Source organism: Malaclemys terrapin, chromosome 9, assembly GCF_027887155.1.
Source record: "Malaclemys terrapin pileata isolate rMalTer1 chromosome 9, rMalTer1.hap1, whole genome shotgun sequence".
NCBI lineage: Eukaryota > Metazoa > Chordata > Testudines > Emydidae > Malaclemys > Malaclemys terrapin.
Genome location: NC_071513.1, coordinates 38,358,825 through 38,483,807, shown reverse-complemented (window position 1 = coordinate 38,483,807; position 124,983 = coordinate 38,358,825). Strand labels below are relative to the sequence as shown.

Sequence of the window (124,983 nt, the reverse complement as noted above, 5' to 3'; positions counted from 1 at the left end):
CCCATCTCCCATGTGTACGTGACAAATTTGCCCCCTCGCAGTTAAGTAGAATAATTTTATTTCAGCCACCATTTCAGAAGACATGCATCCATGCTGATGATGCTCGTTTAAAAAAAAAAAAGCGTTAATTAAATTTGTGACTGAACTCTTGGGTAGAGAATTGTATGTCCCCTGCTCTGTTTTACCTGCATTCTGCCATATATTTCATGTTATAGCAATCTCGGATGATGACCCAGCACATGTTCATTTTAAGAACGCTTTCACTGCAGATTTTACAAAACGCAAAGAAGGTACCAATGTGAGATTTCTAAAACAGCTACAGCACTCGACCCAAGGTTTAAGAATCTGAAGTGCCTTCCAAAATCTGAGAGGAACGGGGTGTGGAGAATGCTTTCAGAAATCTTAAAAGAGCAACGCTCCGATGCAGAAACTACAGAACCCGAACCACCCAAAAAGAAAATCAGCCTTCTGTTGGTGGCATCTGACTCAGATAATGAAAATGAACATGCATCAGTCTGCTCTGCTTTGGATCGTTATTGAGCAGAACCCGTCATCAGCATGGAAGGCATGTCCCCAGGAATTGTGGTTGAAGCATGAAGGGACATATGAATATTTAGCTCATCTGGCAGGTAAATATCTTGCGACATTCACTACCACAGTGCCATGTGAATACCTGTTCTCACTTTCAGGTGACATTGTAAACAAGAAGGGGGCAGCATTTTCTCCTGCAAATGTAACCAAACTTGTGTGTGTGAGCGACTGGTTGAATAAGAAGACCGAGTAGCTTTTTCCTTTCACGATTTATCTGAGTTAGCTGCCCAAATCAAAGATGGTCGCTGTGTGCGCTGAGCCCTGGCACAGGGGAAGAGTGGCAGTGAGAATCAACTACCCTAGCTGCTCCAGATCAGCTCTGTGTTTTCCTCCAAATGTCACTTGCCATTCCTTCACAGAGTTCTTATGTGCGAAGGGGCTGCTCCCTCTACACCTCGGGATCCTGTTGGCCAGGCACATAGTTTTGGGAAGGCAAGCCGATGGGGGAGCCCAATGGTGTCACACAAGCCAATGTGTCAGCATAGGGAGTGAAAAAAAATTACCACCATCCCCTTGAGATGAGCGAGACAGTTGCTGCCCTTCTTTGTTAGGTAGTTACTAGTTAGTACCCACAGAAAATGCATGGAATTGAGAGATCACATGTTGCTCCCTATTCTCATTTGCTCCTCTTCTCTTGCCCGCTACTTATTTGTGACTGGCAGTGTACCAAGGTGTAGAGGTTGGCCCTTGCACAGGAAACAGAGGAGTCGGTTGGTGTATTTAGCTTTGAATTCTGATTGCAGACCCGAAGCTATACTATACACCTGCATGTCCCTGGTCACGAGAACCGTGCTATCCAAATGGCAGAGCCTTTCATTTCGAGTAGATGCAGGGAAACAAGGGAAATGATGAAATAGGTCACTGATATGCAGCTTTTTCAATAACTCGAGATTCTCCCACAGTGAACAATCAATGAACAACCCCTGCTGGACAGGGGAAGTGGCTGAAATGTGTACAACTGCAGGCAGGGCTGGCTTTAGGCCAATTCAACCAATTCCCCAGAATTGGGCCCCACACCCAAGCCCCGGTACGGCGTACTGGCGTGACCCGGCTTCCCCAGGGAGCTATTTAAAGGGCTGGGGCTCCAGCTGCCTCTGCTGCACCCCATGCCTGCACCAGCCCCGCACCCCCTCCCCTGCCCGCAGCCCCAGCCCCTGTCTCCAGCCAGGCTTGCACCCCCTGCCCGCAGCCAGCCCCTGCTGCACCCTCTGCCCTGCCTCCAGCCCTGCACCCTCTGCCCTGCCCACACCAGCCCTGCCTGCAGCCAGCCCTGCACCCCCTGCCCACAGCCAGCCCTTGCCGCACCTTCTGCCCTGTCTCCAGCCAACCCCTGCCGCACACCCCCATGCAGCCCTGCCCGAAGCCAGCCAGCACCACACACACCCCGCCTGCACCAGCCCTGCACCCCCTGCCCTGCCTGCAGCCAACCCCTGCCGCACCCCCCCTGCCTGAAGCCAGCCAGTCCCGCACTCCTCAGTCTCCAGCCCTGCCAACCCCTGCCACACACCCCTGCGACCTTGCCTGAAGCCAGCCAGCCCGCCTGCCCCACACCCCCCTGTCTCCAGCCAGCCCCGCACCCATTGCCCTGCTTGCAGCCAGCCCCTACCTCCAACCAGCCCCTGCCCTGCCTCCAACCAGCCCCATGTCCACTGGTGCCCTGCAGTTCCCAGGGCAGTAACCCTGCACACCTGCTTCAATGAGGGGGGCAGGGAGCAGCTGGGACCCACACATGTGCATACCAGTTAGGGTGACCAGACAGCAAGTGTGAAAAATTGGGACAGGGGGTGGGGGGTAATAGGATCCTATATAAGAAAAAGACCCAAAAATTGGGACATCTGGTCACCCTAGCATACCCCCAAGTAGTGGCGGGGACCCACACATGTGAAACGGAGCTCATTAATAACCAATCAACAGCATATATGACGCAATGTACATAATATATAATTTTATTATTTATATAGTTATGGAAAGTAAATAATACATGGAAGAAATTAAAGGCTTTTTTTTTACATGTTTTTTTTTTTTTTTTTTTTTTTTTGTTAGTCATCCCTGCCGGGGTCCTGCCGAAAATGTTCGAATTGGGCCCCGCACTTCCTAAAGCCGGCCCTGGCTGCAGGAACTATTTGGAGTTTAGAGCATTAAATTCTCATGGGCCAAATAATCCAGCCCAACAGGTCACACCCAGCTTGCCTGTCTGTGAGTTGCTGCCTAGGAGATAGCATAATAGCTGCTGCAGTCTCCTCCTCTGTGTGTACACATGCTGCTGATACTGCAGTGATCTGGGTTGCCCAGGTGTTACATACACACACACACACCAACTGCTGCCAGCCTCCAAAGCTCACTGTCCTCTTCGAAATGTTTCAGTCTCTCTCTCTAAAAATAACTGGAGTAGTTATTCATGCTTTGTGAGTGAGGGCTGATAGCACTGACTACAACCAATTACAATATGGAGGACAGATGGGCGTGATGCCTGCTGCACAAAGCATCTGAATTCTGGTCTCAGAGCATCCCTATAACCACAGTCTTGGGCCCCAAATAGCTCTGCTAACACAGCTTGATCCTGAGATGCAGCAGTGCATGTAATGGTAAACTGCTGCCAGCGCAAATTCAGTTCTGGCCTACAGCACTTTGGGCTATTTCTGTCTTGGGAATGCACCTTGTCCCTCTGTTGTTCCTGTCTTAGGTCCTCACAGATCTCCCCCAGGCCTGCTGTGCTGTCCCTGCAACTCCAGCTCATGTCCCATTCACACTGTACATCTGTGCTGGGGTGACCCTACAGCCCTGAGATCTGGCTGAGGGAGAAAGAGAGAGTGTGGAAAGAAGTCTCTTGTAGTGCTTTTAACTCTCACTCATTCCAGATACAGCATTGCCTTTATGTGCTTCCCTCTGCCTCTGATCTCTTTTCCCTGAAGGCCAATAGCAGAGAGGCTGTGAACTCCCAAGAGGGAGGTTTTATGTGCACACCTAGGGCTCTCCTTTAGAACACAGAGATAGAGCAGAGTGTAAATGATGTGACTCATGTGTATTCTATGAGCCACCTCCCCACAGCACAGATGTCACTGAATCTAGAGCAGGGCCTTGGATTCATTTTAGGGTGCTCTGGGGAGCAGCAGTGGGGGCCAGTCAGGGTGAAGGAAGGAATTTACCCAGGTGATGCTGGCATGTTTTGAGGGCTCAGCCAAGAAGAAGTTCTGCGTGTTCCTGTCGTTTCCCTCTGCAGAGGGAGAGCTTTGCAAACCAGTCAGACCCCACCCAGATTAATTCTTACTGCAGCAGTTTCTGTGTGTGTGCTCTCTGGGCGGAGCTGGCTTCCCCAGCTCTCATGCTGCAGGAGCCTTCATGCAAATAAACCACAAGCTCTGCTACTGCAAAACACAGTTTAGTAACCAGAGTGACCTGAGCCAAACCTTTGGGTCTAAGTGCCCCCACACTTTGGGGGGAAGGAGACTGGACCTGAACAGGATCTGTAGCTGAGTTTCACACTAGGTCCCTGTTTCTGTAATGGGCTTAACCAACATTTTGGACCCAAACAACCCCAACTATTGAGGATTCCAAAAGCTAGAAATGAATTGTGCTGCTCAGGCCCTTTTCCAGCGCAAAACAACCTCCAAATCCAGCACGCAGGGCCCTTCTAGAAACCAATCCTGGGAATCCAGGATAAAGCACTTATGGGGCATATTTGAGTAGTTCAGAGAAAGGGGAAGGGGCCCAGTCGGCTCTGCATGTTCAGGAAACGCTGGTGACCGATGCAGATGTGTTCAGACAGGAGGGGATGGAGTCTCCTTGCCCTTTTCATTCCCACGCTTTTAGGGCAGCCTCTGAAGAGCCTTCCCATGAGCATCTGAGCACTGGGAAGCAACAAAACAATTGGAATTTTATTCTCCTCCTAAATAAAGAAAAGCAGTGATTGGTTCTTCTAAGACTGTCTGCTATGGCACTATAGCCTGAAAAAAGAAGAACAGGAGTACTTGTGGCACCTTAGAGACTAACAAATTTATTAGAGCATAAGCTTTCGTGGACTACAGCCCACTTCTTCGGATGCATATAGAATGGAACATATAATGAGGAGATATATATACACACATACAGAGAGCATAAACAGGTGGGAGTTGTCTTACTAACTCTGAGAGGCCAATTAATTAAGAGAAAAAAAAAAAAAAAAAAAAAAAAAACTTTTGAAGTGATAATCAAGCTAGCCGAGTACAGACAGTGTGATAAGAAGTGTGAGAGTACTTACAAGGGGAGATAGTCAACGTTTGTAATGGCTCAGCCATTCCCAGTCCTTATTCAAACCGGAGTTAATTGTGTCTAGTTTGCATATCAATTCTAGCTCTGCAGTCTCTCTTTGGAGTCTGTTTTTGAAGTTTTTCTGTTGTAATATAGCCACCCGCAGGTCTGTCACTGAATGACCAGACAGGTTAAAGTGTTCTCCCACTGGTTTTTGAGTATTTTGATTCCTGATGTCAGATTTGTGTCCATTAATTCTTTTGCGTAGAGACTGTCCGGTTTGGCCAATGTACATGGCAGAGGGGCATTGCTGGCACATGATGGCATAGATCACATTGGTAGATGTGCAGGTGAACGAGCCCCTGATGGTATGGCTGATGTGATTAGGTCCTATGATGATGTCACTTGAATAGATATGTGGACAGAGTTGGCATCGGGGTTTGTTACAAGGATAGGTTCCTGGGTTAGTGGTTTTGTTCAGTGATGTGTGGTTGCTGGTGAGTATTTGCTTTAGGTTGGGGGGTTGTCTGTAAGCGAGGACAGGTCTGTCTCCCAAGATCTGTGAGAGTAAAGGATCATCTTTCAGGATAGGTTGTAGATCTCTGATGATGCGCTGGAGAGGTTTTAGTTGGGGGCTGAAGGTGACAGCTAGTGGTGTTCTGTTATTTTCTTTGTTGGGCCTGTCTTGTAGGAGGTGACTTCTGGGTACTCGTCTGGCTCTGTCAATCTGTTTTTTCTTCCTTAGCTCTCGTCCCCTAACGCCCCTACTCTACTTGCGCTACATTGATGACATCTTCATCATCTGGACCCATGGAAAAGAAGCCCTTGAGGAATTTCACCATGATTTCAATAATTTCCATCCCACCATCAACCTCAGCCTAGATCAATCCACACAAGCGGTCCATTTCCTGGACACTACTGTGCTAATAAGCGATGGTCACATCAATACCACCCTATACCGGAAACCTACTGACCGCTACACTTACCTACATGCCTCCAGCTTCCATCCAGGACACACCACACGATCCATTGTCTACAGCCAAGCTCTAAGATATAACCGCATTTGCTCCAATCCCTCGGATAGAGACAAGCACCTACAAGATCTCTATCAAGCATTCTTAAAACTACAATACCCACCTGCTGAAGTGAAAAAACAGATTGACAGAGCCAGACGAGTACCCAGAAGTCACCTCCTACAAGACAGGCCCAACAAAGAAAATAACAGAACACCACTAGCTGTCACCTTCAGCCCCCAACTAAAACCTCTCCAGCGCATCATCAGAGATCTACAACCTATCCTGAAAGATGATCCTTTACTCTCACAGATCTTGGGAGACAGACCTGTCCTCGCTTACAGACAACCCCCCAACCTAAAGCAAATACTCACCAGCAACCACACATCACTGAACAAAACCACTAACCCAGGAACCTATCCTTGTAACAAACCCCGATGCCAACTCTGTCCACATATCTATTCAAGTGACATCATCATAGGACCTAATCACATCAGCCATACCATCAGGGGCTCGTTCACCTGCACATCTACCAATGTGATCTATGCCATCATGTGCCAGCAATGCCCCTCTGCCATGTACATTGGCCAAACCGGACAGTCTCTACGCAAAAGAATTAATGGACACAAATCTGACATCAGGAATCAAAATACTCAAAAACCAGTGGGAGAACACTTTAACCTGTCTGGTCATTCAGTGACAGACCTGCGGGTGGCTATATTACAACAGAAAAACTTCAAAAACAGACTCCAAAGAGAGACTGCAGAGCTAGAATTGATATGCAAACTAGACACAATTAACTCCGGTTTGAATAAGGACTGGGAATGGCTGAGCCATTACAAACGTTGACTATCTCCCCTTGTAAGTACTCTCACACTTCTTATCACACTGTCTGTACTCAGCTAGCTTGATTATCACTTCAAAAGTTTTTTTTTTTTTTTTTTTTTTTTTTTCTCTTAATTAATTGGCCTCTCAGAGTTAGTAAGACAACTCCCACCTGTTTATGCTCTCTGTATGTGTGTATATATATCTCCTCATTATATGTTCCATTCTATATGCATCCGAAGAAGTGGGCTGTAGTCCACGAAAGCTTATGCTCTAATAAATTTGTTAGTCTCTAAGGTGCCACAAGTACTCCTGTTCTTCTTTTTGCGGATACAGACTAACACGGCTGTTACTCTGAAACTATAGCCTGAATTACTTTAGCCGGTAGCATAGCCTGGAATCACAGCAGGAAGATTAGTGACCACCACCTGTCAAAACTATATCAAGGAGTTGTACTATCCTTAATATAGCTCACCTGTTATAATCAAAGCCTCAGCTTGTTTTATATCCTGTGCTCAAAATAAGCCTGTGTGGCTAAGGCCCCGTGACATGTCTGCATAAGGACATGCCACTCGGAAGAGTTTGAAATAGAAGAACAGATTCCATGTGTCCTTGGGTTGAAAAGCAACCTGCAAATGCAGATGATCGAAGAGGTGTTTAACCTGGCTACAGTATAGGAGGCAAAAGACATTCTTTAATGCTTTGATGAGGCATTCAGTGGGCTGAGATACATTAAGGACATAATACAACTCCTGGATATGGATCTCAGCATGCTGCCAAAAAATACACTTATCCCAGAATGACCGATGGGCACAGATAAAGTAAAACCTGAAATTGACTGGAGAGTAAAATGAGATCTTATTGAGCAAATACAGATGCCAGCTGACTGGGTTAACAGTATGGTCGCTGGAATCAAAACAAGCAAGGATTTGTATATTTCCCTCCCTTTGTACTGGGCAGAAGTATAAGGAAGTCTTAATGTGAGCATTGGCTTAATATCATGTTTTGTGTTTCTTCTCTACATCCTAGGGACTGATTCTGTTAGGGTTTGTCTTCTGTTTCTTTCCCCTTTGTGTTGCTTGGTGTTTTTATCTTTATTTATTGGCTGTGATCATTTTGTTGTTAAATTTTACTAGTAAAAGAAGCAGCAGCAGAATTCATTAGCAATGCAGTGCAGTGGCTGAGAGCCAGTTTCATCTCAGCACATCTCACTTGCACGCATCATGTGAAAATCACAGAATCTGCCAGCCAAGAGCTAACCTGCATACTGATTGCTAATTCATTTGCACATGCAAATATTATCCGGCTCACACAGGGCTGCTCCTCTGAGCTGGACCAAATTCAGGAGTTCTACCCCTTCCCTCCCAAAGATTTTAGGGTCAGAAGGGACCAGTATGATCATCTAGTCTGACCTCCTGTACAGAGAATTTCATCCAGTAATTCCTCCATCTAGCTAAATAACTTTTGTGGTGCAAGTAGAGCAGATCTTTTAGACAGAGAATCTACCACATCCTTTGGGTAAACTGTTCCAGTGGCTAATTATCCTCTGTGTTAAAAATATCTGCCTTGTTTCTAGACTGAATATTTCTAACGTCAATATTCAGCCATTAGATCTTGTTATACCTTTGTCTGCTACATTAAAGAGCCATGTAGTATTGTCTGTTTTCTTCCTCTGTGAGTACTTCTAAGACCATGATCAAGTAACCTCTCAACCTTCTCTTTGATAAACCAAACAAAATGAGCTTCTTAAGTCTCTCATTGAAAGGATGGTTTTCCCAGACCATGAATTGTTCTTGTAGCTCTTTTCTAGACCTTTTCAAATTTTTCAACATCATTTTCAAAGGGTTGGTGATCAGACCTGAATACACTGTCATCTCCTTACTCCTACTTGATAATCCCTCATTCAAGGATTGCATTAGTCCTCTTACCCATCACATCACTTGGGGAGCTTCAGTTCCCTGCCATGATTGCTAAGTCCTTTAGTGTTCCCCTTTCACACCGCACATTTACAAGCACTAGCCAAGGGGATGCAGAGCAGAATTCAGGTGTATTCGATTGCAGACTAGAATTGCAGGGGGTGCTGGTTTGTGCATGCACACGCTTGTATATGTAGGTGTCAACACTGGACTATCTGGGCTGCTGCATTTCAGAAGTGCCAGCAGAACTGTGTGTAGGCCCAGGACTGCAACTGCAGTGATGCTGTGAGAGCAGGATTCAAGTGCATTGTCAGAGGCATGCAGCTTGCATGGTCACCCACCTATCCTATGTACTGTAACTGTCTGTAGTGACTGCTATCAGCCCCTGACTTCATGAGCACTGAAAAGTTGCCTATGATTTTTCAAAGAGAGAGAGAGTGCAAAGCTTGAGGGCTCGGCGGTGATGTCGCGTGTGATGTGGGGGTGGCACAGAGAGAAACAAGGCCAGTGTGGGATTGATTAGTGCAGCCATTGTGCTGACTCTCAGGCAGCAGTCCCCAGATAAAGGAGCAGGCAGCTACCTACAGGGTGTGTGACCTGTTAGGCTGCAGTGGTTGGGCCCATGTAGATTTAATGCTGTGAATACTAGAAATGTCTCCTGGGTTAAACTTCTGCTTGTTTCAGCCACTTACTGTGTCTCGTTTAGGTTGGGCATAAACTTTCATGGGTAAAAAATCCACTTTTTCAGATCCTGTGCCCGTGAAAGCTTATGCCCAAATAAATCTGTTAGTCTTTAAGGTGCCACCGGACTCCTTGTTGTTTTTGTGGCTACAGACTAACATGGCTACCCCCTGATACTTGCTTAGGTTGCACACTGGTTCTCCACTTAACCTGAACTTCCTTTACAGAATAAACTGCATGTCCTTTCCTAAAAGGAAAATTCCTACATTTTGAAGATAGGACATTCCTTAATCGGAACGAGAAGAGTGTAGTAAATATATTGGGTCAGCATACTACCCTTTCACCTCCCAGGGTTAGAATTCACTGTGCAGATCACCAATGCATTGAGTTTGATGGTCTCAGACTAGGATGGTGGAAGCATTTGCTCACTTTACAACATGGAAAAATGTATCACTGCTAGCAGTATTGGCTTGTGTTTGTTATATTGGATTACCCAACTGTGGCTCGAGGTGGGAGCACGCCACAGGTCAGGATTAAGATAGATTGAGAGAGCTGTGGGCGGGCCCCAGTACTGGATTAACAGTGTGATTGGAGATCAGCAGCGAGGTGCATTGGTAATGTGTCAGAACTGACACCTGGCCTGCCTGATTTATGTTTGGCTCCAGACAAGTCCCGCCTGTCAAGTTCCTTCAACATCACAAAGCCCTACAGCTCATCAGATCCAACCTCATGCAAGGCTGTCAGGCAGCTGCATCACAGCGGGGTGGGTCTTCAGGGGAACAGGTGTGAGAGGGAAGTTCTGCGTGCCACCTTAGCAAACATTTACTGAACAGCCATGTTAGGGCCTGCTCCTGAGAAGTGCTGGGTACCTCCAAATTCTAGCAGATGCAGGTGCTCCACACCTCTCAGGATTGGGCCCTCAGCACAGTCCTTTTAATTACTGCTAGGATGAGGGAACATCGTGATAGGGGCTCAACATTCAAGTCTTTCTCAGTGTGACTGAGATAGTTTCAGGTTGCGTAGTGTGTTAATGTGGCAGCTCTTCACCTCTGGAGACTGGGGTCCAGCTCTGGCTCAGGGCAGACCATGAAGAAAAATTAGTTCCATGGTTCCTTGCGTGTGCTTAGAAACATTTGTCCATATTGCAAAACTCACCACACACAACCCTGGGCAATGCAAGAGTGGGGTCCATGTCATCCAGTGGCCTCTCACCAACACTGGCCATCACCAGCTTCTTCAGGGCAAAGTGCAAGAAGCCCCAAAGTGCACAATTCTGGAATAGCCTTCCCAGAGGGAAAGTTTCTCACCAACAAAATGAGTTAATTGTTGGCTTATATCTTCAGAAATAAGAGTTTATATCCCTTAATTTATTTAATCCTTTCATCTCATTGGATACTCTCATTTTCCACATCCATATCTAGTCCTTTTTTTAACCCTGCTAAACTCTTTACTGTCTTGTAGCAGTGAGTTCCACAGATCATTATGCATCATGTAAAAATGTCAACAAGGAGTCTGGTGGCACCTTAAAGACTAACAGATTTATTTGGGCATAAGCTTTCGTGAGTAAAAACCTCACTTCTTCGGATGCATCGGCTACCCCCTGTTACTTGACACCATGTAAAAATGTATTTCCTTTAATCAGTTTTAAATTTACTGCTTTTCAATTTCATTGACTGCTCCCTTGTTCTTACATTGGGGGGTATAGGGCACCTGAAAGGTCTCCTCTCCATGTAAAGCCATGCCAAGTTGATGTCTGATGCCAAGTGATGCCACCCCTGGAATTCTCAGGGCATGCTGCATTGTCATGGCTGAGATGCATTGGCAGAGCTGGAGGTGGGATTGGAACAGCAGGTGTTGGTGGCGGGGGGGGGGCAGCTGGAACAGGGTAGGTGCTGGCTCAGGATGGGGGGCCATTACCAGGGCTAGGGGGCTGCAGGGCGGCATGGAGGGGCGGCGGCGGAGCTAGGAACGGGGGCAGGCTTCCCGCCCGTCACCGCAGGCCCCTTGGGGGCGGAGAAGGGTCGTGTCCTCCCTGTCCCCCTCCCCGGTGCTAGGGGCCCCGTGCGCTCGCCGGCTCTTCTCCGGCTGGGCACGGTCCCTTTAAGGGCGGGAGCAGGTGAGAGGAGGCGCGGCCCCTTTAAGGAGCCGGCCCCGCCCACGTGGGGCGAAAGTTTCAGCCGCCGGGTCGGGAGGCGCTGCAGGTATCGCTCCGGGCTCTGCCCAGTCCCCTCTTCCCTGCGGCTGCTGGGAGCGGGCAGTGCCGGCCGGCGGGTGCCGCTTGCGGAGCCGGGACCCCGCTGGGAGCCGGGGCGCAGCGGTGGATCGGGGCGGTGTCCGCAGGCAGGTCCTTGCGGGCGGGCCTGGGGCCGCGGTGCAGTGCAGGGGGCGGCCTGGATACTCGCTGTCTCCAGCCCCAACACCTGGTCGTGGCAGTGCCAGGCGCTGAGGGTAGTGGGGACACGTGGGTGCCGGCCGGTCCGTGGTCGGAGCGGGGTGTCCCCCAGCCCGGGGTGTGGACGGCGTGACCGGGGAATTGCTGGGGCGCTGCTGTTCAGGGGCTGCGGGAAAGAAGCTCCGGCTTTGGCCGTGGCCTGACTCTCTCCTTGCCTTGCCAGGGGCTTTCCAGGGCTGAGCGATCGCTGAGCTTGCGGCGGCGCCTGGACACCGCCGAGTTGTATGTTATTTGGGGTACTGGCCCCAGGCCAGCTCGCTGGGACGGGCTGCTGGTTGTGATCCTGACTTCCTGGCATTCTTGGAGAGGTTTGTCTTTCGGATAGCAGAGCCTGGCTTATTACAGACGTGTTTCCTACACAGCAGCACAGCTGGGACAGCACAGGCAGAGTGTAGATGCCAGTTCTGGAACGTGTGTGGTAAGCAAGCTTGGGGATTGCTGTGCGGGTAGCAAACCCCTTGGTGCGGTGGTGGGTAGATTGGGGGTGTGCCACATAGTAGTGCATGGCTGGGGTTTGTTGTGGCGGGCATGAGGGGTTTGTTTGGTGTCTGGGTCAGGCTGACTGTGGCAGTTCACTGCTTAAGCTGGTCAGGAATTTGCTCCCACTCCCAAACCTTCAGTCTCTCCAGCTCTCAAGGCAGGTCAGTGAGGAGTGGAGAGAAAGGATTGCAGCTTGTGTTTGGTGGGGAGGGAGAGTTTGTTTCCAGATCTGCTTGAGCCTTCCAGAACCTTGCACAGCAGTCCCAGGCTTCCTGCCACAGGAAAGGACCATGACTCTAATAACTCAGTTCCCTGCTTCATCTGGTTGGTGGGAGGATGCATTCATTTGCACACATCCTGTCATAAAGGAATGGGGCTTATAAGTACGGAGGTAGAGACTGTATTTCTCTTATATGCTTAGACATTGCTTGGCATTCATGTGGAATAATAGCTATGGGACTGTTGTGTTGAAACCTTCTCCACTTGTTAGATCCTGCTAATCTTCATCTGTGAGTCACATTCCTAATTAAAACCTTTATCCAAATACTTTCTCTCCCATTTGCAGAGGTGCTTCTGTGTGTGTAGAACACTGGAGACAGACCAATTTCAGATGTAAGATGATGCAATGTGGATTAGTCTACATGTACAGATGTCAGAGTGAGAGTGTGGTTGGTGTAACTTGTGTGGCCAGAAGGTGTAAATTAGAGAAGAGGGTGGTAGCTTCAGTTCACATCCTGCAGTCACTTTCCATGCGAACTCCTTTCTTCTGACCTTTGGCATGGCAGCTTGAACTTGGGGGGCCAATCCAGAGATGGTGTGGAAGTGGGAATGCGGGGAGAAGGTGGAGGGATGGAACAGCTTCCATGTGAGGAGAGATTAAGAAGACCGGGACTGTTCTTCTTAGAAAAGAGACTATCACATTCCCACTTAGTTGAGATCTATAAAATCATGACTGGGGTGGAGAAAGTGAATAAGGAAATGTTATGTACCCCTTCACATAACCCATGTACCAGGTGTCACCCAATGATATTAATAAGCAGCAGGTTTAAAACAAATGGAAGTACTGTGGAAGTCAACCTGTGGAACTCATTGCCAGGGGATGTTGTGAAGGCCAAAAGCATAACTGGGTTCAAAAAAGAATTAGACAAGTTCGTGAAAAATAGGTCCATCAATGGCTATTAGCCAAGATGGTTGGGGCACAACCCAATGCTCTGGCTGGCCCTAAACCTCTGATTGTTAGAAGCTGGGACTGGATGATGGGATGGATCACTTGATTGTTTTATTTTGTTCATTCCCTCTGAAGCATCTGGCATTGGCTGCTGCTGCTACATGGCCATGCTGGGTCAGACCAATGGTCCATTCTTGTGTTCTTGGGGATATGGGTTACATGTTGGGAAATGAGTGTTTAGAGTCCAGCTAGTGTAATACAGAGTGGGTTAGAAGAAGAAGATGTAATCTAAAGAGGTTTGCACTCCCTCTGTATTAACCAGAGTTGGTCCAGAGCTTATGCACTTCTTAAATACAGGTAGGTGATAGCTAGGCGAGGGAGGATTCTTGCAGGCTGTCCCCTGGCAGCCTTTCCTATGCAGTTCCATGTACAGGAAAGCCTGACGGTCCCAGACCTTGTGAGGAAGTCAGGTACTGCCAAATACCCCTGGGTTGGAGGGAAGCCAGCATGTAGCCCTGGGGCTCTGAAGCTCCAAGAGAATAAAAAGCAGTGGCCCTCCCAGGCTGGACTGGGATTGCACGGCTCTTGGCTCTTTGGAGGTGGAAGAGGGTGGGTATTTGCTGTTCTGAGTCTTGCTCTGGCACTGTCCTGGAGTGTGCAGTGTTCCTAGGGAAGCATTGGCTCCCTTGTCCTCAGCCCCTTCCCACTTCACTAAAGAAGCAAAGCCTGGGGAGTTGGAAGTATAGTGATCAGAGAACATATGGCGAGATGAGGCTCCCTTGGGAGGCCAGTTCACTCTGTCAGAAACAAGAGGTTACTCAACCTGTTCAGCTTCATTCTTTCTCTTCATGGTCACTTGGGTACAAGAGGACATTGCACAGGGAGAGGGGAATAGGAGCTGACCTCCTTGCATGTAGCTGTTGGGCTAATATTTCTTGCATCTGCAAACAGCCTCCACTGTCCTGGGTCCTTCCCCTGGTCTGAGTGTGGACACTCCATCTTCAAGTGGTGACCCTTCCCTGCTCTAACCCCTGGGTTGCAGAGGCCCTTGCAATGACTGTCAGGGAGTGTACTGGAATGGCTGCTTTCAGGTGGGATCTACAGGAACAAAAGTACCTTCTGGAGTGGCTGCACTAAAAAGAGAGCTTGTTGAACTTCTCAGAAGAAATTTCTCAACATTCATCTGTCTGGATGCATGACTGAGAACTTAAAAGTTAGTTTGAGAAAAGACCCATCCAGTCCATCTAAGTATTGAGTCCAAAATGGGTACTCCTGAATACAGAACTAAAAGGGAAGATGCTTGTCTCTCTGCAGACCTGCCTTATGATGCCTAAGCATTCATTTGGCTAGCAATTTAGAAAAGCCAATTCTAAACAAACAGAATCTCAGCAACTTCCATTCTTCTCTCAGCCGGATTGGTGTTCCAACTACCTTAGAACCTGCTCACTGTTGATTTTCTTCTTCAGGCCTAGAACTCTAGATACCTATCTAGACAGATCCCATTTGTGAGGAAAAGTGCTACAGTAGAGTTGAAAGGGGAGAGAATAAATGAGAGCATCACCAAAGCCTACTGATGGTGGGATGGTTGAGGATATTGTCTCTTCCAGATGTTCACCCAGTCCTAGTGAGCCCTTCTTTTCCAGAATATTATGCTACAGAAAATGTGGACATGCCCAATACAGTTGTGATTCTAGAGAAGTCTCAAATCTGCATCCTGCTTCTTAACTAAAATCCCTGTAGCTGATACAGACTTAGTGGAATGTGTCAGGAGCATGGAGCTCCAGAAATGGGGAGAGCTAGGAATAGCCCACCTTTAGTGATTACTCTTGTTAGTTAGTATGGCAACACCCATTTCTTCATTTTCTCCATGTATATATATCTTCCTACTGTGTTTTCCACTGCATGCATCCGACGAAGTGGGTTTTAGCCCACAAAAGCTTATGCTCAAATACATTTGTTAGTCTCGAAGATGCACAAGTACTCCTATTTCTACAGCTAAGAGTCTGAGGAATATATTCTGGGTAGGGCTTGATAATGGTGACTGAGTAGGAAGTGAATTGGCGTATATAAGCATGTTAACTGGGTGCTGGCAGAGAGACTGTGTCATTACTTTGCTTGTTCCTGGATCGTCTATCAAAGTGCCAATCACTCTGGTATCCAGACAAGACTTTTAACCAACTTACTGCAAGTTGTGAAGTAAGAAATGCATCTTACTCCTTGACATGGGGCTGAGGGACTGTTTCAGAGTGGCTCTGAAACAAGTACTGACAATGACTTCAATTAGCCCACTAATATTCCCCACTGCTTTTGTTCTTATTGCTGCTCCTTTTTTCATTCCTTTGGAACCCAGATTCTACCTTCTTGCATGTTTGTAGAACAAGGCCATTTAAGGGAACATGGGCAGTTTAAAATTCATGTTACCTTTCTTAGCAACCTAAATAAAGGACATCTTGGGTTATTAAAAATGTAATATTAACGGTTTTCATGTTCTGCTTGAACAATGATATGCTGATCAGTTTCACTTTCCAGTTCTCACATGGATTAGCACAGTACTGTAAACCAGAGGGTGATGCTTTTTAAACAGTCCAGGTGGTATTTCTAGTAGTCTCAGAATCTTGTGAAAATACTTTTTTTATGAAAAAACAAAACATTGGGGCCAAATCCCTTGGCTTTTTGTCTTTAACACTGCACCCATCACAATGGGAATGGTGTGCCTTTTTTAAAAACACAAAATCTTGCTTAAATAGACTGAAAATGGGAGTAAGGAACCGGAAAAGTGAGTTGCCTAGTAGAGGTGGCTCTTTAACTAAAGGTCAAACAAAACCTGGAACCTAAGTACCCTAAAGAGGCGGTTTACAAGATGGTGTGATTTGTGCAGAGTTGATCTTTGGTGCAGGTTTTTTCTCTATATAAACAAGTTTAGAAGTTTGTCACACTGAATACAATAAATTCCAATATGCAACTTATTTTTGCTTAGGGTCTTCAGTTTAAAAATAGCACAGGGGTTAATATATTGCTCTGTCTTGATCTGTGCTCTCGAGTTAATTCATAGGCAAATCCTAAGGCAGGGTTGGCTTTCTTTTGTATTTAAAAAATAACAAAACCAAAAAAAAACCCACCCCAACACATTTGAGCTGGAACTCAATGAGATTCTCAACCTCCTTCTGGGAGTCCTGGCCTCCTGCTGCTAGGCAATCCCTGATTCCCACTGTCCTGAGAAGTCACAGCACATCTGCAGCCATAACAATGGAGTGTGATGTCATCTGGCAGAAAGGTCACTCGGGCAGCATTAAGGGAGTGTGAACTTCCTGCTGGTGGTAGGGGAAAATGCATCACTGGAGATAGCTGGGGTCCAGACCAGGAAATGAACCTGCAAGGCTCTGGGTGAACAAGGCAGGGGGAGTGCTGCTCTTGATAGCAGCATATGCTTGCTGTTGTGTGCTTCAGAGCCCTGAGGAAACTGTTCCTGAGATGGGGGAGGGACACTTTTTTGAAGGCTCTTGCTTGGCGGTCTTGTGTGGTGTGTCTGACCCCGATGAGCTGAGCTGGGACAGGAAGTGACCTAGATATGGTCCAAGCTCTATAGAAATACTACAAGCAACTGCTCATGGCAGCTTCGAGAGGGGCCTGATCTTTTTTCTCTCCTACCTCTTCTGGGCTCTGAGGGAAGCCTCGTAGGCCAGATCCTACATCCTGTGCTTACAGGGTCCTTGCAGTAGCCTTGCTTCCTTGGGGTTGGAGAGGTCTGCAGCTCAGAAGGCCTTGCTGTGCTTGGACACTTGGGCCTTTGTCAGTAGGGGAGGCCCAGTGCTGTAACTCTGAACTCCAATCCATCCTGTTTTGTTCTTTTCACCACCATCCCTTTCCAGGCTAGGTCTGTCTGCAAGTGCTGGATGCAGGCAGGAAACTCCAAGTGTGTTGGTGGAACAACTCAGCCACTGGATGTTCCCGTGGAGGCTCATTAAGGCCACATGCAGGGGGCTAAGAGCTTCCAAAACACTGAACTCTCTAAACAGGGTGTGTAATTGGTGCTGGGAGGGCAGCAGAGGCAGCATGCTCTTAGGCCAGGCGCAGGGATGAAGCTGATCATGCTTTAGTGACTAATGCAGGGACTCCCCACAGCCTTGCTGTGAGGTGGGACCAACAAAGTGCAGTGAGGCAGAGTAGATACAGGGGCAATTGATGGCCACCTGGAGTTATCAATGAGTTATTGCTTCGTGCAAATGCACAGGGGCTTAGAAGAACCCAGGAATGTTGCACTTGGCTGTACTAACTTGCTAACTTGCCTCCAGCTCTGAGGAATCCAGCTGCTTTCAGGAAAAGGCAGGCGATTCCTGGGATAAGCCATGTCGGAGGCTGTGGACCTGTCTTTCCTGTCAGAGGCAGAGAGGGATATGATCCTGCAAGTCCTGCAGCGAGATGAAGAGCTCCGCAAGGCTGAGGAGAGAAGGGTCAGGTGAGAGCCTGGGTAGGGGAGAGATTTTTTTTCCTTCAAAGTCTTCTGCTGCAGTCTGTGCTTCCTTGATGGCTGGTAGGGTTTTGCCTGTAAATGGCAGGGTGGGGATGGACATGGGTCTTGTAGTTAGCTGCCCTACTGGTATTGTGCTCTGTTCCTCCTGGATGGGGAGGTAAATGGTGGTGGTTGCCCAGGCATCACTGCCCTGTCCTGACTTGCTCTAAGAGGCAGCATCAACTCAGGGCTAAGTGTGGGTTTTAACTGCTCATGGGTTTTGCATCTGAACAGGCGACTAAAGAATGAGCTGCTGGAGATCCGGCGCAAAGGGGCCAAGCGGGGCAGTCAGCGCTACAGCGAGCGGACGTGTGCCCGGTGCCAGCAGAGCTTGGGCCGCGTGAGCCCCAAGGCCAACACCTGCCGCGGCTGCAACCACCTGGTGTGTCGGGACTGCCGCTCCTACAGCATCAACAGCACTTGGCGCTGCAAAGTCTGCACCAAGGAAGCGTGAGTTTCCCTGGGGAGAGTTCAGGCTGAGTGTCTCTCTCTGCACAGACCATGGCTGCCTTCCTCATCCTGCCTGTCGCCAGGCTTGCAACCTGGCTGCCATCCTGCTCTTCTCTTCCCCTGCTCCCACACACAGTAAGCTTTTGCAAAGACCTCATGGCTTCCTCCAACATCTCTAAAACCCATCCATCCTTCTCTATTGCTGCTGATTGTTGTCCTGGTTATCTCCTGCCGCAGCTGTTCCACTCTCCACCTACCCTGGGGTCCAGCCTTTCTTCTTCCCTCTCAGTCTGTTCCAAGCATTTCTGCTATGAGTCTTCCCCTCCAATGCCCCTCGTCCCATTCTCTTTGTGCACCAAGCTGGCAGTATGCAAGCTTTCGGTGGTGAAAAAACAGACCCTTCTCTCCTCTTCTGCCCTGCCTTACCTGAGTCCCTTGTCCCTCTCCCACTTGTAGCTCCGCAGTATCTCTCCTGCTGCTGCTCACACCAGGAGAGCTTCCTGCTGCCTGTGCACCAAGCATCCTGTCTGTTCCTTGCTGACAGGGTATGCAGGCCTTTTTGGGACTGCATGCCCAGGGTTAGCCTGACAGCTGGGATCTTGTCTTTCTATACATCTGCATCCTAAAATTGCCATGTTCATCTACATTACTCCAACAGTGTTTCCTCCTGCAGGGTGGTAGAGTAAAGGAAGCAGAGAACACTGACCTTACACAGGGTGAGAATGGCCTCTCACTGCCTCTTTCCCCTGCAGAGAGCTGAAGAAGACAACCGGTGACTGGTTCTATGACCAAAGAATCAATCGCTTTGCAAACAGGCTGGGGAGTGACATAGTGAGAATGTCCCTTCGGCGCAAACCTCCAGGTAGGAACAGCCAAGCTCTGGGTGGGGAGGGGCCCTATTCCAGAAAACCACCTCTGGGATGTTGCCTAGTTGGCGGCCTCTATACGGAGAGGCCATGGACATAGGCCCCATTTCACTCCAGGGGGCTCTCCAGGTTGGATAGAGGCACTTGTTTTCTTGCTCATGGCGATGCCAGTATTAGCACTTCGATGGGGAAATAAGATGCCCGAGGTCTCTGCAAGCTGCCCCTGCTTGGTTGACTTGGCATTGTTTTTATTTTCTTCCAGCCAACAAAAGAGAGACTGTGGGGCAAACCCTTCTCCAGCAGGCACAGCCGAACGATCCAAAAGACTCCCCCGTGGCAAAGCAGAAGAGTCCCCAGGAGCGACAGAAGGAGCCCAGGTGAGTCTTAAGTCCATCCTGCAGGTGTCCTCTGAGCCTCCACATTCACCTTCCCTGCATTCACTTCAGATCTCTCAGGAAAGCAATGACCTGAAATCCATGTGCATGGGGCAGAGCAGTGGGCTTTGAGAAGATGTTGTCTCTTATGGGAAGAGGACTGGTAGTTGTAGAGGGCATAGACTAGCGTTTCTCAAATGCGGCCATGTCAGCCTCTAAACCATGGGGGGGGGGGGGGGCAAAGCAGCCACTCCTCCCTGCAGCGCCCAGCTGTTGCTCCTGAATAGCTGGTACCAAGGGCAGTGAGATGTGCTGCCTTGGTGTATGTGCTGGTGCCACCAGCAGGGATCAGTGCCCTGCACCGTGCAACTTCCTCGGGGGCTCTGGGCAGCACATCTGGAGACACATGAGGTCAGTGCGCGCGGTGCTGGAGGTGGCTGCGGCTTTTGGTCCCCGGGCACTCCCTCAGGCAGCTCCCCCATTCCTGCCAGGCTGGGGCATGGAGAGCCTGGAACTCTGCAGGCAGCTGGTGAGTTCCTGACCCATCTGTCACGGAGTCCCTGGGCGATGCTCTGGAACTGCTCCCCACAAAGCCAGTCAGGACTTTGGGGAACCTCCTCTCCCTCGGAGCAGACTGTCTTCAGGGCAAGAAGCTCACACGGCTTCACCTTCCTGGGTCTGACCTTGGAGCATTCAGCATATGCCCCTCCGTGCGCTTCCCACCACCCAGGCAGGGTCCTGGGGAAGCCAGAGATCCTGCACGCACCCCCACTTTGCAGTCAGACGTGACTCTTAGCCAGCCAGTAAAATGGAGGTTTATTAGATGACAGGAACACAGTCTAAAACAGAGCTTGTAGGTACAGCAGCGAACGGGACCCCCCTCGTCCGGGTTCATTATGGAGTTCAGAGAGTCAGACACCCGTCTGCCCTCCCTTCCCGTCCCCAGCTAGCTTCAACTGAAATCCCCCTCCAGCCCCTCCTCCTCTGGGCTTTGTCTCTTTCCTGGGCCAGGAGGTCACCTGACCTCTTTGTTCTCCCACACCTTTAGCATCCCCTCGCAAGGGGGAAGGGCCTGGCCATTAGTTGCTAGGCGACAGAGGTTCGGCCAGAAACTGAGGCACCCACACAGTATTCAGAGGAAACGTTAAGAACGGTCCCACTTCGTCACACCACCTTCCACGGGGCAGGCTCTCACTGAAGGGCTGTGGGAGGCAGGGACAGAAAAATCATGATGTCAGAGTGGCCATCAGCAAAAGTTGGTGGCTGCACTCTGAGGTCACCAAAAAATTGGTTGTGAGAACCCCTGGCACAGACTGCATCTTGCTGGTGGATGCTACAGCAGATGACTGTGGATCTCTAAGCCTTGGCAAATACATTGGGGAAGATCCTTTACTCAGTTGCCCTCCCAGCCCTGGGGCAGGGGACCAGGACTGTCTGTCGCTCCCAATTTCCCTTGCACAGTCAGTCAGATACTATGCCTGATGGACGTATTAGAAAATCACTTCAAGGTGTGATGTAAGAATGGCCAAGAGCCACGAACTGCAGAAGGGCTAAACCGGTGCTGTTGCTCCTGCCCTGTTCCTTCAGCCAGAAGGCCCCCAGCATGATACCCTCCCCTTGTTGGTGAGATGCTTTGGTGCTTGTCGGCTGCACCTGATCAGCTGGCTGTGCTTGTGTCCCATGGGCTTTGGGTGATATTCTGCCTCTTGTATCATTTCATATGGTCAACCATGTCCTCCTGTTGCCTGCGGTGGGAATGATACCACCCCTCGGCCATGGGGCGCTGAGCTGGAATCTGTTGTCCCAAAAGAGGAACCATGGGAGATGGGTGTTATCCCAGCCCATTATGCTTTCTGGCACCAAAATAACTAACAAGGCAACCCCTCTGATATCTGGCACCGAAGTGGCTCATCTGGGTGATGGTATGAAAATGTAAATTATGGTGGCTGTCCGGTAATGCCACTCTGGCTTATGGAGACCATATACAGCTAAAATAGACCAGACCTTTTTAAAGCTCCCTTGTCTTGTTGATGCTCCTTTCCAGGCCCCTTCCTGATGCTGTTAGATGAGGAGGATTTGCCGTTGTGTAACCCAACCCTCCAATGGAGTTTTCCAGAGAGCTTTAATAGGTCTCCAAGCCAATCCAGCTCTCCCATGATCAATGTGGTGGTCTGATGCAGGTCTAAACTGATCAAACCCTTCTTTTATTGACCTACAAATCCACCACATGGCTCTGCTTATCTTAAACCCATCTTCTGCCCTTATAAATAAAATGGCTGTGTTCAGGGGCTGGTATCTTCCTCTAGGCCCTGTGTGGCTAAAATCAAAGTGCTGCCAGTTGCTCCAAAGGCCCATATTGCCATACAGCATAGTTGCTGACACCCTGGATCTCCCTGTCTCTCAGGAGGGGTTGGGCCTCCTGCACTGCAGTCTGGAACTGCCCTTCCTACCATAGGGACAGATTTGTTTTTTTCCCAGCATGCCTCCTGAAGCCTTGGACCCCCGAGATGGGAAGAGTGATACCGAGTCCATGGAGAACATGAGTCTGGATGGGTACAGACCCAACGCCACTGGCACAGGTGTCAGCTCCAGGTTAGAGACTGATTCCTGTGCCCAGAAACAGTCAATAGGAGTGGTCAGATTCTTGGCTCCTCCCACTTCCTGTGTTACTGTCTTCTCCCTGCCTCCCCCTCTCCCTTAAGTAAACGGTTCAAAGGGCAGGTGGAGAGGGTCCTTTAAAGATTTGGAGTAGGAGGAAAAGGGCACGCTTTAGGGATGCTTCTGAAGGTGAGCTGGGACCCCACTTCCCAGGAATGCTTAGCTGAGACACTAATGGGGAGATGACTCCCTAACCTGCTCTAGATGCTGCTCCCCTCCCCTTCCAACAGGCATAGCTGTCTCCCAAGCCCTGGTCCCTTTTGAGCCCATGGGTGCTCCGGTCCGTGTGCTGAACAGGCTGGTGCCCAGCTGTCTGTAAAGTCCTGATACACCCCAGGAGGCCTGGAGCCATGAGAGGAACTGGGAGCAGTGCTGCTGCTGCCTAAACAGTAGGTAACTCTGAGCTGGCTGTGATGCAGGCAGAGTGGCAAGTGCAGAATGCAGTGCTAGGGAAAGTTTTTTTTTTTATTACTCTTTTTAAATCTTACACTGGGTAGGCAGGATTCCCCCACGTCTTCCCCTGCTCATTCCTTTAGCACATGGTGCTGGTAGACGGAGAAACTCTAATCTCACTCAGAAGGCTGTTTCGATGCTTGTTGAGAAAGTCAAGATATTGGCTGATAGGCAAGCTAACTCTGGTTGCTAGGCAGTCTCCCCCGTCCCCCTGGCCGGCCCCCCCAGCAAAGAGCTCTCATGCTGGATGGATACAGAGCTAGTCTGACTTTTCCCTCTACTGTCTGCAGGAGAAACTCCCTGGATAAAACTGTCACTTTCCAAGAGGGGAAGCAAAGGCCTGGTCCTGTGGGCTCCAACGTATCCACCTTGCCCATCCCCACCCGCTCCAGAGACACTACTCCCTCCGGTTCAGAAAGTGTATGTGTCTGCTACCAGTGCTGCGGCGATCGGGTTCTCCTGCCCTGTGGGCTCTGGGGTAAGGGGTTATATACAGTCTAGTTTCCCCTCTCTGAACAGCCTGTTTTCCCTTCATAGGAGGCTCGTGTGGGGAGCCATGGTGCAGCATCCGCAGATGAGAGTGAAACCATATTCAAGAAGAATCCCAGGAGAACCCTGAGGCCTGCAGGTGAGTTGCCCTCTGGGGACCCTGGCAGCTGTGCTCTGGGAAACAAATCGCAGGGCTGAGTCTGGATACCTTGGTTCTGTTCCCACCTCTGCTGCTGACCTGTTGGATCACCACTACAGAGGTGGGAACAGGTCACTACACCCCACCTTGGGCAGGTCACTACACCCCACCTCCTTTCCTCTGCCCTCAAAAGGGGAATAGCAATGCTTCCCTGCTTCTGTAACACACCTTGATCAGTGGATGAGTGAGCACTACATATGCTTGTAACAGCGTGCTAGCACTGCACTAATGGCTGGGATTGGAGGCATCTCACCTTCCTGTCTCCGACACAGACTACACCAAGTCAGTGATTGATCTGCGCCCGGAGGAGCTGGGAAGTGAAAGTGGCTCCATGGGAGACAGAAGCAAGTCAGTCCCAGGTCTCAAAACTGAAGTGGTGAGAGCCTATTGAGCTGCGTTGAATCAACTTGTTTGCTTAAGAGGGAGGCTTCTCTTTCACCCTACCTTTCTCTGAGGCCTGTGGGATCGAAGGGGAGTTGCTCCCCACCTGGCCTCCTTCCATTTCAGTTCAGCTGCAGGCTACCATGCTGTTATCTAAACTCCCAATGAAGCACAGACCCTATTGTCTCCAGCAATAGCCTCACATCTTGTCTGAATGAACTCTCCGTTGCTGTGAGGGAGGAACTTAGTCAGGTCACTGTTCTCTGTGCTGGCCTGCCTGCTCGGGGCATCTTGCCCTGGTCTGAGGCGAGTACACCTGACAGGACTGGGTGTTGGGCAAGGAGCCTTTGGGTACATCTACACAGCAAATAACCCCCCGCAGCAGCGAATCTCAGAGCCTGGGTTAACTGACTCGGGCTTGCGGTGTGGGGCTACAGATGGCCGTGTAGATATCCGGGATTGGTCCAGAGCCTGGGTGCTCAGACCCTCCCCACTAGCCGGGTTTCACCAGATCAAGCCCAAAAATCTACGTGGCTATCTTTAGCCCTGCAGCAGGACCCTGAGTCAGTTGACCCAGGCTCTGGGACTCACTGCTGTGTAGCTGTACCCGTAGTGGCTGGGGCTGCTTCCCTGGCAGGGTTGCTGCTGGAGGGGTCTAGTTGCCTTGGTTTTCTGGCCGGTACGGATGGCTGTATCCCTTGTTGCAGGATGAGGAAGAGGAAGACATTGACAACCTGGTGGAGATCCATCGACGGAGGACGGCCAGAAGCAGCATGCGCAGCGGTACCTCTTCGGTGAGTCATAGAATATTAGGGTTGGAAGAGACCTCAGCAGGTCTAGTCCAACCCCCTGCTCAAAGCAGGACCAACACCAACTAAATCATCCCAGCCAGGGCTTTGTCAAGCCGGGCCTTAAAAACCTCTAAGAATGGAGACCCTCCCTAGGTAACCCATTCCAGTGCTTCATCACCCTCCTAGTGAAATAGTGTTTCCTAATATCCAACTTAAACCTCCCCCACTGCAACTTGAGACCATTACTCCTTCTGTCATCTGCCACCACTGAGGACAGCCTAGTGCCATCCCCTTTGGAACCCCCCTTCAGGTAGTTGAAGACTACTATCAAATCCCCCCCTCTGGCTTTGCTGCCCCTGTGGCCCCCCCCAACCTTCCCCCAGGATTGCAGGAAGAAATGCTTTAGTGAGGATTGGGGTTAGGGAGCAGGGAGGCAGCACTGTCTCGTGGTTAGAGCACAGGGTTAGCAGAGCTAGGTACTGTGTCGAGCTCTGCCTTGGACTTTCAGCTTGAGCTTCTCTCTCTGATAGAGCTCGCAAGAGGGTGTGAAAGGTGCTGAGTACTTACCACGGCTAACTGGTTGGGGGAAGGTGACTCCAGTCCAGTGGTCAGGAGGGCAAACATGGGGGGGAGGAATTGGAGATACACTAGTTCTCTGTGCACTAGGGGCGTAAATCTTACCGGGACCATGTCTTTCAGAGCACCCTGGGGAGCATGGTCAGCATTTACAGCGAGGCTGGTGACTTTGGCAACGTCTGTGTCACAGGAGAGATCGCCTTCTCTCTGAGCTACGAGCACAAGACTCAGACCCTGTTCATCCATGTGAAGGAGTGTCGCCAGCTAGCCTATGCCGATGAGGCCAAGAAGCGCTCCAACCCGTGAGTGCTGAGCAAGCTGCCTCTGGCACAGGATATGGGCGTGGGGCTGGGCGAATGGGGGGTTGCCTGCCACAGGTGCTGACCTTACTGCGGGGGGGAGGGCGGGGGGGTTGGATCTGTCCTGTGCTATGTGCTGCTGTACTGATTAGGAAAGCTCCTGTGCTAGGAGTCTGAGATGGACAGCTGCCATCCAGGAACAGAGGTGTGGCTGGCAGTGGTGGGCAGGGGGCAAAGAGCAGGAGTATGTGCTAGGTCTGGGGAGATGCCCGTGAAATGGGTGACATTGCCTGCTTGCCTCCTCCAGATACGTGAAGACGTACCTCCTGCCTGATAAATCCCGGCAAGGCAAACGCAAGACAACCATCAAACGCAACAGTGTCAACCCGCTGTACAATGAGCTGCTCAAGGTGAGCTCTGGGGCAGGGGTTATTGGCTGTCTCCAACCTAGCCTAGAGCTTTCCATCACAAGCTCAGTTGGGGAGGCAGATGCTTGGCCCAAATCATAAGACCTAGGGCAGGGAGGCTTCACCACCAGATGCACCTCGCTTCATCCTTTTGCTTCACTGATGGAGTGAAAACAGCCCCTTCCTTCTTGGACCTCAGCTGGGGCTGCTGGGAGGGAGAGGAACACTGATTTCCCATGTAGACCAGAATCAGAGCTCTGAAAATCCTGCACAAGGCTCCGAGCACTGGGGCAGGACCAAGATAACTGACAGTCTGTGCAGGGCTGTCTTGCTGATGTCACTGCATTTTTCTTTTTTGTAGCCCTGTTGCCGTGGTGACTTGGCCAGGCATAGCTAAAGCCCTGAACTGTGTCAGGATGCCATGACCTCCCTGCAGACAGATCACTCTCCTGCTCTGCTTGCTTTGCCTAGCATTCTGCCACCGTCACCAGAGGGTGGGCCGTTTTCCTGTTCAGAGCACCCTTCCCATCTCTGAAAGGCTGCTTTCTGTGGCCCCTCCCGGATGCAGTGATGTCACCAGAGGGCAGTACAGTCACTTGAGCAGGGAGCCAGCTAAATCCAAGCCGTGTGGATCCAGCAGGGGGAATGCTGCCAGATGCATGCTTCACTTACTGGCTTCTGCTGCGGAATTTGTGCTGCAGCCGATAAGTAAATGCCAGGGCAGCCCCCCTCCCCTGCTATAAATGTAGGGAGCACAAAGGACGGAGGGTGGCAATTAAAGCTTTGGAATCCAGAAAGCTCCAGTGGTTTCTGGAGCCTCCTGTTCCAGTAACCTTCATCCCCAAATCTGAGCAATTCCACTGTGCCCACCCGAGGCCAGGCCTGTGCTCAGAGAGGGACTGAGCAGAACTCTCTGCTCCCCCAGCCTCCAGACCTCTACCCTAAAGGTGCTTCCCACTCCCCCAGGAGGCCAGGGCTGCCCAGTGTAGAGAGTCCCTTGAATGGGTGAGTGCAGGCCCAGCTCCTCCGTGGGTCTTGGATTAGTCACTCAGCAAGTGTACACACCTGAAGCTACCTGGGCAAAGCAGGTCGTGAGATGTCCAGCCCACTTGCATGTGTGTACGTATCTTAGTCCCACATGTTGGAGACTTACTGAAAACTTGAGCCTCAGTATAAAAATCCTCTAAGCTCCTGGGGCTCCTTCCCAGAATCTGCCCTTCCTTTTCTGTGAACCCATAGTACATGCCTCCTCTGTGTGGCTAGACTTCTGGAGTGCAGCTGGGCAGCCATTGCCTGGTACCTTCCTCATAGTGGGTGAAACCCTGAAGAGAAAAGGAGTATGTGACAATAGTCAAACACACCAGTTAGGCTCTCAGGAGGAGGTGGGAAGACTTCAGTCTCCCTAGGAGTGCTGAGGGGCATCTCCTCCTCACAGTGAAAGCTTTAGGTATGGTCCTAACTGCTCTGGGAAGCCACCACTGGCTCACCTGGCTCTGTGGTCCTGTCTCTTCACAGTACGAGATCAGCAAGTCCCTCCTGCTCACAAGAACCTTGCAGTTCTCAGTCTGGCACCACGATCGCTTTGGCCGAAACACCTTCTTGGGGGAGGCGGAGATCTCAATGGAATCCTGGAACTTTGAGAACCAGATGGAAGAGTGTCTCCCCCTGCATGGCAAGGTATGGCCCCTGTAGCTCTTGCATCTGACCTACCCTAGGAATCCACCACAGCTCCTCCCAATAAGGAAAGTGGCTCTGGAGCAGATGTGAACTTCTCCCGACCAGTGCTCTTCACTAGTCTGGTCAGTGCCTTTTATTGTGGGAAATGCTCTTTCCTCTAACATAATGACACAGATCCCTCACAGGGTATGTCTGTTTGCACTGGGGGTGATTCCCAGCTTGCATAGATGTACATGTGCTAGTTCTGCTCGAGAGAGCACTTGAAAAAAGCAATGTAGCTGGAGTGATACAGATGGCCGTACGAGCTAGCCACACGAGTATGTACTCAGGGGGTCTTAGCACTCTGGTCCATCAGTCTGTATCTAGAAGTGAACGTCAGCAGGTAGTCCGCTTCCTAGGGGCGTGAGGGACACCTCGTTATTTTATAAAGTAAGACACTTGCCACATATACCTTCAGAGATCTGGACTTACTGAACAAGTCAATCAATATGTCTATAGTCATATAAAGTCCTTCTGACTGAGTCTGGCTCTCTGGGTCTGCTTAGTACACCTGCCTTATGTGACAATAGGGGAGTCCATGAACATTCATAAGGTAGTGTGGATTCCTGCCGCTGCAGGGTGCCAACACTCTGGCATCATCTCTCCTGCTGGGAAGGTCTGAGACTGTTCTCTCCCATGGACCTCTGAGGACCTGATCCAAATCCTATTGCAGGCCAGGGGGTGCCATTAGTAAGGCACTGTGGAACAGCTGCCATCATGGCAAACTCATGTTTGCACAAGCAGTAGAGGTGGCTGAGCTTCCAGCTGTCTGGGGTTCTGCATGAGTCCAATTCTCCTTGACCTCTAGGAGACCTTTGGGAGAGCTCCACCCTGAGAATGTTTGTTTGAGTGGCAGCACCTTCAGTAAGGCCTTGTCTATACACCAGCTTGCACTGGTTATTGATATAAGAAACCTATCTATAGTTAAACAAAAGAAGTGTCTGTGGGGTTTGCACAAGTTAGATGTCTTACTTTATGATCAATCTGGTAAAAATCGTATTGAGTCTACACACATCTGCACTGGTTTAATTAAACTGGTTTTTAAAAGAACAAACCCTTTGAACTGGGGCACATTAGTGTATAGACAAGACTGCAGCAGTAATAATTTAAGATTTACTTAAGTGTGGCCCTAAAATCTGATACCCATTTTTCAGGCTGGTGCTGACTCTGCTGGCTCCCAGCAGTACAGAGGAGAGCTGGTTGTTTCCATGAAGTACATCCCATCTTCCAAACACCCAGGGGCGGGTAATGGGAAAAAGGGTGAGTGTCTGAGCTGCTGCAGAACCTCCGCTCATAAAGTAATATGTGAAAACAGACCCAAATGCTAATCCACACTGGCATCCAGGATGTAATCCCAGTCTCCAAACATCCAGAGCTCATCCGGGAACAGGAACTGCTTGTTGTGTTTTCAGGAAGAAGCTAATCCATTAATGGACCAAGCAGCTGTAATATTTTAACCTTCAGCTCTGAAATGTGACTCTGATCCATGATGATTTCAGCAGTGCTACTAGCTAGGCTTTCCTTCTATGCAGATTCAGCCTGAATGGTAGTGGCTGCTATTGCAGTAAAGCTTTGATGCAAGCTAGAGCAGGGTTCCTGGGCGGAGAGCTGCATTGGCAATCTGCATCCAGTTTGCTTCTGGAGTAGATCAGCTGCCCTTGTCTTATGTTGTGGACAGTTCTCCAAGATCCAGGACCCAGCCTGAATCGGGCCAGGCGATTCAGGGTCTGATAAAACACAGCAGGCTGGGACCTGTACATCTATTACAGATGAGGATGTCTGTGGGCCAGCCTCTCTGAGATTCAGTGAGCCAGCAGTTCTATTTGTATTACCTGGGTGCCTAAAAGCCACAGTTGTGGACCAGGCCTGAATTGTACTAGGTGTTGTACAAACACGCAACAAAAACTCTCCCTGCCTTGAGGAGTTGACAATGTAAGTATAAGACAAGGGACAACAGATGGATACAGATAACTGGAGTACAAGGAGTCCACATAACAGCCAGTGGTCCTTGCACACTAGCAGCCTTAACGCTGTCAGGTTTTCTGTAGGCGTCACGGCAAAGGAGAGTTTTAAGGTAGGTTTTGAAGGAGGACAATGAAGTAGCTTTGCAGATGTTTACAGAGAGCACCTCCCAAGCATGAGGGGCAGCATGGGAGAATGCACTTAGGGGCTTGTCTGCAAATTTAACAAGTGAGCGATGGAAGCTGGCAGCATGGGCCAGCTGCAGGTGAGGATTGATGGCTCAATAGTGAACGAGAGCTTGACCGTGAAGAGTCTTGCAAGCAAAGACAAGCGGCTTATGTTTGATGCCAGTGGAGGGATGCAAAGAAGGGGTCACATCCCATGATTGGAGAGAAGCTGTGGCTGAAAACATGGATGATTCAGACTTTCTCTTCCAGGCAAACGGGAGGAAGGAGGCGAACTCCAGGTCTGGATTAAAGAGGCCAAGAACCTCATAGCTGCCAAATCTGGAGGGACCTCTGACAGCTTTGTCAAGGGGTGAGTGAGTCGGAACCATGCCAGTTACAGGGGAGATAGACAGCACCTACAGAACAGCCCTCCCAGCTACAATGACCCTGGATAATGCTTTGCAGTGGAGTGACCCAGGGGCCTGGGAATGAATGGGCCTCTCTGTCCCCAACTCTCTCCCAGCTGCCTGGTGTTGGGATTGGGGTTGAGGGTTGTGTGTTTATGCTGATGAGCTTGTGCTCCTGTTGTGGTGAAAGGTCCTAAATGCTGATGGGAGGGGTCTGGAGCAGCTCACCCCTGTGTGCTTCAGAAGTGCTGAGCATCCACAACTCAGCTGAAATCTGCAGTTTGTCACCGAGAGAATCGCAGCGTGGTCCACAAACTTCCTTCCAGTGCCTGGCCACGGAGGGGTCCTCTGTAAGAGGCAGAGAGAGGCGAGTTCCAGCTCATGGGCATGGTTGGAAGTCACAAGCCAATATAACCACACAGACTTCCCGGGGGTGGGGGGAGCTATTGGGATTCTCCGTATGTAGTAAAGAGGAGAGGATGGAAGTTAATAAAGTGCAGGCAGGAGCTGAAGAGAAACAGTTCCATTCAATTACATCATGCAGGTAGACAACTAAAAACTGACATTCTATAATAATTGTATACAAATGCTAGAAGTCTTAGTGCTAAGATGGGTGAACTGGAGCACCTGGTATTTAAATGAAGCTATTGATATAATATCACAGAAATTTGGTGGAATGATGACAGTCAACAGGACACTAATACCAGGGTACAAAATGTATAGAAATGACAGAATACGTTGTGCTGATGGGGGAGTGGCACAATATGCAAAAGAAAGTGTAGAGTCAAATACAGCAGAACCCCGTTTATCTGATCTAATTGGGACCAAGGCCAGATCAGATAATCAAAAATTTCCATAACTTGGAGAATGGGAAAGTGCAAGGCTGCAGCACCATCTAGCAGCCACAGAAGAGATTGCCTGCTTTTGGATGTGTGTGTTGGTTGTTCATTTAATACAAAGACAGTTAATGGATGGTTGAATAAATGGGGTTCTGCTGCATAGTAAAAATCTTAAATGAATCACTGTGTATCATAGAATATCTAGGGATAGAAATTCCATGCATGATTAAGAATATAGTAGTAGGAATATACTACCGCCCACCTGACCAGAATGTGAAATGCTTAGGGAGATTGGAGACTATAAAAATAAATAGCTCAATAATAATGGGGGACTTCAACTATCCCCATATTGATTGGGAACATGTCACCATGGGATGGAATGATAAAGTTTCTAGACACCATTAATGACTGCTTCTTAGAGCAGCTAGTCCTAGAATTCACAAGGGGAGAGGCAATTCTTGCTTTAGTCCTAAGTGGAGCACAGTATCTGGTTCAAGAGGTGAATACAGTGGAACAATATAAATTTATCATCCCTGTGGGGGAGGAGGGGAAATACCATAAAGCCCATCACAGTAGCATTTAATTTAGGAAAGGGGAACTACACAGAAATGAAGCTAGCTAAACAGCAATTAAAAGGAAAAGTCACAACAGTGAAATACCTGCAAGCTGCATAGAAACTTTTTAAAACACCAAAATAGAGTCTCTAATTAAATGTATACTGCTAACTAAAAGGAATCGTAAAAGTACCAAAAAAAAAAAAATGCCACCATGACTAAACAGGGTAAAAGAAGCTGACAGAGGCAAGAAGGCATCCTTTAAAAATTGGAAGTCAAATCCTGCTGAGGAAAATAAGTGTAAAAGTATAATTAGTCAGGCCACAAAATTTGAAGAGGAACTAGCAAAAGTCTTAAAAATGAATAACACCCCAATATAAATCCATGGTATGTCCACACTTGAAATACTATATTAGAAATAGAAAAGGTACAGAGATGGCCAACAAAAATGATTGGGGTATGGAACAGCTTCCATATGAGGAAAGAGTAAAAAGACTGGGACTATTCAGCTTGGAAAAGAGATGGCTAAGGGGCAGGTTATGATAGAGGTCTATAAAATCATGACTGCTGTGGAGAAAGTGAATAAGGAAGTGTTATTTACCCTCTCATAACACAAGAACCAGGGGTCACTCAATGAAATTAATAGACAGCAGGTTTAAAACATAAAGTACTTCTTCACCCAACACACAGTTAACTCATGGAACTTGTTGCAAGGAGATGGGAAGGCCAAAAGTATAACTGGATTCAAAAAAAGAATTAGATAAGTTCATAGAAGATAGGTCCGTCAATGGACCTGGGTGTCCATACTCTGGGTGTCACAAGGTCTCTGAATGCCAGATGCTGGGACTGAACGTCAGTGGGTAGATCACTTGATTACCCTGTTCTGTTCATTCGGTTTGAAGCACATGGCATTGGCTGCTGTTGGAAGACCGGATACTGGGCTACATGGACCATTGGTCTGACCCATTATGGCTGTTATGTTCACACTCCAGAACTGACTCCCATGTGTTGGAGCTGCACTGAAATCACACAGCCTCTTCCCTAGTCACTGAACTACTATTGGATGGAAATTACTTGGCCAAATCCAAAGCTGTCCCTTCGGCACTGGGTGTATTTGCTATAGTCTGGGGCCCCAACCCCACTTGGGACCACTTATTTGGGTCCTCTACAGCTCTAGAGAAGAACTGATCCCTGCCTTGGTGGGCCCACTATCTGGTAACAGGCTAGGGGATTTCAATCTCCTGAGCCATCATGGTCTCTTCTGCTCAGGTGGGAGGGGAGTTGCTAACTATATAAGGGCCTCTCCCACAGCTACCTGCTGCCACTCCGAAACAAGGCCACTAAGAGGAAGACTCCTGTGATGAAGAAGACCCTGAATCCTCACTACAACCACACCTTTGTCTACAATGGCATCAGCCCAGAGGACCTGCAGCACATCTGTCTGGAGCTGACTGTCTGGGACCGTGAGCCATTGTCCAGCAATGACTTCCTGGGAGGAGTCAGGCTGGGAGTTGGGAATGGTGAGCTGCCCCCTGCCCTCAGTTGTTGGCTTGGGAATGGGGCTATGCATTGCAGTAACTCACCTCTGTCGCTCCCTTTCTCTCAGGTATGAGTAAGGACCAGGTGGTGGACTGGATGGACTCCACAGGAGAGGAGGTGAGCCTGTGGCAGAAGATGCGCCAGTTCCCAGGCTCCTGGGCAGAAGGAACACTACAGCTCCGCTCCACCATGGCCAAGCCAGGAGCATAGCCATAGCCTGGGCGCTGGGCCTGAAACCAGCTATAGCAAGGCAACACCAGGCGGAGGCAACAGAGCCAAAACCATGGCACCAGCAAGGGCCACATGTAGGATCTAAGGGAGTGGGAGCAGGCTCTGGCTTTCACCTGTGTAGTAGTAAAGCTAATTGTGTCTTCTGCAGGCTCAGCCTAACAGCCTGTTCTTGGCAGCAGCTTATTTTATGTAAAGGGTTTTTGTCTCCTAACTTGGCTGGAATTGAATTCCATAGGGTCTCCCCCCTTGTAGGGGCTAAGTGCTTTTAAAACTTTTCTTAGGTTCTTCACCTCTCCCATGTAGTTTGATTGCCCCACTTACAGCTTCCACTGTTGTCTCCCCTTCTCTGTCCTCCTGGGATGGTGCAGATAGAATCAGACTGTACAAACTAGAGGCTGCATGAGCATAAGCAATCAATATTTGGTATGTAGAGCGTGAGAATACCCAGTGCTGTTGAGACACAGGCTGGTGTGGGGAGGGAGAAACAAGCCCCAGCCTGTTACAGGACTGTCCTCTGATCAGGCTATGGTGTTTGTGTCACTGGCAGAGGGGAAAGCAGCTCAGAGAGCTCTGTGCTGATCTCCGCTGGGGGAGGTGGCTCTGAAACAAACATCCACATGCTATTGATCTGAGCTGGTAGCTGGGTATCAGTCATGCCGGAGCTGCAGGACTCTGGTGGGGCAGTGGTCCATTTCCCCTTATGCTGTGGGTTGTTAGCAGTCCTTACTGTTGCTTCTCCCCCCCCCACCCGCCAAGCCCTCCCCTCTGCCCAGCACGCCCACTCCAGCTATTTTACATAGATTTATTCATTTAAAATACAAAATGTTGTGGGGGTCAAAACAGTGCCCAACAAGAGAGCAACAGCCCCTCTTGGAGGAAAGGCAAATTCTAGGGCATGAGTTAAAATCCACATCAAGCAACTGTCTGGGAGGGCAGTCTTTGTACTGGCAGATGCACTATAATGCCTGCTTGGTTACTGTGTCAAGGCTCACCACAAAGGGCCATCTGTTTTAATAAAGGTTTTCTTGCTGCTGCCGGTGGTGTCAGGACTAGTCATTCACAGGGGCTGGCGGGGGGACTTACTGCTGTCTCTGGGAGGGAGTTCCTGGAGCTTGGTATGAAGGGCAGGGAGCAGCATAGAGAGACCAGGAAAAAGCTGCTGCCACTAACTGATGAGAATAGAATCTGGTCTGCCTCAGCCAGCTGCCTTCCACTGCAGATTGTCTGCTCTGCTTGTGTGTGGCTATCAGTCTTAGCACGGCTTTGTGGCAGCATGTCCTCGAGCTGTGTCCCTGAGGGTCTGCTCCAGGGAAGAGGTAGACTTTGAAACTTGCAGTTAGATGTTTGCTGAGCTAAGGGGCCCATCACTGCCACTGGCTGAGCGGCACAGCAGGGGCAAGCTCTGTCAACCCTTCACTGCTACCTGCACTCTGCCCCGTGTGCTGTCCTCGTTTCACCTCACTACCCATCCCCATGTTCCTTGGAGAAAGGGAATGATGGGTGGGGGCAAGAGAGATGGGTTACAAACCTGTCCCCTATCCTACTGGCCTTTCTTCAGTAGATAAGTGTTGTTGAAGTCCTGTAATGAGGCAGGAGAATAGGCTGTGGCCCTAAGACCATTGGCCAGGCCTTAGTGTGCAGGGAAGTTGGGGGCTCTGGGCTGCTGGGGTGGTTTTGCTCTTAATGAACCAAGCACTTCCCCACCTGTTTTTAAAATAGGAAAGAAACTTCCTGGGGGGGCCAGATCCTGCTGCCTGAGGAAAGTTACAAGGAGTGGCCTTTACCAGCGTCAGTCCCTATTTGAGCCATGTGGCCTGCACTGGGCCTGCTCCCCATGTGGCTTTCTTTCTTACTACTTTCCAACTCTTACCTCCTGCCTGCTTGGGTCTAAACAAAGCCCAGCCTTTGTGGCTGAATGTCTTTCAAACATCTTTTGTTCCTGCTCTGGGATTGTGAAGCCATCTTCCCTGGAGAATTGTCAGGCTCTTGGTGGTGGTGGGCTACAGCCGGCCTAACCCTCTTCCAGCTCTTGGTAACAAGCCTCATGCAGCAGGGATTCATAGACTCCCCTGGGCAGCCCCACTGTCGGCTGCTGTCATCCCTTGCCAGAGCATCCCAGCTCCACCTCCGGTGGCTTCACAAACATGCTTGATGTGTTTGTCATGATCTGATTTAGGTGGGGATTGGTCCTGCTTTGAGCAGGGGGTTGGACTAGATGACCTCCTGAGGTCCCTTCCAACACTGATATTTTATGATTCTATCTGTATGGTGTGCTGGGGTAGAGTGCTATTGCTGGAGCCACACGTTCTCTGCCAGGGGGCTAGTGTACATGGGCATGCTGTGCTAGCACTGCATGGCAAACCTGGCCTGGGGTGCAGGCAGGGCATGCTGCATGGCTGAGAACCATACTGCTATTAGACATGCTTGTTTCTTACAAGAGAGGGGAATGAAATAACAAGGGAGGTGACTTAAGTTTACTCATTGATGTTCTGCTCCTGAGATGCAGCAGCTCCTGCTATTCCAACCTGAGCTCAGACCCTGCTGGGCTTGTGTTCCCTCCTTCCTGACTGGCAGCCTCCCCCTGCTGGTGTGATAGTGATGGTTTGGGCCTGGGCAGAGGCTGATTTTGTGGGGGGAGAGGGAATGCTCCCAAACTCCTCTTTTATCCTAACTTCACGGCTGGCCTGGTGCAGTAAGGCTGGTGTGACGTTGGCTTGGCCCAGCTAGCTCCCCCTCCACTGAAAAGTCTGTGACCTTTGACACTGTTTCCTTCCTCACAGCTGACCCAAGACAATGCGGAAAGGGAATTCTCAGTCCTCTGAGGTTATGGGGTTCTGAATGTGAAGGGGTGGGAGCACTGGCACCCAGATGCAGGGATCTGCCCCCACCTGTGCAGAGTCACTCATTCACACATGTCTCTGCTTTGTGCTCGCTGGGTGACCTCCTGGCTGCTCAGCAAGTAGGTGTCAATGAAGGTGAAGAGCTCCTCAGGGGTGACTGGCTCGATGTAGCGCTCGCGGTCCACGCCCTGCTTGTCTATCAGCAACATGTTAAAAGTGGAGCGGGTGACGTGCAGAAATTGTCTGGAAGCAATGAGTGAGTAGATGAGAGCCTGCTATGCCCACAGAGACTGACAGCATTTACATGCGTACAACCCAGTTCCCCACTGCCAGCACTCCAACCCCTGAGAGTTGGGTTATTGACTGCTGGATTTTGTGGGACCCTCTCGTTTTCCACAGGCCTGTGCAGGATAATTTAGGGCTAAGATACCACCCTGCTGCTCTGTGAGGATAGCTCAGTGTCTGACATAAGCAGGTGACAGGGCTGGAATTCACTCTCCTGGCTGCACAGGCAGTAGGATCTGTCATCTGCACTTGTGACAGGATTCAGGCCACCAGCACTCAGGAGGATGGGTGCCTTTCCTGCAAGCAGGTGTCTCTAATGACTCTGTAGCTGCACTCCACCACAGTCACTGCTGGGACAATCAGCCCCAAAAGCACAAGCCTCCCCCCCCTCCATGAGCTAAAGCAGTAGCTACAGGATTTCTAAGGAGCAGGCTCTAAGGGTTGCTAGGAGCTGCCCCAAGACTGATCCAGTCATCCACCCCTGGCAGTGTATTGCACCCACAGGTTGAACCGCTTGCTGTGAGCTATTGTGGCTGTCCACTACCCCTGATACCTGAGCTCCTCGATGATGTCAGCTGAGAGCTGGTGTTCACGGATGCGGCCCATCTCGTGGGGGGGCTGCCCCACCAGCTCGAGGATGGTGACATGCCGCAGGTCCAGCCCACAGGTGGCTTGCTGCAGACAGGAGAAGAGCCAGTCAGATGCTGTTTTGTGGGATTGGGGCTGTCGGAGGCGCAGGGGAGAGGCTCACCTGCAACATGGTGATCTGCATCTTGTAGTAGCGAGTGGAGGGGTCAGGAGCAGAGACTATCAGGAGACGGCGTTTCTCATAGAACTGATCCAGGAGGCCAGCGGCCGAGTTCACATCCACGTTGATCTGCATGGCTGAGGTGGGAAGGTGAGCTCGTGAGCACAAACAGGGACGTGGCTAGTGGGGGCTTCTGACCCCTGCTCTGTCTGCAGGATCCTAGTGTAGCCTGCCCGAGAAGTCAGCTGCCTTCCTCCAGAAAGCCGCTGTGTCTTGCCTGGATTGGGGCTCTCTGTACTCTATCAGCAGGAACCATTTCACAAGCTTCTCCAGGAGAGGGCAGCAAATATGCGAGGGGAGCCACACCCCACTGTCACATAAACCAGGGAGTCTGCATCTCACCCAGTCGAGAGCAGCCAGGAGGGGATGGCTTGCATCTCATCAGCCTGAGACAGAGAATGCCCCAGGGCCAGGCCATGCCAGCCAGGCCATGCAGATCAAGGAGGAACCCAGTGCCTCAGCAGACCAGACCTCCATCTCAGCGTTGAATGTGGTTGGGGACTTTACGGTGGCCAGCCTGGCCGCCTATGTTGCATTACTGCTCTAGGAGTGGCCAGCAGGAGATGGGGACTAGCCAGGGGATATAACCTAAGGATGGTGATTGTGACTGTTTTAATGAATGGCTGAAAACAGGTCAGCTTTGAGTCTTTTCCCCTTTCCCCGGGCTTATGCTGGGGCAACTCCAATGGCTTCTGTGGTGCTACCCCTGATTTGCCCTGGGATGAGAGGAGTAGTAAATCTTGGGCTTTGTAAACAATGGTCTGAGCAAGATGAATGGGGTGGTGCAGGGGAGCCTTTACCTAGCCCAGTCTAGGGAGAGCAGCAGGTTCAGGGTTCAGTTCCAGTACTGTGGCCATGGGTCTCCTGGGTTTTAAATAGTACTTATGAAGAGGAAAGGGGGATTTTCTATAGGCAGCACAGGTGCTGGGATTCCCATGCAACCTGACCTGGGCCTAGCCCACAAGACTCAGATCTGGATCCAACCTGCCCTGGATGCAGGTGGTGTTCAGATCCAGGGGTTGGTTTGGCACATGGCGCTGAGAGGAGTCAGCTGCCAAGTCTGGATCTGGATTCCAACTTTCCCAAAGGGCAAGGGGGTTGAGGTGGGGGTTTGGTTCAGGCCCATGTGTGTATCTGAGACAAGGCCAGTAAGAATAGCATCATCCCCAGCTCTGCCATCAGGCAGGCTCTGACAACCAGTACCAAAGTGAGCCCTGGATAGGGCTGGCTGATATTAACAAAGAGAAAGAAAATGAGAGTGAACTTAAGGTAAGGGGCTGCTGGGCAAATCTAATTCTGACAGAGGCGGCGTGGGGGCTGTTAGAGACAGCTGCACTATACTCCTTCCTTTCCCTTATCCAATTCATCTGAACATCCAACCATCCCCTAAAGGCAGCACATGCTGCACTGAGGGCTTCTGTACAGTTGTTTTCTAAAGAGGTGATGCACAGAGAGTGTAATGGCCTAGGGGCTGTCCCCTCCACATTCCCGCCTAGCGTGTTAGAACAACCAGAGAAGACAGCCATTTGGAAGATCCCCTCTCAGGTTTGTCAGCAAGCGTGGGGCAGGCTGGGACAGGGCTCGGGGAGTTTGCTCAGACGGAGGCAAGCTGCTCAACCCGCCACTGCCCAAATGGGGGAGGCAGGGTCGGTGCAACCTATTAGGCAACCTAGGCAGTTACCTAGGGCGTTAGCATTTTGGAGGCGGCATTTTCTTCGGCAGTGACCGTGGTGGCTGGACCTTTGGCCACCCCAGTTGTCGTCGGCATTTAGGCAGAGGGAGCTGGGGCAGGCGGGGTGTGGGGAGGGCCGCCTGCAGCAAGTAAGGGGGGGGGGCGGCACACGGGGAACTCCCCGCCCCAGCTCACCTCTACTCCGCCTCCTCCCCTGAGCACGCCACCCCGCTCTGCTTCTCTCCCTCCCTGGTGCTGCAAGCCTGGGAGGCGGGAGAAGTGGAGCAGCGACGGCGTGCTCGGGGAGGAGGCAGAGCAGAGGTGAGCTGGGGTGGGGAGCTGCTGCATGGCTTCCCGGGCAGGGGGGGGAGCTGCCAGGGGGGAGGCACCTCAGGGCAGAGGTGGAGAGCTGCCACATGTGGGGGGCACCTCAGGGCGGGGGGGGGGGGAGGAGTGTGTACCTCAGGGCGGGGGGCTGCTGCAGGGCGCAAGGTGGAAATTTCGCCTAGGGTGCGAAACATCCTTGCACCGGCCCTGGGGGGAGGCATGGGTGACAGCTGCCATCTTGGCTGAACACCTCCAGAGCTACAAGCACAAGCAGCTACAGCTTGAGCTCAAGCTCTGAGGTAATCACAGACTCATCCCCACTGTGGATCATGCCCAGAATGAGGCTCAGATTCACATGCTCAGCAGTAGGTGAGACAGGCTGGGCCAGAGATCCAAGAGGACCGTTGTGGGATGCTATCCCTGTCTACCAATGGCTCCCAAGCCTTGGCACTGCCATTCCTTGTTTCCACCATAAGTGATTTTCCACCATAGAAGGGAGGAGGCTCCACATCTCTATGGAGGGGGATGTCCCTCAGCAGGAGGCTGGCTGGGGGATGCTCAGGCAGTGCGGATGCTGCCAGGAAAGCCCTGTGCTCACCGATGAATATCAGGGCCTTGATTTAATGAGCTCCTGGGAACTGGAGACAGAACAGACCCAGTTCAGCACAAGGGGGAGCTGCCTGATTCATAAAGCCCTGTGCAGGTGTCCTGGTGAAGGCTGTTCAGTCGTTTCCAGGCTTCAGCCTGCACGCAACCCCGCCAGCAACTCTCCCCGTAACACTTACGCACACAAATGGGCTGTGAACCCGACCAGTGGCGGCTGGACTGGCAGACGCGGGAGGGGCTCCCTTGGCGTTCATAGCCCCCATCACATAAGTACTCGCATGTGGCACCGTAGTTATTGCCTTCAGAGGTGCAGCTGAGGTAGCCGTGCTGCGGCGGCTTCAGAACAGGGCAGCGTCTTACTGCAAAAGGGAGAGTGGATGTCAAGGATAAGGGACGCCTTGATCTAGCACAGGCTACAGTGCTGGACGAGTGGGTTAGACAAGGTGCCAGGAGGCCCTAGAGGGATTTGGGCCAGGAATGACCTGAGTGCCCATAGCTCTAAGAGAGCCAGGGATGCAGGATTGGGGATTTGGCACCATGTGTCCTGGGGTATGGTCAGAGGTCATGAGACAGTTAGGGAGAGTGGGAGAAAGTGCCAGGTGTCCTGGAATGGCTTGGGCTTAGCAGGGTTCTGATGGTGGCAGGAGCACAGGACCTGCAGGTGACACTGATCACATGGGGGACAACGTGCAGGAACCAAAACTTGTTCCCACACATCCTTAGTGTGAGTGCGGCTCCTGAGCCCATGCAGGGGAAGAATCGGCTCCTCCCGCCAAGGTGTGAGGAAGCTGAGGTCCCAGGTGCAGCAGGTGACCCATCCCTTACCTTGGACTCGGACGATGAATTTGCAGCTGGCTCGGTTGTACGCCTGGTCGTAGGCGATATAACGGATAACATGCTCCCCCTCTGGAAACTCAGACCCAGGTTCTGGGCCCCGCAGTGTCACTCTGGACCCAAAAGAGACAGAGTTGCTTCAGTGTGCGGTGCCTTTCCCCCAGCTGGGCCTTTGTTTTGATCCCTACGAAGCGACTTCAGGGCAACAAAGCCACCAGACCCTGTTTGAGCTGGGGGTCCTGCAGCCCTCAGCACTCACCGTTTGATGATGCCATCAGCAGAGTCCTTCACATGGGGTGGGTCCCAGTACACAGTGGCTGTCAGCTTCTCTGGCTCCGCCATCCTCTCTCGTGTCTCCGGGCATCGGATCTTGGGGGGCTCAATATCTGCCCGAGCAAAGCAGAGAGAAACTCCAGGGGAACCACGTGGGGCAGGGCCACAGTACAGGGTAGGTGACGTTCAGCAATAAACCCTGGGAGGAGGCAGTAAAACCCACGGGGGCAAGGAACTAGGAGAAAGCACAGGGACATGCAATAGTTCCCTCCCTAGGGAAGCTAGCCAGGGTGAGCCATGCAGACAGCAATGCCCCCTGGGGCAGAGACCCAGAATAACCCACTGAGATGCCATGCCCAGTGTGAGGGAACTAGGGCAAAGCACAGGGATATGAGTTGTTCCTTTCATGAGCCAAGCAATCACCTTAAACCAAGGGGAATACAATGCCTCTGGGGGAGGTAAGCAGGGTAAACCATGGGAAGTAACTTTGGTACAGCAGTCCCCAGTGGAAGGTATCCAGGATTAGCGGGGGGTTGTAATCCTCTGGGAGTGAGGGGACCAGGGATCAACCATGAGCACAGTAATATCCCCACAGAGCAGGCACTGAGGAGACACTCTGGGCAATCCTAATCTCTAGGGCATATGTGCAGGATGAGCTAGGCTGGCAGTAAAGATAGCAGGGTGAGAATTTACCTACACAGATTGGCTCGCTGCCGCTCCACCGCCCGTTCTCCATGCACATCCGGCTGCGGTCACCCTCCAGGTGGTACCCAGGGAGACAGGAGTAATCACAGTGAGAGTCCAGCAGCGCCCCGGCTGAACACTGGTAGGAGCCGCTCATCACTGCCGGCAGCACATGGCACCGGATCTCTGCAACAGAACGAGCAGATCTGCTCAGCAGACACAGGCGTGCAGAAATCCCTCTGGGGGCAGCACATGCTTCGGGACTGCAGCACTGGGGATGGGGAGGGTTTGGAATAACACAGAACCAGACAGGATGGCCTTGAGCTCAGCTGCTGTGGGTCATGGGGTGGCTTGGCTTATAGGGTTCCTGAGTCTTTTTTCCATTCCAGCCCTCATGCAGCTTTGCTAATGTGGGGCAATAAACCCCAGGGAAAGCTGCAGGAGGGGGAGCAGGACATGGAAATGAAGGGCCTTCTGTCCAGGCACTCAGACATTAGTGATGGTTGTAGGACTTAAGTAGGGTGATCCTGAAAGAGTCTGTAATGGCATGTCTAGCCCCACACTGGCAACGAAAGAGTTAATTGGAGCCAGAGAGCAATTAGTGCTCCAGATGCACCTGGCCCAGCTGAGAGGCTTGGGTGATAAAGAAAGAAAGGAACCTAGGCAGGAGAACATGGAAAGAATGGGTCTTGGGGTGCTGTCTGCAGAGGGAAGCCTAGCCGAGGGTTAGGAGAGATTGTGGGAAGGCACAGGAGAGGAGCAAGCTCCTGGAGTGATCCCGGACAAAAGGACCCAGGAACCCTTCCATCCCCCAGCTAGCAAGGGGGTATAGGAATCTCCTGATTCTGGTATGTACCTTCTGGTTCACCAAAGAATGTTAGGTCAGGTCTTAAATGATAATCATGGTCACAATGGTCATTCAATTTGTTGTGAAATGTCTTATATAGGCTGAAAATACATTCTCCAAGTCTGTATCAAGGCAGAGTTGGCAAAGAGCCTTTCTGTGAGACATGTAAATTAAACACAGTCAGCCAACACAGTGGAAGCCCCATTTACATACAAAGTCAAGGGGTGTGTGTGTGTGTGTATGTGTGTGTGAGAGAAATCAACTGGGAGGCAGTACATGGGAGAACAAGCCACAGGGATTATCCTGGTTCTGGCACAGACAATGAACTTTGGGGATATAAGGAGAAGACAAGGAAGACACCCCTTGATCCTGCACCTAGGAAGTAACGGGCGGCATGACGCTATTTGTGAAAACTGGATCCAAACCCAAGTTGGCTGAAAGGCTGAGAAGAACATTCAGGGTGAGATGATAAACTTCTTTAGACAGAAGATTAGTGTAAGTTAAGTTTAGTCTCTAGAAATCAATTTCAGATTTTGTTTTATATGTAATCCCTTTGTTTCCACTATCCTCACTATCGAAAGGATAGCAGTTCTCTTGGCTCTTGAAAGTGTGATGGTAAACTTATCATTGTTTGCACTGTCAATATATCTCAGTGCTGTGGTATTGCTCAAATAGCTGATCCTGAGCTGAATCATTCAAGCTGGTGTGTGCGCTGTTCCCCTGGGGCAGAAGACCTGGTATTTTTGTGAACGTTTGGTGGAGGAGGGGCTGAACACTACAGGGGAATGCTTCAAAGGGGCTCAAGGACTGGGGTACACCTATTGTTAACCTTCTAGACAAAGTAAGGGCTGGCATAGCCTGGAGGAGAGTGCTTGGAAGGCTGACAGGCTGGTGGTAACAGGGAGCTGCCACCTAGTTAAGCACAAACACATTTTCCTCCCAATGCAGGTAGGAGGAGTAACAAGGTGACTCCCAGTCCTGGGCACCCTGTGAACCATCTCAGACCTGAGGAGATAGGACCTGGGGTCAGATTTCTGGTGGAAAGAGACATGGACACAGAGAGCCTAGGGAAGGCAGGTAGGAGCTGGAGCTCCAGGGAGAAAGAACTCTCCAGAGCCCGGGAATGGGTTGGGGAAAGGGCCCAGAACCAAGCCACGGTAGGAAGTTCCAGCAGGGCAACAAGAATGCTGAGGAAGCAGAGCTTAGCTGCCAGCTACAGGATCCCTCTGCTGCAACCCAGAGTAGAGGAAGGATCTAGGTTCCCCTAACGGCCACCAAGGAAGGTGGGGTGAAAGCCCCTGAGGTAAGGGGTGGAAAGACTATTGAACCCAGAGTCGGGGCGGAAGGCCTGCTGTAAGGTCACTGGACTATTGTTTGGTGGGATTCCGTTACCCAGAACGGGACCTGGGGCAGGCTAAGCCACGAAAAGAAGCCGAGCACCGCAGAAGTGCCAAAGGAGAGCCTGCTGGGCTGTACCCAGCCAGGAGGGGGTGCACTGGCCAGTAAGTCAATCTTCTACAGAGCCCAAAATTCTTTACAAGCTGCGCACTGCAGTGGTTCTCAGTGTGTGGTCCAGGGTGTTGCTCAGAGCCTTTCTGGGTGCCTGATAGAGGGGCTGCTGCCCCAGCAGGTGCCACCTGTCAGTCTCCAATGTGGTATCGTCACCCCAAGCATTCAGAAATGAGTCTGGCTTAGAAATCATGAGAACTTTTAAAAGAATAATAACTGTTGGGGGCTTTGTCTACTGGTTCCTGAGCCCTAAGGGTGTGCCTGTGTCACATTCTGCCGCTTTTCTCCCCAACCAGGAGGACTGGGACCCTACTTTTTAATGAAAGCTGAGAATCTCTCCTAATCACACGAGTCCCGGAGCTGCGGCTTTAAGACAAACGTCAAATATCAGGAGACTTGTGATAAAATCATGAGTCAGAGACATTGTCACTGCGATTTCCTGTTAGGGACAGCTCAGGCCAGGACTCCTTTAGGGCTTCCAGGGTTTGGTTTTGACCAATGCAATTTTAAAAAGCCCTTCCTCACTCTGCCCCCTGCACAGATGCTTCATGTCTCTCTTCAGCAGGCTCTTCCTTTGATGTAAAAAGAAAGGCGATTGCAACTGATGTAACACCAGAGCCGGAGGGAGGGGGGCAGCAAATAAGCAAGAGACTAGAGCAGGCAGTAAGCGGAGATCAGGTCCTAATGGACATGAAGTGCTGCACCCAACACAGACACCAAACAGTCCCTCCCCATTGCCTCCGTCATGTAACCCAGCACTAGTCACCATAAGGACAGCAGGCTCACACACCCCTTTCCCATACAGGACTTACGTCTGCAGTAGGCAGTGCCAGACCAGCGCCGGCTTGGCAAGCACTGCGCTGACCTCCGTCCTATTAGCCGGAAACCTCGATCGCATGAGAGTTCGCAGCGCGTCCCCAGGCTGCTGCGGTAATTCCCTCCCCTGGGGGAGTAGCAGGTTGCCTCTCCGTGGTGGACGTTTAATGAATAGCACCACTGGGGAACTAAGGAGAGAGAGAGAAAGGAGGGGAGATGTCAGTGCTAAATGTTCAGACGGGCTAGTCTAGCTGGGCAAACTCTGTGCTTCATTTCCAGGGTCTTGGGGCAGCATGTGGCCCGGATAAGGGGCAGCCCAGCATCCGTCCCGATCAGAGGTGCCCTTCTATGGGCATCTGGGGAGCCATGGGGAAGGCTTGGGATGACTTCCCCTGGCCTGGTGGAAGCTCACTGTGCAACTGTTACCTCGATAGTCCAAGGCAGGAGCTTGGGGAGCCTCTTCCACATAAACTTCATTGTTGTACCTCTCAGTAGTGTCATAGCCAGAACCTAGTGGGAGAAGAAAATGGTGAGGTGGGGTCTCAACCTGAGTGTCATGCTTCTGCATCCCACCCCTGATTCTCCCTCAGAATAGCGTATGAGGTGCTGGGGGTCTGCAGAGAAATGGTGACAGGAGCTGCGCTGACGTTGGGCTCTGGGGAATTATCCCTCTCTAGAACTCCTGGAAAGAGACTTGCGCCCTGGGCAACATCTGCTTCCTACAGCAATGCCTCCCAGTGTGGAGCCTCCCTCAGGGGGAACCACCTATGGACTCTGGCTTCCTCCTCAGCATTCACAGCCCTTATTAAGATACTGTCTCCACCCCCCTGGCAACCTGGAATGCCTGTCTCCTCTCAAGTATCAGAGGGGTAGCCGTGTTAGTCTGAATCTGTAAAAAGCAACAGAGGGTCCTGTGGCACCTTTGAGACTAACAGAAGTATTGGGAGCATAAGCTTTCGTGGGTAAGAACCTCACTTCTTCAGATGCAAGCCTTGGTTCTTAGAAGTGAGGTTCTTACCCACGAAAGCTTATGCTCCCAATACTTCTGTTAGTCTCAAAGGTGCCACAGGACCCTCTGTCTCCTCGGTACCCAGGAATGGTGTGCTGAGGCAGACACTAGACTGAGAGGAGCAGGAGGGGAAGGCCTGCCTTGCCACAGCCAGGGGGGTAAAACACTGCCATTCAGAGCTGGTAGCACTTCACACCCACTCTGCACTGGTGTGAACGACTGCCTGAGGTGCAGGGCCAGGGGGAATTAGGTCTGAGGGGTGCGCAGCAGTGGGTGCTATCTGACGACAGTGGTCACATATTATACCCACTGTGCATGGGTAAAGGGCTGCACCAGCAGCAGGCCTAGAGTCCTGCATGGATTGGCTGCTGGAGCAGTTTGGGGGTTGTGCTCCTTTCTCGCTGACACTTGATTCTCTCACTCTGTCCCTGTCTCAGCTCCTCCACAGGCAGGGCCCCAGCCAAGCGCTGAGGAGGGAGCACATCTATGCAGAAACCTCAGCCCTCAGCTGGCAGTGACGTGGTTTGTGTGGCTGGCACTGTCTAGTAGACTAAACAGCCTGGTGTGCCTGGCTCATTAATGACAGGAAGTGGGTGTCGGAGCGGAGCACAGCTGGACAGGGGACAACTCAGTCCTTTCATGAACAAAATTCCAGGAAGTCGTGTCCCGTCACTCCCCTCTCACACCCCCGCCACGGAGTTATGGGGCGAGTGGTGGGAAGAACAGGATTGGGTCCCCACTCCTGTGCGACTCAGCAAAGGGAATGCTCACTATGCCAGGGCCGGGACACATGCAGACGTCCAGAGCTGAATGAACACGGAGACCGAACTTCCCTCTTAGCCATGGCCAGCAGTGGATGAATTTGAGCCCCAATGAATGAAATGGGCTGACGAGTGGCATTCTCGAGCTGTGAGCTCACCTTTCAGCTGGATTTCCTTTCATTCCAGACTCTTTCTTTCCCTCTCCACTCCAGTGACTGCATGTGAGCGTGCTCAATTTTGCTCCTATTTTTTTTTTAAGTGCCTGTGCCCCGTGCATTGTTTCTGAATTAGCCTTGAAACCAAATGTCTGTGCTAAGCAGGATCCCAGATGTTTCTCTACAAGCTCAGCATGCAGGCTCCTGTGAGGAAGAAGTGGGGAAAGAAATCCCAACTCAGAGAGACCAGGGAGAGCGCATTACCCTGGCCTCCAGAATCGGAGCACTACAGGCTCTAGGGGAGCGGGGTAAGTCTCACGATCTGCTCATACCATCCCCTGACTCACACTCAGTCCAGAGACTTGCCTTCTCTTTTTCTCTCCCTCCCCTGCTGAAGTGCTGATGGGTGGGGGATGAAAGGAGAGGGGTTGTCACCTGAGCACACTCCATCCACCAGCACCTCTGAAGAGCCTCCATGTTGGGGGAAGCTTTATGAACCATAATAATACAACTTCCCCTACCCGATCCCCAATTAAATTGCCCTGTTCCTCTGACCCACTCGTTTCTACAGAGCCTTTCACCCCAGAGCCCTTCACACACTTCATACATGCAGTGCCACTGAAACGCAGCCACCTCTGGGCACCCACCCAGCATGCAGGGAGCCTCCGGAGGGGAAGACCTTGGCTAGAACATCGAGGCAAACCCCCTACTCTGCTGCAAAGTGCTGTGAGATCTTTGATATCCACTCTAAGCAGCCAGCACCTCAGTTTTTAAGGCTCACACACAGCAAAGCATGTGGAACTCAATGCATCTACCTCATAGGAAGAATGGGCTGACTCAGCCCTACTGGGATTTGAATGAACGGTTGCAGGGAGTCTCGCTATTATAAACCTGATGCTGAGGCCACAGAGCCTTCCCCTCCAGGAGGGAGTGATGCATACATGGAAAAGTGCTTTTTCATCCCCAGTCTGTATTTATTGAGTGATTTCATGGCTCAGTATGAATCAGGCAGAGAGCAGAGCCTTGAGACAACAAAGCAGGGAGGATCTATCGGTGCAAGGATGAGCTGGGGGTGGGAACTGAGACCAATCTAATGCATTTGGGGGTCAAAGCTCTCCAGGGGGGTTGCAGAGGCCTTTACAGTATTGGGGAGGAGGATCTGGGCCTCCTGAGAGCCCCTCCCATGCTGACCTGGCAATGGTTTGTAGCTGGGATGCTGAGGCAGAGAGTTTGGTTTCTATAGCAAACAAGCTGAGGGGTTGTAAGTGGGCAGGTTAGCCAAGGATGGGAAGAGGCTCGGGTTTTGATCTGTGCAGCTGTTCCAGACAAACAATCGCCTGCCAAAGGCTCCCGAAGGAGCTGAGGGCATGTGGAAAAATTTAGTTCCTGCCACTGTGGCTGGGATGGGGGAAGTTTGTTGTTTACTCCTCTTTGGATGTGTTCCTAACTCCAGCACTGGGTCGGTCTCTTCCCTCCCTCACCCCCAGCAGAGAGACGCCAGGGCCCTCTGAGCAGTCATGTCAACCTCCCAGGGGTAGGTTTGTCTTTTGTTATCCCTAGTCCCCTAACCCAAACCTGCTCCCTGGCACTCAGCAAACCACTGCCCTCAGGGCACTTTAAGTGATGCTTTAGTTGACTCCCCCGACACATCCACAAGGAGAGAGAGAGAGAGAGAGAGAGCACCTTGCTGAGGTTCCTCTGGCCTCCATCAGTAGGCCTTGAATCTGTTCCAAACTGGGTCACCTTTCCCGGAGTGCCTGGAGGAAAAGGGGTCCTGGGATTGGCTGCAAGGCTGAACTCAATCCTTTATTCCAGCAGAGTCAGAGCTCCCCACCATGCTCCCTTTCCCCTCCTCCTTCACCAAACTCCCCTAGTGTTCCCAGCTATGAACTGTACTTGCTTCCCTCTGCTCTACTCATTTACTCTCAGACACCACAACAGGGCCACCCAGAGTGGGGGGGCAAGTGGGGCAATTTGCCCCGGGCCCCACAGGGCCTCCCACGAGAATATAGTATTCTATAGTATTGCAACTTTTTTTTATGGAAAGGGCCCCAGGCCCCCTGAATCCTCTGGGTGGCCCTGCACCACAAAGAAGAAAAGCAGCTTCTCCTGTGCCCCGAGAGAGTCCTACTTGCCCCTATCGATTCCTCACTCCCCTGTAGCGCCAGCTGCTGTTGACTAACTCTCCTGCGCTGGGTGGACACTGACCTTCATACCATGTTGATGACGCCAGCCTGGTGAGGAAAAGCAGCAGAAGCGGTGCTTCTCCCTGTGCCATTCTAGCATGTAGGGTGGGCCCGGGCCACGGGAGCTAGCACCTTGCCTGGTAGTGCACTCTGACGTTAGCAGGCAGGCTGCAGCCTGGAGAGCCCAGCAGGCAGCAGTGTAGACTGGTACCTAGAATAAAGGGAAGTGGGTTTAAAATAGAACAACCCCTGGCCATTGGTGTGTTATTGACCCACACATGCTTGTATTTTCCCTAGCTTTGCTCTCCAGTCCATGCTGGTCAGATCCAGATTTTTCCCTAGTAGTGTCCACCCCAAGCATTCAAAAATCACGACTCAGATCCCTTGCAAGCATGAGTCGCTTTAAAATCATGAGATTTTGAAAAATAACAAATTCTGGGCTTTTTTTTATGTGCCTCCTGGGGTTTTTGAGCCCCCAGGGAATCATGTTTTCAAGCTTTTCTCTGCAACCAAGAGGGCTAGAAACTTCCTTTTTAAAAACATGAAAGGGGAGGTTCTCACTGGATCCCCGAGCTTTCAGAAATCCCCCCAAAATCATGAAACTCCTGATAAAATCATGAGAGTTGGCAACACTGTTTTCCACTGAGTCAAGGGCTTTTTAATGTGGAGGAAATTCATGCTGAAATTAGAAAGGAGTAAAACTCATTGCTAACTCCAAAGTGGGTAGTTTGAGACCAGGCCCCAGGTTCTGATAAGTGACTCTAATCTGGGCCCATTTCTAGCTGAAATTCACCAAAATCTAGAGCACAAGCAGATGTTATTTATTGGAATCAAAGGGCCCAATTCACCATTGCCCTACATCTTGTGTGATCATTTGCACCATTGCAGTGAATAGAAAGACTACTGAAGCAGACAGGGCCGGCTCCAGCATTTCTGCCGCCCCAAGCAAAAAAAAAAAAAAAAAAAGCTGCGATCGGCGGCGGCAATTGGGGGCGGGGAGGGGGAAAAAAGCCACGATCGGTGGCGGCAGTTCAGTGGCCGGTCCTTTGCTCCTAGAGGGAGTGAGGGACCTGCCATCCCCGAATTGCTTCAGGTGCTGCCCCTCTCCCTTGGCCGCCCCAAGCACCTGCTTGTTAAGCTGGTGCCTGGAGCCGGCCCTGGGAGCAGAGTGTGAGTGTTTAACATCTGCTTGGTGCTAGTGCAAAGGACGGCACAAGGCAAAGGGGGATTGGGCCCCATATGAACAGATAGAAAAGTGGAGGTTATGGGAGAGAGGATAAACCTTCAAGGGAAGAGGCCAGCTAAATGTACTGATTAGTAAGACGTCTGTCCAGAGCAAGAAGAAGGGGGTTTTCTGGAGAAGGGCCTTGCTCCAGACTCTCCAGCATGGGGAGAGTTTCTTTGTGACTGACTCTTCAGGTTTGTTTGCTGTCTGAGTTAGAGTTTCACTCTCCTTCTGTAGGATTCAGTCAGTGCAGAGCCTGGAGGCAGATCCACTGAGTGAGGGCAGGTGTTAGGGCCAAGGCAGGGGAGCTAACGTTATTTACAGACAGCTCGACTGGAACAGGCATGGGAAAAAAAATGTGTTCGCTATTTACTGTGGCTTCAGGTCAGTGCTACTGCAACAGAATGAGTGCAATGGAAATGCATGAGGGAGGGGGAACTGGGGTACAGGACAGAGAGAGGGGAAGGAGGGCCGACAATGAAAGAGGCTGAGATCGGGGGAGAGACACACAGACAGACCGATTGGTTACCAGGAGATCTTTACTCAGGAACTGCAGGTTGGCTGGATGAGGAACCTCTAACAAACACAGAGAAGTAGCCAGGCAGACTGAGCAGATTGACAGGCAGCATTTGAGTAGAAAAACAAAATAAGATAGAAATTCCTGCTCCTTCTTGGTGATGCTGATCTGTATATTTAAAGACACTTCCCACCCCCACATTTCTATTCTTCCAAATCCTCCCTTTAGCTCAGGGGTTCTCAAGCTGGGGGTTGGGACCCCTCAGGGGATCATGAGGTTATTACATGGGGGGTCGCGAGCTGTCAACCTCCACCCCAAATCCCACTTTGCCTCCAGCATTTCTAGTGGTGTTAAATATATAAAAAAGTATTTTTAATTTATAAGGGGGGGGGGTCGCACTCAAAGGCTTGCTGTGTGTAAGGGGTCACCAGTACAAAAGTTTGAGAGGCACTGCTCTAGCTCATATCGCTCTAGTGTTTTACACCATGCTCATCACCTTAGTACCTGAGCCCCTCTGGGGCCTTCTCTATACAGAGGAGCCTGTCCTGTCACTGGCAACAGTTGAGTACCCCCTAAGCATTTACCTGCTATATTAGTGAGAGTCTTGCAACCAACTGCTGGGATCCTTCCCCTGCCTCTGCTGGAGGAAGGTGCCCGGAGGGAGGCTTGTCACACAGCATGCAGCAGGAACATCTGTCTATCCTCAGCTCCAGGGGAAGCCTGCTAGGCTGTGTAGCTTAGTTCAAAAGCTTTCTGTATCCATGCTCCCCAAGTCCCTTTCCCATGTGGATAGAAGTCAAATGGCTGGTTAAAGCAGATCTTACCTGCTTCACTGCTGCTCCCTCTCCTTGCCTTCTCTCTCCTCTCAGCCTGTTCAGGAAACTTGTGCTTTAACTTTCCCAAAGTGCGTGGTTTGTTCCTGCATCGTCTGAGACTCAGCTAACGCTGCCCAGATGTTCTGCGTCTGCATCTGCCAGACGTTTCCTTAAAGCTGTACTGTCCCCCAGAGAGGAGGAGGAGAAAAGAGAGAAGGCTAGGGAGGAGGCCCCCAACCGTGGCTGAAGGGCTGTTGCCCTATACAAAGATCTAAGCAGCTAATCTACCCACTGAAGACCAAATGTGGCCTGCAGCCCCTAGTTAGAGCAATAGCTACTGTAGCTAAGCCTGAGACTAGGATGTGGAATACTGAGGGCTGCAGATTTCATGACTCATGAGCAGGCTCTGCAATCCAGGGTACAGCAGAGCAACATTTCGTAGGCTTCACTGAGGGAAAGCCACATGGGAGCCACTTTACCATTTTTCTTCTGGTTGCACCCTTCTCAAATCCCTGCCCAAAGCCAAGGATCAGGGTGAAGCATGCAGTGTCTGACATTGGGTTGGGTGTAAATTGGTGCCAGTTTACACCCGCAGAAAAGCCGGCCCTAGGACTTTTTTCATTGGAGCAATTTAAAGATTTTGCATCTTTGAAACACTTCCCACACGCCCTTCCAAGGTAGGTAACTTCCATTATCTTTATCCCCATTGTACAGATGGACAAAGCGCAGAGAGTTGCCTAAAGCCACAGAGGACATGAGCATCAGTGGAATTCAGAAGCTCACAGCTGTCCTGTGCTCAGATCACTAGACTGTGCTGAATGCATCTGAGCAATCTGATTCTTATAAATCCAGGGCATTGGGCAGATGCTCTGATAGGACAAATGTCTACTACAAATGTCTGCTGGCCACAACCATTAATATGATGGCTCCTGAACTACTCTCACAGGGGCATGACACTGCTGCAAATGAAGAGAGAGAAGAGGAGACTAGAGGGCTGCTGGCAGAGGTCCAGAAATGAATATAATCATCTGCAGCATAAGTAGTTTCTATACTATTATTTCACGGCCACGATGAGCAGTAAGATGTTCTTCTCCTCTCCAAATCCTAATCAATGGAACTCCTCCAGCTACAGGGTGACCAGATAACAAGTATGAAAAACCAGGACAGGGGGTAATTTGCACCTATATAAGAAAAAGCCCCAAATATTGGGGCTGTCCCTATAAAAGCAGGACATCTGGTCACCGTATCCAGGTAGAAGTCTGCCTACTAGCTCAGAGTGCCTCCAGCTGGCTCTGGAGGTAACAGTTTCTAGCTGTGAGTAGTTTGCAATCTTCACAGAGTAGGTTGATTGAATTTGGAGGGTGACAGAGTCAAAGTGGAAGTGCCACAGAAGTGCCTCTGGCTGCATTTCAAACAATGTCCCAGTTAGATGTTGTGGTGCTGCAAGTGGTATGCAATCTGGCAATCAGGCCCTATGCCCATCCTATGTGGTGAAAGGCTGCCGGAAATGTATGGGTACTTTATTGAAAGTACTCATTAATGTCCCTCTCAGAGAAAGTAAGTTGCCAGCAACATTCAAACAAGCTATAGTTTAGATATGCTCTAGAAAACAACTGTGAGCACATTAGTATCCTAAACAGCCGTCACCCAGTCTCTAACCTCCCTTGCTGGGAAAATTCACTGAGAAGGTTGCACTCGGCCAACTGAAACAATATTTGAAATCCCCAGGATCCTTAGAGACCATCCAATTCAGTTTAGAAGTGGGCCACAGACCAGAAATGGTGCTCAGATTCCACCATGATGTGTGGTATAAACAAACACCTAGACAAAGGAGGGAGAATTGCTGCTGTTAATGATCTCCTCAGGGCAGTGGTCAAAAGCCAGGTCTTTTATGACATGGCTTGATTTTTTTCAGTGCTCTTCCATCATGGGGTATTGCTAACATGGCTGAATGATCTGGCAGGGTGGAAAGAATCCCTGCAGAGTGGTTCCACTCAATGCGTTCCAAAGGATCCCAGAGGGGAAGTGATGGGTGACTGCTTCTCCTCTTTGAAGGCTCCCAACTGTGGGGACCCAAAGTTACAAATCTGTCACCTCTCCTTTCCAACATCTACATGAAGCTAGTGGTTGGGACTGTGAGAAAGTGCTGGTGTCAGTGTCATCCTATGCTGGTGATAATTCTCACTTCTAGGTCTCCTTTTCATGATGTAGACTTGAAGATCATTGATAGACTCATCCAATGCCTGACAGAAACTAGGATGTGCAGAAAAACCAGCTGGCTGCAGTTTAAACCAGACAAGATACAACTGATGCTGATAGGCAAGCATTTAGAGGACCTAGCAAAGCCTATAGCTACTCTAACACCTGGGATGGTCTGTGGTCCGGGGCTGTTGCTCTTAGCTTCTTCATGATTGCACTGGTCCCCAGAACAGCAGTCTCACTGAGAGACAGCAAAGAGACTGTGCCCTGTCCTCTCAAATGCAAATCTCACCTCAATCATCCATGCCACTGGGACCTCTCAGCCAGGGCCGGTTTTAGGAAGTGCGGGTCCCAATTCGAACATTTTCGGTGGGGCCCCGGTAGGGTGCTAACAAACTAAAAAAAAAAAAGCCTTTCATTTCTTCCATGCATTATTTACTTTCCATAACTATATAAATAATAAAATTATATATTGTGTACATTGCGTCATATATGCTGTTGATCGGTTATTAATGAGCTCGGTTTCACATGTATGGGTCCCCGCCACTCCCTGGGGGTATGTGCACATGTGTGGGTCCCAGCTGCTCCCTGCCCCCCTCATTGAAGCAGGTGTGCAGGGTTACTGCCCTGGGAACTGCAGGGCACCAGTGGACATAGGGCTGGCTGGAGGCAGGGCAGGGGCTAACTGGAGGTAAGGTCTGGCTGCAGGCAGGGCAAGGGGCGCGGGGCTGGCTGGAGACAGGGGAGTGTGGGGCGGACTGGCTGGCTTCAGGCAGGGTCGCAGGGGTGTGTGGCAGAGGTTGGCAGGGCTGGAGACAGAGGAGTGCGGGACTGGCTGGCTTTAGGCAGGGGGTTGCAGCAGGAGTTGGCTGGAGACTGGGCAGGGGGTGCAGGGCTGGCTGCAAGCAGGGCAGGGGATGCAGGGCTCGTGCGGGCAGGGGTGTGTGTGGGGCTGGCTGGCTTCAGGCAGGGCTGCAGGGGGGTGCGGCAGGGGTTGGCTGGAGACAGGGCAGAGGGTGCGGCAGGGGCTGGCTGTGGGCACGGGGTGCAGGGCTGGTTGCAGGCAGGGCAGGGGGGCGGAGCTGGTGCAGGCAGGACAGGGAGTGCAGGGCTGGAGGCAGGGCAGGGGGTGCAGCAGGGGCTGGCTGCGGGCAGGACAGGGGTACAGGGCTGGCTGGAAACAGGCTGTGGGCAGGGGATGCAGCAGAGGCCACTGGAGCCCCGGCCCTTTAAAGAGCCCCCGCTATCCCAGGGCTCTGGTGGCAATTTAAAGGGCCTGGGAGCCCCAGGCCCTTTAAATTGCCCCCTGGGGAAGCCGGGCCACACCAGTGCACGGGGCCCGATTCAGGGGAATTGGTTGAATTGGCCTAAAGCTGGCCCTGCTCTCAGCTGATCTATAGCAACAGGCTTAAACATGAAAGCCCCATAGAAACTTCAGCTAGTCCAGAGGGGAGCTGCCCCCCCCCATCTGAATACGGTAGGCTGATGTGTATGCATTTTAGCTGTGCTCTGTGTGTGATGCACTCGCTGCCATTCGCTTACCAGATGAAATACAGAGAGCTCTAAATGAACTAGTTCAAGTTAATGATGGCCTCTCACCTCCAACTCCCCATGAGACACTGGAATTCCCTGTCCCACAGGTGGTGCTTGGGGAAGCTGGAGGCTGCGTCACCGTGTTCTCACTAGCAGGGCATAGTATTGTGCCCCAAGAACCTGTAGGTGCCAACTGCTTCGTCGGCAGCCTCTCTGTGTCTCCCTCTCGTCTCTGTTCCCGACTGGAAATTGTTATAATGGATGAAGGGATGGTCTGCTCTAAAACAGCTAGTCAAGCTGAGTTACTTTCTGCACCCATGGGAGGGGAGGGGAGGGAGTTCACCACAGGCTAAAGTTGAAATAAACCAAGCTGAACTCACTTACACCCCGGCTGACTTTAGCCCAGAGTTAGGACTGCATCCAGCGATCCTCTGCCATAATAAATACCCTCTTTTCAACCGCCTCTAACTTGGGTATGTTTCAGAGTAACAGCCGTGTTAGTCTGTATCCGCAAAAAGAAGAACAGGAGTACTTGTGGCACCAATTTGTTAGTCTCTAAGGTGCCACAAGTACTCCTGTTCTTCTTTTAACTTGGGTATGACGCTCTTGCAAGAGCGCAGCTTGCAGGGCGGGTTTGCAAACCTCTGGGATGTTTCTGAAATCGGGAGTTGTGTGATCCGACCGTCCCCAAAGGGAGGGGAGGGGGGACCCAGCAGAGCGATATGGGGGTTTGCCTAGTGTCGGGGGCAGGGGTGTGAGGGGCGGGCTCGCGGCGAGCTGACTTCGGGGGCGGTGCGAGGGGCGGGCTCGCGGCGAGCCGGCCGGGGGAGGGGACGTGCGAGGGGGCTCAGCCCTCGGTAGTTCTCGGCCGTTTCCGGCTCGGGCCGCCCCAGTGCTTTCCGGCCAGGCGCGGCCGCGGCCGCTCGGGGGCGGTGCTGGCGGCGGAGATCGGAGCGTGGTCCGGCCGCCATGGCGTCCCCGTCCCGCAGACTGCAGACGAAGCCGGTGATCACCTGCCTCAAGAGCGTCCTGCTCACCTACAGCTTCGTGTTCTGGGTGAGGGGCCGGGCGGCGGGCAATGGGGACCTGGGGGAGGGGTCCCGGGGCTGTTGGGGGGCACCGGGGCGGTGGGACAGGGGCCTGGGGAGTAGGCGGACCCTTGGCGGGTAATGGGGTCCCGGAGGATAGTGGGGGTCCCGGGGGAGGCGGGGCGGGGTCCCGAGGATAGTGGGGGTGTAGGCGAGAGGATCTGGGGGGGGGCTGGGCTGGCTGGACCCCTCCAAGGGTGGGTGTGGGGGCAGGGGCAGGGCCCAGGCTCCAGAGGGGTTCTCCTGTCCAGTCTGTAGGGACCCTCTGGCCAGGTGCCCCCATGGGCTCTAAGGTCGTGCGCCTCCCGGCGGTCTGTGCCCATCACGGGCTCCCCCCAGCCCGTGTCATGGCCCTGTACCTGTGTGGCTGGTTATGTGCCCGTCCATTGGCATGGCAGCCCCCAGGGAACAGCAGTGCCTGGAGGAGTGCACCCTGTAACCTTGTCCCTTTCCTTTCACTGCTCCCCAGGCTCCTGCAGCAGGTGAGTGTGTCCAATCTATTAGCGCTGGGCCTGTCTGCCCTACCATTGACTTCTTTGTGTCTCCCCTCTGTGTGTGCGTGTGCGCGTGTGTGTGCATGAAGGGGTCTGGAATGTGGCACCCATGGGCATGTTTGTAACACAGCAAATTATTTCCACATGGGGAAATTTAATTCCTAAAAGGTAGATTCATCTGAGTTCCTGTTTATACAATGCCTGAGGGACTGAAGTTCGGAGATAAAAATGCTCTGATTATACAAGTGCTTCCTGGATTTCCAGCTCTGCCCTTCTGATAAATGATTTCACATAAACAATTTTAATGCCCACTTTCAAGGACTTCTGCCAGTCTTTCCTGGAATCCTGCTGCCCTCCCATCCCCAGTTTATCTGTCCTTAGCCTCCCATTTCTCTCCTGTGGGATCCCTGTCTTCTTGCACACTTCCAGAGTATCTTGTGGTGTCTCTTAGGCTTTCAGTGTGTGGGTTTAAGTGACTATGGCTAAGTAAAGTGCTTTGAAGTGACAAGTGGAGTCAGGATGATTGAGTCTCAATTCTGATTTCTCCAGATCTCTGGCATTATCCTCCTGGCAGTTGGCATCTGGGGCAAGGTGGGCCTAGAGGTGTATTTCTCCCTGTTAAATGAGAAGGCCACCAATGTCCCCTACGTACTCATTGGCACAGGCACTGTTGTCATCCTTCTGGGCACTTTTGGCTGTTTCGCCACCTGCCGTGGAAGCACATGGATGTTAAAACTGGTAAGTGATCGTTGACTACCAGAAGGCTCACAAATCCAATACCTGCTTCTACAACCTAGGACTTCACCAGCTGTCTGCATGTGCTCCTTCTTTGTGCTGTGCTCTCTCTTTGTGTGTGTGTGTGTCTGCCTGCCTGCCTGCCTCAAGAAACTCTCTCTCTATTCTCTCTTTGTACAGTGCTAAGTACTGAACCATACATTCACTGACTTTCTCATATAACCACAAATGCCAGCACCTCAGCTCTGCCAAAGAGGTTGAGTCCGGGATGTGTCCTAATAGATTCTCTCCCTGCAGCCTTCTTTTCTGTGTACCTGTGTTAGCCCTGGAATGTATTTTGCTAGCAGTGACTCTCTTCTTTTCTGTCCACAGTATGCCATGTTCTTGTCCCTCATCTTCTTGATTGTGCTGGTGGCTGCTGTTGTAGGATTTGTGTTCAGACATGAGGTGAGTCCAGGTGTGACCTATCCCTCTGGTACTTTAACCCCTTCCCTCCTCTTCCTGAGGCCAGGACTTGGATACAGCCCCTACACAGGACAGAGTTCTCACTTACTTGTTATTTCTTCTTACTTTGTGTAATCCCCTAGTTGTTGCATACTGAGGTCTAAATTCTGCTCCTTTTTATTCAGGTATAAATCTGGAGTAATCCTTTTGACTTCAGTGGAGTAGTCTGGATTTACAGTGTTGTTGCTGAGAACAGAATTTGGCTCATTTTCTGATTCCGAATGTTCAAAATGCGCAAAAAAGCTGAATAAGAAAAGTCTTTGTCATATAAAGATGTAAAAAGTGCTAAAAAAAGAAAGTCACATCAGAAAAGTTTAATTAGTTAAACAGGCAAGTTAAATGAGAGAAATTTAGGGCCAACATTGGGGGACCCACAGGTAGGGGTTCTGAACTGGGAGTGGGAACTAAATCTGAACTGTTTTCTTTGAATACAACCTTTAAATAACTAGCTTTACTCCCTTTGCCAGCATGGTTCATACCATAACCAACACAGCTGGCCTCTTTCTAATTTTTGTATACATGTGACATGATTGGGATGGACTTTCTTTGATTCACAAGAATTAATTTGTAGTTGCACTGCTGATGATTAATCAAAATATTAGCAAAGATAAAATTAAAGCTAAACTTGAACTCAGTACTTGTGAAATACAACTGTAACTCTACCTACCAAGTTAACCAGTATTTAAAATCAACAGGGATTTAGAGAGACTATATGTAGAGTGCCTAGAAATAATCGCAATGGGTGCATTACACTATCCAAAAGAAATTTTAGTCACTAATCCCTTAAAGTTCCTTAATTTGGGTAGAAAAGTATTTCAGTGATTAGAAATAACCTGCCTATAATGAGGTGGAGGAGATAGTCAAAGGCATAAATGGCTATTAGACATCTACCTCCTATTTGTGCCTTTGAACATCTCCCCCAAGGAGTGTAAAGTGGAAACCAAAACCATTCCCTAGTTCCTACTAAGCTTGACAGACGTGCACATTTTTATATAAAACAGACTTTTTAATTTGTGAGTTGATCCTTCATCTGAAATGTGCCAGTCAGATTGATTCTGCAAGTGTCTTTGGCCATAAATGAGGCTCACACAAACCATGATTTTATTTGTGATGTCACAGTGATTAGGTCTGCCTGTAAATGCAAGAATTAAGTTCTAGTGCTTGGTGCAGTTGGGGCAGTGCTCCTTGCCCTAATCCCCAGTTCATCTTTATAGCCAATCTCACATCTGGATAGTAACAGGAATGACTTTCTAACATGGTTTAAGTCATTCCTGGTTCTCTGTTTCTGATGGAGTTGTGTTTTTAAGACAAAGGAGTTCTTGTGACAGGGAACTCTTTGGGACCTGTAGCCTTCTGAGGCTTAGTTTATGAAAATCTTTCTCTTCTCTGCAGATTAAGAACAACTTTGAGAGCAACTATAGTCTTGCTCTGAAGAACTACAATGCAACAATGGATCCCCACAGCGAGGCAGTGGATACCATCCAGAGAACTGTGAGTGCTCATATTTGGTTCCTTCTAAAGAAACTGGTGGAGAAGCCTGTATCCTCCAGATGCATGGCCCAGGACACCCTGATACTTGGGTTGTGCAGCAGCTGAGGCTGGGGCCCCCATGCACAGGCAAAGTATAATGCAAGGAAGGCCCTATTTTACCAGGAGGCATTAAACATTAGTTGCCTTCTCTACTACTGCCAGAGCTTTTCCTCAGAAGGAGAGTGTGCTTCAGCCTCCCCTTGCCTCATTCCCCATGTAATTGGCTCAGAATACTGGGGAGCAGTATTGCCTTAATGTTCCCAGTTCTCAAGCATACGAGGGACAGCCGTTATGATGGACGGCATAGAGGGTGGCTGTGTTCACACAGGCGGCCTTGCAGGGTATGTGCTGCACAGATCTTATCTGAGTGCCTAGAGTGTGCTTGTCCCTGTACAAAACTGGCAGATTGTCCTTGTCCTGCATATATCTATATCCCTGAGACTGTCTCAAAGTATTTTCATTTGAAGAAAAATAGCTGCTATGCGCTGTTCAGAGGAGGTGATAGGTAAAGGGCAGGAAGTGGTGGAAGCTGTCTACACAGGGCTGTTGGGTTACAATGAGGAGGGGCTTGAGGGGGAAACATTTGGGGTGCCTGCAGTGATTGGTGTAGCCTTGGGGATGTGGTGCTTTGGGGTTCATGCACTACTCCTTACTGTTCTAAAACTTGATTTCCCCAGTTACACTGTTGTGGAGTCCAGAACTACTCAGACTGGGTGAACACTACCTATTTTGCACAGAAGGGAATCCCTCTGAGCTGCTGCAAGTTCCAAAACTGCACAGACCGTGATCTGAAGGAGCTGGATAAAGCCAAGGCTATGGTGTATGGTAATGTAAGTGAATCTCAGAGACTGTCCCTCTCTGTGTCCTGGAAGCAGGTGTCGGGAGGGGAGAGCTGGGATACTTTGATCTTCTTTCCCTGGTAGAGAATCAAGTCCTGTAGGTGGGAGGGAACTTTGTTCCAGAAAGAGGGTTATTGTGTTACAGGAAACTTGTATGCAGTAATGGGGGTGAAGGCCATGTTGCTGCTGATAGCTTCTCTACGCATCTTTCCCCTATCTCCAGTGCTTTTTCTCAGGTTCTCTGGAAGTCCCAGCTATTCCCTGTTGGTGGGAAAGAATCTGTGTCTGCATTAGCTTGCCTGCACTGTACCACTTGTCCTGTGTGTGAGAAGGGGTTTGTGTAAGATACTGTTGTATAATGCATTATGTTCCTGTAGCACTTAGTCCTCACAGGTCCCCTGTGAAGAAAGTATACAGGGGAATGAATAGAGATGCAGAGGCAGGTAGTGTTACCTAGTGGCTAAGCTGGGACTAGAAAGTCTGAGTTCAGCTCCTGGCTCGGACACTGATGTACTTGTGACCTTCAGTGAATCTTGCTGCCTTTCTGTGCCTGTACATCCCCATTTGTAAAACAAGGCTAAGGCTCACCTTGGTAAAGTGCCCGGGATGAAAGATGCAAAGTACAAAGCTTTGAATGACTCGCCCACTGTCAAACAGTAAGTCAAATGGCTGAATTCAGCACAGATCCCAGGAAGTCCTGACTCCCAGGCCCTTACTTGTATTCCTTTCTGAGCTTGTTCACACCTTCAGCTGCCTGTGCGGTGTCTGTGGGTTGGAAGGATGTGCACCTGGTGTCTGGCGGCCAGGAATTGTCCATGCTATACTTTCATGCTAATTCTTTTTTTCTGCAGGGTTGTTTCAGTCTGGTAACAACAGTTATGGAGTCCAAAATGAGCGTTGTGGCTGGTATCTCCTTTGGCATCGCTTGCTTCCAGGTAAAATCTCCCTTGCTGTTCTTCTGTGGTCCTTGAGGAGCTCTGAGTCTAGTCTTCGTGTTATTAAAAGACATTAAACATAATTAATGTTTTCTTACGTATGTAAAGGCACAGCATATTTCAAAGAGGAGGAAATGGTTGACCGTTCTTCAGATTCTCCTACCATTTTACCTAAGTGCCACCCAGTCACCCATCTCCAAAGCTGGGGATGAAAATTTCTTCCAGCAAGCCTGTGTATGGCTTGAGAACAGCTCACTCTGGAAACGGCCAACTTTTAAGAGATGCCAATGCAACCAAACCTCTCCTGTTCTAACTCAGTGTTAGCTGTCTGAATTACTACTTCCAGCGCACAAACTGTCACCCCTGCTTCCGCTCCCTTTCAGGATGATAGTTTAACTAAATGAAAGTGCTTGTAGGTGACCTAAACCATCCTGAAATGCCTCTCTCAAATTCAGACCCAGTTAATACAATGACACCATCTTCTGTTAGCCACACTGCAGAACAGCGAGCACAATATTAGAGACTCCCTCTTCTCCCCCTGCTATTTCTTCCTGAGCCTCTGATTCTTCAACCTAAGGTTTTATCCTGGTGGTGAAGAAGCATCATGTCTCAAGCAGCAACGGAACTATTGTCTCCTAATCTGACCAACCTTGTCTCAGTAGGAAGCAAGAGGCCTCTGGCCTGAGCTGCTTGTGTGCATGGGGAATGTTTTGAAGTGGGCTTTCAGAAGAGCTCCCTACATTAGGTGCATGTTGAGTGCTGAGCAGTTATGAAAATCTGATCACAAGTGTCCCAGTGGGAGTTGCTTGGTGCCAATCACTCTTGCAAATCTGGCCTTTATTTAGTTGAGCTGCTTGGAAAACTTGACCCCAACTTTGGTTCCTGAGCACTTGAAAGCCTGGCTAGTGGGCTAAGGTTGGCAGGTTTTGCCTTCATATAGGATTGCTCTGGCTGATGGAGCTTCCGGCCACATTTGGTGTCAGTCTCTGTCATCTGAGAAGGTGATCAGAATAGTGTCCCTTAATGTGTTTCTTTCATGGCTTTATCACATAGGCATGTGCTCTCACCATCTCTGTAGGGTCATCTTCCACTCTTGTGTGTGTCAGAGGTCTTAGGGAGAATTTAAAAGATAGCTGGTGCAGACCTTCCTTATCCACAGGCTCTCCCAGAATGCTGATAACTGCGACAGCACATCTGTGTGTATGAGTATGTAACAGGGCAGATATCTGAACAAGTTTCTGAGTTGCATAGTATGTCAAGTAAGATCATCTACTGTACTGCCTGGGTCTTGCTGAATGCCTCAGTTGTGGTCTGAGCCCTTGAGTCTTTCTGCTGCAGCTGCTAGGTTTGCTGAAATCCGCTGTGTTCTGTGATGTTTGGCTGTGATTGTTTCTAGGAACTGGAACACTTTGTAGTCGGCAAGGAAGACAAAGACACAGATGAACTACACCTCATAATTTGACTTGACTCTTGTTTCGAGGTGATTTCCATTCTTTCTGTAATTCTCAAACACAGAGTCACAGATCTCTGTATTAATTCCAAATGGCAGAACTCCTTATTTTCTTCAAAGCGTGTTTGCTTTTGAGTAAAGAGTATGAAGAAACAGCAGCTTGGGATTAATGCAAAGGAGTACGCAGACCCAGAAACCAGAGAAGAGACTGACAGAGTGAGATTGTGTATTGATTGCTTGGTTTATTTTAGCTTTAATTTACTCTTCATTGAAGGAAATTGCCTGAAAGCAGTCTGTGAGGCATATAGGCACATCCTGTCCGAGTCAAGGTTTAACATGTAATAGCACGAGCACAGAGAGAAGAATCTCGGCCAGCCTGTTTTATTCTGATATTAGTTTGCTACTGTGCTGTTCCCTCTAACAGACAGACCCAATAAGGATGGGGAGAGGTTGGAGCAGACCTTTATCTTGCAGCTGGTACATTTGCAAACTGTCTTCATTGCATTTTGTTGTCAGTTTCCTAGGGCTGGAGCCAGTCGGTCTCTTTCAGCTGCTATCCATTTCCTCCCTCCTTCCTGGGATGTGCATATATCACTCTGCTCATTACAGCTTCCAAATAGGGCAGCTGAAATTTGACTGATGAGTAAGTGGGTGGGCCCATGTGCTTTCGTCAGCTCTAGGCGTGTAACCGCATTGTAGTGGTTGCAGTTATTGAGAAACGTGTCATTGTGTGGGGCTTAGAATCATATAAACATTTCATGATTTATTCTCAAGTGAACTTTGTTGTGTCACACAAGTAAAAGGCCCAGTTCTGCAACTTTGCCTCCCGTGAGTACAGTTACAGGCATGAGTGTTTTTAGGATCAGGTCCTAAATGTCTTTGGTACAGAAAACAGCTGCCTGGAGCCCACACGACAGTAATAACTGATGTGTGTCCTTCAGCATTTTCACATCAGAAACACACCAACCTTGATTCCATCATTGTCCTTGCAGTGGGGAGAGGCAGTTGATATTTTCTACTGGTTGTGTAATGGGCTGTGACGCTCCTGAGAGCCATATAATCTCTGTGAAATTACCATGAAACAGTAGATGGTTCATAAAGCAAATTCTAGCAAGAAGCAACATTAACTCTCTCTCACAGGGAGCTCCTTCTCACTGATGGCTGCCAGGATCTCTGACTCTCAGCTTTATCCATCCTAAAGCGAAGGAGCCCAGATTTTGGTTTTGCAAAACCGCATCATCCAGATTTTGCTTTTATAAAACCAAAGCAAAGTGTCCAGTGCTTCAGACCTCAGTTGCATTGTTTCCAAATCATTGCAGTTTGGATGTCCCATTTTGGGCGACCTATACTTAGTTTATTTTTTCACATTTCAGTTGGTTGGGATCTTTCTCGCCTGCTGCCTTTCCCGGTACATCACAAACAATCAGTACGAGATGGTGTAAAAAGCCAGTCTTTGACCCAGGTATGTCTGTCCTGCAGTGCCGTGTGTGTGTGTGTGTGTGTGTGTGTGTGTGTACATATACTTGTGCACGGAATCGTGTGCCTGTCTGCAAATCTAGGGATGAGGGAGATCTTTTGTAGGCTTGCGCTTTCATAAGACTGTGTGCATACGTGCACAAAAAGGTCTGGGCAAGGAAGCATGTACACCCATGTGCAGGTCCACCCACTCAGGGATGTGCAGGGCTCTGCTCAAATCTGTTTCTTCTATAAGCAGCTAGCAGAGAGAAGAACCCACATTTTGTAGTAAGCAGTTCTTTAACTCTTAAAGTTTAAAGTGAAATAGAAAACTTCATGGATCTACCTATGTGCAAGGACAGAGCAGACAGGTGCTGTGGAATCTCCTACACATGTGTGCTCATGCACCTTAGTTAGTTACCTAGACCTCCTTCCCATCACCATAGACCTAGACGCATTATCTAGAGCACCCTTTCCATCACTCCCTCTATGGTACTAGTTGTGCTTCTTCCCAGCTCTTTTAGTGAACTACAATTCTAGCTTGCAGTGCTCCCTGCTATTCTAGTACTGCCTCTCCTCCTCTTCTTCACCAACTACTCTGCTTCTGCACCTCAGTGTAACCCGCAGCTCCCTCCCTGATCCCATACTGGGCCTTTCAGAGCAGGTGTGAAGATGTTGAATGGTGGTGCATTTTGCAGTGAGGACCAGTATCTGCTGTGGAATAGCATGCGACCCACAAACTTGCTTCCACTGTGTGACTTAAGCTCTGTGAGATTCCTGATCTCTAGACCTGGGAAACATGTTTGTTCATTAACCATTCTTTGCTTTTTGAATTTTAGGAAATTTCCTCTGATCTCCCTCCTCTGGAGAGCACTTCATGACCTTCAGTTTTCACCTGGTCCCAGCCTGCTGAAATCATGTTTGAACTGACTGATCCTCTTCAGAATCAGCTCACGGAATTGAGTGTACCAGCTGTTCTGTTGCAGTCAGGGAATTGTCAAAACACTATTCTTTTGTAACACTGAATGGGGTAATTAGTTTACCTGAGGTAGTTATAATAATTACATTCCTCCAGGCCCCCACAACCCCACCTCTTCAGTTTGATTGCACAATGAAGTAGCACAATATGACACTACTCTCATGTCATTCTTACACTTTTTGGTAGTTATTTAACTGGAATTCACCATTAGTTTTGGAGGTGTATTGTATGCATTAGGAACGAAGCACTCATTGCTTTCTCTTCTGCTTTCGGCCATTTAAATTATATTATGCACTTCAGCCTCTGTCACTGATCCATTGAAACACACCTACTGTTGCAACTGACTGGTCATATCATGCTATTCAGACACATTGCCATGTCTATCTGAGGCTCTGTGTTCAATAGCATCTGTTTCCAGGCTCTCTCTTCCCAGTCAAGGGTTTTATATCACTTTTTTTATAATTGTATTTTTTAAAGGGCCTCGTTCTTCTCTCCTGATCAGGTTGTAGTGATTTTTCGTAAGTTGTAGCATGAGGTTCGGTGTAGCTGTCTGTGCCGGTAGCGTTGTAGGTATGCCTCCACCGAGTTGGGCATGATTTCATCATCAGTATTATGTTCTGCTTTAATTTGTTGTTTTTGTATTAAATAGAAATCCTCTTGTCTTGAAACACAATAAATATGAAATATTTTACTCTAAAATATCAACTCGGTTGGATTTTGTCTCCAGGAAATTCCACGATGATTTCAGTGCAGGAATCTACCAGAGGCATAGATTTGTTTGCCACTTATCATACATCCATTCTGGCCTTGCACATAACCCTTGTAGCATAGCAGCACATATTCTCTCTAATCCGTCACTCCGTTGGCTCAATTTCAATTAGAGAAGTTATTTGTATTCTCTTTCTAAAAACTGTTGTGCAACATTGCTGATGGAGAACAGCCAACTCCTGGCATGGAATGCTGCAGGCAAAGTTCTGCCGAGTGAATCTTAGGCAGGACAAAGTTCAGTCCTTATGTAAGCAAATACATCCTCTGCTATCTTTGTTGCTGAATTTTGCCCGTTCTGTAAAGTGCTTTGGGATCCTTTAGAGGAGAGGGTACTCTGGAACTGTATGAAGGGGGATTTGCTCTTCCTGGCTTTCTATGAACAGGTCCCCACCTTTCTCCAATAAGAGAGCACAGGGTGGTGAGGCCCTCCTTTTTCCTGAAGACATTACAGTATGTTCCTCCTTCACCTGAGTTTGGTGCTCGGTTGAGTTTGTCTGACTAATCCTGTGCACTGGATTGGGAATTAATGCTCAGGAAAGTCTGGGACAGGGGGATGTGGTGCGGTACAGTCAGCCGGGCACTGTTCTAGTAATCACCGTATGAGCATGAAAGGAGGAGGGATTAGAACGGTTTGGGAGCTACAGGACAATGATAAAGGGTCTCCACCCTGATGCAGAGAGTGCTTTTCACAACATTAACCTGCCCTTCCTGTCACCAAAACCAGTGCTGCTGAAAGGCAGCCTGCCCTGGCCCCAAAAGCCTGAGTGGAGGAGCAGAACTACATCAGTGTTCCAGCAGACCATAATTGCCTTGTTCTGTACCCCCCTGAAGCTCTGTTACAGGCCACTGCCAGAGACAGGATACTGGGCAAGATGGATCCTGGTCTGACCCAGTATGGCAGCTCTTTAGTTCTTTTGTTAGCAGTGGCCCACTAAACTGGTTTTATTTCTGACCGCAAAACTTAATATTCCGTTTAGCTTCAGAAAATAAATCAAACTCTTGTATGTCAGTTCCCAGATGGCTTTGTTAAAAAGCCTCCAAGGTTTTCAAGGCAAGGTAAAGTGCATTAGCACTTTTGACTATTAACGTAACAATATAGACATTGTCCAATTACAGCTAACGACTGGACAGCCTGGATAAAAACAAATGCTAATGCAGGGACGTGTCTAACTGCAGCTGTGTCCATCGGAAAGCCCGTGCAAAGACACATGAGCCTGCACATAGTCCTTTTCGGCTGGCTTGTGTGCTGCGCCATATAGGCCAATAAGTGTAGCCCTAATTTAATCTGGTTCTAAATCAGGGTTTGTCTAGATAAACAGTTGCACCCCATCTTGCTGCTTGTTAAATTGACAGTGCATTAGCCTGTTGTGCACTCACTGTCCACGTGGACCCTGCTGTCATGCCTAAAATGTTCCCTGGTGCATTTTGGTCTACTTCCGTCTCAAAGGAGTGGATCGGAAGGCACCAGGGAAGTGTTAATGTGCAGTAGCAGTGTCCACAGGAGCTAGCTAACGCGGGGCAGATTCATACTCCAGCTTGTTGCGCACTAACTGTTCAGCTAGACAAGCCCTCAGGTGGTGATTGTGCAAATTATTTTGGTCCCTTTTTGGGCTGTGTCTAAAGTCCCATATGTTGCCACACTTTGGCCCCTATTTGGTGCTAATCACTTCATGCTATCCATTGCCGTTAAAATTCGTGCTGATTGACATTTACTGTGATCTGAGGGCTGGTTTGTGGCTTACCTCAATGATGATGTGGTTCTTAGATTCTTAGGCCAGGTGGCCACATGATTAAACCACCACAGTTGGCACTTATTGGCCCTCTTGTTGGAAAGTCTCAGTAGAGACACTTGGGATTGCAGTAATGCATGACCTACTCATAGCTTCAGAGGTAGTCTCCCAAGGCCAGCATTGAGGCATGTGTTTACAGAGGTGTGTCTTCATGCTACCTGTGCCAGACCCCGTGTTGCTGGATTCTGGTACTTTCCGCAAACACATTTCTTGTTTAAAAAATTGGCCCTGTTGAAGTTACTCCCCTGAGACCTTCCAGACCTCCTCCTTTTGGTGATAGGACCAATGTGACATACCCCTCTTCCCTGGCTTCATGCCTATGTTCACATTGGGAGAGCACAGGCAATGTCATCTGGTGGGGTTCCATCTCTGGAGCAGGCTTTCTGGACCCATCAGAAGTGATCCCGCCATGCTGGACTCTTGCTTCTCTTCCATCTGTTAGGATGCTGCTGGTGACTTGTCATAAATCAGCTGATGTACAGTGGGTTTCAGCTGGCTCAAAAATCCCACTGATGTGTTTACAGTGCTAAGCACCTGTGGAGATGGGGGCATTAGAAATGTGCACTGAGGTAGGTTGTGGAAGGTGTGAGTCAATGAGGATGCTCTGCATTCCTGCCTGTTCTAAAACCTGTAGTGGGGTCTAAAGCAGGGAGCAGCAGGAGTTGAGTAGCAATCAAGGGCTGCTAGTGAGAAGCTGCTGTAACATCTGTTGCAGGTGAGAGCATATGCTAACTCTTCTTAGGTGAGTTAAAAAATGAACGAGCCCCTTATCTTGCTCCAAGGTGGCTTTCCCATGTTGTTCCTTTGTCCTGAAGGTAGCTGCAATAAATAAGCCATGAGCACTCTCCCTTACTCTGCACACTTGGTCTTTTGGCAACAGCTCTGACTTCAACTCAAGAGAGAGCCACCTGGGCGTGAGTTCGTGCAAATCACAGGGCTAGTCTCCTGTACTCCTACCCTGGCTGGCTTCTGAATCACAGGCTTTCCTTTGCTGTCCTGTTACGGAGTGTAGGGATATAGGGTCTGTATATGCCGGTATTTTTTTCTGTACAATATTTATACGTCAGGAAAGAGGTTTCTGAATTCAGTTTCTGAAATAGCTGTAGCTACACCCCGTGGCCAGCAGAGAGCAGCACCGAGAGCGCATATTGATTTCATAGATTCAAGGACTGGAAGGGACCTCGAGAGGTCATAGAGTCCAGTCCCCTGCCCACATGGCAGGACCAAATACTGTCTAGACCATCCCTGATAGACATTTATCTAACCTACTCTTAAGTATCTCCAGAGATGGAGATTCCACAACCTCCCTAAGCAATTTATTCCAGTGTTTAACCACGCTGACAGTTAGGAACTTTTTCCTAATGTCCAACCTAGACCTCCCTTGCTGCAGTTTAAGCCCATTGCTTCTTGTTCTATCCTTAGAGGCTAAGGTGAACAAGTTTTCTCTCTCCTCCTTATGACACCCTTTTAGATGCCTGAAAACTGCTATCATGTCCCCTCTCAGTCTTCTCTTTTCCAAACTAAACAAACCCAATTCTTTCAGTCTTCCTTCATAGGTCATGTTCTCAAGACCTTTAATCATTCTTGTTGCTCTTCTCTGGACCCTTTCCAATTTCTCCACATCTTTCTTGAAATGCGGTGCCCAGAACTGGACACAATACTCCAGCTAAGGCCTAACCAGAGCAGAGTAGAGTGGAAGAATGACTTCTCGTGTCTTGCTCACAACACACCTGTTAATACATCCCAGAATCATGTTTGCTTTTTTTGCAACAGCATCACACTGTTGACTCCTGTTTAGCTTGTGGTCCACTATAACCCCTAGATCCCTTTCTGCCGTACTCCTTCCTAGACAATCTCTTCCCATTCTGTATGTTTGAAATTGATTTTTTCTTCCTAAGTGGAGCACTTTGCATTTGTCTTTGTTAAACTTCATCCTGTTTAACTCAGACCATTTCTCCAATTTGTCCAGATCATTTTGAATTATGACCCTGTCCTCCAAAGCAGTTGCAATCCCTCCCAGTTTGGTATCATCCGCAAATTTAATAAGCATACTTTCTATGCCAATATCTAAGTCATTAATGAAGATATTGAACAGAGCCGGTCCCAAAACAGACCCCTGCGGAACCCCACTCGTTATGCCTTTCCAGCAGGATTGGGAACCATTAATAACAACTCTCTGAGTACGGTTATCCAGCCAGTTATGCACCCACCTTATAGTAGCCCCATCTAAATTGTATTTGCCTAGTTTATTGATAAGAATATCATGCGAGACCGTATCAAATGCCTTACTAAAGTCTTGGTATACCACATCCACAGCTTCTCCCTTATCCACAAGACTCGTTATCCTATCAAAGAAAGCTATCAGATTGGTTTGACATGATTTGTTCTTTACAAATCCATGCTGGCTGTTCCCTATCACCTTACCACCTTCCAAGTGTTTGCAGATGCCTGTGCAACTGAAATTCTGACACTTTCCTTTCTGAATTCTCTCCAGAGGGGGAGAATTCCCCCTCTCCTCATCTTGTGGGTTTGCTAATGAGGGATGCTGTGCTCAGATGCTGGGATGACAAATGTGGTATAAATACGTAGACTGATCATTAAAATGTGTAATAGAAACATAGCACATGAGAGCAGGATGGCTGACTTCAATGCAACAATTATTATTTATTCTTTGTATCATCATAGCTCGTAGGAACTCCAGTTGTGGAGCAGGACCCAGTCATGCCAGGTGCTGTACAAACACACATCATGAAGGCGGTCCCTGCTTCCAGGAGCTTAGTAACCTAAGCAGGGGCCAATGTCGCTCAAATACTCAAAATGTGCTAAAGGCAACTTGTACCACAGCAGAAAGACTCTATTTTTGAATAGGTGTTGCTATATTTTGAATGGGGGACATGGGGAGAATGCAGGCACTTTATGCACCTGAAGAATAAGGAATATGTTGTATTTTGTTCCTCCAAGGATCTCCAGGCATTTTGCAGAGATGATGGTGATCCCATTTTACAGATGAAGGAAAAGGTACAGAGAGGGGGTAAGGTCACACACTGAGCATGGAGCAGAGTTTCACAGTAGAAGCCAGGTCTCCGAAATGAGTTGGTTCATAAGTGCAGTCCTGGGAGGTCTGAAGGAGACATGTTCTCTCTGCTCCCCCTACTCCCCATCGTTTTTTTTTCTTCTGTTGATGCCCCTCAATGCATCTGCAAGCCTCATGCAAATGCCAGAATGGGAAGAGGTGCTCTGTGGGATAGCTGCCCATAATGCACCACTCCCAATGCCGCTGCAAGTGCTGCAAATGTGGCCGCACCAGTGCGCTTTCAGCTGTCAGTGTGGACAGACTGCAGTGCTTTCCCTACTGCGCTCTTCAAAGGCTGGTTTAACTCAAAGTGCTCTACATTTGCGAGGGTAGCCATGCCCTTAATCTACAGCTGAGCTCTGGCTTGGCAGCTCTGTTCAGGAATCCACCAGATTCTGAGTTGTTCATTCATCAATAAATAATTAGCAGATAGAGCCTCACTCTACTTCTGGCTGCTTTGTGCTGCATGGGCAGTGCGAACTAGCTGGGATTCCTCATTGATTGTAGGAGCCCACTACAAACTGACATAAATTAGAGCACCTTTTGTGCCGCACTAATTTGATTAGTCCCTGGCTACCCCAGGATTGTGGGAGGCTGGCTCAGAGTCACCGTTGTCTCTTGCGCCTGCACTGTGCCCAGGAGCGAGCTGGCAGTGAGCCACGAAATTTTCAATAGGATTCAAGCACAGTATCATGTCTTATTTAAAGTCACGTTGGGAAGGCACTATGAGATTGCACTGGATTATTAACGTAAGTGCTCTAGCGAGGCCATTTATCGTTGCTCGTCCCTCTTTGATGTGCAGCACCGGTGGTGATGTTAACAAGCTGCTCTCTGGATTTAACTCTGTGATGTTACTTTCCTTGGGATTTTGAGCAGTGAGTAGCATGCCCTGGGTTTCCTTTGATGGAAGCACTTGTCTGACAGCACCACATAGTCTCATAAATAGAATTAAAAGAAAGGAATAAAGAAATTCTGCTCCAGGGATACAAAAGGATCCCCATAGTCCCTGACATGAACAATGTGACTGGAACAGAGACCACCCAGATACACCTCATTAAGATTTGAGCTTCAGATGGCAGGAGCTGAAGTAGCAGTTCTATGTCCAGCCAGACCCTGGGCCTGACACAAAGCTCTGGGATAGATTTTCTTCTGGGAGTTGCATAAATCAGTGCAAAATAGCTCTGAGCAGCCCAAACAGAGAACAGCTTATTCTCTGAAAGCTAGAGACTGATCATTGCCGTGACTCAGAATCTTGCAAAGGGATTGTGAGTCCACAATGACGATGATACAATGAAAGGGCTTTTTATTTATTTATTTCATGCAATGTGGTGGTGAAAAATCCAAGAGAGAAGCGCAGCCTGTCTTTGGAATGCAAGAAGGAATCAGACTGATGACAGAGTTCCATGTCTTTGTTCATCTTGGCATCTATTATCTGAAAGAAATGCCTCCAAATGATGCCTAGGGATGGGTGAACTGCCTAGAAATAATATAAACTGATTTAACCTTCTTCCAAACTGGAACTGAAACATTGTTGAGGCTTGGAAAAGTTTAGCGCTTGTTTCCCTTTTGTTTGCACGTGCCTCTTCACTTCTGGTCCCCGACTAAATTAAGAAGCAGATGAAACTCGGAAAGATCTCTGGCTACACTGTTTTTCAAAAATGCCCCACTGGCCAGGGGGCATCTTTTTGTTCTGTTTGTACAGTGCCTGGCACAATGGTCCATGACTAGGTTTCCTAGGCATTACTGCAATACAAATGATAACAGTAATAGACACTGGTTCAGCTCTCCTGAGGTTAACAACGTTGGGAGCCCTCGTGTGGAAGAGCTTCTGGCTGCTGCCACTGCCAGCATTTTAAGTACACTTGATTAGATCTGCTGTGAACTAGGTTAGACGACCTGATGCTTAACATTCCTGCTGCTTGGCTATCGTAGGGCTTCCAACCTTGTTACTGCTGATGGAGCTGCAATGTTCGAGCCATGGTGCAAGACATCTTTGTAAATGTCCCTAGTCTAGGCCAAGCCCACGGTGGAGGCCAGTCTCGTGGAATTTCTGGACCATCTGACCCATTAGACTTTTTAAGGTTTCTCAGCAGTAAGTAAGACATGTTATAGCAAATTCAGTAACTGTTGCGAAAAAGAATAGTGGTAATGTAACTTCAAGGTTTTATATCAAGAAGATGAAGCATGGGAGAGTGTTTGCTAGTCTCTCCTACTTTGTAAGGGTGTATTGCCCTATCCCTGTTTGTCCATCCTCTACCATACCAGTACCGTGGTCAAAACACTCCTCCTTTTACTAAAACAAGCACTTTAAAGAGTGAAACAAAAAATCAAATTAAGAAAAAAATAAGGGCTTTTGACCGTTAGCCCATGCCACTGCTACACACCGAATGGATTTTGTATGTGATTAGTCCTGACAGCTTAAAAGTTTAATCTATTTCTTTGAAGTCAGTGGGGGCAGGGAGGAAGGTGGCCAAGGTACTTGGTTTTGTATCTATAGGGCCTTGTTCCTTTGAAGGCTTTAGAGGGAACATCCAAGTTGCTAGGCAATCTGTGTGTAGAGGAGAGATGATCCTATAGAAGTAGGGTGGTCAAGTGGATTGGGCTCTGGAGTGGAGCTCAGGACTCAGGAGACCTGGTTCTGTTCCCAGCTCTGCCACCGACCAGCTGTGTCCCCTTTGGCAAGTCACATCACCTCTCTGTGCTTCAGTTTCTCCATCTGTAAAATGGGGATAGTGATACTGATTTCCATGGTAAAGTACTTGGTGATCTCTGGGGTTATATAAGAACTAGGTGATATCATTGTGATTAAAGCACTGGAGCGGGCAATACATCCCTGCCTCCCAGGGCTGGGACAGTGAATTTCTTGATGTTTGTAAAGGGGATGAGCTTGATGGGAGGCTCTATGTAGTACAGAGTATCATTCTTTGGTGACCTCTCTTTACATGGACAATGGGGCCCATGTATTGGCTTACCATGCCCTCATTTAGTGAGAGCTTCCTTGGAGTAACTACTGCCCAACTTGCAGCCTCAGATGTGTTGAAGTTTGTCTGCCTCTTCCATGATCCTTGTAGAGAGGTTAGCCCGGGCTTGTCTCACTCCAGGGCAGCGGCGAATCACACTCCCTCACTACACTCTGTTTATGTATTGGGGAATTAGCTCGGCCATGGGAGTCCTCCCCGGGCAGCCCTGGTGGGGGCAGAAATAAGTACAGTTAGGCCAGGGCCCTACGTCAGGGTGGGGCAATGATGAGTCAAGAGCTCAGGCCCTCAGGGAGGTCTGAGCAACAATAGTACAAACAGTAGCAAGGCAAGCCCAAGCTTTAGGTCAGGGCAGGGCAACAATGAGTCAGGGGCTCAGGCCCTCAGGGAGGGCTGAGCAATAACAGTAGCCCCAAGCCTCTAAAAGGCCTGGGAGAGTTGGGTGGCAGGGGGGACACAGGCCCTCCCACTCCACTGCATCCCAGCCCGGGGCCCTAGCAGCGGCAGAAGACCGCTAGATCATGGCCACAACACACTGACATGGGCTCTGGCAGTGCTGCAGCCAGACTAGGGTCGGCTGCCCCCGGGCTACTTCCTACCTCCCCCTTGTGTGGTACCTGGGTCAGGGTGGTGTCCTCCAGGGGGTACAGCACCATGGGCTCCTCAGGGTAGCTGGCGAGAGGCAGGCCCGGCAGCTCCTCCGGGTAGTTGGTGCAGGGCAGGTCAGGCCAGTCCTTGCATGGACCGTGGGTCACTGGTGCTTCCCAGTCGTGGCCTAGGCCAGAAGCATCTGGCCTCTCCGGCGGCTGCTTTTCCAGTGAGCTCTGAGGTCGAGCCTTTATACTTCCAGGGCACCGTCTGACTCTCAGGGGGGTGGGCTCAGAGCTCACTAGCTCTGCCCACTCTGGTGTCCGGAAGGGCTCGTCTCTCTCTGGGGCAGTGGAGAACCACAATCTGCTCAGGGTGGGACAGCAGTTTCAAGTGGTTTTTCTTTACCTCTCGGCATTCAGGTTACCTCTCTTTGTAATTGCCCTGGCGGATGTAGATGCCCTGTAGTTGTTCTGCAGATCTGAACTGCTGCTGATTGTTTAAAGCACTTAGTTGCTTGTGTCTGGCTTCCCTATGCAATGTGATTCCTACTTGTGCACCTGCTTGTAGTTTAGGCTGGTGATATGGCTACTGTAGCATCTGTACCCTGCGCTCTTTCTAGGCACATGCCTCAAAGCCAGCTGAGGTGTGGAGGGAGGCAGTCGTTCTGCACCAGTGATGCTACACAACAGTTTTTAAGTAAGAATGTAGGAATTTACCTCCTGGTCAGATCCATGGTCCATCTAGCCTTGTGACCTGCGGCAGGCAGCAGATGCTTTGGAAGAAAGTGTACAACCCCCATAGTGGATGTGGAAACAGAGAAAAGGATTAAGGGAATTTGAACGCAGATATCTTAACTTTTAGGAATAAAGTAAGAATCAGGCTAACACTAGCTCTAATAACACAAGATTTCAGGCAGGGCCTGGGCAAGTGGAAAGCAAGTGGAACAAAAAAATCTGTAAGCGATATTGTTTTTCGACCTTGTGTTAGATAAGAATGGAATACAGACTGTAGCAGGAACTGCTGAGAAAAGTAAGATATCAGAAGGAATATAAGATGCAGTTGTTGATCATTATTGTCTGTAACTAAAGGTATAAATGCTTGCCCTAATTGTTTATCTAACAGAGACCTGCCTGGGACAGGGGTTTTTACCGCCTCAAATAAGGGAAAGGTTGTATTGAGTCCGGACATAAAGAATTAAGGTTATTGTTAAATAAGATGTCTCTAGATTAGGGTGACCAGATAGCAAGTGTGAAAAATCGGGACAGGGGTGGGTAGTAATAGGAGCCTATATAAGAAAAAGCCCCAAATATCGGGACTGTCCCTATAAAATCGGGACATCTGGTCACCTACTCTAGATATGGGGAATGAATGTTTGTGTATGAATGAATGAAGGGGAGGTATGAGCCGCTGACCAGGTCTAAGACTTAAGCTGCCTCCAGCCGCCCCAGGGCTACCCCATGTGGGAGTTCTGAAAGCAAGGGGGGTCAGCTGAACCTTGTGACCAGCGGAGAGGTTTCCGTTACTCATGAGCCGCTGACCAGGTCTGGGACTTAAGCCGCTAGCCGGTGGAACCCCGTGACCCAGTGGACCCTTTTCCTGTGAGAGAGTAAGAATTTTCGTTTAGCTTATGAGCTGCTGACCTAGAGGACAGGGCACACCTCAGTATGATTCGAAGATGGGGGAGGGGGCGACAGAATTCCCCCACACCATTGAAGGGAACCCCTGCGTACCATATGTACGTGCATTATGGTCCTGGGACCTACAGGTATTTAGAAAATTAGAATTTTTATACGTGTGATAATCCATATAAATAATTCCCACTAGATGGTACCTTCGATCTGGATAAAATCATATACCTCAGAAGAACCCTTACATCACCAAAAGTTCTAACAAACAGTGGGAGCAATTTGTCTATTGGTGGGCGCAGGGCCGGCTCCAGGGTTTTGGCTGCCCCAAGCAGCCAAGCAAAAAAACCAAAAACAACAACAACAACAAAAAAAGCCGCGATCGCGATCTGCGGCGGCAATTCGGAGGAAGGTCCTTCGCTCCGAGCAGGAGTGAGGGACCGTCCGCCGAATTGCCGCTCGTGCCACCCCTCTCCGGAGTGGCCGCCCCAAGCACCTGCTTGGTAAGCTGGTGCCTGGAGCCGGCCCTGGGTGGGCGGAAGCTACAATGAGACTCCATGAGTCTCGAGTGCGGAGTCTGAAGTCTCCCAGGAAAAATTAAAAACCCAAGTGCAGGATTTGATAATGAAATGTAAAGCATCTGGATGCCTCCCTACCCAAACCACTTCATCAACCCCCTCGGCTCCTGTATATCCCCAATTAGTTAAGGCTGAAAGGGATGAGGAAAAAGGAACGGGTTAATTTGAAAATTCAGCTTGGCCTAGAGATAAAGAGAAAGCTGGTCTGCGTTCAAGGTCAAGAATCAACAGTCTGCCTCGCTTTGCATGCCAAGCACCAAAAAAAACCCCCATCTGGCTGTGAAAAATATAGACAGAGGCAAAACAAAGGCAACACAAGTTACAGGACTGAGATTACATTTGCAAAGGTTGGCCGCCCAGTGAGACCCAATAGTCTGCCTTTGCGACCCTGGAGCCGGTGTGGTTTGGGGATGCTGAAGAAGCCACAGGCAGCCGGCCTGGACTGGAATACTGAGCAAAGGTCTCTGAAAGGGATGCCCCAAGAGACCCCAGGGTGAAAAACCCAAGAGTGGAAGCAAGTTGGAGATTTTTTTTTTTTTTGCAGCGTTCCTCTGGTCTATTGGAATTTAACCACCTAAGTTGTATGAAAGGAATGTCAAGGAAAAGAACATGTGTAGTGTATATTGTAAAAGGGGTGAGGAAAATGCAAATATGCAATGCTACTTAATTAAAATCCTCTTAGGCTCCAAGGGGCTACAATAGGTGGTGTTTTCCTTTTTGGATTACTGTGTGTTTTTGAAAACAGGAGTTAAAGGTAACAGGCAATCAGAACTCTGGTAAGTTAATTGTGTCCCTTTTAAGTAAAAGTTTAACCTGTGAATGGCTTTGGATCTAAAAGCAGGCCGGAGGGCATCTGTGTGCTGGTGCGGGTTGCCTAATTGATAAGGTAGAAGCCACTGAAACCTGGCCTGCCTATGAAACAAACACAGAAAAATATGGGGGTAATTCCTCTGTTTTGTATAAGAAAGAAATATTTTAAACGATAACTGATCGCCCCAGAAGGGGTAGAAATATGTTTTGTCTTTTAGAAAATTAGAAAAAGCTAATGCCAGCTAAAGAGCGATCCAACATACCATGCATTTACTGGCACAATAGAAATTGTGTTCTGTGTCCTATGTCTTTGTGGTGTTTTGACTTGTGGCTAGAATTGTTGTGTTTAGTTTTCTACAGGACAGCCTAGTTTAAAACCAAATGGAAAGGTTAGAGCTAAATGCAGATACTCGTTTATCCAACTTGGAATACAAAGTGGTTTGGATACTATCAGGAAATACTAAGGTTTTAATATATGTGACAGAGGCTGCACCAAAAACTGATAAATGTTCTTGGAGCAGTGCTGGGTGTACTTTACACCCTGATCACCTTTGGCGCTCCCCGGACGGCCACCTGGTTGCGCCTCAGATGCTCTTGCCCTATTTGCTTGCGTGCACCACTGGATGGCACGCGTGAGCAAAGGGGGGGATGATTGCTGCAGTTAACGAGATTGGTATGCACCTAATTTTAATTTGCCTGGTAGTTGGTCTTTTCCATTTCTGTAGTCTTAGATCTGCTGTTTTCCTTTCTGCTGGCCTTGCTATTTTGCGGGCCTGTGCAGCTGGATTTTTTTGGGGCACATTTCAGCCCTGTCTTTCTCGGCTGTCGGCCAGGTCTCAGCTATGAGCAGTGTCCTTGGGCGGGGGCCCGCGTCTTATCTTCGGACTGAGTTTGCTAATAGTGTTTAATTCATTCGTTCCCTGCTCCTTTCTTCTTCTTCTCTTCCCCCCCTCGGCCTCTTGTACTTGCAAAGGAAACTTCCACTTTCCACTCACACACCTTTGACCCTCCCCAAAATGCTTTGCGATGCTTGCAATAGTGTTGGCCGCATACAGTGCTGATCTACCTTTCCTGGAGACTTACTGAGGGAGGAGGGTCAACAATATAATATTGCCAGCAATATAATATTGGAAAAGCAATTAAAGCTAGAAAAGCAGTTAAAGCTAGAAAAGCTGCACACCTCTTGGGGACCTTTTGTAAATATTCAGATTAATGTTATTCAAATGTCTAAATGTTGCAATTATGAGTATGTGTTAGTATTAGTTGATGTTTTTCAAGTTGGGTTGAAGCCTTCCCTTGTAGGAGGGCAGACACCAAGTCTGTTGTGAAAATTTTGCTTAAGGATTTAATTCCAAGGTTTGGCATACCTGTGAGTATCAACAGTGATCGTGGTACTCATTTTACTGGACAGATTGTAACGGAGTTATGTGCAGCCTTGCAGATCCAACAAAACCTCCATTGTCCCCACCACCTGCAGTCTGCCGAGACAGTGAAACGTCAGAATGGGATTCTGAAAAACAAACTGGCCAAGAATTGTGCAGAAATAAACTTAAAATGGCCAAATGCCCTGCCATTAGCATTGATGAGCATGAGGGCCACTCCCAACCGGAAGACTGGACTTAGTCCACATGAGATCCTGACAGGGTGCCCGATGTGACTACTGTCTGTGCCCCCACTGGCCCTTGCCCAGATGGGCATTCATTTGATGGATGATACAGTGCTTAATTACTGCCAGACACTAATGAAATGTGTCAGGTCTTTTTATATAAAGGTGAAAGAAGCACTACCCAACGATCCTGAGCAACCCTGCCATTTGCTGGAACCAGGAGACTGGGTCTACATAAAGGTCCATCAACGAAAGACCGCTCTGACCCCTCGTTGGAAAGGCCCTTACCAAGTCCTGTTAACTACCAACATCACTGTGAAGTGCCAAGGACTGACTGCCTGGACCCATGCTTCTCACTGCAAAAAGGCCCCTCCACCTCGAGATGACCCTCCAACGGCTGATCAGCCTGTCCTTCTGGTACTTTTTTTTTTCTCTTTCTGGACAGCAGCAGAAAAGGACAAGGTGAAGTGCTGGTAACCTCTCCCTTGTCCACTAACAGAACCACCATACATTCACCATCTGCTGGAGGAACCCAGTTATTACAGGGTGACGTGCTGGTAACCTCTCCCCTGTAAGATGCTGAACTACAATTGTACAAGGAAAGAAGAAGAAGAAATGTTCGTTTTGCTGAAACCACCAAAGTCCAGGGATTCTTGACTACAAAAGATATTAAGAATTGGCCCTGGTGGAAGAGATGGAGTATCATAACCTGGCAGGGAGGAACTTGTGGGAACCACGCTTGGGACTGTGGTGTTGAGTGGTGGTTTGGGTTTATTCCGGGGACTGGGCTCTGTGCTTTCGGACAAGTACCTTCAGCATGTATAGCCTTCCCTAATTGGCTTTCAGATGATAAATACCAAAGGCGCCTTGCTGCCACAATCACTGCCCCTGCCATTATCCTCACTACCACTACCACCCCGTAATACATCCTAATACAGACAATACCAATGAAACCCAATGGCCAAGGCCTTTACACCTTAGTGATCCCAATGGGATGGTGCCAATAGTGCAGCAGCAATTTGGAACATTTACAAAGGTCAACAACATGATGAGAAATTAGAGCAACTGGAAAAGGCCACAGGTCTTATTATTAGAGCACAGTTAACCCAGGTACAGGCTAGGGTAGGTGAATTACATGTTAATTCTGCCCTTAGTTTAATGACCCAGAAGCTGTTGACAGAGATGGTATTGAATATCACCGAGGCAGGAAAGGGATTGCAGTGGGATCTGGCATGTTCAGAAATTCAGGATTTTCTGAATAACCAGCTCATGGCCATTCGGAGTGATCTTGAGCATCAGGCTTGGCCCACTGCCCTTACTAGTGCTGCCCTTACTAGTGCTTCAGGAACGCCATCTGATCTGTGGAGATTTTCAGGGTGGAAGTGCAGACGCTCACAGTGCTCTTTCCAAGCATATGGGCTGGTTGGAGGAGTGTGGGCTCCCACATACCGAATCCTGCTGGGTCCGTAGGGAGGATGCAAGTGGGATTGGATAATTCACCAAGATATTTGGGAAATTAAACCACCTGGTATGCCTAGCCAATTTATAGTCAGTGCTCCTGGAATAACGCCCGATGTTTGGATAGGGATAGGAAGCCAATGGACATTTTGGCCTTTAAAGCCCCTGCAGCTTCAGTGGGTACAAAAGCTGAAGCTAGGAGAAGTTGTCACTGTTTATGACGTCTGTTGGGAAGGTATGGGACAAGGAACTACCCTGACAGGACACCTACTTTTCCAAGCTAATGACAGCTGTGTGTATGTTAAGGCCACCACTTTACAAGACATACATTTTAATCTCACCGCTGTTACAGGCAATAATATTATTTATTGGCCAGCGGATAGAATTTTACAATCAGCCCTTAGATTTCAGATATCCTTTAATTGGACTGCCTTAGTACCTGACTGGTTCCAAAATTTGCTTTCACTCCTACCAGAGGACCAGATAATCTCTGAATTACATGGGCAAATTCATATGCTCCAAAATATATATCAAATTGAAAAGTATGCCTTTCATACAGCCTATAGAGTGTCTACTTTATGTATTAAGTATGACGTATTGTGTTTTATGACTAAGGCTGTACAGCAACCCCATCATATTATTACAGCGTTTAAAAGAGAACTGGATAAATTCATGGAGGTTAAGTCCATTAATGGCTATTAGCCACGATGGGTAAGGAATGATGTCCCTAGACTCTGTTTGTCAGAGGGTGGAGATGGATGGCAGGAGAGAGATCACTTGATCATTACCTGTTAGGTTCACTCCCTCTGGGGAACCTGGCATTGGCCACTGTCGGTAGACAGGATACTGGGCTAGATGGACCTTTGGTCTGACCCAGTATGGCTGTTCTTATGTTCTTAATGGAAATGTTAATGTTTTTATTGTTGTTGTTTAGTTTAGGGTTAGGTTATTGTTGTTGTAAAGGATGTACTAATAATAGTACCTTCCATGTTCATACTAACCATGCTTTGTTGTTGTATTCAATTAAACCCCAGAAGGTTGTACCATGTGAGCTAGAGTCAGAAATACAAGATTTAATGAGAATGGAGGTTTGAGAGTGATGGTTGTGCTGGAAGCACAAAAGGGGGGAGTGTGGAAGCAGAGAAAAGGATAAAGGGAATTTGAACGCAGCTATCTTAACTTTTAGGAATAAAATAAGAGTCAGGCTAACACTAGCTCTAATAACGTAAGATTTCAGGCAGGGCCTGGGCAAGTGGAAAGCAAGTGGAACAAAAAACCATAAGAGATACTGTTTTTCGACCTTGTGTTAGATAAGAATGGAATATAGACTGTAGCAGGAACTGCTGAGAAAAGTAAGATATCAGAAGGAATATATATAAACAAGATGTGGTTGTTGATCATTATTGTCTGTAACAAAAGGTATAAATGCTTGCCCTAATTGTTTGTCTAACGGAGACACGCCTGGGATGGGGGGGGACCTCTGGCTGGGTTTACTCTCCCCTTGCAAGTGTCAGGAAAATAAACTGTCTCTGACTTGTTGCAACCAACCTGAGAGTGAAGACTCTGTTTTCTTCCAGATGGATAAATATGCAGTAACCAGCATGTGGGGGCAGTTTTTTCCTTAGGAAAATCCTGCCTATTCATCCTTAGGAATGGAAGTGAAGACTACTCTGTCCAACTGGAAAGGCAGGGGGCATGTGAGAAGGCAGAATGCAAGTGCACAAGCAGGAAACTGGCCAGGACTTGTGAGAAGTGTCATGGGCTATTTTAATGACTACAAATGGGACAGGTACCTGCTCTAGTATCTCAGACAGATGATGGCATCTACTGCAGCCCTAGCATCACGCTGAGATGCTGACTCGGAGGGAAGAGTGCCAGCATGTGAACCTCCGGCACCTGGATTTCTGATGAACTAAGTGCCCATAGGAGTCCTGTGTGGTTTCTGTGTCTAGAGAGGTGCTGAGGGAATGGCCACGTCAGTGTAGTCAATCTGTATGCAATCTGGCACAAACAGTGATACGGATACTGTGCTGCAATCCTCACTCGCCTTTGTATGACCTTAGCTAGCTGAGCCCAGCGAGGGACCTGCAACCTGAGCTGCGCGTGTTAGCTGGCTCTGGAGCTAGTGAGCTCATTTGTCAGACCCACTAAGCAGACAGACTGAGTCTAAATGACTTTTCTTTGCAATTGCTCATAGAAAACGTTTATTATTTGGCTCGTTTCTTAGGGCGCAGCACAGATACAATCCTGCCTATTCATCCTTTGCATGCTGTCCATGAACATTTCACCGCAAGCAGGGGAATGTTAGGCCGCACCTGCTGTGCTCAGCAGGCGCTCAGATGCTGCAGGGACGAGCCCGGTATCGAATAGAATAGAACAGCAGCACAGACGGTGGGATCAGCCAGGCATGGCTGGAGCACGTAGCAGGAATCAAGGAGTTAACAGCCTGCATTTTACAGGCTTGTAATACAGGGAGGCTAGCTGAGCGGCAGCGTACAATAGGGTCCCTCTATACAGCGAGGGCATACATTGGTTATAGTTCCATTGCTTCAGCAGTTGTGTGGCCCTACACTCTCCCTAACATGCGTGCCACCCACCAGTTGCATGGCATGATGATTCTGCAGATAACCCTTCCTCCCTGGTAGCAGTAGGGATACGGGTAATAGCCCAGCAGAGGCTCGCACACCCGCTGGCAGTATCGGTTGGCACGGCGACACTGAGCACAGCAGTAGCCTCGTTCATCCCACAAGGGGTGGAACTCGAGTCCGTTCTCCGTCTGGAAGAGAAAACAGCCAGGAGAGGGCGTGAGGGAGAAAGTGCCTGGGGCAGAGCACAAACCCTGGGTTCAGTTATGGGGAGCTGCTGCTGTGCTGACGGAGTACTAGCCCCCCCAAACGCTAGGGGGATGCTTATCCTGCCATAAACACTGCCAGCATAGAATCATGGAATATCAGGGTTGGAAGGGACCTCAGGAGGTATCTAGTCCAACCCCCTGCTCAAAGCAGGACCAATCCCCAACTAAGCTTGGGAATGGGAAGAGAGGCAGAGCCACCAGGGACTGGGGAAGGGGGCAGAGGGTGGGTTGGGATGGTCATAGTACGTGAGTGACAAGAGGAAGAGGGGCCATTCAGTAGTGCTTAAATTCAGGTTTGGGGCTCTGAATATTGGGAGACCCCTGAGATCTGACAGCATTTCTGAGCAGTCTGCTGACTGGCAGTGGAACTAGTGTTGGCTCAGAGGTTCGGGGCAGCACCCCAAACTTCGGATGCTGTATCTGAGCTAATTGAACCCCTCTGGACTAAAGCACTCATGGTATTCCAGTGCTTGGAGCACAGCAGGAACAGCCTTTTCCCTGGTTCTCCAGGCAGGTGTGCCAATGACCATCCGGGTTTTCTGAAGGTTCATTTTGGGTGTGGTTGCAGGTTTGGATAGAGGTTTGAATAAGTTCTTATTTCATCTAGTTCTCCTTGTCCATAGAAGGAACAGGACCCAAAGCAAGAGGACCAGCTTATCTTAGAAATGCAGCTGCCTCGTAGTCTGAGCACAAGACTGAGAGACAAGGATTTCTGAGCTGCAATCCTGTCTCTGACTCGCTGGGCAAACCATTTAACTGCTTCGTTCCTCGGTTTCTCCAGCTGCAAAATGTGACTAATAATATTTACCTCACTTATGGGAATGCAGTGAGGATTAATTAATGTGTACAGCACTTCGATGCTATACATTGCTATATTGTTTTTGTTGTCCACACAAGATCCAGTGAGAATCTAGTAAAATCACCCAGTGGTTACCTGAGTTATTCACCAGAACTTGGGAAGAGAAGCAGGTGGTAATGCTGCTCCTGGGGGGATTGTCGTAGCATGGCTCCATAGAGGAGGGCATGAGCACAGCACACAATTAAGAGTCAATGCGAACATTTGGAATGGAATGGAATTTGAGTGGCCCACCATGTCTTCGCACTGGTTGAAATTTCCGTTTGTAGTGCACCGTTTTCTGTCGAGTTTGGTACTTTCTCAGCCCTCATCACTAATATCTGAGCACTCCTCAGTCACTAATGGGTTTTAGCCTCACGGCATCCCTGGGAGGTCAGGAAGCATCATCCTCATTTTAGAGCCGGGAAACTGAGGCACAGGTTGGTTACTGAGCTTCCTGAAGGTCACACAGCAAGTCTGTGGCTGAGCCAGGTCTTCCGAGTCCCAGGCCAGTGCCCTGCCCACTAGACCATCCTATCTGCCCTAGTCCTCTATAGGCAGGTCAAATGTGATATTACACCCAAAGAACCGTGGCCTCTCCTATTATGAAGAAAGATTGCAGCCATTTTGCTGTGCTTTGAATTAACTATGTTTTGGGGACACTATGAGCATTAGCTCAAACAAACCCCCTAATTGGCATGATCGTTCCACGCCATTCTAATGTCATCATCATTTATTGGGATTCTTGTTTTAATGCAGTGGGCTTTAATACCTGCTAAGGTGGCTAAGAGTCACATGTCAGGGGCAAACACAGGTCAGAAAAAGGTGCTCAAGTAGGTCAGATGACATAGCTTGAGAGTGTTCCTGCTGTTGAAGTTCAGCCTGAGACTGAAATATTGACAGTTGCCCAATAATTATTCCCAAGGACTCACATAGTCATTTACGGGAAGATCCTCTTCAGTTAGCTGCCGGGCCCGGCGTTTGGTTCCTGGCCTCGCATCCTTATCCACATGGTGCTCATTCTGTCTTTCAGCCCCATCTCGTTTGGTCACAAGGAAGTGGATATCATCTTCCACTCCATCTTCAAAGTCATGCAGCTCAGGAGCTAAGAGTAACAGCACAAACAATCATTACAAACAACTGCCCTGGAGAGACTGCCGGGACAAAAGTTGCAGGTGGCGTGCTCACCTCTAGCATAATATGGCACAATGCCCCACTAAACCCAAAACAGCACTAAACCACGCCCACCATTGTAAGAACATTGGGTCAGACCAATGGTCCATTGAGCCCAGTGTCCTGTCTTCCGACAGTGGCAGTGCCTGATGCTTCAGAGGGAGTGGACAGAACAGGGCAATTTATCAAGTGATCCATCCACTGTCGTCCAGTCCCAGCTTCTGGTAGTCAGAGGCCTAGAGACACCAAGGCATGGGGTTGTGTCCCTGACCATCTTGGCAAATAGCCATTGACGGACCTATCCTCCATGGATTTATCTAATTCTTTTTTAAAACCCAGTTATACTTTTGGTCTTCACAGCATCTCCTGGAAATTTGTTCCACAGGTTGACTGTGCATTAGGTGAAGAATTATTTCCTTTTGTACATCCTGCTCTTTTGTACATCCAACACACAGACAGCTCCACGTTACACAAACTGGAAAGCAAGCAAAAAAATGCCTGCAGTGTTGCTGTGAGAAGGAGCAGGGGGGAAATTTTGTCTCCAGTGAACAAGGGGTTCATTTCAGCTCACCTTCCCCCTTCCCTTGTGCAGATGTAAATTGACGACTTAGGACAGAGAGAGAGGCGAATGCTAGGGAAGAGAAGGCTCCACACCTGGGGTCACAGGACGTGCTGACTGCACCTGGGTGTTGTCTGCTGAGCCATCCCACTAGCTTACAGTTACTCTGAAAGATGCTGCAGGTGTGTATGTGGAAAGAAGAGTGTTATATAGTCATGGGCCTTAATGGAATCAGACACTGGCCCATGACACAGAGTGTCTGGTCTGCCAGCCCTTACAAACTGATACATTTTCAAAGCAAGTCACCGGAGATCCTGCCCATGGACAGGTTCTACTGGGCACAAATGCAGATCTCTCTGATTTGACATTGTTCCTTCACAGTCCCACAATGGCACCAGCCTGTCCTGTGGGTGATATCCACAAGACACCCACAAGAGGCTTAATTGTACAGGGTGCCCCTGTACAGGGAATGTTCATCCAATCAGAATTTATTCTAATGATGTAATGCTTTTATGTTGGCACTCTACATGCTGCAGACAGTGGGCGTGTGGGCAGACGCAGTGGAAGCTGCTTTGACTGGGGTTGGGGAAGGGGCACAGTGAAACCTAAACGCAGTGAGCATGGGGAAGGGGAGAGTCAGGGGCAGCGGGAGGACATCGGGGTGGGCATTCTGCATTGGGAGCAGAGGGAGGCAAGGGCAGCGGGGCAGAGGAAGGACAGTTGGGGTATCAGGTAGGAGGGGAATGAGGTGGTGCTCTGCGAGGGGGAGAGGCAGTCAGGGTGTCAGGGATAAGAGGGGAGTGGGGTGAGTGCTCTGCATGGGGAAGGGGCAGTCGGGATGTCAGGGAGTGGGGTGAGTGGTCTGCATGGGAGCGGGGCAGTTGAGGTGTCAGGAATAGGAGGGTAGCGGGGTGGATGGTTTGTATGGGGGGAAATTTTGGGTGTCAGTGGTAGGAGGGGAGCGGGATGGGGGGTCTGCATAGGAGGAATTACTGAGACTCGACTTGATCACCCTGCTTTCCACCTGCTCCCCAATGCCACGGCAGCCTCTCCAGCCCCTGGGGTCACGCTCTCGTCCCCAGCAGCCGTGGGGCCCAGCCTCACCTGAGCACATCAAACAACTTGCTTGTTGCAGAAGTGGAAACATAAATCATCCCCTCAATGTTTCCATTGTGGGGCCTTGTTCCCCCAAGTGCACTTTGGTTCCACCACCCCTGCCTGAGGTGGAGTTCTGGTGGAAGCAGGAGACTCCCACTATCTGATCCTTCACTTTAACTGAGCTTCACAACAGAGCAGTTGTCTTTCTAACTGACCTCCACACTCTTGACAATTATTACTCCGAACACAACTGTCACAGTTCTCTTTTTCAATAATAGAACAGTATTTGCCGTTACTCTAGTATCTCTCATCCCAGGCTCTCAACACTGCTTTAGAAAGGTAAGTGTTGTTATCACCACTTTACGATGGGGAAAGAGACACCAAGTGGCTAAATAACTTGCCTGAGGTCATGCAGTGAATCAGTGACAGAATTTAGTTATCTTGGTTTCCATTCATCTTCTCTAGACACTGTTGGCTTCCTTTCAGGTGACAAAGAAATGTTTCTCTTTGTTCCTGTGACAGAGGGCAGGCTGATTGAGGGCTGATAATGAAGGACAGATTGACCTATTGCAGGGAAAAGGCCTAGCTAGTTATATTACACGGGTTGTTTTCTTGTGATAGTAATAAAGGATCTGTCCACATTCATTTCTCTGATTTATAACTCCACTTTGGAAACTTGTTCTGGGCCAGCTCGCAGCATACAAAATTTCAGAGAGAAAGACGGGAACTGTTAATGTGACTGCAAAGCTGTTCCCGGAGATGTGGGTTGGTTAACACATTACTTCTCTTGTGGGAGTGTGCAGGGAAGAGGGAAAAGCCTATTTTACCTGTGATCAGAGTTGGGTGGATCCAGTGTATGGTCACATTTTTACAGATGTCAAAAATTTTGGAGCTCTTTAGGAATTCTTTGTTGTCAATAGGTTTTTCCTCTGGAATCCAGACCATGGATTGTTCAAAGTAGGTAGTCATCACTTCATCTTCCTGAAAGAAGTATGAGGTGTCACCTTGGTGTGCTGGCATAGACCCCACCACCTCCCGTGGCTTCTACCCCTCCTCAGATTCCTTTGCTAAAGACATGACTTGTTAAAACAGTGCAAAACATACACTCCCTGTTTTTAAAGCTCCATGGATTTTGCCTTACAGATTTAGGGTCACAGTTCTGACCTCTAGCCCTGGTGTACAGTTAAAATTATGACCAACTGAGCCGAGTTGCTGAGGAGTGTGAAAAATTCACACCCCTGAGTGCCATAGTTAAACTGACCTAACTCCCAGCGTAGATGCTAGAATAATTCTTCCATCAACCTATCTACTGCCACTTGGGGAGGTGGATTACCTACATCGCCAGAAAAACCACTTCCTTCAATGCAGGAAGCATCCACGCTACAGCTGCGTAGCTGTAGCACTTGTACTGTAGATGTGACCCCATGGAGTAAGCCCCCTTGATTTATATGGAGTGATAACTGGAGATAATAGATATGGCTGCCTAAGGCAATGCAAAGTCTGAACAGGCTAAGCCATGTGGTCTGAGGGGTTTCCACGGGACTAACTGCAAACCCAGGGACTAGGGGGTTGCTTTGTGTGAGAGGCAGGAAGCCAGCAGACACAGCCAGAGATGCAGTGGTGAGCATGGCTCAGAAAGAGAGCATGAGACAGAGCTCTTTGGGGCACAGGACAGGCTTGGAAATTGTGAGAAACTACCTGCTGCTGTTTGCTCCTGATGTGTTACTCCTGGTTTACACCTGAGGACGTGACAGCAGAATAATCAGGGACCTTGTCTCTTTCTATGCCTCCTGCAGTTCCTTTGCTTATCTGAGGGCTTGCCTATGCCACAAATGCTTTACCAGCATAGCTCTGTCGGCTAGGGGATGTGATTTTTTTCACGCTTCTAGCCAACAGAACTAAGCCTAACACTAGCTCTCCTTTCTCTCCAGTCACTTAGTGGGTATGTCAATGCTACAGTCAGAGGTGAGACTGCAGCATGTGTAGACATATCCGAGCTAGCCTGGAGGTAGCTTGCTCCAATAACACTAGTAGTGAAGCTGTGGCAGTGTGGGCTAGCCGCTCCATGCCCAGGGTCTCAGATGGGCTCGTACAATCCATGCTGCCACTTGTGCTGCTGCAGAGCCACTGCTATTGTTATTAGAACTTGGTAAATCAAAGCTGACTTGGGTATGTCTACATCTGCTGCAGTCACATCACACCTCTGATTGCCGTGTAGACGTACCCAATCTTGCTTCAAGAGCCTTCTCCTCTGCAACTACTGCCATTTGGAACAGCCTTCTGTATTCCCTGATTCATCAATTCTCCAACTCCTTTCAAATCTCAGATTAAAACATCTCCTTTCTCCCTTGCTCCTTCCTCTTAAATTCTCTCTCCTTCTGTTACTAATTTGTGGTCAAGCACTTTCATTTATTCCTCACAAGATGCCTTTATACCACTGTTTTCTGTCATTTATACCAGATGTCTCTCCTATTACATTATTCTGTAGTGTATTTTGGCATGCAGATTTTATGAACGAGGCTATACAAGAGTATTGCATTGGATTGCACCAAGCTATTTACTAATACCACATGTATGCAGAATGCTGGTGTGCTATTTACTATTTACCATTGCTAAACTACACCAAGACCCATCACAACAGCCCTCAAAGCTGCTGAGCTCCCCTTCAGATTTTGATCTGCTTTAACCACCATCTATTTATTATTGGGATATTGGGTGGAGGAGAGAAATTATTGCTGATCGGAGTATGCAAGTGTGTGTTTTTCTTGGCTATGCAGTCATGCACAGGAAGAAATGACTAGATCTTAAATCTTAGTTTATCACACTGGGTTTTCCCTTTCTGTTCTCTATCCTGGGAAATACTGTTTTGGTAAAGATTAAAAAATCATAGTTATTTGATGACCCAAAGGCTTTACTAGATTCTCATGAAATATCCAAAGAATCTGTGATTGAAAACTCAAAGGAAGAATGCCCCCCAGAATTTAGGCCCTGAATCAGAAAAGCCCTTCTGCACATGTGTAATTTTAAGCATATGATTAAATTCTGTTGGCTACAATGGGATTTAAGCACATGCATAAGTACTTTCCTAAATCAGGGCCTTACTGATTCACTATTGCCTAAATGTGGCTGCTCTTGTTATTTCATGTCCTTTGCATAATTCACTCACAGAGCACTGGGCAGATCTTTCTGGGAGAACTCATTAGATTGACTTCTGGCGTCTGCTAATCCTGAGCTGCCGTGTGGCCTTTTAACTACAACAGGATTATTGTTCTTGATTCTTGGTATTGTACTGATGGGGATTTTGTCTGTCTTCTGTCTGATCCTGTCTCTTTGAATTGTCGTTTTTACCAACAATCCTCTGAAACAGGATAATTTTATGAAACCATCGCAACGCTCATTCTTCCGTAGTAGCACACTGTCAGTGAACGACGGAGCAGATGGAATTCCAGTGAGAACATGCTCTGATTCCTAGATGAAACTATCGAAGTCAGTTTCACATGGGGTGGCTTATGCAGATTTTTATTTTATTTTATTTACATACCTCAGGTTCCTGTATTTCAGCCTCCGTAGTTTCAGGTATTACTTTAATCTGAGTTTTGATGAAGCATTTTTGAAGTCCTCCAAAAAAGATGCCGGTTATTCCCTAAAAGCAACAACAACCAGGCATGTGAAAGGTGAAAGTTTAAATAGCAGCACAAGGAGAATCTCACTGGATCACAGTTTAGTTATGTTTTTTGTTAGTTTTTATGCAATGGTGCTAAGATGTACTAAAAAGATCTCCTACGGGATATTGCAATATATGGGTTTGGAGAATGGTGCTATTTACAAATAGCTAAAGGAAGGGATTAATAAAACGCCGTCCTGATACCCACTTCTTTGTAACTATCACATGCTTTAGTCATCACAAATAAATGAATAAAATATTATCTGGCCATTCTGAATGTATGAATCTTCAGCCTTCAACTCTTGCTAGATTATTAGATGAAGATTTCAGGACATGTCACTGATCAGATTATTTCCCTAGGAATTATAATTAGGTTTCAAATAGATCTTATTATCTTGTCATGAGGTTTTGATGCTCTCCTGACAGTAAAACATGCAATTTTTTTGTAGATGTACTACAGTCACATTCATTTGCAAGGATAAATCCAATGACTAGATCTTGATTTCAAACCAGGTTTTCATGGAACATCACCATCCCCACGGTGAAGAGCTCTGGTATTAAATGCCCTTGAGAGCGTATGGGAGAATAGCACCTTTCCCTCTGAAGGATCTTGAAAGCACGCTGTGGAGCGGCATCACTCACTCAGCCAATGAAATGCAACCACCTTGGGGCTAACTCGAGCAGCACTATACAATAGCTTTTAGGACTTGATCTCCCTGAGCACTCCTTGCCCTAATCCAACAAAGCTCTTAAGCAGGTGCTTAATTTTAAGCACATTATTAGCTTCAGTGAAGTCAAGCTTGCATAGGGTAAGTGAAGACTAACTCTGCAATGGAACTCAGAAGGAATTCAAAAGGGTGGAACAATAGGACTAAGAATTTGGATAGGGTGTGATAGTTAATATATGGGAGAGTATGGTCTAGTGGTTAAAGTACAGGCAGACATGGGAATCAGAAGACCTGGATTCGCCACTGATATGTGGGGCAGTGTTGGACAAGTCACTTAACCTGTCTATGCCTGTTTTCCTATCTGTCTAATGTGGGTAATTGTATTTACCTCTGAGGGTTATTGTTCAGTTATTGCAAAATACTTGGAGATCCTCAGCGAAAATTCTCTAGCTCCCAACTCTTATTTGTGGAGGTGTCCTATCCAACTATTTGTCCAGTCTTATTCTTGCTTAACATAAGAGACCTGATCAGAGAAGGAAATACCCAGTGTGAAGTGGCTTCAGCATAGATAGCAGTAAGTTTTCCCCCTCCACACTTGGTGTCTCTGCTGTGACTGTGAACAGTGTTGCCAGTTATGATATTGACACTTTCCTACAAGAAACTGGACTGAAACCGCAGGCCCCTGAAAGCCCATCTAATGGTAATAATGCCCTTAAGTCACTCCCAGAGGGCCTACAGATAAAACTGTCGCTGTGTCATGACCATCTGGTTGCCTCGTTGTAGAAGGTTTAGAAAAACTGGCATGCTTACATTTTTAAAGTCATGTATTTCTAAAATTTCCTCTCTGCCATTTCCAGATCTGAATGTCTCTGTTCTGGTTAGAGGATCTATTTCCATCAAAATCTTCTTTTTCTCCCCATGGCTAAAGAATGTGTGCTCCATATCGTATATCTGTGAAGACAAGAAATATAAGCAGAGGCAGTCAGGTCCATCCCAATATTTTAAATTTTGTTGATTTAGCAATACAAAAAAAAACCTCCATTGTTTTACACTGGTTTTGTACCACAGTTTCTGCAGATGGTTATAAAAGTTCCTAAGCACCAATGCCAAGGGGCCAGAGCTTTGGAGCAGGGGCTATCTCTGCTTTCTAGTATCTGCTGGTTGCTTTTACAGCTGCTCCGCTCACTTTGGGCTCAATCCTACACTCCACTCCAGGCAAAATACCCTAAACCTCCATGTTTGCATACAATAGTGACAAATGTTACAGAAAAACTGAGGCTAGATAGATGGACTTTAACGCGAGTCTTCCCTGAGTCAGAAGGTCAGGATCAGACCCTCAGTCCATTCATGTGTTATTAATGGGTGTACCTCAAAAGTAATTGTCCCACAAAGTGTCCACCCAGATTTTGAACATTCCCAACCTGGGGTTTTGGTTTGGCCCAATATACAGATAAAGATCACTTGCAAAAACTGAATCCAGATTCAGGTTTGGATTTCAAGCTCTCCAAAGTTACTAGGAACTGCCAGACCTGACCAGTCCAGTGTCCTTTAACTCACAATAGGCCAGTACCAGTTGCTTTGGAGGAAGGTGCAAGTGGACAATTTAGAATAACCTATCCAGAGGGAAAGTTTCTCACTAACTCCCATAGTTAGCAATTGGTTTGTGTCTGAAGGGTTTATATCTCTTATTTTGTAAATTCTGTCTCATGTAACAGTGGATGTTTTCATCCTTCGTATCAGTGTATAATTGTATTTTTAACCTGCTAAGCTCTTGGCTTCAGTAGGATCTTGTGGCAGTGAGTTTCACAGGTCAACTCTGCGCTGTTTGAGAGAGAAATTTAGTGTAGTAGTTTTAAATGTAAAGCCTTTTAATTTGATTGAATGTTCCCCTGTTCTTGTATAATGAGAGAGGTGAAACAGGAGTTCATGAAATAGCCTTTTCATTCTGTCAGGCACCTTCAGTGAGAGGCATCTGGCTCTAGAACGTACCTTTTTCCAACACAGCTGGAATCAGGTGACCTGCAGGCACCTGGCAAGCCCTAGTTATTCTCCTGGGCCTCTGAGAAGATGGATCCGTTAAAGCCAGGTAAGTAGATTAATAGGAGGGGAATGATAAAGGTTAATGGGCTGGGTGGGTGAAGAAGGACTTGTTCATATTGGTTCTGTTTGCTGGTGCTGCACATGTATTTTATATAACGATGTTGTGGGACAGGCAGATTTTATCTATAACTAAAGTAATTCCAGGGTGTCTCCACTGGCTCACTGTGTAATGCTAGATTCATTATTCACTCCAGTCCCCACTAGGGGACTCCCTACGCCTTCTAGAACTCTATTTCCACTAGCTCAGGCCTGGTCTACACCAGAAAATAACGTTGGCTTAACTACATCGCTCAGGGGTGTGAAAAATCCAGACCCCATAGCAGCATAGCTGACCTAACACTCACTGTAGACAGTGCTAGGTGGATGGACGAATTCTTCTGTTGACCTCGCTAGTGCCTCTCGCGGAGGTGGATTACCTACACCGATAGGCGAACCCCTCCCGTGGGGGTAGGTTGTGTCTACACTGAAGCCCTACAGTGGTGCAGCACTTGCACTTTGAATGTAGACAAGCCCAACATTCTTTACCTAATGTTGACTGTTCAAGTGCTAGTGTCGACAAGTCTAAACCATTCTCAACACTATGCCAAGATAGCCCATTCCTGGCTGACAGTGGGCGTGCTAATGTAGACAGGGTTTAGGAGCCGGGTTAAAACCTCCTTGTAATGGCGCCCCTCATAAGGCGTTATGGAAATATGCTTATGAATATATATAACATAACTGGAATATCAGAGGGGTAGCCGTGTTAGTCTGAATCTGTAAAAAGCAACAGAGGGTCCTGTGGCACCTTTGAGACTAACAGAAGTATTGGGAGCATAAGCTTTCGTGGGTAAGAACCTCACTTCTTCAGATGCAGATAACTGGAATATGTTCTGTGCTACATATGCCATGTAACATGTCTATGTAAAGGTTATGATCTACTGAATCTATTAATCCTATTTGTATGCATGTATCATTTTTGTACTCAAAGTTATAAATATTGGCCATGTACTGGCTTGATTTCTAAATAACCTTAGTAAGGCATTTAGTCAGTTCCTGGAGAAAGGAATTTGCAAAGTTAAGTGCCCAATCAGGAAGCACTTAAGGAACAAGGCATCTTGGAATGCTCCAATCCTCATAAGAAGTCTTCCTGGAGACATTCAAGATACCATGTGGGCAATAGCTTCTGCCTGTAAAAACTGTGAGTCATGCATGGACATGTAACTTGCCCAGGTGACTCCAGAACTCCATCTTGGAGCTGAACTTTGCATAGGAGAGAGGAGGGGGTCTCTACCCACAAGAAAAAGTCTATTTAAGCCGGTGGGAGATACCTCCATTTTGTCTTCAGCTGGCTAAAGAGAGGGCCTCTCCACCCCCAAAGACACCTGACAGAAACTGGAACAAAGGACAGTGACTGCAAGGGGTGCGAGTGATTGCTGGACCCAGACTAAAAAGAGATTAGTCTGTAAAAGGAAGCATTCTGGAACTGGTGAGGATTATCTATATTCAGTTTCTTACTGTATTAGACATAGACTTGCGTATTTTATTTTATTTTGCTTGGTAATTCACTTTGTTCTGTCTGTTACTACTTGGAACCACTTAAATCCTACTTTCTGTATTTAATAAAATCACTTTTTACCTATTAATTAACCCAGAGTATGTATTAATACCTTGGGGGGAGGGGCAAACAGCTGTGCATATCTCTCTATCAGTGTTATAGAGGGCAAACAATTTATGAGTTTACCCTGTATAAGCTTTATACAGGGTAAAACGGATTTACTTGGGTTTTAGACCCCATTGGGAGTTGGGCATCTGAGTGTTAAAGACAAGAACACTTCTGTAAGCTGCTTTCAGTTAAGTCTGCAGTTTTGGGGCAAGTAATTCAGACCCTGGGTTTGTGTTGGAGCAAACGGGCGTGTCTGGCTCAGCAAGAGCTGGCAGGGAAAGCAGGGGCAGAAGTAGTTTTGGCACATCAGGTGGCAGCTCCCGAGGGGGGTTCTGTGATCCAACCCGTCACACTCCCCTTCCCACACACTTTTCCACTTCAGTCCTCTCACTGTCAAGGCAGTGGTGGATTAAGGGACAATTTAGCAAACTGGCCAGTCCAGACCCTGTGCTCCCAAGGGGACTCCATCCCCCCAGCACAGCTGAGGTTGCACACAGAGAGAACCTGTGGCCCACCTGTGCCTCAAGATCCTGCATCATGCAGATTGAGTAAGACTTGAGAGAGCTCCCTCCGGGGCCCATTGACACCAATGCTGTATCAACCAGAGGGGGTACTGCCAGTACCAAGCAACAGGAGATGCTTGTACCCAACCCTTGGGCTCAGCTCTGTGCTAGGAAGGTTCCCTCTGATGTGGGCCCAGAAGCAGGATTTCAGTAGCCTCTTCCCCTCCCCCTCTCCCCTCCCTCCCCCAACTGTTAAAGCTGAGCCCTTCCACTGCAGACAGCAGACTGTTAAATAGCAGCAAATGCCTTGTGACCGGCCATAGAGGTAAGCAGGGACCCTTTCACCCTGACTGGTGGCAGGACCACAGCTGCCTGCCCTGAGTGTAGGGATTTTCAGAACAGCAGGGCTGGGCCAGATTATTTCATCCTTTTTCTCTGCTTCCCTCCCTCCCTTACCCACAGCATGCTGGGCTGGAGGTTCAGCTACCCCTGAAAACGAGGGAGGTGCAGTGCTACATAGGAAGGACAGGCTGGGGTGGGAGTGAGTCTGGGGGAGGGGGTCAGAGTAGAAAGATCTCTAGGAAGAATGCCAGAGCTGAGACGCCTTCCTTCTCCTCAGAAGATGCCTGAAGCTGGCTATGTCTTAGCCCTTTGCCTTGGACTCGCCTGTAACCAGTCCCACCTTACCCCATTACTTTAGCTGAGGGAAGCCCTGCTCTGTGTGTGCTTGGCCTTTACAGGGACAGTGTGTCCTTTTCATCTTGTTCCTCTTTAAATGGTGTGTAAGCTCCATCCAAGCCTGCAGAATTCTTGCCTGCTTCTGTTGTGTCTGTCTGTCCTCTGTCCAGCCATAAGGAAGATGATGAAACACTGGCACTGTGGGAACAGAATCCTAGGCGGAGGGTTCACATTGGCGATCCCATAGCTAAGGGTGTGCACTAGAGTGACTAGATAATGGGGTACAAGAATCTTAATACGTAGGGCCAATGACATGCGTGAGGCCTAAAGGAATGGGCACTGTGCTGTTGTCCCTTTGGTCCAAGCAGTTAGCCAATATTGGGGCCTTGTGAGTTTGTTTCTGTCAGAAGGAGAAATGGATAATATGCATCAGGTATGTTCTGTGGTGCAATCCTGTTTATTTACACAGCACATGCTCTCAGCTCTGTGGCCCTGAACATATCAGGAGCAAACAGCAGCAGGTAGTTTCCTTTCTCACAATTTCCAAGCCTGTCCTGTACCCCAAAGAGCTCTGTCTCATGCTCTCTTTCTGAGCCATGCTCACCACTGCATCTCTGGCTGTGTCTGCTGGCTTCCTGCCTCTCAGACAAAGCAACCCCCTAGTCCCTGGGTTTGCAGTTAGTCCCGTGGAAACCCCTCAGACCACATGGCTTAGCCTGTTCAGACTTTGCATTGCCTTAGGCAGCCATATCTATTATCTCCAGTTATCACTCCATATAAAGGCGCTTAACTGCTCTTTCCATTTAGCCTGAAAGAAGTTTTAGAAAGGTCTGTGATGGTCTATAGAAGGCAGTTATGAACACCTTCCAGCATAACAGTACTTCCATGTCTTGTACCCTCCCCGTGCTGAAATGGGCGAACAGAGAATTAATAGTAAATAGTGTATCTCCCATACAATCTGTATTACTCTTCACAGGTTCTTGCTGCTGCTGTTGCCAGCTTTGGATGGTGCTAGGCAGCTCTCTTGTCTCTGTTGTTGCCTGACTCTTAGGGGCTGAATAGCAGAAGATGCTTTTGAAGCATACAAATGATCCTCCTGGAGCAGTTAAACCTGGTGAGTTGTCTTCGAGATTCTCTTTCAAGGATAAAACAGTGTCTCTCTAAAGAAAGTCCTCAAGCAAAGGGCACAGAAACCCCTGAAGAGCCAAGAGGGGAAAAGATAGTACTCACGGTGCCTGAATGCAGTATGTTCTCTAATTCAGCAGCAAGGCAGAGGGCTGCATGGTTCGGGAGGCAAACACCCCTCTTGTCCCCGCAGGAAGCCCCTCCAGGGTAGGTCAGTGGCACATGGGGAGTGGAATCTGAGGAGGTTTCACTGCTGCACCTGCTGAATGTCCTCTCTGGATAAAAGTAGCACTTGCGTCTCCAGGGCTGCTGGTCAGGTGCCTTTCTGGACCTCTCTATCCTTTCTTCTCAATGACAGAAAGCTGGCTTAGGGTTCTGGCGGTGGGCTGCACAGCTGCTCCCCCACAGACTGACAACTTGCAGCCCGTCTTCACCACCCTGTGGCTGGCCAGTGGCCTGTGTGAAGTGAGATTGGAGGGTCTCCATCCAATTCCCAGTAGAAACCTGTCCACACATAGCTGGCAGGATCTGGCATCCTGTTGGCACTCTCAGCAGAGGCCAAAGACTGGGTGGGGATGGGGGGAGCTTGCACCAGGTTGTATTCATTCTGTGGATAAACAGAGGCTTGTGTCTCCAGGCTATCAAGGCAACAGTCCTCATGGAGCCAAATCCTAAGACTGGGCAACCTGACTGTGTGCGGAGAGGCAGGAGAAGGGCTTTTATTAATAATAAAACTTAACTCTTATATTGTGCTTTTTGTCTGTAGGGTCAAAGCCCTTTACAAAGGTGGTCAGTATCATTATTGCCATTTTACACATGGGGAAACTGAGGCACGAAGCAGTAAAGTGACCTGCCCAAGATCACCCACAAAACCAGTGGCAGAGCAGGGAATAGAACCCAGCTATCCTCAGTCCCAGTCCAATGCTCTAACCATGCTGCCTCCCACTTTAAAAATTAAAATGTATTAATAATGTTCGGTGTCTCCCTGACATTCATGAGCATCTCTCGATAGCTAAATTCAGAATTTTTAAAAATATACTCGTTGATAGATTTTACTTTATGGAAAAATTAGGTTAAAGGCTAGAAAATGTTGGCGTGCTGCCTGCTCACAGAGGCAAAGTATGGGCTGTGTTTTAAATCATCCACAAAAGAATCTGAAACCATATTGTAGACTTACTTTAGAATCCCCTTCTGTTTCAGGGGAATTATTTTTCCTGTGAGTTGGCCAACTAACCCATTCGGAGGCTTGGCTTAGCTGCACATTATTTGGAGAGTTGTGAAATTTTTAATTGGGCTTAAGAGATATTGATAGTTTTGAGAGTCATCTCAGAATTTGCATGGGGAACAAGCTCTCCGCATTGTGATAATCACTTTGGTTTGTTATCTTGTCATCTTTGTTTTGTCCATGTAATGCTACTAAATGGCAGGTTCAGGTTATTTCAGTGTTAATGTATGAAGGTGGAGTGCCTGGCTCCAAAGGAAAACTGCAAAGTGGAAAATTGGTTTGTTGCTACTTTTTACTTCTTAAAGTCCTATGAAGAAAGCCAGTGTGTGTGTGTGTGTGTGTGTGTGTGTGTGTGTGTGTGTGTGTTAAAAAAAGGGTTTTGTTATTCTTGATTTTTTTTTTTTAACATTAGAAATTCAACCCTTGCCTATCCTGATTTTCCTGGAAGACTCGATGGACTGCTGGAGAAAGAGTTGTCTCGTGAGATCACCAGAGACTGAAATCAGAGCAGTTGAGAGGAGAAGGGGTGTTTGGTCAGGCTGCTTAAATCTGTTTTGATTTTTGTTAACAAACATGTTACTTTAACATCCACCATTGGGGAAAAAATCTTTCTCTGCAAAAGATTAAAAAATTCGTCCCCCTTCAATTGAGGGCTGTTCTCGAGTCCTCCAGCCAACCCAAAGTCAAGAGCTGATAATTCTAACATTAAAATAACCCAAACAAGCAGGAAACTCCCCCCAAACTTTTCAGGCTTTCATTTTACATTACAGTGAAGCCCAAAGGGCACAAACACAATGTTCCTTTTCTTTGCTGGCCACTTCTGTTTTAATAATTAGAAGACCGGGGTCTTCTGTCTTTCCTACTAGAAATGTTTTCTCTTTGACTCTCCATTGCAATGTTAAATGGCTCCTCTTGAGTACTTTGTAATGTTCTTACTTTTTATTGTTTAGTCTCCTAGATGTTTGTAAGTAATATTTCTATCCCTGGCGGCTTGGCCCTTTATGCATTTGGGTAACATTGCGCGCTTACTTTTGCTTTACCCCTGCCTCTCTGTGCAGCGGTAGCTATGAGATACGGTAGTGATGTCTATTGTGCAGTCTGTCCCCCGTAACCTTTCATTTAAGTATGGTGAAGACCTTTCCTGACAGGGTTAACTGCTTGTGCTCCCATTGTGTGACTGGCAGGCTGTGTATAACTACAGCAGGGGTCGGCAACCTTTCAGAAGTGTGTGCCGAGTCTTCATTTATTCACTCTAATTTAAGGTTTTGCGTGCCAGTAATACATTTTAACGTTTTTAGAAGGTCTCTTTCTATAAGTCTATAATATATAACTAAACTATTGTTGCATGTAAAGTAAATAAGGTTTTTAAAATGTTTAAGAAGCTTCATTTAAAATTAAATTAAAACGCAGAGCCCCCCAGACTGGTGGCCAGGACCCAGGCAGTGTGAGTGCCACTGAAAATCAGCTTGCGTGCCGCCTTTGGCATGCGTGCCATAAGTTGCCTACCCCTGAACTAGAGGAACAGTAGAGACTCTGTGAGGACCCAGCAGCAGCTTGGAGATGTGTGTATGGCTTTTATTTCTTTTTGATGATAAGAAAATAAACTTTCAGGAAGTGGGACACCTTTTAGCAGAATAGAACGATCACACTTGGGGCCTGGACTGTTTGACAGTTTAAAGTACATTCTGCTTTGAAAAAATGGTCTTCACATCGTAAAGCTAGGTGTGTTTAAAGGGAGTCTCTTTCTTGACCAATGCCTTTTGGATCTCTGGAGAGACAAGGTGGGTGAGGTAATATCTTTTATTGGACCTGTGAGCCAGACCCATCCCTGTAGAAAGAGAGCTGCACTGGGCACACATCTTCAGGGATGGGGCCTCTAGTACCACTACACATGTAGGTCTATTGTTCTCCAGGCCTTTACGTGATTAACAGAGTCCTTTCTGCGCTTCACAGCAGTGGCGTAGCCAGGGTTGCAGCCGAGGAGGAGTGGTGGAGAAAAAAGGCGCCGGTCCTTCGGTGGCATTTCAGCGGCCCTGCTCATGCGCCGAAATGCTGCCGAAAGATGGAGCGGCGCATGCACAGGGCCACCCCGCTTCCCCATCCGGAGCGCTGTTCGGGGCACCGAGACCCCTGGCCATGCTCTCAGGGCTGGAGTCCCGGCCGGAGCGCCGGGAGCCCGCAGCCCCGCTGCACCGGCCGGAGCGCCAGGAGCCCGCAGCCCTGTTCTGCCAGCCACCCGGAGTGCCGGGAGGCGGGAGCCAGCAGGCCAGCCCGCAGCCCCGTTCCGCCAGCCACACAGAGCGCCGGGAGCCAGCCTGCAGCCCCGTTCCGCAAGCGCCACTTTTGGGGAATGTGGTCAGGGGAAGCGGCCGCTTCCCCTGAACCCCGCTAGCTATGCTACTGCTTCACAGAACTGTCACATCTAAGCCACTGTAAATCAGTGTCAGGATGAGGTTCATCTATTGCTCCTGGGGCTTGACCCAGAGCCTCTTGCACTCCAAATCAGCTGCTATGTGAGGAACTTCGATGAGTGACTTGGCTGAAGTCCTCATCCACTCCTCTGTCTGCTAGAGAAAGGTCCAGATTCATTGTTGCCCTTGGGCCCCTCTGGGCCTAGGACAGGTGTAAGTTGGGTTGCCATCTTGCAGCAGCGCCAGGTGCGTGGGGTGGCTGTGGCCAGGGTGGAGGCAAGGTGTGGGTAGGGCAGGAGAGGAAGGGGGTAGATTTGGCGGTGGGAGGGGACATGGCTGGGGCGGACCAGTACCCCGGTGATTATGCACCTCTGGAAAGCCCCACAAGGGCTCCTGAAACATGGGCACAATTTAGGACAGTCCTCGGGGCAACCCTAGCCTGCAGCAGGGAGTGGCCCCTGAATAAGGGTGGTGCAACCTGCCCCCTCTATGTCTCTGCTGGAGTCTGTGTCACAATGAGTTCATAGTGCTCTTTTCTATGGCAATTGTTGGCTTACTAGGCCAGGGCCCCTTTGATTGCCCACTGTTAGCTAGGTAGCTCCCTGGAAGTCAGCATAGCAGCTGAGGCTAGCTCTTCTTGAGCTCAGACAATTTGATGGCATTCAAGGTATGAGCCACACGTCTCCAGGCAGGAGCTCTGTGCCCAACTAAATGCTGTGATAGCAGGACTGTCAGCTGAATTCGGTTACAAACCTACTGCTTGGCAATGGGCTTATGGGCGCAGATGATTGGAATGAAAATATCTCCACCAGATGTCGGCTCTGAATAACGGCAGCTTATTTTAAACAGATGTAGTCAAGTAAAGTAACAAAGGCAAGACCAGGCTTCCAGGCAGCCCCAGGGCTGACACAAGCATTGGAAGTGCCCACACAAGCAGCATCAGAGCCAGATCATAAAGGTTCCTCCCATCAAACCCCTTCCATCCCCCCATTGAACCTCCTCTCACCACCCCTTACTGTGCAGAGTGAAATTCAGCCCTGCGCAGAGCGTGCAAAGCCTGTGTAGATACCACTGAAATCCCCCTTCAGCCCTGGGGTAAGTACTGAAGGACAGCTCAAGCAGTGCCTAGGTCTTGCACAGGCCCTCTGTGCTGAGGTGAATCTCGCCCACAGGGTGAGTCTGAGAGAGCTGGGCTTCTAGCCTGTGACCCAGGTTTCCCACATTGTGCTCAAGACAACAGCTCCTGCTAGCTGGTCCAGGAGCTCCAACCCCAGGCTGTTCTTGGGCCACTCTCTGTACTGGGACTTTATCTGCAAGCAGAAGCCTGGTGAGAGGAGGCAAAAGGACAGGGGAAGGCAAGGACCAGGCACAAAGTGGCTTGTTGGTGCCAAGGTCCATGTTCTTGCTTCGGGTGTGTAGTGGGGAGTTTACAGTCCTTGCTAGGTATTTACGTGGGTTGTGATAAGTGGTGTCTTTTCAACGTCTGAGGTCAGGGCTCGTGCCTGGCAGACAAACCCCTCTCAGTGGGACACATGAAGATGGTGCGGGAAGAGGTTTGGAAGGGAAGGTAACCAGCCTATCACATGTAGATTGGCTCCAAAATACGTGCTTTTCTAATCGCTGCTATTTGAACATCTCATCAAACAGAAAATATGTGTCTAAGGATAATGATCCTATAAAAGTGGAATTTCCCCAAGGAACCAAGAAATATTGGGCCAGTGGAGTCAGCAGAGTTACACTTTGGCCCGTGATGTGGTTTTATTTCAATCTACCTTGTGCTACTCTAGATATGTACAATGGGGATAAGAAGACTATGGGCTTAGGAACTGAAAATAAATTAACACAATCCAGTTAGCAGAAACGCCTCTGAAAGCAAGTCTTTCTCATTGTCCCCTAACATTGCAAACACATTAAAGTAAGAAATATAAATCACGACAATCAATCATTCTAGATTCTGGCTTCCTCTCCTCTTTATGTGGTGGCATAATGACTTTTCCACCAGTTTATGGTAAGATAATTGAAACAAAATGGAAAATAGTTTCATACTTGTCATAAAATTTGCTGCTGGTGAAATAAAGTAATTTTAACTCTTTATAGCTGAGATCCCATCTGGTGCAATTATTAATTATGAAAATATTTCACTAAAAACACTAAAGGCTAGAGCTGAATAATGAAAAGAAAAAAGTCAGCATGAATATTCTGTAGTGTAAAAAATGTTTATCACAATATTCTATGGATTTTTAGAGTGAGCAGTTAGCAGTATTGATAGGTGTAATATTGTAGAAAGATTGATCTCACTATGTAGAATTGACACTCTAAAATACTGGATCAGTGAATATTTACTTACTTTTTTAGGTGACGGGTTCCAGAAATATTTGACACCAAAAAATATCAGAATAAGAAAAATCACCAGTACGCAGAAGAGCAATCCACAGATCTTGTATCTTTTGCAGATCTTCTTTCTTGTCTTAGATGCTTCTGCCTAATTAATTACAAAACAGCAATATCCAGTGGTCTGCTTATCATTCCAAGGAGTGCTGAATACACATATATATCAGACAGCTATTATGTTTTAGGTAATAAATATTACATGGGAAATTCTGCAATGGTAAAGAAAATCATTAACTTACATCTAAAAAGTGACAGAACTTGGGGCTCTCCTGAGAATTCTTTTCCATGGTCTCTAAGTAAAATTTCCTTCTCTCTGTGTGTGTAGAGAGTTCGGAGAAACCACTGCTGAGGTGGAGTTACAAATGATCAGGACTGAACATGCCAGTGAGGAGAAACTCTGTACTACAATGATTCCAATATGTCATGCTGAAGCCTGCCTTATCACAGGAGTCTATAATGCACCAGTCAAAGTGTGTATATGTGTGTGGGTGCCTATTGCATCCGTGCTGGCGTTGAGGTGTATGGGGGACAAGCGATTGCCCTGTGGGTTGGAAAAGTGACTGAGGGTGACCTGTTATACAACAGCTTTCACTCTACACCTACAGTGGCAGTGAATAAGCATTTTATACGCTTACTAAAACTGGACAGCAGAAGAGTTCTGCCCTATCTCCCCCACACCCTTGCATTCTCTGTCTTTCCCCCTTTGTTTCACCTTTCCAGCTGTGCCTCACATCAGCTTTTTCAGTAACTCTAATGTTGCCTCCCCCGCGCCCCCCCCCCCCCCGCTAACTCTCTCCCTCCTGACACCTGGGTCTTCTGTGAGCAGCTTAACTAGACCACTCAGGGCCAGCCTGTAGGGCTCTAGATCTGAGCCGGCGGTGAGGCACCGTAGCCCTTGCTAGCTGTGTGTGTGTTTATGAAGGGCTCTTCAGAAGCAGCCCCTTGGTCCTTTGCTGGGGCTGTGGAGCTGGGAGATGAAATGGGGTTGCCCTCGCTGATGTCTGGCTGATGGTTGCTTTGGAGCCCCTCAGTGGAATGACTACAGTGTCTAGGACACTAGAGTAGTGCTCTGCCCCTCCTGGATCCTTTGTCTGGAAGCACTAGGTCAAATTCAACTCTGGTGTAAATGAGCGGAGCTCCATTGACTTTAAGGGGCACCTGCTTAGACCAGGCACTGAATGCTGAACTGCAATGCAAACATGAAAATGGAGTTAAGCCTGGCAAAATTCACCAACGCCCCACTCCCCCCAAGTCCCCAGGCTTTGGGGCATTCAGTAGAGAAACAAAGTTTAACTAACTTTTTATGAAGTCTTATCTTCCTCTGTGAAATCTTCTTGGCACGTCCTGGTTTCCAGAAGATGGCTCAGCGTGTGACCTCACGTACCGCAGCAGAGTTATTGAATCCACGCTCAGTGTGATCTCACAGCAGGATGCATTCTGGGATATCATCAGTGAAGCAGGAGGTGCCAAGACGCTTCCACAGGGAAGGAATAATTTTAAAAAGTTTATTAAAACACGTGTCCGCTGTGCCTTTAACTCGTTGTAGCATTGTTGTCACCTTTCCGCCTGTGCAAGGGATATGAGTGGCAATGCAGAGGCTGGAAAGAGATCCGTAGTGGAGACCACACCAGAGCTCCTGCAGTGTCTTCCTTTATTCAGAAGCTACTTTGCAATTTTCTGGTGTAAACGTCCGAGTACAAAGCACTCAAGGCACAAACTAGTCTTACATATACTACAATACATACATAGTCTTCAGCAGGGAGGGAGCACAGGACTTTCAACCCCAAATACAGGCGTATCTGTCACTGGCACTGTAGGAAATTCTTTTAGCTATGAGTAAGGCTAAGATTTTGTCACGGTTATTTTTAGTAAAAGTCAAGGACAGGTCACGGGCAACAAACAAAAATTCACGGAACCCATGACTTTTACTAAAAATAACCATTCAAGCCGCGGCAGCAGCACATGGCCCCAGCTGCGGCTCCCACTGTCGGGCAGGGGCGCGTGGCCCCGGCGGAAGCTGCGGGGCAAGGGCGCATGGCTAGCTGCAGCTCCCACCGCAGGGCTATGTGGGGAGCATAACTCCGGTTCCCAGCCCAGCCATGACTCCAGTTACTGAAAGCTGAAGCTGAAGAAGTCACAGAGGTCTGGTAAAGTCACAGAATCCGTGACTTCCGTGACTGCTGTGAACTCTGTGACTAAATCGTAGCCTTAGCTATGAGTAGGCAGTGGGCTATTCTAGTTCCTGGCATTGGCCACTAGGTGGAGACATGCTTGTTACAGAACTGGGACGAAGGTCAATTAATGTTACTTTGACTTTAGTTCCCCCATTATTCTGGATGGGACAGTGCCCCGGTGGGTGAACCGCTACTGCTCATGAGCACTGCAGGGTCCTTTGTGTGTTAGCTGCAGCTCCTTTGATACCAAATTTGCTTTTTGCTGACTATGCTTTATCTACCTTATATACTTATCTGGCTCCGTCACCATAGAATCTGAGTGCCTCACACTCTTTAATGTATTTATCCTCACAACACCCCCGTGAGGTAGGAAGTGCTGTTATCCTCATTCTACATGTACAGAAGGGAGGCAGAGAGACTGGCACTTGCCAAGGTCACCCAGTTAGTCTTTGGTGGAGGTAGGAATTGGTGGGATCTCCCAAGATCTTGGCTACTGCTCTAACCATTGTACCTCCCCATTATAGATGAGTGTGTCAACTTCAAGAGCTCTGTCCCTGTAGCCATGGCTGTTATTGCTCTGGGTTCTGGGATCGTTCACCCCGTGTGCCAGGACCAGGCCTGCCTTTGATAGTTCCTCTGTTTTGACTCAATGTGCAAAGAAAGAGCCTTCCCAGGGCTCTGATCCAAAGCTATGGAGCTCTCTCCCCCTGCTAAGAACCACCTCCAGCCCCTCCACTTTCTGTCCCAAGAGCACTTTTCCAACCTGCTTTTACTAGTAAAACCCTATAGTGCATAATACATTAATTAAAGTTACCTTAAAAAATCCACACGCAGTCCAAGCGCAGGGGGTGGGGAGAGAAGAGGAGAAAGATGGGCCATGGAAGGGTCAGGAGGACTAGGACCCATGTCTACTGGGCTCCAGCTGCCGAATACTTCCATGCTGCCACCTGGCAGCCACAGGAGAGCTGCACTCCATGCACTATAAATCCCAGGGCACTTGGCACCACAGGAAGTGCCACTCACACATGCCCCTATTGGCAATAACCCCCATGACATCTGATTGGTCCAGGTGTAATATTCATGCATGGAGGAACTTCCAGGATGCTATCTATGTAACCTGGCAGTATCTTGGCTGTTGCTACAACAGCACCTGTGCTTGTTCCCTGCTTTGGACTCCGGCTCTGTTCCTTGGCTCTGATCCTTGGCTTGACCTCAGTCCCTGACTCTGGCTCTGATGCCTGGCCCCAACTCCTGCTCCAATCACCAGGCCCTACTCTTGCTCTGACCACTAGGCATGACTCCTGGTCCTACCTGTGAGGCCAGACCGCTCACGTCCTGGATGAGACAGGTTACCTGTCCTACTGCACCGCTGGAAGGCAATCAGATACCATGGTGATGGGTCTGGTATAGGAGCCTGACTAGGCTAGGGAAGCTATTCAATGGTTCTGTGGTGTTTCTGAGCCCTGTATGGGTGTGCCCACCTCTTTCCCTAGGCTGCAGAGCCCGAGTTCCAGCCTGAAGCCATAATTTCAAAGCACTGTCTACACGGCTATTTTCAGAGCGCTAGTGTGAGCCGTGCTAGCCCAAATCTGGTGACCCGGGCTGGGAGGCTCACTTCTGCAGGCTGTGTAGACATATCCTCCATGCCTGCTGCCATGCCTCGCTTGGGAAGGAGAAGACAGCCTGCTTCTTTGTCAGGGGAGCACAAATTTACTCACTTCCAGCAAAAAACAATGTGCTGTTTCTTTACGTCCCCTTCCTCAACACTGACCCATGTCCTGCTGTCCCCTTCACCAGCCCCCTCCATTCTAGCTGGCTCTTTAGTTGAGAGCTTTATTCCTGCTCCCAGTGGGCAACGAAGTACCCATAATGCCACTGGGCTGTTCTTTCCTGAAGGAGCAATGCCTCACTGAAGCCACTGGAGGTGGGAAGGGCAGTGTGTGTTGCAGCATGTAGCTAGGCATCTAAGAGGTGTAGCACAAAAGTCACAGCTGAGGGAGAGGGGGCTATGGAGGCTTTAAGCCACCTTTGTGCCCTCCCAAATCTGGGCTTTTCTGTGGGAGCTGCAGTGGTCCCTGGCGTAACATAGCTCTGGGGGCCTGTGCAACTTACCACAGCATCTCAGCCCAGGGCCACCCTACAGGTGGCAGCATTGCCCAAAATCTCTGCACCACTAGGTGCTGTGGGCCAGCCCTGCCCACACATGTTCCTTCCATGCCCAGCCATGCCCTGTGTGCAGGGCTTGTGAGGGGGTTCTCGGAGGACAGCCTGCAGCCATCTTCTGCAGTGTTTGTCCTAAAGAATTCTTTCCTGGCTGGATTTGGGGCTTGTAAAGCCCCTTTATGCTGCTCCAACTCCTTTCATTGATATAAAGGTACTGGAGGGAGGCTGGGAATCTCATCCAAAATGTTTAAAGTCCATTTAGTTTAGTAGCCTAACTCATAAGTGCAACCTCTCAGGGTGATTAGGTGGGCAATGTCTGAGCCACTCTCTTGTGTGCTCCCCCTCAATGTAGCTTCAGGGCCTCATTCGTGGGTTCCCACTCTCGGTCCTATCCCCCTCCCCACAATGTTTTGAATGTGGTTGCATCTCTGACCTAATAATTTTATTATCCTTCCCCTCTTTATTTCTTCCAGAACTGTAAAATCATCTCAACATGGTGTTGAGAGCATGACAGCACCCTGCAGATAAATCAGAACAGCGTGGCTGTCCTGTAAAATACCAGAGAGAGAGAGAGAGAGAGAGAGAGTGTTTGTGTGGGCGTGAGTATTAGCATATACAAGCTCATAGGAGGCTATTTATTGTAATAGTTTGGCTCTATATTTTTAAGTGAAGGCCTAGGAATAGGGCTTACCAAATGGAGGTGGGCTTCATCATATATACACTTAACCGTGGGCTGTGCAGCCTAGCATAGAAACTGTGTTCCTTAAATTTCAAGGGCTGTCAGTTTAGGGCCTTGTGTAGGCTTGTGTTTTTTATCAGCACCTGAAGGAGATGATGTTAACCAGTCAAACTGGTCAGTATCAATTATTTTTGAGAGAAAATTGGGGAAAACATTAATTTACTGGAAAAAACATTTTAAATAAAAACCACACATGTTTTGGCTTTCAAAAATGGTTTTTGGTAAAAATATTCACTTTTCAATAACCAGTGGATATTTTTTAACCAAAAACTGAACCAAATCATAAAATTTTGTGACAAAAATTAAAAATGTGTACTCCCCCAATTTATTTTTTTCTGTTTTTCATTGAAAAACTGAAAAATTTCAATGTATATGCATCTGAAGAAGTGGGCTGTAGTCCACGAAAGCTTATGCTCTAATAAATTTGTTAGTCTCTAAGGTGCCACAAGTACTCCTGATTTACACCAGCTGAGGATCTGGCCCACAGGGTCAGTGACATAGATGAGCGGGGCCTCTTCAGAACTGCCATTATGGTGGAGAAACAGGGATTGGGGGGAGTCAACAGATGGTTCCCTGGGGAAGTCTGCACTGCTGCTGCATCTTTTCTGTGGGTTGAGGATATTGAAGCCCAGGCATGTCACTCTAGTACCTTTCACCAGGTCTAAAGGCAAGACCTATAGAAAATACTGTGTCTTTAGAAAAAAGAACAGGAGTACTTGTGGCACCTTAGAAAGGCTCCTTCTTTTTACTACTCAAATGGCAGTGTCCAAAAACACCCTTTGGAAAGAAATCTGTATGACTATTGGCATGAGGTTTAAACTGATCTTCTGAACACAACGGCCAGATTTGTGCGAGTCAGACCAGCTGGGAGGCCAAAGAGATTGCAGGCAGGATGTCTTGTGTTCTGATTTATGCTGGCTGAGAAATGAATGCTGAGCTTGTGGACTTCAGGAACAATTCCTAACCCCACGAGCCCAACTCAGGACTTTGAACTCCCCTGACTAAGGAACACTTGCTGTTTGGAACAAACGGTCTATTTTGAAACCCAGAGCTCAGAGATAGCCAGTAAAATGACTCCCTCCAGTAAGAGACTTCCCGAGTAAACAGCAAGTTGGAAGCTTTTTAACAGCCAGTTCTGAACTATGAGTTTCTATGAACAAAAAACCCTCTGTGCGACCAAAAATTGTATTTATGTCAACAGCGGTGTGCATGGAAACTGTGCTGTGTGTCAATCAGAAAATTCACAGAGAAAGAGAGACACCTGAGGGCAGGGAAGGAAGCAGAAATCCTCAAAAATGTTTTATTTTCTTGTGGAAATTTTCAATTTTTTGTTGAAAATTGAAATACCAAGAAATTTTGGCTGGAAACAAACAAACAAGGACTGTGAAATGTCATCTGGTGCCTCATGGGAGTTGTAGTTTGGGCACTTTGTGCTTCCATTCTCTTCTATAGGCTGGGCTCTCTGGTTGGACATGGTGCACGGTGGTTTCCCCCTTGAAAATGGGAGAAGGAGCATTATGAGCGTCCCTGGCTGGGGTGCACCACGAGAGATGTAGTCCATGCTCTATAAATCCTAGGGCACTGAACACCACAGGAAGTGCCACCCCCAGACAACCCTATTGGCAGCAATCCCCCTAGGGAACCTAGATCATAGAGGAGAATGGGGACTACGGCTCCCATGAGGCACTGCAGTTGCATATTCAAATTGAAATATTTCCATTTTCAGCATTTAGGCTTTTGACAAAACAATTGAAATATTCTGCAAAAAGCTGACAGATTTCATGACAAAATGTGTTCTGTTGAAAATCCAATTTTCCATCAAAAAACAGTTTTGATGGAAAAATTTCAACCAGCCCTGATAAAGAAGCAATAACCACTGAAAATAGAAAATGAGTTAAATTATCCTAGAAGATCAAAGAGGATGAACCCATATAACAGAGGAGAATTTAGTGTGGTTTGAACTAAAGAAAAGATGCAATTCTGAGATTATGTGTGACTAATCCGTACCTGGAAGAACATCACATGTGGTCAAAGGGCTTTTGATTTTCGTATAGGACAATAAGAGACTCATCTTATTGCCATTGGTTGGTGCTTCCATAGGTTTTCTGTGCCTCTTGCGCCATAAAAGGACAACTCTAATCTTTCTTGGAAAACCTATCACATCCATAATCTAGACTGCTGCCGCGACCCATTCTCTGACTCCCGTAATAAATCTGATGGGACCTGTGTAAAATCTGTGTGTCTGGAAACTTTATACCAAGAAATTCCTTCTAGGTCTTCGCTAGGCTCTGTATAAAAAGCAGCTCCCCCAAAGCAGTGGTGTCTGGACAGCAACCTACTGCAGAAAGTAAGTCATGATGAATATGTTGCTCCTTGTTCTAACGAAAAACCCATTAAGGTCAGCTGCAGCGTCTCTGAGCGGCACAAAATTGGAACGATGGACACAGTAAAGTTAAAAATGAGCTAAAATGTTAATGTGGCTAGTATACTGACTGGGTGCTTCCACAGACAGTAAGTAAATTACCCCGCTTACCATGGAATGCTGCATCCTGTCGGCTTTTATCATGGGCTTTAAAATCTAGCTAACATCCTCCCAGTGTGGAACCTTTGCTCTTTAATGAGGGAGGGAGAAGCCAATGCAAAGCAATAGGAGATTTGTAACTAAGGGCCCAGTCGTGGTGTCCTCACTCAGGCAAACTCCCATTGTCTTCATGCTGCCAGAATAAGAGCCAGCGGAGTAAGTGACTGAGCCATAAGGCCACAGTGCTCTGCTCCATGGCAAAAGTACGCCAGGAGGTGGAGTTCTGGGAGGCTGACAGATTCCGAGGTCTAGTATGAACCCCCTTGAACACCGGCAGTACGATCTTTGCGGGGACAGGAGTCAGTAAGGCAGATATTAATAGGGCCCCAGGATGGCTTCCCATTACCAGAAGGATGCAATTTTGGGAGAAAGCCTTTGTTAAGGAGATTGCATCCAAAGAAAATGAGCTTGCTCCCTTAGCTCTGGGTGACTGTAGTCTGATGAATGTCACTGGAGGAGGGTGAGGCTCAGGAGGGACCTGGTTCAGCACGGCACCAGGGGCTCAGCCAGGCAAGCCGGGCCAAGGCTGCTGGCCGGTAACACTGGCCACTCTGCATGCTTAGTACAGATCTCGCCCCTACAGCTCTTCCTCCCTACTCCATCCCATATGGCTAATGATCGGTGAGTCCTTGCAGCACCCGATTGTGTGCCAGTGCCTTGTGCTGAATGCAGTTAGCTCTCTGATTTGGAATAGCATCAGCAGATTATGGCATGATTGAACGGATCAGCTTGTCCGGACTCCAGGTAGGATCAAAGGTGCCTCCACCAATATTTCCCAGTAGCCTCTTCTTTTGTGAGACCAGTTTGGGCTGCCTCTGGTCTTGCCCCATCCATGGTGACAGCAGATAGGAAGCAGCTCAGGATATTTGCTTCTCTGGCACTGGCAGGTCCTGCAGACTTTTCTGGCCTCTTGAGTCTGGTGGTTTCTGCAGCCATTCGCAGCCATTCTCAGAGTTAATCAGGTGGGACATCTGCTTGATCCTCTTTCTCAAGCTAACTCCTCGCTCTCAGCCATTGATTTCTGCTTAGAGATGGGCCTGAGCTATGAAATTTGGATCTAGATCCCGCTTTCCCGAAGGCTTGGGGGGTGGCTCTGGAGTTTCACCTCCCATCCATCTCTAGTTTCACTAAATTAAAGCTACAGCAATCAAGCTTCCCTGTTCTTCCCCCCATTGCCCCACATGCTCTTCTGTTTACTCCGTTGTGTCTCTAGGTCAGGGATCGGCAACCTTTGGCAGGCGGCCTGTCAAGGAAATCCGCTGACAGGCTGAGATGGTTTGTTTACCTGCAGCATCCGCAGGTTTGGCTGATCGCAGCTCCCGCTGGCTGCAGTTTGCCATCCTAGGCCAATGGGGGCTGCTGGAAGCGGTGCAGGCTGAGGGATGTGCTGGCCACCGCTTCCCGGAGCCCCTATTGGCCTGGAAGCCAATGTTCTGAGAGCAGCATCCACTGAGCAGAGATCGAGGATATTCCTGAGTGCAAACAGGTGTGGTCTGAGAGCACACACCTGGGAGACAAGAACTCTGAGTGATGATTCCAGCTCTGTCTATAGCCTAGGGCAAATCACTTCATCTCTCTGCCTCATTTTCCCCATGTGTAAGTGGGAAAAACAATTCTTCTCTTACTCATCTCCCAGGGGGCGGTGAGGATTAATTAGTAAAGTGTTTTGAGATGAAAAGTGTCAAGGGTTGTCGTCGTTCCTGTCCCCCGCCCACACCAATGCTCAGAGGTTATTTCCTGCAGATCTCCGTTTTGCCTTACATAAGGGAAGAGCTGTGACTTAGTGATTTCACTGTGACAGACTGAGCTTCTGAGTTGTCCTTTTTACTATGTTTAGCGAAATGATGATGTGGTCTAAAGCTGCCCTCTATTGTAGTGGGAGAAACAAGGACCCTGACAGGTGCAATGCTGCTATCTAGTGGCCTCTCATGAAACACATACAAGTGTAATACGGATTGGGTTCTTGGGAATATTCTAAAAAGGGCCTGGAGAATTTGGAGGAGTGTGTTTAGGTTTCATGAACCTTTTTGAGCTTTGAACAAAACAAAAGTTATTTAAAAACAAACCTGTCTCTGTTCCAATTTGCACAAAATGTTGGTCAGCTCTGGAGGACTATGAATAATTGTAAAACTCATTGGCCTAAATTTTCAGAAGTGTCGACTTATTTAGGGTGCCTCCATTTTGGGATGCTCAATGTGTGACCTCCAGAACCTGGTTTTTCTGAGAGCTGAGCACTGTTACTTCAGCTGAGATCTGCGGGAGCTGCGGTTGCTCAGCACCTCTGGAAATCAGGTCCAACAGGTCTCAACTTGAGCACCCCAAAATAGGGCGCCGTGCCCCACTTTAACAGAGACATTAAGAAAAATGAAGGCCATTGTGTTGTGGGCTCTCCCAATTCCAGGCAGGTGGGAGGGCAAGGTTTACATGGATCTTGCTGCAACACTGCAGCCAACCTGGCCTCTTACATGAGTGATGCTCCTAAGCCCCCTTCTGCCCAAACACAAAACCCTCTGACCCAAGTTTGGTGTTGCTTTCAACCCAGGCTACTTAGCCTGACTGGAGCCCTAGGCTAGCGCCCAAATTAGGGTTTCACTCGGGCTGGTAACCCACCCGTTTGGCATTGTGGATGCAGGCTAATCACCTTACGCACTGATAGTTCTTTGTTGCCGTCTCACAATTCCCCCGGCCATAGTTTCCTGCCCTCTACCTGCTCCCTCCTGCACCAGAAGTCACCTACCAGTTTCTATACACTGGCTTGGCATTTAAATCCCTGCTATGTTTCTGCTGCACAGCACCTGAAAGGAGATGGCATCTGGTAAATTATCCCCCCCAGCATGCTGCCAGCTGGCCAGAGCCTGTTCTACAAGGAGATGGATGGGGTGCCCTGAACTCTCCCCCCGCCCTAAGCACCCTCACGCCCCAAGCATGGTGCCTGCTTTCATGCTGGATGGGCTTTTGACTCTCAATGGTGTTAGTACTCAACTGGGGCAGAGGGGCCGAGAGGACTTGGAGCAGCCACTGGGAGCACTGAAACTGGAGAGCATGGAGCACAGCCAGGATGACCTTGGGCTGGAGTCCCAGCACCTCTTTGGGGAGAAGACAGGGGAAAGGACCAGGGAGGAACCAGCATTGCAGCAGCCAGGTAAGATGCAAGCCTCCATCTTTGTCACTGTTATGGAGGATATTGCAACATAAGGCTTAGCCAGTCTCATAACTGTGATGGGGCTGTTATGTGTGTGGGTGAGGCTTTTCCTGCAAAGCTTCAACTGAGAGTGGAAGAACCTCCATTCCCTCCCTCCACCCCTCTGCCCTGGGCACATGCAATCCAAGATAGAGGCTAAGTGGGGGAAACAATGATAAACATTTCTTGTGGCAGCCATTTCTGCATGCGCACTAAGCAGGGGCTGTTAGTGTGGCCAAACAATGCCTGAAAACGCATGAACATGGGTGACATTATCTATCTATCTATCTATCTATCTATCTATCTATCTATCTATCTATCTATCTATCTATCTATCTAATCACACTGGCATTAGCATTACAGCAGTTTCAGAGGTAGCCTATTTATTAAATGTACTGCAAAGTGGAAATAAGGTGGGGGACAAAGTGGGGGAGGTGATATATTTTATTGGACCAGCTTCTATTGGCAAGAGAGACAACCTTTTGAGTTTACACAGAGGTCTGGGAAAGGTACTCCAAGTGTCACAGCTAAATACAAGGTGGAACAAATTGTTCAGCATAAATAGTTAACACATATTTCAAGGGATCATTCAAGGTGAAATGGCCTGTTAACACCTCTCCGGTCATGGAGGGAGGGAAAACTGGGGAAGGGGGTGGGATAAATGGATTACAGGTTATTGTGATAAGCCATACATCCAGTGTCTCTATTTAGTCCTTGATTTTAAGTATCTAGCAAAGTTATGAACCTACGCTCCCAGGCGTGTCTTCTCAAAGGCGATCACTCTATATCTGACCTCTCAGTCATCATCCCCAATGGAAACCTGCACCTTCCATCTGGTAGTGGTGCTGGTCATTGTATGCTACCACATCCTAGTTCAGTATCTTCTTTATGTTGGCCTGAATTTCAGTTCACTCCTGGGTAATGATGCAGAAGAATGTCTCATGCAGCAGAAACTCTAACCAGTCTGTCAGATTTCTAGGCAGAGCAAACTCCCCCTTCCCCTTCTCTGTGTAGCTCACTAGTCCCCTCTAGTTATTAATCTGCCCATCAGTCACCTGGTGATGAAAGAGCTCCGTGGCACAGATGGATAGTTTTCTAGTAGAGACCCGGAGTAGCTGTTCTCTTTTCCGTTCTGAGATCTGAAGCAAGTTCCCATCTTCCAGTGCCACCACAGCCTGAAATAATGTCAAGACCATCACTAGTAAAAGGTCCCTGACCTGTCCTCTCCACGCATTCGAGCCCACAAAAGCCAATTTTATTTTTTTTTAAATAATAAATATTAAACAGCATGGTGCAGTTTAGTGCAGTGCGAAGAACCAGGGGATATACACCTAGAGGTCCTACCACCTCACACAGGTAAGTGCTGGATGCAGCAACTTGAGTGTGGCTGCTCAGAGCCAGGTGCTGATCATGCGGCTAACTCTGCAGTGAAGACACACAGAAAGAACATTGCATTGAGCCCCACTGAGTGTGGCAAGTACAGATGGCTGTTTGTATCCTTGAGTTCAGCTTGTCCTGAGACAGCTGCTGTTTTGTGGCCATCAGGGTAATTCTGAATGGTCTTCCATCAGCATAGAGAAAGAGACGGGGATCTTATATGACAATACGGTGTGGGTCCTTTGGTTTAGGTGTTACCACCATGAATGACTTCTATCCTATCACTATGTCTCTCAGATGTGTCTTCACTGCAGACATAGCCCAGGTGATCTGGGTTTGAGCACCTGGGTTAGCTTAACTCAGGTGTGAGCATCTCCCCTGCAGTGTCTCTGCACTTGCTCGTGCATGTCTGGAGGCATATCCCATAGTTCTTAGTGCTGAGACACTCTAGGATCCTTTCCCAGTCAAGTGTATCAATTGCAGGAGAACTTGTCTGGCCTTTGGGGGAATTGTAGGAAGGCACTGAAGGATTGCAAGCTCTTGAGTATTTAGCCTGTGTCCTCACTGCAAAGTGGGTGGGTTCAAGACTGAGTTCCAGCCTGCCGCTCCCATGTGCCTCCCCCAGAGCATCCCTGCCTACGCCCTGTGCAGTGGGCGGCTGCACTGCGCTCCCTCACTGGCCACTGCCGCTGCTGGCTACAAAAAGGAGTAGGACTGTGTAGATCAATCTCTGATAATTTTCATATGACTTTACATTGTGCCTCTTCATATAACCTTGTGGTGGGTCTACCCACGTGTGACCTCTGTTTTCATGGGACTTTGTATCAAAGCTTCATTTAGAAACTTTGCATTGCCCTTGGTATAATATTATAGCCCCTAAGGATAGAATAAGATAGAAGAAAAATTTCTGTTTGCTAGCAGTAGAACAAGAGCTCTCCCCCCACTCCCCCACTCTTAATCAATTGCCCTGTTGAATGAGTGAGGTGTGAATGAGGAAGGCATGGAAGGCAGCACCTCCAGACAGCCTCAACTGTTGGAGAGGGGCTGGGAACCAGACCCAAGGACAATAAAACGTGTCAAGTGGGCTCATTAAAGACAAGCAGACATACTGACGGCCTCGGGGGTTAGAAGCAAGCACCTTCTTTTGGAAACACCCTCTTTGCAGCATTGGGACAACACTCAAAAGAAAGCAGCACAAAGGACCAATGGACACAGACACAGAGTTTGAATCCAGTATAGATTTGCATAAGAGGAAAGCTGCTATAAAAGTGAGGTGTCTTGCAGAGGACCCCGGGTCTCGTCTTGTCAACATGGGAGCATCGATCCGGATCGGCAGAAGCCCGGCTCCACCCCCTCCCCCATCTAACTCACCTGGCCAGTGAAGTTAAGGGGAGCAACTAATTGGTAACAACAAGACGGAATGGGTTTGTGTGTGTGTGAGTGTAAGTGTAATATATTATATTATAGTGTTAATGAATACATGTATTACTAATAAATGTGGTGTTTTGTCTTATTCCCCCTGAAAAGATCCTGTGGAGTACTTTAAGTACAACAACTGGTGCAAGGATATTTCATGTCCTAGGCGAAACTTCCAACTTGCGCCCCCCCTCCAGCCCGGGGAGCCAGGGCCATCCCTACTATTTTGGTGCCCAATGCAGGGGGCTGTGTGGGGCCCCAGGCCTCCACGGGGGGAGGGGAGGGCCCAGGCCTCCGCTGGGGGGCTGTGTGGGGCTCTGCCGCAGGCCTCCACGGGAGGGGGAGCTGGTCCCAGGGCTCTGGGGGGAAGTGGAGTGACCCGGCCCCAGCCTGCTCCGCTCCCCTGGCTCCCAGCTGCGCCGCCGGCGAGTGTGGGGGGCGGGCAGTTCCCCCCTCCCCCCAAGCCTGGGAGCCAGGGGAGCGGAGCAGGCTGGGGCCGGGTCACTCCACTTCCCGCAGGAAGTAGCCAGCCCCCCATCCACCACGGAGGCCTGGGGCCCCAGCCTGCTCTGCTCCCCTGGGCCCCAGGCTTGGGGGAAGAAGGGAGGGGAGAACCGCCCCTCTGCACTTGCCGGCGGCGCGGCTGGGAGCCAGGGGAGCGGACCAGGCTGGGGCCGGGTCGCTCCACTTACCATGTGGTGAGTGCAGGGTCGGGCCTGGCTGCAGTCTTCAGGGGAGTGGGGGCAGAGCAGGGGTGAGGTTGAGCAGGGGCGGGGGCCATGGGGAAGAGCCGGGGAGCCCCCCCGCGGCAGCTCCCCACCCCCCCTCTGCCCAGGGAGCCCCCCCGCAGCAGCTCCCAGCACTGCGGCTCCCCCCCCGTGGCAGCTCCCTGCCCCCCCTCCGCCAGAGCAGCCCCCCCTGTGGCAGCTCCCCACCCACCCCCCTCTGCCCGGGCAGCCCCCCGCCTCCCAAGCTTGCGGCGCCAATCAGCTGTTTGGCAAGCCTGGGAGGGGAAGAGAATTAGAGCGGGGGCGGCGTGCTCAGGGGAGAAGGCGGAGTGGAGGTGAGCTGGGGCGGGGAGTGGTTCCCCTGCACGCCTCCCCCCCGTTACTTGTTGCAGGCGGGGCAGCCCTCCCTGCACCCCCTGCCCCAGCTCACCTCCACTCCACCGCCTCCCCTGAGCGCGCTTTTTGGCGCCCCCAACCACTTGGCGCCCTAGGCGACCGCCTAGTTCGCCTAGTGGTTGCACCGGCCCTGGGCGCCAGTTGCAGGTTGAGGCGTTTGGATGGAGGTTCAGAGGAGTAAGTGAGTGACTGCAGCAGCTCAGGGAGCCCCAGGTGGCTGCTCAGCCTGCTTTGGGCTTTTTCTTTCCCTTCCTCTCCTCTGCTTTTCTCTTCTTCTGCTAGTTTCCCTTCTTTGTGGCTGTAGCCAGGGCACTCTGATTCCCTCCCCACCACCACGCTTCCTCCTCCACATCTCCACTTTAGGGGGAGAAACTTAGACTGTTTTCCTGTCTCCCCCGCAAACAACTTTACTGCTTCTCCTCCTCCCCCTCCCACTGAGCCAGCTTCTTTCCCCTCTGTCTCCCTGGGTGCAATGTAGCCTCCTGCTGCCCCAAGGCCAACAGGACTTCTTGCTGCACCTCTGGCACGAGAGCAGCTCCTTTCCTTTCACGTTGAGGGTGGGGAAAAGTTTGTTGATTGTCGGTGTTCCCTCTGAACGCTTGTCACTCTTGTTTTTGAATGAAGATTTCTTACTCTGGGGACGTGTAACCCCCTGGACTTGAGAGGGGCTCTAGGAGGACATGCAGCGACAGTGGTGCGAGGTGAGTGTGCAGGGTGACTGTGTGGAGCTTGCTGCTGTCGGCGGGGAGAGGGCTGGGAGGAGTCCTCCTCTCTGGCCCCAGCCCTGAGGCAGCCTGCCTGCACCCCAAACTCCTCATCCCTAGCCCCACCCCAGAGCCCGCGCCCCCAACCAGAGCCCTCACTCCCCACCTGCATCCCAACCCTCTGCCCCAGCCCTGAGCCCCCTCCTGAGCCCCGCATCTCCACATTGTGCAATATAGGGAAACTGTTAAAGACTTACTGTTTCCAGTCCATTTTTACATTATTTTACAATATATATATTGGCTTACAAGGCAGGACTTGGACCTGTTCTGGGCACCACCAAAAATTATACAAACCTGCCACTGCTTACTTGAGCCAGGTAAGCAGGCCCAGGTTTAAAGCCCCTCCAAACCCAGGTCAGGGGTTTTTGTGTGTAGATGGGAGGGGGTTTGAGCTAAAATGCAGGCAAGAGCCTGGGTTAACTGTGTGGTGAAGACATCCCTTTAGGAGTTCTTTAACTGGGTTCCTTATGGGCCAAGCTGCCAGGCTGGAGCCCAGCATGTAGGTTGAGTCGTTCTGATTCCTTCTCTTCCACACGTCGGGGTGATCACTGCTCATCCCCTTCTTCACTTTGACTCAGTGAGTCTTTGCCTTTCGCATTGTGTTTATACGCTTCCGCCATGTGTCACTCTGCCCCAGCCCGGCTGCCTTCACCTCCCCTCCCGAGCTATCTGCCAAGTGGGATATTTATCTGCTGCTTCCCCTATGAGCCACATCTCCGCGCTCAACTAGATTTCATCTCCTTGCTGAAGTGTGGATTGAGTGGCTTTCAAAAACACTAAATTCACTGTAGAGCAAACAGAACCACCACAGCTAAGTGGAGAGCCTGGATTGGGTGCTGGGGTCAGGATCTGTTTGGATTCCCTGGGAGTCTGGAAATGACATCATTTAACCCTCTGGATGCTGAGTGTGAGCCCCCCTCGGACAGCTGCGCTGGAGAGCTGAAGAGAACCCGTAAAGGAATTTGCTCCTGTCCTTGGGTTTGTGTTTCCAGGGCTTTGGATGACCCCTCTGGGAGACATTTGTGTGGCGGCAGTAAGTGGAGAGCTGCGCTGCTGTGTGCCATTGCTCTTGTCCAGGAGCTGGATACTGGGAGGAGCTCATGTGTTGTTTGGCCCCATCAGTTGGCCTCCTGTGGTGAAAAACAGAAGCACAGGAACCATGATATTTGGTCTTACTCAGGTTCTTCTGTACTCCAGCTCCTCCATCCTCCCCCTTGCAAGAGCCATGTCTTCCTCCTCCTCCCTTCAGAACAGGAGATCTCTCCCAGTTACCTAGACTGCTCCTAGCTGGCCCCCCCTGCCCTGCCCGCCCCCACACCCCCGCCTGTAGGACACCCTGCTCCTCCTGCAACCTTTAACAGGAGCTCAGGAGAGCAGGCCCAACATTTTTATTAATGGCACAAGCTCTCAGCTCAGCCTGAGTCTACTCAGCTTCTAGAAGCCCCTAATTCCGACTGGGCATGCTAAGAGACTGAAGACAGGAACTAGCGTAGTCATTCCCATGCTAGTAACCTGATGCCTATCCTCATGTATCCCACAGGCTAATGGCCTCAGGTTCGCTCTCTTCCCTCCCTGCATGGAGTTGCTGTGCTGGTTCTGCCTCAAGCCGCCTGAGCTCCTCATGTGACCTGCCTCCCATGTGGCCCCCCAGCCTAGAGAAGGACCTGCAAGCAGCAGAAGGGGAAACAGGTCACGTGTGTGGGGGTGGGGAGGAAGGGCTCCAAGTGTGTGTGTCACAGGCAGGAAGGTTGTGACTTGCCCCATCCTAGGGCCTGTTTTTTACCCCCCAATGGAGAGGAAACCCTGCCCCCTAGTGGTCACAAAACCCTTAGGCCGGGGTGGCCAACCTATGGCTCTGGAGCCACATGCAGCTCTTCGGAAGTTAATATGCGGCTCCTTGCATAGGCACTAACTCCGGGGCTGGCGCTACAGGCGCCAACTTTTCAATGTGCTGGGGGGTGCTCACTGCTCAACCTCTGGCTCTGCCACAGGCCCTGCCCCCACTCCACCCCTTCCTGCCCCTCCCCTGAGCCTGCTGTGCCCTCGCTCCTCCCCCTCCCCCCAGAACCTCCTGCACGCCGCAAAACAGCTGATCGGGAGGTGCAGGGAGGGAGCGGGAGGTGCTGATCGGCAGGGCTGCCGGTGGGCAGGAGGTGCTGGGAGCAGGTGGGGGAGCTGATGGGGGGCTGCTGACACATTACTGTGGCTCTTTGGCAATGTACATTGGTAAATTCTGGCTCCTTCTCAGGCTCAGGTTGGCCACCCCTGCCTTAGGCAGTGATCCCAGATGTTCCTGGCTCAGCGATTCCTAAGGGTAAATGTGCTGTTTGTAGTCTCCTCCACTGTAGTCGCTCAGAAGCATTCTGACCATCCCGAAGCCTCATTCCAAACCCGCAGAGCACCCCATTCCGGCGCTGAGATGCTGGGCTAAAAGGTGCTATGCGAGTGCAGGGGCTTTTATTTTTGTCGTCTCCCCATGGCCTCTTTCGTTCATTGGTAGAGATGAAACTTGACAATGTTGTTTGCCAGGCCCAATCCATGTCTTCCTTCTGTCCTTTCTGACAAATGCCTATGCCGCTTGTGCAGCCTTTGGCCCAAATAAAGGAGAGGAGGCTAGTCAGAAAGCATTGGCATTAGCCCATCTATAGATATATTGTACTGTGTAAATCAGGCTTCTCGGCTTGCAGAGCGTTTAGGATACACTGTAAGATCCTCTCAAAGATGCCCCATGAGAAGGTCTTGGATCAAATTCACTCTCCCTTCATTGCAGCTGTTCACAGCCTGCAGGTGTGAATAGCAGCGTGGCCAACCCAGCAGCGACTGTCTCCAGCTGAGTGCTGTTCCAGTGGATCAGGTAAGGAGGGGGCATGGAACACGCACTGACCAGGGGGTTACATGAATATACAGGATTTTTGCCTCCTTTGTCTGTTTGACAGAACGAGAAGGGAATTAAAATTGTGCAGGACCAGTGGGGTGAGGGTGGGACTGAGAGGTAGCCTGACAAGAGGACTGGATGTAGGGCTAACTCTCAGGAGCTCCTGAATTTGGCTCTGCCATTAACTTGCCGTGTAGTTTTGGGAAAGTCACTTCCCCTTTCTCTTTGTCTCTGTTTCTCGATCTGTAAAATGGGGAGAATGATACTCACCCACCTAACTGGCACTAAGCACCAAATATTAATTAAAGAGACTAAGGTGAATCAGTTGTTGGCCCAATGATGCCATCTAGAAGGATCTTGTTAAAGATCTCACCCTGCACAGAACTGGCTGTGGGTTTGTACCTGTTACTATGGCGTGCGAGTCACTCCAAGGTGATGCTTTGCCAGGAGCAAAGACAAAATAAAAAAACGAACGTGCTTATTCCAGACAAAAGTTACACCCCACAGGGGTATGTCAAAAGCATTGCTGCAGCAATAGGCAGCATAGATACCTACTGATAGCCATGTATTATGCAACATACAGCTATTATAAAAACAGATTAACATCTTTTCCCTCCATTTATGGGTGTGATTATACAGAACTGCAGAGCTGGATTTCAGCACACTTGAACTATGGAGGTGTTTGAAACCCGAACTCAGCTTTGCCGCCAAATTCTGCAAATGGCCCCTCCCTTTACAGCACCAAATCCCTGGATCCAGAGAGCCCTGAACATTGACAGGGCTTGAAACCTGAATCTAGAGCCAAGTGTTAGGCATCGAACCCCTATCTGCAGACTATACACAGCAGGGACAGGGAGATGTTGGCTACTACTCCTCTGGAGCCCTGCCTCGTCCAGTGTGCTCCTTAGGAGATCCTCCAACAGCTCCCCTTGGCTCCTCCTTCCCCTGTCTTCCCAAGAGCTTGGCTCAGAGGCTCTGCCTTTGAGATTTCCCTTCTCAGCATGCTCCTAGAATCCCCTGTCCTGCAGTGTTCCGGAGCCATGTTAGACCTTGCTGCACTGATAGTGGCATGGCTCTCACCACCACATCTATGGTGTGTATGTATGTGTATTTGTAGACATGCATTATGGGCCAGATCTGCAGCTGATATCACTTGATTAAAGTCTGGAGCTATGCTGATTTGCCTCTGTCTCAATACATCTAGATACTATAGAATCTCCCTTTTCTACATACTTAGTGTGTGCATATGCATGTGTACATAGAATGTATAAGAACGTAAGAATGGCCATACTCGGTCAGAGCAAAGGTCCGTCTAGCCCAGTATCCTGTCTTCCATCAGTGGCCAATGCCAGGTGCCCCAGAGGGAATGAACAGAACAGGTAATCATCAAGTGATCCATCCCCTGTCGCCTATTCCCAGCTTCTGGCAAGCAGAGGCTAAGGACACCATCCCTGCCCATCCTGGCTAATAGCCATTGATGGACCTATCCTCCATGAATTTATCTAGTTCTTTTTTGAAACCTGTTATAGTCTTGGCCTTCACAACATCCCCTGGCAAAGAGCTCCACAGGTTGACTGTGCGTTGTGTGAAAAAATACTTCATTTTGTTTGTTTTAAACCTGCTGCCTATAAATTTCATTTGGTGACCCCCTAGTTCTTGTGTTAGGAGAAGGAGTAAATAACACTTCCTTATTTACCATCTCCACTGCAGTCATGATTTTATAGACTTCTATCATATCCCCCCTTAGTCGTCTCTTTTCCAAGCTGAAAAGTCCCAGTCTCATTAATCTCTCCTCATATGGAAGCTGTTCCATACTCCTAACCATTTTTGTTGCCCTTTTCTGAACCTTTTCCAAGTCCAATATATCTTTTTTTGAGATGAGGCAACCACATCTGCACGCAGTATTCAAGTTGTGGGCATACCGAGGATTTATATAGAGTTCAAGGTATGTGCATTATCCCTTTCTTAATGATTCCCAACACTCTTTTAGCTTTTAGACTGCTGCTGCACATTGAGTGGATGTTTTCAGAGAACTATCTACAATGACTCCAAGATCTCTTTCTTGAGTGGTAACAGCCAATTTAGACCCTATAATTTTATATGTATAGTTGGGATTATTATTTTCCAGTGTGCATTACTATGTTTATAATGCATTTGTGTATACAAACCGTTTTGCATGTACTTTTAGTCTTTATGTAAAACTTTGGCCTGAAACTCTGTTTCTCTTGCTTCTATTCCTCGTTCCCATTCCATTCACTTAGCTTTCTTCCTTCTATTGTATATTTCAGGATCTTTGCTCCATCTTTTTCAGTGTTTCCCCTAGTTTGACTTTCTATTCTTCTCTCTCTTGTTCCCTTGCTTTCCCTGTTGTTTTTCTCCCTCTTTCCCCCGTGTCCTCTTGATTTCTCCTTCCTCTCACTGTTTTTCCTTCTCTCTCCTTGTTTTCTTATTCCTTCTGTCTCTCATCCCTAATTCCCAGCCATTCTTTCTTGTAACTTCTCCCCACACTTTTCCTACCCTCTGTCCATTTCTCATCCTTTCACTCTCTCTCTTCCCCGCCCCCCAATCCCTCACTCCTGCACCCTCACCCACCTTATTTCTTGGCATCACCTATTGTTCACAAGCTATGTTTACCCCAGCCATCACACTGTCTCTCTCTCTCTGCTTCCCCTGTCTATCTAATCTCCTATGCATTTTAATGTACTCAGCATGCTAGCATTCACAGCAGTGATAACTTGTAATAGATCAGCTTTGTCCTCCCCTACTGTCATAGAGAGGGCTACCTTAGGAATCCATAGGACCCCTTTGACCATCATGCTACCCTGCTTTGGGTTATTTGGCTCCTGGATTTTTCTTCCAGGCCTGTCTCTATTTTTTGAGGGCTCAGCTGTCAAGTGAAAGCTCCCAAGAGGAACTGCTTAATTTTGCCATAAACTAAGATGATTGGTTTCTGCATATTCTTTTTTTTTTCCCCATGAAAAAATGTTCAATAAAGAAACCCCATTCTTCCTACTTACTGGGCTCTCTTGTTTGTCATTTTTATAAATCAGTGTTTATTGGTCTAATTATTGTAAATGCAGAGCCCAATAAAGGTGACTGCGATTGCAATAGCTGATAATGAATTTTGTGAACAAACCTGCTGAGCCTGGAAGCCACCAGCGGAAAAGACATTATGTCAGGTTAATGACAGAGAGGAGAAATCATCCTTGCTAATCTCCTCTTTTCCCAAAGCATGAAGGATCTCTCCAAACTGTG

The 124,983-nt window shown here is 48.9% G+C and overlaps 4 protein-coding genes across 5 annotated transcripts; 2 read left to right on the top strand and 2 right to left on the bottom strand.

Annotated features, from left to right (window-relative positions):
• Nucleotides 1-11,416: 11,416 nt before the first annotated feature.
• SYTL4 (synaptotagmin like 4) lies at nt 11,417-34,255 on the top strand. Its single transcript, XM_054039790.1, has 18 exons — nt 11,417-11,454; nt 11,869-12,123; nt 17,646-17,809; nt 18,098-18,313; nt 19,066-19,175; nt 19,442-19,556; nt 22,032-22,145; nt 22,955-23,084; nt 23,202-23,292; nt 23,625-23,728; nt 24,441-24,527; nt 25,224-25,402; nt 25,707-25,809; nt 27,322-27,483; nt 28,677-28,782; nt 29,922-30,021; nt 32,763-32,971; nt 33,058-34,255. Exons 3-18 carry the CDS (start codon nt 17,700-17,702, stop codon nt 33,198-33,200), a joined length of 2,079 nt encoding a protein of 692 aa, XP_053895765.1. The 5' UTR covers nt 11,417-11,454; nt 11,869-12,123; nt 17,646-17,699; the 3' UTR covers nt 33,201-34,255.
• SRPX2 (sushi repeat containing protein X-linked 2) lies at nt 34,010-53,978 on the bottom strand. 2 transcript variants are annotated; one of them, XM_054039792.1, is made up of 11 exons: nt 53,882-53,978; nt 48,856-49,044; nt 45,149-45,232; nt 44,719-44,910; nt 41,560-41,736; nt 40,853-40,979; nt 40,585-40,706; nt 39,939-40,118; nt 37,098-37,231; nt 36,900-37,021; nt 34,010-36,304 (listed from the first exon to the last, which is right to left on the bottom strand). In XM_054039792.1, the coding sequence occupies exons 2-11, from the start codon at nt 48,923-48,925 to the stop codon at nt 36,124-36,126; spliced, it is 1,389 nt and encodes a 462-aa protein (XP_053895767.1). In that variant the 5' UTR covers nt 48,926-49,044; nt 53,882-53,978; the 3' UTR covers nt 34,010-36,123. The 2 variants fall into 2 exon arrangements, with proteins under 2 accessions (XP_053895767.1, XP_053895766.1); XM_054039791.1 differs by lacking the exon at nt 53,882-53,978 and adding an exon at nt 51,400-51,518.
• Nucleotides 53,979-56,012: 2,034 nt separating this feature from the next.
• Nucleotides 56,013-65,836, top strand: TSPAN6 (tetraspanin 6). The gene is made up of 8 exons (XM_054040147.1): nt 56,013-56,178; nt 57,254-57,442; nt 57,812-57,886; nt 59,336-59,434; nt 60,151-60,303; nt 61,164-61,247; nt 64,071-64,159; nt 64,992-65,836. Exons 1-7 carry the CDS (start codon nt 56,092-56,094, stop codon nt 64,137-64,139), a joined length of 756 nt encoding a protein of 251 aa, XP_053896122.1. The 5' UTR covers nt 56,013-56,091; the 3' UTR covers nt 64,140-64,159; nt 64,992-65,836.
• Nucleotides 65,837-82,579: 16,743 nt separating this feature from the next.
• Nucleotides 82,580-103,744, bottom strand: TNMD (tenomodulin). Its single transcript, XM_054040075.1, has 7 exons — nt 103,574-103,744; nt 103,291-103,425; nt 92,070-92,210; nt 90,469-90,570; nt 87,755-87,908; nt 85,030-85,202; nt 82,580-83,184 (listed from the first exon to the last, which is right to left on the bottom strand). Exons 1-7 carry the CDS (start codon nt 103,619-103,621, stop codon nt 82,975-82,977), a joined length of 963 nt encoding a protein of 320 aa, XP_053896050.1. The 5' UTR covers nt 103,622-103,744; the 3' UTR covers nt 82,580-82,974.
• Nucleotides 103,745-124,983: the final 21,239 nt, after the last annotated feature.

Coding starts and splice junctions, on each gene's coding strand:
- SYTL4 (XM_054039790.1), top strand. CDS start 17,700: ATGTCGGAGGCTGTGGACCTGTCTTTCCTGTCAGAGGCAGAGAGGGAT. Junction 18,314..19,065: donor AAAGTCTGCACCAAGGAAGC/GTGAGTTTCCCT, acceptor TTTCCCCTGCAG/AGAGCTGAAGAAGACAACCG. Junction 19,176..19,441: donor CCTTCGGCGCAAACCTCCAG/GTAGGAACAGCC, acceptor ATTTTCTTCCAG/CCAACAAAAGAGAGACTGTG.
- SRPX2 (XM_054039792.1), bottom strand. CDS start 48,925: ATGGCACAGGGAGAAGCACCGCTTCTGCTGCTTTTCCTCACCAGGCTG. Junction 44,911..45,148: donor TCCTGCCTTGGACTATCGAG/GTAACAGTTGCA, acceptor CTCTCTCCTTAG/TTCCCCAGTGGTGCTATTCA. Junction 37,022..37,097: donor TGCAGATCACCATGTTGCAG/GTGAGCCTCTCC, acceptor TCCTGTCTGCAG/CAAGCCACCTGTGGGCTGGA.
- TSPAN6 (XM_054040147.1), top strand. CDS start 56,092: ATGGCGTCCCCGTCCCGCAGACTGCAGACGAAGCCGGTGATCACCTGC. Junction 59,435..60,150: donor TGGATACCATCCAGAGAACT/GTGAGTGCTCAT, acceptor TGATTTCCCCAG/TTACACTGTTGTGGAGTCCA. Junction 60,304..61,163: donor AGGCTATGGTGTATGGTAAT/GTAAGTGAATCT, acceptor TTTTTTCTGCAG/GGTTGTTTCAGTCTGGTAAC.
- TNMD (XM_054040075.1), bottom strand. CDS start 103,621: ATGGAAAAGAATTCTCAGGAGAGCCCCAAGTTCTGTCACTTTTTAGAT. Junction 90,571..92,069: donor AAATACATGACTTTAAAAAT/GTAAGCATGCCA, acceptor TGTTGCTTTTAG/GGAATAACCGGCATCTTTTT. Junction 83,185..85,029: donor ATCTTCCCGTAAATGACTAT/GTGAGTCCTTGG, acceptor TTTCTCTTCCAG/ACGGAGAACGGACTCGAGTT.